The 144,179-nt window shown below is 39.6% G+C and overlaps 3 protein-coding genes and 1 non-coding gene across 4 annotated transcripts; 2 read left to right on the forward strand and 2 right to left on the reverse strand.

Moving 5' to 3' along the window:
• The first annotated feature begins 1,707 nt into the window (after positions 1-1,707).
• Positions 1,708-1,824, forward strand: LOC127622522 (U5 spliceosomal RNA). Its single transcript, XR_007967979.1, has one exon. It is a non-coding gene; the product is annotated as a U5 spliceosomal RNA (small nuclear RNA).
• Positions 1,825-13,407: 11,583 nt separating this feature from the next.
• gtf2a1 (general transcription factor IIA, 1) lies at positions 13,408-30,966 on the reverse strand. The gene is made up of 10 exons (XM_052095871.1): positions 30,737-30,966; positions 28,308-28,409; positions 28,060-28,213; positions 26,912-26,976; positions 24,222-24,297; positions 22,839-22,972; positions 19,770-19,871; positions 19,392-19,643; positions 19,221-19,310; positions 13,408-15,118 (listed from the first exon to the last, which is right to left on the reverse strand). Exons 1-10 carry the CDS (start codon positions 30,788-30,790, stop codon positions 15,011-15,013), a joined length of 1,137 nt encoding a protein of 378 aa, XP_051951831.1. The 5' UTR covers positions 30,791-30,966; the 3' UTR covers positions 13,408-15,010.
• Positions 30,967-34,567: 3,601 nt separating this feature from the next.
• On the reverse strand, positions 34,568-82,668 carry LOC127622375 (forkhead box protein N3-like). Its single transcript, XM_052096464.1, has 6 exons — positions 82,516-82,668; positions 56,939-57,492; positions 49,932-50,080; positions 46,079-46,140; positions 40,607-40,715; positions 34,568-39,425 (listed from the first exon to the last, which is right to left on the reverse strand). Exons 2-6 carry the CDS (start codon positions 57,476-57,478, stop codon positions 38,921-38,923), a joined length of 1,365 nt encoding a protein of 454 aa, XP_051952424.1. The 5' UTR covers positions 57,479-57,492; positions 82,516-82,668; the 3' UTR covers positions 34,568-38,920.
• A 49,225-nt stretch (positions 82,669-131,893) lies between these two features.
• tmem30ab (transmembrane protein 30Ab) lies at positions 131,894-140,103 on the forward strand. Its single transcript, XM_052095789.1, has 8 exons — positions 131,894-131,997; positions 132,088-132,367; positions 134,461-134,580; positions 134,902-135,009; positions 135,390-135,477; positions 135,573-135,719; positions 137,203-137,409; positions 139,040-140,103. The coding sequence occupies exons 2-8, from the start codon at positions 132,122-132,124 to the stop codon at positions 139,231-139,233; spliced, it is 1,110 nt and encodes a 369-aa protein (XP_051951749.1). The 5' UTR covers positions 131,894-131,997; positions 132,088-132,121; the 3' UTR covers positions 139,234-140,103.
• The last annotated feature ends 4,076 nt before the right edge of the window (positions 140,104-144,179 follow it).

The following is a 144,179-nucleotide window of genomic DNA, read 5'->3' on the forward strand; positions in this document are numbered from 1 at the left end:
GTCTGTTTGATGTGTTTTTACATCTGGAAGACATATTTTTTTACTTTGTTTGCTCGTCTGCAATTCGTCTATTAAGATGTATGTCTCTGATGTCAATAAGACATTCAGCAAACTTCTTTGAGATGTTTATAATTTAGAATATTTGCACAACCTATATTTTAAGATGTTTAGCAGATGTTAATCAGATTGTGATGCTTTCCAGATTAAAAACAGACATCTCGGAGATGTGCATGTGCTATCTGGGCTATGTTCTACTGATGTATTACAAAATATACTTAATACTAAAATGAAAATTCAGAGTTCAATACAAGATAAGCTCAATCAACAGCATTTGTGGCATAATACTGATTACTGATATTTTTTTGACTCATCCCTCCTTTTCATGCAACAACAACAACAACAACAAAGTAAAAACCGAGGTTACTGTGAGTCAATTCAAATGTAACAGAATGGGGCCATCTTTTGGAGGGTTTTAAAGGCAGAAATGTGAAGCTTACAATTTTATAAATGCACTTACATTAATTATTCTGTTAAAGCTCATGTATTATTTGAACTCTAAAGGAAAATGTTTACAGTCATTTTAGGGTTTTAGGGTTTGTTGACATTACCATAGTAGTCAAATTGGATATAATTTTACACAGAAAAGGATATTAAGTGATTTTATCACACTGAAATCATGTTAACACACATATTGTTTATGTCTTGTGGCTATATTTTTGAGTAGTTTAATATTTACAGACTGGCCCCATTCACTTCCATTGTAAGTGCCTCACAGGAACTCAGATTTGTACTTTTTATTTTTTTCAAAGAAAAAGATGGACAAGTCAAAATGTATTTTTGTTGTAATCAATATTATGCCACAAATGCTGTCGACTGAGCTTAACTTGTATTGAACCTGGAATAATCTTTAAGGAGCCTGCCTGCTACGTAGATGATGGTATGTTTCAACAGACACATTTTAAGGTTCAAGCCGTTTGGATAAAGTGGGTAAAGGCGTGAGTTTTTATGAATATTGAATAGTTTGATTAATTTGCAGCATGTGTGTCATAACTAACTAATTTAAATTGTCATTAACATTTATTAGAAAGATGGCTTTGAATTATATACTGTATTTGTCGTTCTGGTAGTGTATGATAAGAGGGCAAAGGCGTCTATCACCAGTAGGTGTCGCCTGAACAGTCATCAGTTGACAGCACGGTGTGGGAAAAGTTCCCTGAGGTTGTGTAAATCCATGCGAAATAGTTTCATATCATACTACATACAGATAAATACATTGTTGGAATTTAATCGGCGGGAGAGTTTAGTAAGACCTGGAGCAACGGGAATATCTTTGCTCGCTGTTCATAAGCTGTATGCTGAATGTGTATTTTCGGCTGAATTATGCAGTAACACGCGTTTGTTACTATCAGTGGCAGCAGTATTAGTGTCTTGGCTTAACAGATCACGTATCACTGTCACTGACGTCACGAACTAGACGGACACTCTACCCACAATACATCGCGGCGCACTTAATTTTGTGTTTGTTTTTTACATTGTATTAATTGGCAGATATTATATTTCTTAAACACATGAGATACACTTATTACTGTTAGTGCTAATGCCTAGCTGGGTCTAAAATGTGTATGAGTAATTACTATTGGGGTTACCGTTTTTAGAAAGTGTGTTGTCGTCGTTATAGTACCTGCCAGATTCAACGGTTAATTCAGTACACTCATGTTTCTGCTCAGATCGTATAAATCTTTCGCCTTTTACTAAAGATTTCCGTGGGGAGGAACACAATGAGTATAAAAGTAATTTTTTGATGTCCTGCCTAACGGCGGGACCTGCAAGATGGTGAAAAATAGATGATAACTGGAATTTGAATTGACACTTAACAGTATGTTTCATTCCAATAGAGAATCAAACGATTACATCAAAGTTTGTTAATATCAACAATGTAAAGAGTGATATGGTCAGGAAAAAAAAACCTTACAATTAATAGTTCAAAGAATGGAAAAACGCTGACACTGATTTAAAGCAGAGAATATTTAGCAGAGACGGTTCACTTCTATTTAAATCAATGAGAGAAATTGGAACGCTCAACTAAGGAGCTCCGAGCGATCAACAGAAGTAGAGAAAAAAAAGTCCCGCCTTACAGGTAAAAGAGCCAATCACATTTGAAATAGACACTGCCTGTCAATCAACTCTATGAAGCGCATGCGCATTAGCTATACAAGCCATGAAAATTGCGTTTTTTAGCGCAATGTGAGGTAAAGAATCACAATTAATGAAACTAATATCGTCAGATTTTATTGTTGATTTTAAATATGTTCTTTGACTGTTATCTTGACCAAAATTGTTTGAGATTTTTTTCAGACTTTCCCCATTCAAGTAGATAGGAGCTGCACTTTCATGACTGGAAATAGCCTCCCGAGAGCGTTCCAAAGATGGCCGACAGTGGACTGACTTGTTAGAAAGACTGGTTAAAGTGACTACTTTTTACACAGTGCAGAGACACCAGCAGTCGCAACTCCCAAATGTGCATTATTAGCCATAACAGAGCAAAGGATTCAGCCGGCATGCAGACTCCTGCTGGACAAAATGTAAACTGCAGGAATGAGGGCCTGATTGTTGAATGGGATCTCATCCACTTGTTAGTGTCTCCATCCACTGTGGTTCTAGTGTTTTTTTTGTGTTTTTTTTTTTTTCAATTTACTGTCTGAGGATGAGCCTTCCTATTCTGAGTAGTAGCAGTTGCTTTAAGGTGCACTAAGTTATTTTATTTTTGGATAATTGCTCAACTTTTAATAGTAAAAAATGAATAGTATTTTTGAAAGCTGTTTAAAAATGTACACACATGTGATGTAAGTCGAGAAAAAGTACGGGAGTACATTCACGAGCACCGACATGTTGAGATCATATGACCAGCCAAAAACTACTTCTCCTGTAAGTGGACATTTTCACTTGAGGAATAAATAATCATGGCTGACTGCAAATAATCTATGCCACTGTGAGTGCATCATAAGTAATAAAATATTGCAATTTTACTCATAATTGCTGTAATTTTATTGTAGCGTCCTCTTGGTCCACATCCACACTAAAGGATAAAGTATACTTCAATTGTCCGTGTTGCTGACTGCAGCACAGTATGCAGACTAACCACATGCAGCCAAGGTTTTTTCTGACATGTGCGCTGTGTCCGCATATCCATACTTCCCTACTACATAGTATGCTAATGGAGTAATATGACTGAATCCTCAGTATTCATGAGACAATAAGTGAGAAATACCCAGATGACCTATTATTTCCATTGAGATTTTGAAGTGCAGATGGACTGGACATTTAACAAACGTCACGTTCAAAATGCTAGATTTAAAAGAACGGCGGAGAACTGCGAGTTGGGTGGCTCTTTTCAAAGCGCTAATGCTATATATACCAAGAAAGTTGTTCCTTAAATGGTGCTTGTTTAACAAAACCAGAATAAATTATTTTTGTGGTTGTTGTTATTATGTCTTATATTCAGGTCACAGACAATACCCACATCCCCGGATGAAGTATTGCTGCATTCACGACATGTTGTAATTACCGTAATTACGAGATTCCAACTTGCAAAAAGTGTCCACATCCTCGTAGAAATCATAATTACAACTTGTAAACTCTGTATTTTATGAGAGCTCCGACTTGTACCACCTGACTGCTGCAACTTCATGCAGAAATACTCAAAATGGCGGCGGTATCAGCAGTTAGTTAAGTAGTTATCTCATAATATTTCTGTGTAATAATTAGTATAATTGACTATTAGTAATGTCTTGATAATGCAAGATTAATCTGAAAAAATGAAAGACATACAATACAGTTTAATGTAGCTAGCACTGAGTTGAATAACCATCTAATGTCCCACTAAATAAACTATACGTTTATAAAAAAGAATAAAGTGTGTCCTTCATCAAATATAATATATGCTGTGACATTACGGGATTTTGAACACAGGGGCGGACAGACGTCGTCTTTGTGTGTCGTTAGCGCATGCACCTGCCACCGTTGATTGTACTAAAAGAGTATTACAAAGTAGTTGTAGTGCGCATATGTTGAAATGCATTCATATTCACTCATGATCAACAGATTAAAGCCTGGGTATACTTTGTTTTTCTGCGTTCCAGATCGGATTATGCCCAGTTGACCATGTTGCCTTTCAAAGTATACTCTTTTGACCACGAGTGAATACAAACATGTTCAACACGTGCACTACGACTGCTTTGTGACACTATTTTAGTACAGCCAACGGCAGGCACATGCGATGAGGACTGTGCACTTGACGAGAACATTTGCGTCATGTGCGGACAGTCTGTGCAGACTGTGCTAATGATGAAATTTGCATAATGCATACTGGACAACCAAAGTATTCTTTGGGCCAAATACTTTAAGCCAAAGTGGTCGACCGAGAGAAATCCGTTGCTGAATGCAGAAAAACAAAGTATATCCTGGCCTTAATCCATTTTCAGTTTTCGAATGCCACTATTTTAAAGGAGAGCTTTAAATTTTCTAAATGGTCCATTTCCGGTTGAGGAAAATGCTGTTCTAGTGTGGAGGAGAGTTGTAAACATGGCGAAATCAACATGTTTTCAACCAAACGTTTTAAGGGGCGGTCACACTAGCCTTTGGCCATGCAAAATAATTTCAGACACCTTTAGTGTTGACATGGACTTTGCTTACCTTTAACTACTCACTTTCTTCCACTTCAGGTCTGCAGTATACTATCCTCTTGATTTATTTGTTTGGTCTATCAGGCAAGACGGAGTCAGCTAAACATCACTTGTGGGCAAGTCTGATAATTGGATCAGTTACTTAGACTGTAGAGCAGTCACTCGAATTTACTACCTCTTTCAGTTGGATCCTGGATCAGTATAGAATCTTTATAGAATAGTGTCTCAGATCTGCTTTAATGTTTCATTTTTAAATCAGTCTATTATAAATTAAATGTTATACACTGGTGTCTCATGTTAAATATTAAAATATGCTCTGGCCTCTAGGTTACTATAAAGGAGTCTTGCTGGTGTTTGATTGGCTCCTTTTGTTGTGGCAATGTTCTTATTATCTAAGGTTGTTGGTGTGTATGTTTTTTTAGGTTGCATGTGCATGTTACAGCATATCACTTTGCTCGTTCCTGTCTCAAATGTTACATACAAGCCTGGTATACATGCATACATTCATGTGTGTGAGTGTGTTTTTGCAACAGTCACGGTCTGATCAGAGGTCATATTGTCTGATGTCAGTTTTTCCCTGTCTCATGTCTCCTGGTCTGACGTGGCCAGTTTCTTTCAGTTTTAAAATTCAGGCTCGGTTTCTGGGCCAGTTTAGATTTTTGGCGCAACCCTGCACCCTTCCATGGCCTCTCAGGACATTAAACCCACAAGGTCACTGACCAGCATGCGAGCCAAGTCTGACCTTACTGTGATACTGCAGGTAGTGTGCTCATCAGGAGTGGTTGAGAGCACTTTTGTTCCACTACTTATTCCAAGTATTGATGTCTTCACTGAAGAAACAAGAGAGTGGTCAAGAATAGTCAGTCTACTTTAGATTATATTCAGGACACTGATTCTGGCCTACAGTGCTGCCAACGGTCTTGCTCCCCACTATCTAAAATCTCTCATCAAACTGTACACCCCATATCAACTGCAGCGTTCAGCCACTCCTGGTCACGTCGCTCCCATCATCAAAGTTTCTCCTTGACAAAAAAACATGAATTTTTACCATCCTTGCACAACATTTATGGAAAGAATTTAAAGTAATTTTCAGAATGTCCCATTTACCAGTTACATTTAACCTAAGCCACAAGAGTTAGGATTCAGGGATTATATGGTGAACTGATCTAGAACATTAAAGGTGCACTCAGTAATTGTAATCCAATAGTTTTTTTGTCAAATTTTGCAAATATCTCCTCATAGTCAGCTAGCTGTGGGTGGGCTGAATTTTTGTTTTAGTATTTATACACAGCCCTGGCTCTGTAAATGGGACAAAAACAAAGTGGATCAGACCAATCCACACAACACTACTTCAGTCAATCAGCAACAGGTGGTGGTTCTTGCACGTGCACAGGATGGGGTGTGGGGGCAGAGCGAGAAGGACATTTTGGCTGATGCAAACTTTCTAAACTCCAAGGAGGACAAATGTCAGAAACAGACCAAGAGAAAAAGGTCAGGTGAATATAAACAAACTAAAAAAGAAGGATTATGATAAATCGAGGGCTAGGAGCTTGGTCCTCGGCCACTCCTCCACCCTCTAATGGACGTCAACATCGGCTCAGAGAGGTAAAAGGCTTGAAGACTCATGCAGAAGTTGCTCTTTTTCTTCTCTATAGGTGGGTAACATAAATTTTGCTATGTTTCACAGAACCCAAATATGCTGTTGTTGTGATGTTAGATTTAGAAGCAGGAGAGTTGTGAGTGTCTGGAGCTGGTGTGTGTAAAACCGTCTTGCGTACATAATTCTGGGGGGCGGAGCTTCCAAAGGAGCACTGAAAGGAGGGGTGTGTTTGTTTTGGCAGTTGAGTTCAAATATTAACAGTGTTTCTCAGGAATCGCTGAGTGCACCTTTAATGCATTTGCAGTTATTGTGGAATTTTAAATAAGATTTCTTTGGTCACAAAATGTAAATTCTGAAAAGGATAAAGACTCTTCTTTTCAGGATAGAGACAGTCTACTAATACAGTCATAGTACTAATATAGTATTCGTAAGTATGGAGGTGTGTGCCAGAAAAACATAATATTCTATATATAATATTTCAAAGTTTGTAGGATTGTTTCCCTTTCAAGCAAATTTTGAACAAAAGATAATTACAAAGAAAATCTCTTCTGAAAATAAGGCTTTGACTTCATTCATTTATATATGTGCACATCATAAACTGACTTGAGAGACTTAGGAAGACAAGAAGAGCGATTTTGAGAATAGGACAGCTCTAGAAATGGCCAACTCCCTGACCAGTGCCCTGACTACTGAACTAGGGGGGCTGATTGAGACAAACGCTAGGTTGATCCAGAAGTGGAAGTGAGGTCAATAACATTCAATGACTTCTTTTCATTTAGCTTGTTTTTTTTATCATACCAGTCATAGCCCAAACACCTAAAATCTGAGAATTGATCATGTTGAGGCAGGTTCTAACCCTATCCCTGTCCTTAACCATAAATTCAGTAAGCAATAATTGGTTAAGAATGTTGTTCCAGGTCCTGAACCGATCCTTTTTCCCAACTGTAACTCCAACCCTAAATTCAGAAAAGGGAATGATTGGTTGATAGGAATGTTACAGCAGGACCAACAAAGGATATTGTTTCAGAATTTGAGGTTATGCCCCTTGGTCAAGGACACAAGTATGTGGAACAATTAAGTTCTAGTCATCCTTCACTGCTTTCAAACCCCTAACACCCTGTCTACACAGGATGCGAACGGTGCATCGCATCAAACGAAAATATCTCCCATTATGATCAATGATGCCGTCTACACTGGATGCTTCCATTAATACGCAGACAGTTGGTGTGCTGCAGAGCTACTCTAGCCACTTTATTATCATGTCTAGCTGAAACAAATTGATTTTAATTATCATATATTATGTGTCAATCTTAGTAAATCTAGTCCCACTTTATATTAAGTGTATTTAACTACTATTGGTCTAACAATAATAATGTATTTATACTTTAAATACATGTTGTTCTGTAAAATTCTCACAAAAGTCACATTTGCTGCTACTGAGGTTGAGTTACTGGTAGGTAGGTTTAGGCTGAGGGTTCCAATGGATATAAAGCAGGGTATAGGTTTTTCAACCATTTAACGTCTTTTATATTGAATGTTTTTATATTGAAGTCTACCTGAGCTCACAGTTGATTGGTTCATGCTTTCTGCATGTCATTTAGAATGTGCTTCCGGTGTAGACAGGGTTTAATTGTTCATATTACATTGGTTCTAGTACAATTCAAATTCAAATAATTAAAATAATGTGGAGTCCTTTTTTGCATCTCAATTTGTAGATAAATCATATCTAACAGTATCAATACATTGTCGTTGCTTTCTCATAAATCATAAATATATTTTCTTGTCTGTTGTGACTTTCTGCTGCCTTAATGGGCTGATTTCTTCACTGTATAACGACTGTGCTATTCATGTGTTCTATAATGTACATTAGTATTAGAATGTCAGGATGTCCACGTGGAAGAGCACACTTCAATACACAGCTCTCTGTACATGTGAACAAGCTGCAAGTGTGTCAAAGGACTCTCAAGAGCTGTAAAGTGGGCGTAGTGATCAAAATAAAAGCTCACGGCTACTGCTGTACTCTGTGCAAGCACATCCTAATTTTTACTATACTAAAGAGAGAGCCAGAGATTTCATTTTAGTCTGCTGATGTTGTTGTAGGCATAACATTTATATGAAACTCAGACATCAACACAGCTGTGCTCTCCATTACAAGCCTAGTGGAGTGTGTGAAGATAGATGAGGCATATCAACCCAGATGGTGAATATACATAAACCTGTATGGCATCCTGACCTGAGTGGAAAGGGATGGGTGGGAGGAAAGTATAGGTATTAGGATCATGATTGAAAATTTGAGAGAAAGTGTCATATACAGTAGATAAAGTGATGAAGGTAAAGAGGAGACATTCAATCAACCTCAGTAGGCAACACTGTGGAGCTGCAGTGTCAAAGTGCTGATTCAGGAGTGTGTGTGTGTGTGTGTGTGTGTGGTGAGAAAACTGGAATGAAATGATTTTTTACTGCAGATGAAGCATTAATGTCTTCACAGAGGAAGAAGTAAGTGTAGTGGTAGTTATGGCAGGCAATGAATGCCTGGTCCCTTTTTACAGTTACTGTTTTATCAGTTTTATCTTTGTTTGTAAAATCATGACTTAATGCTCATCATTCACTTTACTAATTGTCAATAATGCTGCAGGAATTGAAGCAGTGTTTGACTCTACACTTTGAAATGGTCCAGTGCAAGCTCTTATACACTGACCAGCCACAATATTAAAACCACCTGCCTAATATTGTGTAGGTTCCCCTCGTGCCGCCAAAACAGAGCCAACCCGCATCTCAGAATAGCATTATGAGATTATATTCTTCTCACCACAATTGTACAGAGAGGATAACTGAGTTACTGTAGACATCATCAGTTCAAACCAGTCTTGCAATTCTCTGGTGACCTGACAAGGCATATCCATCCACAGAACTGGCGCTCACTGGATGTCTTTTGTTTTTGGCACCATTCTGGGTCAATTCTAGAGACTGTTGTGTGTGAAAATCCCAGTAGACAGAAATACTCAAACCAGCCCATCTGGCACCAACAATCATCTATTTATCAGACAATCATTATCTAATCAGACAATCGTGTGGCAGCAGTGCTTAAAATCATGCAGATACGGGTCAGGAGCTTCAGTTAATTTACACATCAACATTAATTAATTAATGCTTCATCTGCAGTAAAAAAATCATTTCAATCCAGTTTTCTCACCCCACACACACACACACACACACACTCACACTCCTGAATCAGCACTTTGACACTGCAGCTCCACAGTGTGGCCTACTGAAGTTGATTGAATGTCCCATCTTTACATTTATCACTTTATCTACTGTATGTGACACTTTCTCTCAAATTTTCAATCATGATCCTAAAAAGATTCAACAACTAAGACATAAACTGAACAAGTTTCACAGACATGTGACTAACAGGAATGGAATAATGTGTCCCTGAACAAAGTGGTGGTCAAAATCAAAAGTAACAGTCAGTATCTGGTGTGGCCAACAGCCGCATTAAGTACTGCAGTGCATCTCCTCCTCATGGATTGCTCCAGATTTGTCAGTTCTTGCTGTGAGATGTTACCCCACTCTTTCACCAAGGCACTTGCAAATTCCCAGACATTTCTGGGGGGAATGGCCCTAGCATTCATCCTCCAATCCAACAGGTCCCAGACGTGCTCAATGGGATTGAGATCTACTGGCCATGGCAGAACACTGACATTCCTTTCTTAAAGGAAATTACGCACAGAACAAGAAGTACGGCTGGTGGCATTGTCATGCTGGAGGGTCATATCAGGATGAGCCTGCAGGAAGGGTACCAGATAAGGGCGGAGGATGTCTAACCTGTAACACACAGCATTGAGATTGCCTGCAATGACAAGCTCAGTCCGATGATGCTGTGACACACCGCCCCAGACCATGACAGAGCCTCCACCTCCAAATCAACCTCGCTCCAGAGTACAGGCCTCGGTGTAATGCTTATTCCTTCGACGATAAACGCTAGTCTGACCATCACCCCTGGTGAGACAAAATCATGACTCGTCAGTGAAGAGCACTTTTGCCAGTGCTGTCTTCTCCAGTGAAGGTGGGTTTGTGCCCAAAAGCGACATTGTTGCCGATGATGTCTGGTAAGGATCTGACTTACAACAGGCCTACAAGCCCTCAGTCCAGCCTCTCTCGGCTTATTGCAGACAGTCTGAGCTCTGATGGAGGGATTGTGTTCCTGGTGTAACTCGGGCAATTGTTGTTGCCATCCTGTACCTGTCCCACATGTGTGATATTCGGATGTACTGATCATGTGCAGGTGTTGTGACACATGATCTGCCACTGTGAGGGTGATCAGCTGTCCTACCCGTCTTCCAGTAGCGCACCTCACAGTACATACATTGCTGCAATTTATTGCCCTGGCCACATCTGCAGTCATCATGCCTCCATGCAGCATGCCTAAAACACATTCACACAGATGAGCAGGGATCCTGGGCATCTTTGTGTTTTTCAGCATCAGTAGGAAGGTCTCTTTAGTGTCCAAAGTTTTTATAACTGTGAACTTAATTGCCTACCGTCTGTAGTTAGCTGTTAGGGCCCTTACATAGTCAACGTGAGCTACGCAAGCAAGCAACGCAAGTGACGCGAGCGACGTGCTCCCTTTCATAGTCCGCAAGCAGACGCACGTGTCACGGGCGATGCGTGAAATGCAATACACCGCTCCCGCAACAGGGGGTAGTAGAGTCTGGTGATATTAGTAGAGTCAGGTCACGTCATATTCAGACCAAAATGACAACTGAAGAGGAGTGCATATTGCTGATTTTATATAGGCGGCATCAAAGGCAGCGCAGAGATAGACGGTGGTATGTTCGCCCTTTAAATCAAAAAAGGGATCAGGATGGTGAGTTTGTGTCTCTGGTGCTTCCCATGCGAAGCATGGACGAGGAGAGACATTTCCAATATTTTAGGATGTCGGCGCCAAAATTTGATGTATTGCTATCAAAAGTCGTCCACTTTCTCCGGACACTCACCTAAATCACCGCTACCCGATTGGATATAATATACTTGAATTAATGTACAATACTTGCAATGTCGCCCCCACCGACACCGCGTAGTATTGCGCGCGATCGGTAGCGTCAGCGTATCAAAAACTAGGACGACACATTTGGCTACGCATCGACGCATAATGGCGGCCGAAGCGTAGCGAAGCGTAGCCTTTCAGACGCGTACGCGTACCGATGCGTTGACTATGAAAGGGCCCTTAGTGTCTTCACGACCGTTCCACCTTGTGCATGTTCATTAATTGTTTATGGTTCATTGAACAAGCATTGAAAACATTGTTTAAACTCTTTACAATAAAGATCTGTAAAGTTATTTGGATTTTTACAAAATTATCTTTAAAATACAGTGTCCTGATAAAGGGACGTTTCTTTTTTGCTGAGTTTATGTAGTTAGCAGATTATCTATGTGTACATGTATTTTATGAATAGTGGAAAAAGTATGTCACAGACCAGATTTAGTTTGTTATATTGTCATTTTACCACTTTGCAATAAGGTTCTATTCGGTAACATTAGTCAATGGATCAGGTATCATGAACTAACAATGAACAATATATTAATGCAAAATTTCTTAAACTTGGTTAAATGTATAAATGCATTTGTTCATTGTTAGTTCAGATTGCATTAATATAAAAAAATTAATTATTTAGTATAGTGTAGTTAAAATTAACATTAACCAAATTAAGTTCTGTAAATGTTTTTTCATTCTTAGTTCGTGTTTACATTAAAGGAATATTCTGGGTTCAATAGAATTTAAGCTCAATCGGCAGCATTTGTAGCATAATTGTGATAACCACAAAACTGAATTGTCTCTCCTTTTCTTTCACCCAAGACCTGAGCTTGACTGCTGTGTGCATTTTCCATTTCCCTTTATGATTAGTAACTAGTAGCTCCTAATAAACAAGTACAAATAAATCATAACGTTCTAGAGCAAATAATTTCCTTAAAAAAAAACAAGGACTAAGAAGTGAATTTTTTAATACCAAGCTATAGAAAGTTAAGATTTTTTTCCATCAAATTTTTTGTTACTCAAGTTTTTGAGATGTCCAAAACAGAACAGCTCAAAATGCACCTTATTTTCATCCTAGCTCCATATATAAAGCCTTTGAGAATCAATAGATTCATCCCAAAGCTTAAAATAAATAGCTATCAATGTGATATTGCTCAGTGAACATAGGAAAGCATTAAGTCATTAATTAACAGAATCATACAGTGATGCAATAAAATATAATTTATATTAAAATGAAGCTAAATGACCCACAGATGTGTTAATGTTGAAAGTTATTAAAAATAATTTTAAACTTGAGGGAATGTTCCAAAATCCACCTGTGTACATCATGCTTATCAGCATGCTGATGGGCAAAATGTTTTTAATTTTTTAAAGCAGCATATCAAAAAGAAACTACAGATGCTACTCTTTACACTCAAACAGGTTTCAATTTTCAACTTTGAGGTTTCTAATCGGATTATGACGTTATGTTGTTGCGTCACGTGTTTGTAATAACGTGCGTCACAAGTTTAACCCTTAAATGACAGATTCCTGTGAACATTATGCGTTGAATACAGTGAAGCCAAAATACACAGGGTCACAAGGTTAAAGCATAAAGTAACCCAAATGAGAAGTAGTTTCATCCATTTCTTCTAAAGCAATATGGTCGGATTTTGGGTGAGAAACAGAACAAAAATTAAGTCCTCATTCTCTATAAATGTTCATGAGAAGCTTATTCACACTTTTGCACGTGCAAAATTTAGACTGAAACTTTGGTCCGTTTTCCACTCAAAACAGACTATCGTTTTTTTCTTTCATGCTGCGTTTATGACTTTTTTGGAGCTTGAACGTTTTAGACCCCACTTACTTGCATTATACAGACAAAAATATCATACATCCTTCCCAATATCTATGTGTTCTGCAGAAGAATGTCATACGAGTTTGAGACGCCATAAGAGTGAATAAATTATCATTTTGGGATGAACTATGTGTTAGTGTTCATTCCTGAACAATAAGGAAATCTAGAAATTAATCCAAAATATACAAACGATTGAAGCAGCATTGATCAAGCATTGAAGTGCAAAATGAATTGCAAAAGGTAAACTTGGCTCAAGAACAAGTCAATTTAATAGTGCTTTAATAAAGTTCAGCAAAGGCAAAAAACAAAAACTCCTCAATGTTTCTTAACAAAATACTAAAGATCTCTACTTACATAACAGCCTTCATAAAGCTGAGAATCAGAGACAAAGAGCAGTTTGATTGGTAAAACAGTATATGAATCCATGAACACTCACTTCCCTCACTTAACCCAGACAGTTGTTCAGAAGTATTGGTTTACTTGCCATTAGAAAAGCAAAGCGAAATGTACAGTTTGTAGGATTTCTTGTTAAAAGGCTCTCCCCCCTTTTAGACAAAGACCTGATATCTCAAATAAATTTAAAAAAGGCACAAAAACAAGGAGCGTAATAATGAACTACAATAAAATGTTGTTTCGGAAAAAAGAAAAACTTCCCCCAAAAATAAACTAACACTATTCCAAGGTGACGAGCTGTCTGATCTAGATGAACAATCTTTAGCATGAACATATTTTGAACACACATACAGAAACAGAAGAACAAAATCCATCATGTCACAGACTGTGACGGCACAGTTTAAAAAGTCAGACCAAACACTACTAAACTAAACATGGAGGGACAAAAACAAAATCTAACAAAGCTCAATGCACAGAATGGATCACGGTGTTGGACCAGCATGTGATGAAATCCTCCTCAGCAGAAAACAGACTGAAAGGAGCACTTCTTTCATAAGAGCACAGTTCGGTTTCATCCCCCCAAAACATGACGCGGCCTGAGCTTCAGGAATAAATACTAACAAACTACAAACATGTAAAATGTTAAGCCTGACCATAATTAAAGTGGAAAGGGTGGCCTGACGAAGCACTTCATTGACACCTAACGCAGTAATTGCACACACACACAGGATATAGGACAACGCAAGCTCTGTGATGCACTGCCCAAACATGCATCACACTGAAAGAGCAAATTATTAGCCAGAGTTAGAAAAAAAAAAAAATCAACAATAGATGTAAAAACACACGTGAACTGAGTGAGCATGACAACATTACACTTATCTTGCCTGTTCATTGGTATCTTTGCTGTTAAACATACAAATGTCTAAAAACATTTTTGAAAATGAAAATGACTGGAACACAGTTCTTGGTTGCTTGTTTTAGTTGGTATTAACATTTGTCTAAGGTGAAAAATAGTGATGTAATTAATGGTCCTTATGTTGGACGATTCACTTTAAACAGGATTCAGATGATTGACCTAGCTACATAAATCACCAACGGACACTTAAATTCGCAGCAAAAAGGCCATCTTAACACACCAGAGTTGACTAAGTTAGCGCCAGGCGCTAAAACTGGCTCCCTGCGCCTAATCATTTTCTTATGGGGAAGTATATTGTTCTAAATAAGAGGGTAAAGACCCCTGTGAATTATCCAGGTAAAAGGGCCAACTTTAAAAACAAAAATCTCTTGAACAAGTGGATGGCACACATTATTTTTAGTGCAGCAATCACTCAAAACAGCACAGTAGCTCTGGGATGTTAGTCTTCAGTGCCTGAAGTGGGAATCTCCTGAAATGTACAGTTTCAGGTCTTGATGTGTCTTGCCTTAAAGAGTAGACAGTTTTGGGTCATGTTCTTTTTCCTCCTTTACCACTCGGCATCTCCAATGGCTTTGGAGAACACAAAATCTCGCCCGTTCAGATTCATTATCCCATCCTTCAGGTGAAATTTCCATTTGTTCTTACTTCTGTGAATCTGAAGCAAAAGATATAGTCACAATTCCATTGTGTTACACATAGTTTGAGACAGAATAATGGTAAATGAAAGAATTATCATTTTTGTGTGAACTTATTTAAATATAAAATGATTATTTTGTATTCAAATTTTGTATTAATTTGTAGGGATGTCCAGTATAGATATTTGTACTTTTTTTTTTTTTTAAACAAAAAGATTAGTCTGTAGGGCTGCACAATGAATTGAGTCATTGAGATTACGATTGTGTAATCCGTTTGAACTGCCGATGAAAACTGATGATTACAGCCTTCAGTTCAAGTCTGTTTGTGATTCACCTATTTGTGGTGGCACATGAAAATGAAGAAACACCACCCGACACTCAAACATAAGCTTGAACTCTTTAAGCTCTGGTGTTTTTAAAGATTTCTTGTTTCAGTGGCACACCCAAAATTAAAAGCTTTTAACCAGAGGTGAACGTAACTAATTACAACTACTCGTTACAGAACTTGAGTACATTTTTCACTTTTAAGTATAAGTCAATAATTAGTACTTTCAATTTTACCTGAGTTGCTTAAAAATGAAGTATTCAACTTTGCTACAATTCATCTCCACCACATACATAAAAATACATTATATATTTCAGAATTTCTAAATCGGTTTATAAACTGAAACGCACTGTGCGTGGCACGATGGAAGCCCACAGGGCACAGCAGCTCTCATAAACTGCCTTCGGTGTCTCCTCTTGCTTCTCCATGACTTTCTGCCCCGTCACTATACAAGAACAGCAATACTGTGATTTTCTGCATATTTCATTTTAATCTGAAATGGCGGTTTATTCAGGTTCGAGGGAGCTGTCTGAACACGTTTAACCACTGATCAAACTTCACTTGTTTTTAAGGTAGGCAATATTAATGGTGTCAAACATTAAAACAATATGGGTTTTGAAATGTATGTTGGGATTTCTTGTTTAATTGCTACTATATGTCTAAAACAAACTTTTTATATACCTTAGAAAGATACAATGTTAATAGTTTTGGAAATTAACACGGGACTCAGTGCAAAAATGCCCATGCAACGAGTTTTCGTGTTTTATTAATAATATCTGATATTATTACAAATTACATACATTGCGATCTTTTAAATTTGAAATGAACATTCCTCGCACCATCACGCACACAGACAGGTCCACTTCTATCAATCCGCATCAGTTCGGTATAGTACTCCAGCATTAACTTCCATAACCGTTCGCCCCTCATGTAAAAAAAATAAATAAAAAAAAAACGGTTCTAGTGGATAACACTCACGGTACTGTACTGTACTTCCTTATTTATCTATCTGAAAAGCCTCACCTGCCAGAAGTCAAAAGTGCGCAAGGGATGGATGTTATGTAAAAGGTATGAGAATTAAAACATAATGAAACCAAATGCTACAATTTACTTAATATCTCAATATGTTAAAAGAACCATAATGTTAATTAAGACTTCATTATTACAACTGTAATACAATAATGCATATACAGATCAACCACTTTTAGTGTTTGAATCAATCATCTCACTAAACTCTGTGTGAAATGTTTTTTTGCTTTATCCACTCCTACATGCCAAATAAATAAAATAGTTAGATGTTTCTGATTTGACATATCTCAGTGTGTAAATAAGGTAGCTCAGAGAAACAGCTTTTGTTTTGTTCACAATCATGTCATCTGTAACAGTAAAAAAAAAAAAAAAAAAAAAAAAAAAGATATGTTCTCTCTCCAAAGCATGCAGGTATGAGTAACGAGATCTCATTCAGTTCCATTCTGTCATTTGAGCCATTGAGTCAATCTCATGTACTTGGCGCCATCTCCTGGTGGCCATATGTAATTACAGTGAATGATCCTCTCTGACCAAATTTGGATGACTTCTGTCTCTAGTTGCAGCAATCTAAATATTAATACAATTGGTTTAGTGTTTCATGACACTGGAAAACGTACTACATTTCCGATGATGTCATCTGATCCAGGAAAGCTTATGTGTTTTTTGCCAGATAAGCACATTATGTGCTGTGTGTGGATTATCTAATGATCTATGAATCAGATTACATTGTGTGTGTAGGCTCGTTTTAACAGGAATCCCCTCCAAGTAATAGTAAATGATATTTTATGTTCCGTTTATTTTTCGTGAAGTTAAAGCAGAAAAGCGGCTTTGTGTAACCTGCATGTCAACGACATGTACTTAGCTATTACTTGCTATATTTTTATCTGAGTAAAACAAATAGGCTGGTTTTATTCTACAACCCAAATTCTGAAGTTAGCACAGTATGAAAAATGCTAATAAAACAAAAAGGAGTGATTTGTAAATTATATTCACTATTTGCTATATTGAAAAGTACTACAACTACACATTATATTATGTTTTATCTTGTGAATTACATTGTTTTTTTAAATGTACAGTAATTTCAAATTAGATGATTGCAACATGCTCCAAAAAAGATGACAATTTAAGACTAATAACAATTTGACTAGGTGAAATAAGGCAATGTGAAATAGATGTTAAACAGGTGAGGCAATCGAGTTATAGTATATAAGGAGACTCCAAAAACAGCCTAGTCCTTCAATAGCAATTGAGATTTGTCAATTTGCCAACAGATGCTTAAGCAAATAATCCAGCATTTTGAGAAAAATGTTCCCCATCTCACCCTTTACAGTGCACAATATAGTTAAAAGATTTAAGGAATCTGGTCAAATCTCGGTGCATAAAGGGCAAGACGAAAACAACTTTCTGAATACGCGTGATCTCCGATCCCTTAGTCACTGTCTTAAAAAACATTCATCTGTAATGGATATAATGAACATGGGCTTTGGATTACTTAAGAAAACTTGTGTTGGTCAACACCACTCGCCGCTGCATCCACAGATGCAAGTAAAGACTTTACTATGCAAAGCAGAAGCCCTACAGCAACACTGTCCAGAAGCGTTGCCAACTTCTCTGGGCTCGGTCTCATTTTAGATTGAAAGTAGAAAAGTGAAATGGTGTTTTTTGGTCCGTAGAGTCCACATTTGAAAATGTTTTAGAAAAACACAGCCATCGGGGCCAAAGAGGAAAAGTAACATCCAAGCTGTTATTAGCGTCAGGTTCAAAAGCCAGTGTCTCTATGGGCCAGGGGTGTGTCAGTGCACATGGCAGTCCAGACCCGTGCATTATAAACATTAGATTGCAACGAAAACCCCATACATTTATGCAGCTGTAAGACCTACATAATGGATGAATGGAGAAAAACTCCACTTTCTAAACTTAAGCATTTGGGCACTGAAGACACAAGTTTAAGTGATATTAGAAGAAATGGTGACATTTCACAGTGGTAAACACTCAACTGTCCCAACTTTTTTGGAGCATGTTACAATGATCTGATTTGAAATGACTGTAGATTAAAATAAAATTGAAATTCACAAGGTAAAACATAATCTTAAATGTACAGTTGTAATGCTTTCAATATAGCAAAGGGTGAATATAATTTACCTTTTTGTTTTTATTGGCATTTTTCATACTATCCCAACCTTTTCTGAATTGGGGTTGTACTCAGAGCTTTCCAATAAATAATTAGATTTTTTGGATTCTTTGTGTGTCGCACAGCTCGCTTGCAAAGTAGATGGTCAATACACTGCAAATGTGCAACACGACAAAACTAGAACGTGCACATTATAATCAGCAAGGCATGGACATGGTGTAATAACTGGATTGTGCATGGTGTAGTACAGACAGCCACTAAGTTAAGCTGATTTACATATGTATAAGATGGCAATGAAGTAATTCAGCTCAACATTTCTCAGCTTGTTTTGGATGTTTAGCCTTCATAAAGAATATGGCATGCAGTTAAACAAAGTATTTAATGTAACATCGATTACATTCGGCAGTTAAAATCATAATTATAGTATCAAGGGAAATAACGGACAATTAAGATATGTCATGATCATGCAGCCCTAATAACTATAACCATAACGAGTCCATTTCTATACATTGTTGCATTTATGTTAATTTGGTCTCTCATGATTTTAAAGCTTCAGTCCATGTTTAATAGAAAATAAGTGGAGACTATCAAAATCAGGAACAGAAAGAAAAACCTGGAGTGACCTGCAAACACTTACCTTGTCATACTGGCAAACCACCACATTCTCTGTGTCAAAAAGCTCCTGGTCTTCCTCATCACTGACATCATCGCCACTATTTAACGGCTCCTGAATTAAAGGCAAACAGATTTGAGAATTTGACTGACTGGACCAAATCCAAAACCAGACTGGTATGAGATCAGCACGCACCTCTTCCACCTGTCCATCCTCTCCACCATCTTTCTCCTTGTCTTCATCCTCGTCCTCATCATACTCATCCTCCTCCTCTTCATCTTCGTCTGAGGATGTGTCTCCAGCACCGTCCACCTGGAGCATCATAGGCGGTTGCTGAGAGGCCTGCTGTTGCGGTGGCTGTTGTTGTGGTGGCTGTTGTTGTGGTTGAGCCTGCACCTGCGCAGCTGCCTGTCCAGGCTGCGCAGCCATGGCTGCTGCCTGCATGACCTAAAGACATTAAATTCTTCTCAATACAAGTGCGCCTCATACATATAGCGATATCAGCCAGGAGAGAAACAGCTTTTGGTACTGTATGAATACAAACAATCAATGTAACAAAGGCAAAGAGCAGACCTGAGGGTTCTGCTGTACTTTGTTTCCTGTGAGGACAATCTGCTGTGGTTGTATGATGACTCCAGCCTGCTGAGAAATACCTCCCTGAAGAGGTGTCAACACCTGCACAAAGTGAGAGAACATTCAGTTCACTCGTCGTCATACACAGATCAGACACAGAATGAATTTGCAGACCTTGATCTGACTTTCTGCATTGATTTTGGGGAAAACTATATATTGAAGTCTGCAGAGTTGATTTAAATGTGGTATAATTTGTAAACCTAAGACGATTGTACTACAACACTTATTGTTAGCTAATTGTTGTCCTTGATTAGTGTGATCTGAAGTCTATAAAGTATTGGAAGTTTAATGCTGACAGCAACGTTTTATCGTTTACTTCAGTTAGTGTTAGGACAAGCTGTTATGCAACACTATCCTTGTTTCGACTATTGGGCCAAATGAGGGCGTGCTAGTGTATGCCAGGGCCAGTTGCGTTCCCAACATCACTTCTGGGGCTTCATCGTGCCTCCGTGGGGCTTTTGCTGGGCCAACGGCTCTTGGCCCTCTGTTTACAAGGCCAACTGGGGATTTAGGCTAGGTCAATATCAAAAGGCAGAGTTTCGCCAAACTTGCCAGGTTGTGTATCCAATGTACAACAGTACAGGTCAGGGAAATAAAAAATAAATTGCGGGTACAATACAAATCCTCTAAAGCGCACAATGGACAATGCAGTGCCCCAAAGAACTTTCCATGGTTCGAGATCATGGACCATGTGCTGGGACAGTGTCGCTAGTTAGTGGAGAGACCACTCGGGACAGCATGTTATAGTCGGTAAGTTGTCAAAGATAACATCTTGCTAGCTAGCTAATGTTTACAAACAATATAAACTCAATATTCTAGATAACATGATACCTCAGCTTGAGTTTCCCCTCTTGCTTGTGAAATGGGCAGGTGTGTGACGTTGGCACCAGGGCGGTGTGTTAAGTGTGGGTTTTAGGGCAACGCTCTGGGGGCTATTGGCCCGATGGTGGGAACGTGGATCGATTTTTGTTTTGAGGCTCAAGATCTGGCTATGACCTGAAGGTTCAGGTCTTAATTAAACATTACTTGAATGTCAAGTTTTGGGTCCATAAATCATATTCAAGCTCCCTGAATGTATTTTTCTTAAACCCATAGACAATAGATTTTAAGTGTGAAAAATCTTAGACCATCTCAGACTACATAAACAAATGCAGACGAAAGGCGTATTCAGAAAGTGGTAGGGCTCCACAATTACAGCAAAAATCATAATTGTTGATTATTGCTCCTTGATATTGTAATCCCGATTATTAAAATTTGTAATTACTGTGACGTCACAAAGCAACCGTATGGTTCTTCAGATTAGCAGATTTCAATGGTGGATTTGAGCTGCGCTCCAGATTCTTTTAAGCATCTTTTAAGCATTTGATTGTATTTTAGATTGTAATAATGTTTGTTAAGGTAAGTCAAATGAAAATTATTGTAAATTGATATGTTATAGAATAAATTGAATTATTGCTAAATTACTGCTTAAATTATTAGTTGCACTTTGAAAATTAAAACAAGTCATTTGCGATCAAGAGTTTGAGCGATTTGTGAAAAGTTAAATCTACTAATACCAGCTGTGTGGCAAATGGGTCTTATTAGAGCAGATGCGATAAATGTGATTCCTGACATATGCTATTCATGCCATATTCTTTATGTTGGCTACACCTCCAAAACACACTTGGAACAGTTAAGCTGAATTATTTTATTGCTATTTTGTACAAATCAAAATTCACATTGGCCTACAAAACAAAACTTAAACTAAAAAAAGTTGTACACCGAAATAGAGCATCTCGACAAACTCTTCCCATTACAATGGCTGCTGTAACTCACTGCAGGTTTACACTGTTTGAGATCTGCATTGAGGTGAGCTCAATGACGCTCCACATAAGTTCTGCACTCGCACGCATGCTCTCATTAAAAACAAAGCAGTCAAATCAGCATAACTCTTTTTACACCGCGCCTTTGCCTCGATTAGAACGGGATTTTAGTTTTGACGTGTTGCTCATTTGCAGTGTATTAACATCTACATTCAAGTGGCGCAATATGCAATGAATCCAAAATAATTACTAAGTGCATTTCACTCTTGTTCTACAGCTTCTTTTTAAGTGTCATGTGATGCTTCTTCAATATACATTTTCGTGTGCAGCGCAAACAGAACAAGAACATAAATGAAAGCATCTGGGCATTTAGACAGTTTAAAACTTGCAGTGGTCAATACAGATAGGACGGAGGACTAATCTAAGCAGCTCTGATTGGCCATTGCTGTTTCATTGCTCAACGGACATGTTAGTGATTGGTTGGAATACTCAACCGCTGCAAAAACATGTCGTAAATAAACACCATTAACGAAACAGGAGCAGACTTAAATTGAACGCTTTAATCGTCAGTTTTCACAATTACATAATCGTTGCTGCCGTAATAGCAATTCGTTTTTCGATTAATTGTGCAGACCTAGAAAGTGGCTTTGAAAACATTTTGATTATTTTTGCAATTCTTAAGTACCACTTGCAGAAATTACATTCTTCTGCTTTAATAACTTAAACTATTGAGAATAAAATTGAGGTTATGGGGAATTCCCACCATGTCGTGCACTTGAATTATTTAATTGCTTCCTTGGTCAAAGAGAAAGTATTGCGGCATTTAAATAGTTAAGAATTCATAGTGGTTTTAGCTCTTTTGTACTATTATTTGTTTTATTACACCATAATTTTGGGTGATGTCACTTTTAGGTTGATCTGTGTCCTGCTGGATCCTGTTAACACAATCTCAGATCTCCTTGAGATCGTGCATGTGCAACTGAAGTGCAAGCATATATGCATTTCTGTGTAGAAATAAGTTTAATAACAAAATCATTTGATTTGAGTTTTCTTAATTGAGTAGATTCAACTTATTAGGGTTTTCGGTGCTCTATGCTCATGACTACATATGAGAGTTAGTTTCCCATACTTTGACATCTTGCATTATCTGGAATAGCTATGACGTGTACCTCTGCTTATACATGTGATGAAAAAAAAAAGCACAGACCTGCTGTATGACGGGGGCCTGTACACCACCAGGCTGCATCTGTGGCAGGACTTGCTGCTGCAACAACATTTGCTGCTGCGGCTGAATGATGTATTGAGCTCCATTGGCAGCTCGGACCAGCTGCAGGATCTGACCTGGTGTGCAGAAATGGTGAAACTAAGTAAATAAAAAGCTTGACCCCTTTAAGAAAAACACTTGCAAAGGTTGGATCCTCAATTCAAACCTGTACCGCAAAAGCTGACATGGGGCTATGTTCAGAATGGAATACTAACGCACTGCTTATACGTTGCAGTAATATACATACAACTTCACAAAATATCATTATATATAGTCTAAAAAATTAAAAAAAAAAAAAAGTGTATATTGTGTATACTGTTATGCATAAAACAATATGCATTATAGAAAACGTATCACAGTAATATGCTACATTGTCAAATTACAGTCAAAATCAGCCAATTACATCCAGTTACCATCTCAGGAATTAAACGTTTTACACTTTTAATTCAATTTTGTGTTTAAAAATAAAAATCACACTTCAGTTTGATCAAATAATGAGTAAAGAAAATATTTTTAAAGTTGTGGCTGATATACTGTATTTTCCTGTAATGTAAACACATGTTGTAAGGCACTATCAAAACTTTAGGGTACTGACATGGATTTCCCGATTCGATCACAAAAGCTTGATTTGATATGAATCAATATATTACAATATCCAGTTTGCTTACATAAAATAAAGATATCTCAGTTAATGGTTAATTATAAAAGGGACCTTCTAACCTTCAAGGTACAATTCTAAAATATTACATTTTCCAATTATTTTATTTATTTTTCACATTGGTCACATTTTAGCTTTATGTAAAAAAAAAAAAAAAAGATTTTTTTTCTTCCATCAATAAATGCCTTGGAATTGCATATATTTTTACGTCTCTTTAAGACTACTGGCATCAACCTGTGAGTGCAATGAGAGAAGATGTGTTTCTTTATCACATTCGTGCAACGTGTGATTATATTTAAATGTTTCTTTTGTTTTTTTTTATCAACAACTGACTGTAAAGAACAAAAAGAGTATTACAAGAGGTGGAATTACAAATGACAAAATGTCATCTTTGGACACACATTACACGGAATGAGCCAAACCAGACTTCTCTCAACACAGTTAAATGATCTCACTGCTTAACTTTACCACTATAATACTCTGACACTGGCAAGTTAAAATCGAAACGTCTACCAGCAGGTGGCTAATCAAACACATACTTGCATTGCATGAAATTTGGTCGCATACGCAAGTGATTAACTCACTTTGTAGAAACGTTTGGCCTATTAGCCACTTAATCTTTAAGGATGACCATCAGAAGATACTTCTGATAAAGCGTGATGCCTTACCATTCTGAGTTATAATTTGCTGAATTGGTCCTACACCCGTGGGTAATGCTAAAGTTGCTGCTGTGGCTGCTGCACTCTAGAAGAACAAAAAAAGATTAGAACAAGAATTGAATCTACAGAGGACCCACACATATATTAATGATCAGGTAGAGCAAAGATGAGTGTGTGCACAATCTCCCTGCTAGAATTTGCCATGTAATCTAATTTGAAGTCCACAGCTCTGCTTAAACCATTTTCCAGGAACACTCCTCCCATCTGTTCTCTTGATGGCCGCCGTTGCGCATTAAAAGCCAACATTGATCCTAACTCTTAACTACATGCCTGCTCATACAGACGTTAACATTTTGCTGATACAGATAGACAATAATTATTTTTGTTGTCCAATATCCAATATGATTATGGCTGTTATTATACAACTAGTCTTTATACAAAAACTGTTCACATGCTTTAAGAGAAATCAGGCAAAAAAAAAAAAAAAATATATATATATATTATAAAAAAATGCACATTAAGAGGATGGAGGGTTTGGTACCTTTACAACCTGGCATAGAAAAAGCCTGTTTACATGCACAAAAATCAGCTTATTAAAAAAAAAATATATATATATATATATATATATATATATATATATATATATATATCAAAAGCATGAAAACCACATTTACACAAGATTTGAAATAGAGATATTCCATGCTTTTGATGTCAATCCAACAAGAGGTGTGCGCAAAACAAGGAAAGCTGTTTAAGGGTTTTAAAGGACCACACACTTTGTCGGCTAATTAATCAAAATCGGTGTAAAAAAAATAAATAAAAAAAAACAGCATGTAAACACGCTCAGTGACGAGCAAAAAGTTTAATTAAGCACATTTAAATACATGGATTATGCTTAGTAAGACTATGCATAGGGTCATGTAAACACCTAACATTACTTTCTTTTAGCTTTTGTGAGGTTAACAAAAACAGAACGACATTGGTAGATATTTGCAGAAATACACAGATTTTGTTGCATGTAAACATGTCCACTGACACATTCGGAGCAGAGCCAAGTGGCCATTTTCAGTTATTACTATGGAAGTCTGTGTGATTGACAGCGATGCGGAGATAGCAATCAAGAGCGTCAAAAAGTTGAGAAATGCTCGACATCATGCAATTGAGAAGCAGAACACGCCAAACAGCAGCCGATCTCTGTGAGCTTAAAGCAGTGCCATCTGTCATAAACGCTTCAAAATCAGACAATATAGCTTATAATGGATTTAGTGCTTTAATCACATTATTATGTTTGTCTCAAACTTTAAACAGACTTTAAATGAGGATTGCATGCATTTTGTGGCAATACTGTGGCTGGGTAAGCAAAAGTACAATAAATCAACACTGTTTGTATACTTTGAAGCTGGTACCTTTCCAACTGTAATCATGCATATTTAAGATGATATTACTGCTTTTGTACTGAAAACAATGAGACAATATACACTCTAGGGTTGCAGCAGTATACAGGTTTCACGGTTATCATACCATGTACATTTGCTTATCTATGGTATTGAGAAAATGCAACCGGACAGAATCTCACGTGCGCATCTCCTTTCCTCCTTGTCTGCCTGTCAGACTCGTCAACTTGCGTCTCACACACACACACAAATGCAGCGGGGAAAATGTCAGAGAGAAGCGAGGCGTGGGGGTCTGACATGAGTGTGTGTGAGTTAAAGCAGTGTTTCTCAACTGGTCCATTCGGACTGGGTTGTGGACAGCAGGGAAAGAACAATGCCATGGTTCTCCCATATTTCGGCAGCCGCCCAAGTGATAGACTACTTAGGACTGCCGAGGCAGATTTAATGATAATCTCGCAAACAGCTAAAGCAGACATGGGCAATTTACGGCCCGCAGGCTGGATCAGGCCCTCCACGTGGTTTAATGTGGCCCGCGGCTCATTTATCGTAAAAGCATTTTTATTTTTCATTGGCAATTTCAGCTAACTTGCATTGGGACCTAACGCGTCTCCACAAGCATTTAACATGCTTGTTAGGTTGCCAGATAAGAGACGAAACACCCCCAGTTTGAGATTTATATTTGCGCAAATTGGAAATATTCCATCTAATGTTATACTTATTTTGTGCAATCTGGCAACCATGCACGCGAGTGCACTTTTTCTGTCTCTCGCTTTCCCCTGTGAACAAACTTAGCGATCTGTAGTGCAATATTCTGCTCAAGGAAAAGTGTTATACAGCTACTCTATGTCCATTCTTGAGACTGCTTGTGATGTTTGGTGCTACTAATTTTGCAGGTAGTGATTAAATAAAAAAGTAGATCTCGGCATCATTGACACAGGGAGGAGAAATCATTGACATGCGAGCAAAAGCAAGCCAGAGACAAACATGCAGTATAAGTTACTGCCGTTGTTACAGCGCACGTGTTGCATACATGGCTATTTACGTTTTGACATCAGAAGTCAATTACCAGGTAATTTAAAATCATGTAAACATGGTTCTCGCATTCAGATTTCCTGAATAAGCTGATTTTAGTTTTTTGTCAATGTATTGGTGTGTGTGTAAACACGCTCACTAAACGTAAAATGGCTCATTGGCACTGTACAATCAGAAGATATTTAATACTTAAATGTACAGTTATTAGGAGTAGGATTCAATATTTCAAACACTAACATGCAAAATACTTCCCAACATGGTCCACACACTCACCATTCCAGTTGCGCTCATGTGCTGGAGATGCTTAGATTCCTGAACAATGACCTGCTGATGAGTGGCTGAGACGGAGACAAAGTTCTTCATTTATTCAAGCTCATATGCATTGAATTAGAAAACTACATTATATGAAATGATGCTTGCCCTTATAAATATCGCAATCACAATGCTAGACTACTCTAGATGGTTGCTTGGGCGTTGCTGATATGTTCTGAATGGTCGTTAATCCGTTGCCTAAGGCTAAAAACACAAGTCCAATTTTCGCCGGGACACCCCATATTTTGGCCGAAATTACGACGTCCCATACAGGACTCCTATTGTTCTGTATTTTAGCGGGCAGAGAAAAGTCCCGTATTGAAGGCGTTTTATCCCATATGAAGCATAAAAGGGTAAGACAGCGAGACTCTTGAAGAGAATCCCCATCTTTTATTGAAGCACTAAAAATGCTAAAGTGTCCCATATTCACATGAGACATTATCGTTATGTGGTGGCTCGCAGTCGGTGCGTGTTACCACACATTAACGCATTTCTTTGGGTGAATAAAGCCAATGTTGGTTTTATTTTAAAAAAGAGGTTTGTACTGCTTGGACTGCCCTGTATCACATGACTTATGGGTGCGCTCAAGGGTGCAATGTATGCAATGCATAGGGGTGCCACATTATGGGGGTGCCGGCATAACACCAAGGGGGCACAATTGGGACCCCCCCCATCACTGGAGACCAAAAGGGAGGCCAATGTAGGTATTATCAACACCTGACGAAACAACCCATCGCACACAACGAATGACGGAAAAACCACATGAAATTCAATTTGACCATTCAGACTAAGACACATTTACAAAAATCTGATTTAAATCGGACTCTAAAGCACCTATGAATGTGGTTTGGATCAGGCTTGTAAAAATCTAATTGTGTGTTTTTGTCCTGTTCAAACTATTATAACCTAAACTGATTAGAGTCAGAAAGGCCAAAAAAATCTGATTTTTCTTCAATCTATCATCTGCCAAACAAAGGGGTTTTAAAAAGAAATCTAACACAAGTATGAGCAATAGTAATGTGTTGCTTGTCTTGGCAAGCACCACTAATTTAAATATACAGCCTGTAATTTTTAATTCTAATAATGTATGCAAACAGATCCTGCCTCACCCTGCTGCGCTGGAGGCAGGAGGACTTGCTGTGGTTGGGTCTGCGACTGCATCTGCTGAGCTTGTTGGGCCTGTTGCTGTTGAGCTTGCAGAGCCTGCTCCTCTGTGTGGAACCCATCCACCGCCTTGGACTGCATCAACTTATTCTCCCACAGCTGCACCGCAGAAGGTAGCATGATGCATCTTTAATAAACCATCTATCCATGCAGCATATTAATATTCATCATACTGCTTTTATAAAGGTCTTACCGTTTTCAGCTCCATCAGGACCTGTTCGTCCACTCCCTCGTCCAGAAAGAGCTCCCGGACTTCACTGATCACATCCTCCATCACTGATCTATACAGTTTAGGCTACGATAAAAGCAATCAAACATTAAATCATACTATTATTTTTATAGAGATTAAATTAAGGCACTTTCAGTAACTTTTGTCTTTGTGCCAACTTGAACTTACACTGACACCTAGCGGCTTGGATGCAGCATAATTTAAATCAATAGTTTTTAGTTTCAGATGCCACAATAAATGTATTATACACAGACAGCCATGATTATTTAACCAGTGAGTGAATGAGTTCAATAACAGGACGGTTACTGAGATTAAGCGAGTAGTATTCGGCTGGTCATGTGATTCTAACTTGTGATGGGAAGATCGGATAATTTTACTTACTTGGATTTTGAGTCTCGTTCAGCAAACTGAATGAAATCTTCATTTAAGTCATTTAATTCATTTGGGCAGAATTAAATGAAAAGTTTAAATTTTTAATAGCCAAATCCCCCCAACACGACTATTTACGCAAATTTTGATTATAGTCCTAATAAGTTAAAAAAAATAAACAAATTATGATAAACAGACAGATTAGATCACCTCTGGATTGAATCTTCTTGTCCGAGTCGTGCGTTCTTGTCACGTGACAGCTGTATACGCTATATGTCATGGGCTGTCATGTCATACGGCTGTCATGTATAGCGTATACGGCTGTCACGTGACAAAAGAACAAATGACTCAGGCCAAGAGTTGAAAGGTGAACTAATAATTTGTTTCCTGTACAGCACCTAGGCGGTTTTCACGTAACAAACTAATGGGGGTTGCGGACAACAAAAAAATTAAAGAATCACTCTCAGAGACTACTCGTTCTTCTGAATCACATAAAAGATTTGTTCAAGATGAACGAATCATTCATGAACGACCCATCATTAACTCTAACATGGCAGCCCCCATGAGGGGACCCTCTCCATGTAGAATAAAAATGTTCTGATATGAATGGAGTCTTCGTTTAAATGAGTGCGCTCATGATTCTTATACATTGCAAAATTACATGTATTTATGAGTTAAATTTTTTTTAATGACGAAAATAAATACTGAGTGCATCTTTAAGAGCACAACTACAAAAACATTCACTACAGAAACGTTAACGTTTTACCAAGATTTTTTTTATTTCGATGACTCTGCCTGGCACTGTAATAATGTTCGACGGACACGGGCCACCTAAGTTCTACAAATAGATGCATCGCGTTCCGGCAAAGTTTTAATCTATTACGGTTGTTCATTTCCGGAACACGATACATCTTTCCATTAGAAGCTCTTCAACCGCCGCGCGTCCAAAAATAGCGCGTGAACAGCTTCCATCACGGTTAACTGCACTCGAGAAAAAAAAAAGAAAAAATATATAACATTTGAACATCTGCACTTCCGGAAACAGTCATTCTGAAACAAGCGCGCAAATATTTTTCTCAGTCCAGAAAATCATCATCAACAATACGTTTTTCCTGAGACTAAAGACATGGTCAGCACCAATATATAAGAGCGCGCGGCCCGTCGGCTCACTATTTAAAGCGCAGTCTGGTGTTTATATGCAGAGCCGGTGACGTAGCGCCGAATAGCACCTTCCCATCCCGGGCAGTCTATATTAGAGAGCCGGTATGGCTGTATAAAACCAGGCGTATGAAAGGAGGAGGGTCAGACACAGACAGAGAAGGACGACGGTAGCCATGATGAAACAGCATTTGCCGTCACTGTAACACTCGGTTTCTATGAGAGGTTTCAATGAACGTGTTTTATTGTGAAAGTCGGGTCACGTTTGGGCTCATGTGCATTGGTTTCGACACTATATGGGGGAAATGTGTCTCTCGGTAGATAAAAAAGGATTTCTGTGATCCACAAGCATTTCGAATAATGGCGCAGTCAACACACAAGGACAAGAGCAAACACAATTCAATCGGATGTGTTGGCTTAATTTCAGACGCATGAAGGATAAAAGTGTGCTTTAGTAATAGATAATAATACAGAGTTACATTTTAAATAAATATTCATATAGTGTACTTCCCGCATCAAACAGCTTTTTACGCAGTCTGAACCAAATGTAAACTGTCTGTGTCAATTCAACATAAACTGCATTTTCCCAAACATACTAAAACTTAATATAATTGATCAACACCAGATTCACTGTATTTTCTCCAGAATCACGGGAGCAGCGCCCAGATCCAGCCGTGTGTATCACTAAACACTCACATAATTCCCTACAAAGAGCTCAAATGGATTAGATTTTCGTGTGTGTGTGGCTAATATCTTTTATTCTTGTAAATGTCAAGTATGGGTTTGATTACCACACTCAGCGTCTAACTACAATGCTTGGACACGTGTGTGATTTCGAGTATGAGTGCCGTTTGTATGATCCTTACCACTAGGTTCGAGTTAGCCGAGCTCGCCATTATGAGCGCAGTGGGGGGAAACATACACCGCAAATATCAAGCAAGAACCCCAAAAAACATTTAAAAAAAGCACGGAAACATCTAAAACGCAGAACACTCTTGTTTAAAATTTGTCGGTATAAGGTTTTGGAAATAAAAACACAGCGGTTTACGGCCTAATTCACAGTCCCAGGGCTGCCGTTCCCCAGCCGTCCGTCTTCTCCAGTCCTCCGCCTTTATATACGGAGCTGCGCGAGACACAGGGCAGGGTTAAGCGGGCGCTGAAACAAATATCGCGAGACTTCCGCGAGCTCGACGCGTCATCCGATCCTGGATCAGTGTAATCCGTGGCTAAATAGATGTTCTGTATAGGAAGGAACTATTATAATCAAGTTGCAAAGCCAAATACTGTTTATGAATTTAAACCGGAAAAAGATGTATGCTCAGGATTAGGCGTTACGCTTATTAGTCATTCAAAGCTTCTTGGACTGATTTATTTATTAACTTATTTTGCACAAGAATGTCCATATGTTTCAATGTGTAGAAACCAAACGTGGAGTTGTTTTCTTGCAGTATGTAATTAGATCAACGTTAAAGGTGCACTCAGTATTTTTTCATTTTATATATTTTATTTTTACTTACAAAGAAATGAACTGTAACATTGAAACATATGTATAAAATCATGAGCAATCACATGGGATGAAGACACCAGTCATTTCAGTAACCTTATAAAAGCTGTTTTATTCTACACAGAGGGTCCACACATGGGGGCAGCCATGTTATGATCACATGACCAGCCGAATACTATGAATACTACCAGTAAGCGCCCTGTTATTGGACTCACTCATGGATAAAAAATTAATAGTGACTAACTGTGAACAGTGAATTTCTACAATGGCATTGGTTTATGAAAACTATCCTGTTTAATTGATGCTACATCCAGCCCCTAGGTGTCAGTGTAAGTCCAAGATGATATATTCAACAATGACACTTTGTGCACTTTTAATCACTGTCATAGGCACAATAAATACAAAACAGCTATTAGGGGTAGTTCACACAAAAATGAAAATTCTCTCATTATTTACTCACCCTCATGCCATCCCAGACGTGTATGACATTCTTTCTTTTGTTGAACACAAACTAAGATTTTTAGAACAATATTTCTGATCTGTAGCTCCATGAATGGTGACCAGAACTTTGAAGCTCAAAAAATCACATTAAGGCAGCATAAATGTAATCCATACCACTCCATTGATTAAACCTACACTCACCGCCCACTTTATTAGGTACACCTGTACATCTACATCTGTATTGCATCTTATTTGTGCAATTATCTAATCAGTCAATCAATCATGTGGCAGCAAAGCAATGCATAAAATCACGCAGATACATGTCAGGAGCTTCAATTAAGGTTCACGTCAACCATCAGAATGGGGGAAAAAAATTTATCTCATTGATTTAGACCATGGCATGATTGTTGATACCAGATGCGGACTGGTTTGAGTATTTCTATAACTGCTGATCACATGGGATTTTCACACACACAACAGTCTCTAGAATTTACTCAGAATGGTGCCAGAAACAAAAACATCCAGTGAGCGGCAGTTCTGTGGACAAAAACGGCTTGTTAATGAGAGAGGTCAGAGGAGAATGGCCAGATTGGTCCAAGCCGACACGAAGATGACAGTTACCCAAACAAACACACGTTACAACAGTTCTATGCAGTAAAGCATTTCTGAACATACAACACATAAAACATTGAGGCAGATAGGCTACTGCAGCAGATGACCCCTCCGGGTACCACTACTAGTGTCAGCTTGGAACAGGAAACTGAGGCTGCGGTGGGCACAGACAGTTAGACCTCTCTCATCCCATCGTTTCTATCCGCAGAACTGCCGCTCACTGGATGTTTTGTTTTTCTGGCACCATTCGGAGTAAATTCTCAAAATTGTTGTGCGTGAAAATCCCAGGAGATCAGCAGTTACAGAAATACTCAAACCAGCCCATCTGTCACCAACAATCATACCACTGTCCAAATCACTGAGATCACATTTTTCTGTTCAAATTGTTGATTTGAACATTAATTGAAGCTCCTGACCCATATCTGCATGATTTTATACATTACACTGCTGCCACACGATTGGCTGATTAGAAGTGAAATGATAAGTGTGGGTAAGAAACAGATAAAAATGTAAGTACATTTTTATCTATACAGATTTTTGTAATAAAGGATTGGAATACTGATCACTCCAGAAGTGATTGGATAGCTTCAGAAGACACATATTAAACCACTGGAGTCGTATTAATTACTTTTTTGCTGCCTTTTTGTGCTTTTGGAGCTTCAAAATTCTAGCAACAATTCACTTGCATTGATAGCACCAACAAAGCTGATACATTTTTCTAAATATCTGTTTATGTTCAACCAAAGAAAGACATAAACATCACAGACAACCAGTGTTGGGTGTAATGCATTAGTAATTAAATTACTTTTTCATTTAAAAAGTAAGGGATTACTCTTAATTGTTTAGTAATTCAGTTACAGTTACTTCTGATGTAATTGCACTAAATACTGTATAGACTATAGAACGATAAAAAAAAGAGTGAATTTAAAATCAAAATGTAATGTTTAATGTTAAAACATATGTTTTCTAACTTTATGCATCCTGCTTAAATTCTTTGGCCAGTTCATGAATAATTTATTTGATTTTATATGATTTATTTGAAAGAATTAAAAGAACAATTTCATGTCTATACTTGTATTTTTCATCTGGTCGAGTTTGAGAAGTGTTTTAGAATGTAATTAGTAAAAAGTAGTGCAATTACTTTTCAGACAGAGTAATTGGTACAGTAATCTAATTACACTGTAGAAGATGTCATTAGTAATTAGTTACTTTTTTAGAGTAACTTACCCAACACTGCAGACAACCTGAAAATATCAAGGAATTGTCAAATTAGTTTTTCCAGGCCTGAACATCATTGATATTCATATAGTGAATATACTGTACGTTTTCTTTTTTTTGTCATGTTTGGCTAGAAATTGTTCTTGTTTAAAGCTTGCTCACAAGCCGATTTGTGTCTGATTTGAGTTGTCCGATTTGAGAGCAGATCATGCTTTTGAGTCAGCCTAAATGATTTGTTAGTGAATGAAATTAATGATCTAATTAAAAATGATTTTACATATCCTTATCCAATAATCACAAATGGCTGGAAAGGTCATGGAAATTCTTTGACTCGAATGTATTCACTCAATACATAATTCCTTATCTGCAATTAAATTTCCACCTTTAATAATCAAGACAAGATAATCTTATGAAGTATTAAAGGTTTCAAAATATACACCTGTACTTTTTTACTCATATGGACTCAACACAAAGACTAATAAACTGTATCAAGCACAGATTGCATGCTTTTGGCTCCTGGAGTTGCATAGCAACAGAGCTGGCATCAGTACTACAGAGGGAACACAGGGCGCTGGTGGCTGCTGATTAAGCCTGTATTGCTTTTAATTATGAGTAGAGCTCCAGTTGCATAAACCATTATTGTAACTTGAGTCCCATTTTCCACACCCAAGCTTAATGTGATCATGTCACCTTTAATATGGGCTAAATCAGTGAAGGTGCAGGCAATCTGGACACAATCCCACACTGTGTTCCAGTAACAAAATATTATGTGGTGTAAGAGATATAGTGATACTTATATAATATACTATAACACAAAGTAATATAATTGATATACATATAATACTATGTTTTCATTGAATACTGTTTTCTGACAACAATCACAATTGAAATGACTGAAAAAACAACTCATTTAAAACTCTGATATTTTTATTATTGCAACTGGAAGACAATACATTACATAAACATTATTTTAAGTTTCAGGAGAAATATGATGAAAAGTAACAATATGACATGACATTTTTGTCACAAAGACATTATGGTTATTTACATGTATTGATGAAATAGTTTGATATTGGTCTTTGGCAATATGATTGCACACCAAGGAAATAGACAGCTTTATACTCGTACAGCACTGGCATCTGAGTGTATTGAAAAAAAAATGACCTGGTCAAATACATATTCATCATTACTCCATTGTGCTCTAGAAATCAAACCAGACCACTAGTGACTTAAAGTACAAGGACAGAAACATATTTGACAAAATAACAAACAAACAACATCGACAAAACCCTTATATTATTTCACATATAATTTCAGAGGCAAAGTGAGTTTTCAAATAAATAATTCATGCATATTTTCTCCCTCTTTTGTCTTATATGGATTTGTATGGATTTCAGTTAGCCATTTAATCAGTTAAATAGAAATCATGTTGTTGGTACACAAAAACAAATGGCATGTTATTGGACTGGCATAAATTTAAAGCAAAACTATAGCAGCAGCTTATTGCCAATGTAACTCAAATAAAATAGGGGATATAGTCCATTCCCGCGGCATGTCTTTGCCACTGAGCACTAACTTTACACTGTACTCGCACAGCAAACCAGCACATACAGTGCCACTAATACACCACTAGAACCCCTGCAGAGGACAAAAAGTCATATACTATTTAAAGGGATAGTTCTCCCAAAAATGAAAATTCTCTCATTATTAACTCAGCCTCATGCCATCCCAGATGTATATGGCTTTCTTTCTTCTGCTGAACACAAACAAAGATTTTAAAAGAATATCTCAGCTCTGTAGGTCCATTCAATGCAAGTGAATGGTGACCAGATCTTTGAAGGTCAAAAAAGCACATAAAAGCAGCATAAAAGTAATCCAATATTATACATGTGGATGAGAAACAGAACAATATTTAGATCCTTTTTTACTATAAATTATCCTCCCTGTCCAGTAAGTGGCATTATGCACGGAGAAGGTGAATCGCCAAAAACAAAAGCCAAAACATGTGGAATGGACTTAAATATTGATATTTTTCTTACCCACACCTATCATATCACTTCTGAAGATTTATCCACTGGAGATATATTAATGACTTTTATGCTGCTTATGTGCCTTTTGGAGATTTGAAGTTTTGGTCACCATTTACTTGCATTGTTTGGACGTACAGAGCTGAAATATTTTGTGTTCTGCAGAAGAAAGTCATAAACATCTGGGATGGCATGAGGGTGAATAAATGTTGAGAGAATTTACATTTTTGGGTGAACTACCCCTTTAAGAAAGTGCTGAAACATTAAGGGATATTGAAGAAAGGAATATTTGAAAGGACTGGAAAATGTTAACATATTCATGCTCCTCAGCCCTGGAGGACACAAAACATTCAGAAAGACTTCAATATGAAAAGTATAAGTGGAGTTGAAACACTTCCGATAGATGCTGCATAACAAATATATGAATGGTTATGAGAGATAATGACCCGAGAATCCAACAAAATTTCAGAACAACATTACATCAACTTAGAGAAAGAGAACTTTTGAGTGAACTGTCCCTTGAAGACCACAATGGGACCCTTGCATACTTGGCCATTCAGTTTCTCAGATGCAGTTCAAGTTCATGAGAGTTGGAAACAGAGAGGGGTACTTCAAAGCAATCAATGGAAAAAACAGACAAGCCAAGGCATAATTTACTAATTGTTGAATCACTGACATATTAAATTATTTTTAAAGTATTAAAAATGAGTAACCATTTGATCTAGATTTAAAGGCTGTTTGACATTTTCATCAGTCAAGCAGTGCAGTAATCCGGGATCATCCCGTTTCACTCACTGAAGCCTATTCTAACTCCTTGTCAAACTATTTCGGTACAATTTATGATATCATTGATGCAGGCTACACAATGAAAATGACCCTAAAAGAGTAGTTAAACATTACAAAAGAACATAACAGACATCCAAGCACATGAACTAAAGGCAGGCACAACCTTAAAGGGTGTACAGAGTGATAGGTCATTTAACACTGAGTATTAACAACATCTGAACACTTACATCAATGAATTGAAAAGGACCAGCAACCCGAGGACGACAAAAAAAAAAAAAAAAAAAGACAAAATCAGTTTCACCTGATATTCAATACAAGGCAGATCTGTTTGAAAATTGGTTTCAATAAATCTCTTCCTTTGGAAGAGGTGTCTGCCAAAGAAGAGATACAATAATTATAATAAAAAAAGTAAAGCAATAAACTTATGATTTAAGAGACGCTGACTAGGCCCTCTTTTTGTTTTCTTGTAATAAAATAAGCCATGCCTCATGCTAAATATCTATCTTACATGATCTTTCATTTAAAAAAAGAAAATACTTCTTTCTTATGTGTAAGCATCCATGCAATATAACTGAGAACCTGAGGCAAAAACTGCCTTCTGTGAAAATAGGGAATTACTTTTTACAGTGTTATCCTGGCAGGACAAATAGCTTGGATTGTGAAGACATTATGCAAAAAAAACAAACAAACACCAACGTTTTGGCAAAACTTTGACATTAACACAATAGGCATTTCTGACACACTGCTTCACAAAAGATCAGTTTTTAGTGTGCTTTAATAGGAACTAATACCAGAAATGTTTTGAACACCAGGCATTTAAGAGACAATTTATGTACTGCATTTGACCTTTCAGATATGTTATCCATTGGACACAGGTAATTTTTCCACAAAAACTTTTGCTGCTTAATTAATAAATAAATATTCATCTTAAAGACCTTAGGTTGGTTTTATTACTTTCTATTCTATTATTGGTCTTTCGAAGTGTGCATGGATTAGTTGCACTCTCTTCAACAGGTCTCTTCTTTGGCACACTTAAGAGCAGCATAAAGATCTCTCCATTTACCTTTCAATCTTGCAACTAGAAGAACTGCTACAACATATTTAAAGGTGCACCCAATAATCTTTTTTCCTCAATCAGTTTGACCCATAAATAAATACCATGTACCATGGCTGGGTATTAGCTGGGACATCTCATGTAAGTATTCATGATTTAAATATATATTGAAAAAAAAATCATGTACACTTACATTAAATGAAGGCTCCAGTCGTATCAGTTGCCCAATAAAAGCTCTATTTTCTAAGGAACGGGTCACTTCACGAGGTCCACCATCTTGAGATCACACGACCAACTGAAAACTTTGCTTTTGGGCGATGCTACTACATCCACACCGCTAGGTGTCAGTATGGCCACATTTACACCTTGCATTAACATGCATTTTCGGTGATCCGATTGCTATGGGGGTGGTAAGGGACGCATTCTGAGCCCATTCAAAGAAGGTTTAAATGCAAATACGTTTTTGTTATCTGTATACTACAACTACACAAGTAATTAATTATTTGAAGAGGTTGCACTACAGTTATCTGTTGTTAAAGTGCTGTGTTGTGGGTTCATGCCTTATTTTGTTCCATTCACTTCTATTGTAAATGCCTCACTGGGACCCAGATTTGTGCTTTTTGTTTTTTTAAAGAAAAGGAGGGATTAGTCGAAATACATTTTTATGTTAATTAATACTATGCCACAAATTCTGTTGATTGATCTTAACTTCTATTGAACCCAGAATATTTCTTTTAATTCTGCCATCGCAATGCGAAGAACACAACACTTACAAACTGCAGAGCGCGAGATGAATATTATAAAAAAAAATTCGGCAACACGAAATGCAGCTTTGATGGCTGCCAAAAAAAAAATTCCATGACGGGAAAACCCTGACTGTTAAAGTGATGGAAAGCAATAGAATTATCAATTGTTGTTTCTAAAATTTGCTGAAAGACACAGAATTTTCAATTGCCACAGCTTCTGATGTAATATGTAAGTAGTTTTTTCCATTTTGCGTGGGTAATTCTGATCGGATCTCTATCCGACCACAGTAGAGATGCATTTGACTGCAAGGTGTAAATGCAATCCAGCTAAAGAATATCTAAACACTATCCAGATATGAAACGCATGTGCACCTTTAATTATTTTAAATTGTTCGCTAGGGTTGAAGAATGAACAAAAACAAACATAAAAAAAATTCCACTCAAATGACTGAAAATGTACTATGGCTTTTCTTCCCTCTGCGCACTCACACGCACACACTCACACACACCCGGACAAAGCAACATGGACATGAGAATCATTCAGCCGGAAATAAAATTGAACACTGGACGACAGTAATTTTATTGATATTGCCACAACTGACTAGAATTCACCTGATATCCTGGAACAGAAGTATTTAGATCTGTGTTGACGGGATTTCCGCTCATTGCTCATCTTTAATTTCCTCTTTCGGTTCCTTATGAACTTTACATACACGCTGACAATTTTTATTCAAACCTGTGCGCATGCCAGCCAGGTGAAGCAATGACCCTGCTGCCTCTTTCATCTTCTCATCTTCCTCATCGCTTCCCAGAAGCTTTTCCGCCCGCCTCTTCTTCAGTGGAAGCGTGTCGCCAGGGGTCCGTAATTGACCTTTGGTCCACAGCATGCTTCTGTGGTGGAGCAGTTGAGAAGGAGGTGGCGTAATGTCCAGCGGAAAGTCTTTTTGCTCCTCTTTGACCTCAGTGACTGTTATCTTCTGACCATGGCTGTAGGCAGAGAGGAATTCCTGAGTGGAGCAGGATGAGATGGGGGAAGAACTGTCCCTCTTTGTACTCAGGGACTGAGAGCTGCTGTATGTGTGATCCTCCTGTTGATCATCACTGGGTGGAGGAGAGTCACTGCACATACCGTTTCTACCCCGTGTCAGGTAGTCGCCCAGGGCTGATCTGATAAGAGAGAGAGAAGGGGAGGGAAAAGATTACGTTTTCAAACAGCTATTCCAAAACACTCCCCCTGTCCCAAACTCACCGATGTGGTACAATGTTGGACTGGTCCGATGTTATGTACTACAGTGTTTATACTTTCCAGGGTAATCAACCAACGAATGGCTTACTTATATGATCTATTCACACTAGGCTAGGATAGGAGAATGTATTTTCACAGCGAGAAAAAAACTGTGGCATAAGCAATAAGATAAAATTGTGTATTAGTGACTTGCTCGACAATCTCTTTTTTGATTTTCCCATTTGCCAGAGTGATCTCATCATTGGTGGTGTGTGTGTGTGTGTGTCCTCCACCATGTAAAATGTGACACCAATGTTTACTCTAGTTTTACTCTGTTCTCTGTCTCGGTGTCTTTTAACACGTCTTCAGATGTTGCTACATTTCTTTTCCTCTGTACATGTATGCCATGATTCATATTCCTCTGGCTTAACAGCTAGTTCAAGTAGCTATGCCTATACTCACGCTATAGGTTTGTGCAAGAGAAGGATGGGTGGAGCTGAGCAGGCCGCTCAAAATATAAATATAAATGTTTTGATATAATTTTGGGGAAGGTAAACCCACAAATGGCTTAATTATAGTTGCCAATAAGCAATAAACTGGAATAGTAGAATGTATTTTGACAATTAAAAAATTACATCACCTTTAATAAGTTTATGGAATTTATTTGTCTTGTTTTATCGTCTACCATGTGAAAATCTGATCTGAAAAGTCTGACTGCTTAGAAAAGTAATCCACATTTTCCTGAACAACCACCAGGTGGCGCCATGAAGATTCTGACTGCTGCTGGAATGTTTTCTGATTCTGGATGTAAAACTACTGAAACAAGAAATCCAGACGAAGAACAACAACCATTTAAGTTTTAGTTTGAGTAAAAATAAGTTCAACAAGTTGGCTGTCATATCAACTCTAAGAATTTAATCATATTGACGTAATTAACCTCAGGCCATCGTTTATTCATGTCATCTACGCACTAAGTTGAGGCACTGTCAAAAACCCAACTCTTCCTTTTAAAATGTAGACACTTCTTTGTCAAAAGCCAAAACAGAAAAGAGTTTTGCATGTTTCACATGTCCATATGCCAGCTTGGTTTGCAAGTGTTGGAAGAGTCAAGCATAATACCAACCTCACGGCTGTGGTCCTCTTGCTCACAGAACTCAATGGAAGGGGTCTGATTACTGGAAAGAGTCTCTGAGCGCTGACACATGAGCCATGCTGTACCACTCTCTGTGGAACTGCAACACAACAAACACCCAGTTACAACTCATGGTAGGTATACCATACACAAAACATTAAACCAAACATTGAAGAGAACTTTTCTTCAGTGATTTTAGTAACCAGGGTTGGGCACCATTGTATAACTGGATGCTTAAGGCACCAGCACATTTCATACGAAAACTAAGAACGAATGGATATGATGTAATTTAGAACAAAATCTTGCCAAAAAGGAGGTGTTACTGAGTACGTTTTGGTGTTTCGTAACAGTTTGCCAGGGCAAACTTTCAGGAATACTTCTTACCAGCTGCTAAACACCTTTACCATTATTATAACACTATACCATTACTACCATTGTTCCACTTCATAAGTAGGTGCGACCTAGAGCTCCACCTACTTTGAGTCAGACGGATTTTTCAGATATATTGATCAGTCAGTTAAGATCAGTCAAAATGAAAACACTGACATGAAGAGTTATTACTGAGGTGGTGCAAACTAACGTCTAGGTTACGTATGTAACCTAGATTCCCTGATGGAGGGAACGAGACGTTGTGTCGAAGAAACAACACTAGGGGTCTCTCTTGAGGGCCGAATATGCCTCTGATCTATGAAAAAAGGCCAATGAGAAGTTGGCAGACAGTATTTGCATACCCCGCCCCCGGACATACGGGTATAAAAGCGGGGAAATACGTCGAGTTCATTCAGGATTTTTCTGAGGAGCCGGAAATGGTCTCAGCGACGTGGCCGGGAGGACACAATGTCTCGTTCCCTCCATCAGGGAACTGAGGTTACATACGTAACCTAGACGTTCCCCGTCTGTTGCTCACTTCTACGTTGTGATTCAGTGATTCAGACTGCATGTACCCTTCCCCAATGCCCCATAAAAGTCATCGGAATCCTTCTGGAACGGGCCGAGCCTCACTGGGCCTCTTTTCTCTCAATGTTACTCGCATAGAGCCAAAAACGGCTGGGGCCCTTACACGCATCGTGGGAAGGAGGGTCTTACCCAGTTTCCTATTCTTTCAGGGGAAAAGACCCTGCGGAGACCACACCTGCCCAGGAAGGGGGAGGTAAATGTGGTGAAATACATCACATGGGCCACTCAGGTCACATGTGGAAAAATGGCGCAGTGGTAGATCCAGCCTCAAGGAGGGGGGAGTTTCTACAACACAGTGACCGATGGGCAGCTGGAACTGCCTAAGGGAGAAGCGAGTCCACTCGTAAGGGGACCGTATAGCTGAAAATACACACAGGAGGAGTCCACGCAGGAGTCCCCACCTGTGGAGCACCTATTCCAGTACAGGGTAGATTTGAGTACCCACAGTGGATTGGGTCGGCGAATTCCTCCGCCGAATTGCGGAACCACAGGGCTAGAGTGGAGTCATCCAAGGATCCAAATGAATGGTTTCTCCTGGGAGAGAATGCGCACAGTTTTACATTGGGTGAGGGTAAGGGCTCTAGGTGCAAGCGATCCACCCTGTCAGTCCGTCAGCGTGTACCGAGTTCTACCGGCTCGGACCTGAGAAAACACGGGACGATACTGACTCTACACTGAGATTGTAAAATCTCGCAAAGTGTTAGGTGTCACCCAACCCGCTGCTCTAAATATGTCTGCCAGGGAGGTGCCTCTGGCCAGTGCCCACGAGGACGCAACACTTCTTGTTGAGTGTGCTCGGACCCGCAAGGGGGGTGGGGGGCACGGCCTGGGTGTGATAGGCCAATGAAATGGTTTCCACCACCCAGTGGGAAAGCCTCTGTTTGGAGACAGTGTTCCCTTTCCGCTGTCCACCAAAGCAGACAAAGAGCTGCTCAGAACGTTTCAAGCTCTGCGTGTGGTCCAAGTAGGTACGCAAAGCATGTACCGGACACAGCAACGAAGGGGCTGGGTCTGCCTCCTCCTGGGGTAGCGCTTGCAGGTTCACTACCTGGTCTCTGTATGGCGTGGTAGGAACCTTGGGCACGTAGCCCGGTCACGGTCTTAGGATCACATGTGTGTCTGACGGACCGAACTCCAGGCAAGTGTCGCTGACAGAGAACGCTTGCAGGTCCCCGACCCTCTTGATGGAGGCGAGCACGATCAGAAGAGCTGTCTTTAGAGAGAGGGCCCTGAGTCCAACTGATTCTAGCGGCTCGAAGGGGGGTCTCTAAAGGAACAGGCTTGGCCGGGAAGGATTTAACCTCCGGGCGCCTCTTAAGAACCTGATGATTAAGTCGTGCTTACCCAAAACTTGCCGTCTACTGTGTCGTGGTGGGCCGCGATAGCAGCAACATACATCTTCAAGGTGGAAGGGGACAGCCTCCACTCCAGCCTCTCCTGCAGAAATAAGAGCACTGACCTAACTGCGCAACTCTGTGGGTCTTCAGCCCGGGAAGAGCACCAATTTGCGAACAAGCGCCACTTCAGGGCGTAAAGTTGCCTGGTAGAGGGGGCTCTGGCTTGGTTGATCGTGTCTACGATGGCAGGTGGTAGACCAGCTAGATCTTTCACGTCCCATCCAGAGGCCAGACGTGGAGGTTCCAGAGGTCTGGGTGCGGATGCCAGAGCGTGCCCCGTCCCTGAGAAAGAAGGTCTTTCCTCAGGGGAATTCGCCAGGGAGGGGCTGTCACGAGGAGTACAAGGTCCAAGAACCAGGCCCGGGTGGGCCAGTAGGGAGCCACTAGGGTGACTTGCTCCTCGTCCTCCCTGACCTTGCATAGCACCTGTGCAAGACGGCTCACTGGGGGAAAAGCATACTTGCGTAACCCCGAGGGCAAGCTGTGTGCCAGTGCGTCCGCCCCGAGGGGAGCCTCTGTTCGGGTATACCAGTGCGGGCAGTGGGAGGTCTCTCGGGAGCCAAACAAGTTTACCTGGGCCTTGCCGAATCATTCCCAAATCAGCTGGACCGACTGGGGGTGAAGCCTCCACTCTCCACCGGAAAAGCATTGTCGTGACAATGAGTGGTGCGCAGCGACTTCCGCGGTGGTGCTGTCTGATATGTTTGTCTCAAACTAATGGGAGAAACTACCGCAGGGCAAAGAAAACAGTCAGCAACTCTAGGCAATTGATGTGCCAGCGCAGCGGGGCCCCTTTGGCGCTCCAACCCAATCTGGAGGTGTCGGTCATGACAAGGACACATCAGGGACCTGCTGCAAGGGTACTCCTGCTCTCCTGACCCCAGAAAGCAGAGGTCTGTCAGAGGTCTGTCTCGGGACTCGAGTCTGAAGCAAGTGCTGAAGCGGTCTCATATGCGGAGGATACCATATGCCCCAGGAGCCTCTGGAAAAGGGACTGCTGTGCCCGGCCTGAGGGTGGCGAGGCATTCCAGCACTGACTGTGCATGCTTGTTGGTAAGACGGGCTGACATTGAGACTGAGTCTAACTCCAAGCCAAGAAAAGAGATGCTCTGAACCGGGGCGATCTTGCTCTTTTCCCAGTTGACCTGAAGCCCCAAACGGCTGAGGTGCCTGAGCACCTGGTCTCTGTGAGCGCATAGGAACTCTCGGGAGTGGGCCAGAATGAGCCAGTCGTCGAGGTAATTGAGTATGCGGATGCCGGCTTCACGTAGCGGGGAAAGGGCTGCCTCTGAGACTTTCGTGAAGACACGAGGGGACAGAGACATGCTGAAGGGGAGGACTTTGTACTGATACGCCTGGCCATCGAACACGAACCGTAGGAAGGGTCGGTGTTGAGGCAGAATTGAGATGTGGAAGTACGCGTCCTTCAGGTCTACCGCTGCGAACCAATCTAGATGCCAGACGCAAGTTAAGATGTGCATTTTGAACGGGAGTTTGTGCAAAGCCCGGTTGAAATCTCGCAAGTCCAAGATCGGTCGTAAGCCTCCACCTTTCTTGGGTACGACGAAGTAAGGGCTGTAGAAACCCTTCTTCATCTCGGATGGAGGGACATGCTCTATCGCGTCTTTGAGTAAGAGAGTAGCGATTTCCGCGCGCAGGGATTTGGCATGCTCGCCGTGTATTGCCCGCGATGGGGGCCGGAGGCCTGGCAAACTGAATTGCATAACCGAGTCGGATGGTCCGGGCCAGCCAGTGAGACGGGTTGGGAAGTGAAAGCCACGCATCCAAGCTTATTTTTGACGTACCCGGTGGGGCGGAGCAGGTAGTACGGCATCGGGAGGCGAGGACGCATCCCGAGGCTCTGGTACTGAGAAAGGGGACGCCCTCGACGAGCAGATGGGGCATGGCCCATGGCGGCAGGTTTGCGGCAGCAAATTACAAGCTCATTTGCATGTGAAAATCATAGCAAATCTATCTGCTGCAAATCTGTGGCTAGTTTTCCAGAACTCTAGATTTTATGTAAGGTAGTTGTTCATCCTCAAATTGAAATGCTCCTCTAAACAACTCCCCCAGCAGCATGAACGAAAAAAGAACGAAGCACTTCGCCATGTGTATGCTGGGGCCTTTTGTATCTACAGAGGATTTGCCTTTAATATCACAAATGGCTACATTTTACAAGCTACACCAAGGTGTACCTATCATCCATAGACTGGATTGGACATGGAAATTCCTGCTAATATTCTACATTGGAACAGGATCAAATGAAAATACACTGACATCTACTAAATCTCCTGCGGTAGTGATTGTAATGACATCTCTCAAAGAAATGTTCATGAAAACATCTAATAAAGAGACTAACTGAAGAACACTTCTTCCTAGAAGAAAGTAATATACATTATGGTTTGGAGAACTACATGGTTAGGGTGAGTAAACGATGACAGAATTTTATTTTTTGGGTGAGCTATGCCTTTAAGGGACAGGCAAAAAGGACACTGAGACAGCCATCACTGGTGTCCATTCACAAACTGTAAGCACTTCGGTATTGGCTAGTTGCAAGCTTTAGTTAAGCGGCCTTGAGTCAATACTGTCCAGCCGAGAGCTTGACACACATACTCACACATGGCGCTCTTTGCTTTTATGTAGACAGCCATCAAGACATTCATATCACTGAAAAGCCAATAGCCCTGTTCAGACACTTTTCACAGGCAGCACTGCCTCCATTATTCCATTATCAAAAGCAGACGAGAAGGAGAGAGGAACAACTACAGACAGATAATGTATCCATTTCCTTCCATTTAGCTGCTCGCTGTGGAGTGGAAAGAGAGCACCCTGATTGGAATCGAATGGACATTTAAACGGTTGGGACACCAACAAGGAATGGGGGTGGGGGTGGGGGGCAAGTATCTGATGGACTAGTTGTGGGAAATGAGAGAAAGAGTGATGAAAAAAGAATGATTCCCAAGAGATTACAAAAGGAAATCAGCAGACTCAAAGCAGGTATTTGAGCTGTAAAGAGTATTTGTCTCCTGGTATGCAGTTGAAACAATAAATAAAAACAGAATAGATGGAATAGACAAAAGTCTGCATGACTCAAATGCAGGGTTTTCACCTTGTAAGAGCATTTTCCCTCCATTATTTCTGAAGAATGGACTTCCTGGCCATAGTGGACTACTGAGGGATATAGACAGAGAGAGAGACTGTTAGAGAAAGGAAGTTTAACGTGTCTTTCTAAGAAACATACATAGCCTTCATATGTGTAAAATGACCTGAACAATAAATAGCTCATGCCAATTTTAGTTTTTTGTGTTAATATAGGCATTTTCCAATTCTCACACAATTCACAAACATTTTTTCTTTCAATCAGTATGCATGTTTTGGCCTGTCCCCAAATTTTCCAAATTGTCCTTGCCATATTACAAGAGGGAAGGGTACCGTGACCAGTCTGTGTTGTGCGAATGTTACATCGTCTGACAAGGTGGGGGGTGGTAGGGTGCACGAGTGTTAAATCGTCTGGGGTGCATGAGTGTTAATTGACTTTAATTGTTTGTCAGTAAATCTTAAAAGGTTAACACTGTTTGCAAGATTTTGTATGGAAAACTATTGCTAATGAAAAGTGAATATTTGCAGAAATTTGACATGCACCAGTAAAACGGCCAAACATCGGTATCAGCTGATAAAAGCAATTTTGCACTATTGTACATCAGCCGATAGGTTAAAAACAGACGATATAATAAGGGTCAAGCTTCATCATTTAGTTCATGTGAGTTAATCATGTGCATTGTTTATAACTGTGATCAGTTATTCTAAAACATGGAAGACATGTAGAGACAGAGAGTAAAATTTCTTTAGAAGTTATGCAATTAATTGTCAGTGATTTGAAACAAGGTTGCATAGAAAATTTGAAACACCAACCTATTGGTACACAGAATTTGTATAGGTGTATCCCGTTCTAAAAAATATGACCATATCAGAATCACCTTATAAAACTAAAAAAGGCTCTCATTTCATTGAATGACCCAAAAGAAAGATACTGGGTAAAAATGAAATCATAAAACCGCATTTAAAACAATTAGAAATTAATCATAAACTTCTGAAATCTCAGTCAATGAGAGATGAAGCAGAGGAGATGGAACTATAAGGAGAAAATTAAAACAATAAGAACATGATGGTGCGGACTGCAAACTGCAGACGAAGAGGTAGTGCTGGAATCTGATTGAACCAGTACATATGTTCCAGAGAGGCTCGGAAATCCCATTATTCACCATAATTACTTGTTTACAGACAGCCCAAATCAATGGATACAAATGGCATCTATTTCTAATAACATTTTACATTATGCCTTCCCTTAGGTGGACTCCTTTAGTCCTGAAACCATATCCCAAGTTAAGTATGGACACATAAAGATCTGTGTGTGAGAACTTATCCTAGTTCATAATTACAAATGCACTCACATATATGGGGCCTGGATAGCTCAACGGGTATTGACGCTGACTACCACCGCTGGAGTCACGAGTTTGAATCCAGGGTGTGCTGAGTGACTCCAGCAAGTCTCCTAAGCAATCAAATTGGCCCGGTTGCTAGGGAGGGTAGAGTCAGATGGGGTAACCTCCCTGTGGTCGCAACTAGTGGTTTTCGCTCTTAGTGGGGCATATGGTAAATTGTGTGTGGATCATGGAGAATAGCGTGCAGTATCATGTATAACGAGCCACACGATAAGATGTGCAGATTGACTGTCTCAGAAGCAGAGGCAACTGAGTCTTTGCGATTGAGGCGAGTAACAGTGCCACCACGAGGAGCTACTACTAGTTCCAATTGGGCATTCCAAACTGGGAGAAAAGAGGATACAATTTTTTTTTTTACAGAAAATGCATTACATATCTGCCAAATGTGGGGATGGATATATATATTTGATAGCCTCAGTAAGGGAATAGATGATTACAATTTCCAGTGCCTCTTTTAATGAGGTAAACAAGATACATTACAGCAAACTGTAACAAAATTGGGTCATACCAGCTTTAGCTGGTCAACCAGTTAGAGCTATGCTCTGGAACATGGTTTACTAGCTCAACCAGCTGAGGCAAGGTAGTCCACCAGCACTAACCAGATAGACCAAAATAGTCAACCAGGTCAACCTTTGTGCCACAGGCTTTTATTCCACCTTATCAATCATGAAATCTAGCTTGGACCAGCTAAAGACCACCTAAAAACTTGTAAAACCAGCTCCCTTTAGGTTTTAGTTGGAGTTTTCAGAAGGGAACCAATTTGGATTATTAGGTTTGGCCAAGGCTCACTTGTTTGGCTATAACAAACTAATATTTAATTGATGAAAAAGAGCCACTTATTCTGAATGAATAAGCTTTGTATTTGTAAACCGAGTAACTGTATAATTAACTGTACCACTGTTTATATTGTTACTGATTTTCAGTTCCCAAAAGAGAACTACAGACCACAAGGTACTGAGAACAGCTCCCTCATCCCATAAGAGGTAGTAGAAAAAGATAAAGGCAAAAGGTACTGTTGCTATGGAGTTTAGCGTTGCTAAGCCTAAAATGTATTTCTTTGCACTAACTGTCTGTCCTATCTCTGTTTTTTTTTTTTTACCAGACAAATAGCTTTGTGCTACTATTCCACCTGTCTCATGCATGTGTTGCCATGGAGGTGCTCTGGTCGTCACAGCAACAGCAGAGGAGGAGAAACAGCGCAGGAAGGGCAAGCATATGCCTATTTTTTTCTTATCCCACAGATTCCCCAGAGAAATGGGACCAACTGCTGACGAGGTGTTCAGGAATGAGTGAGGAACTGACCCAATACCCTTTACAAATGATCAATGTGTTCTTCACTGGAAGGTCATGAGAGAAGACATCACAGTAAGGCATGTGTATCATCTTTCTAGGTCTCTCTCCTTCTCTCTCTCCCTCTCCTACCTGGAGGTAAAGAGATTTATCAACATGGTTGCATGTTGATTACTGCTCTGATGACTCATTTCCCTGATGAAAAACTAGCTTGGTTTGCTGGACTTTGTTGGTCTTCCAGCCTAGATGGTCTGCCAGGCTGGTTAGTTTACTGGTTTTAGAGGTGGTTCGGGCACTTGATCTCCCAGCGGGTCAAGCTAAAACAGCTTAAACCAGATAAGACCAGCTAGGTCCAGCATTTATTTTACAGCAGTGTTGCTATCTATATTATTTATACCATGGTATCATTCTGCCTGATCTCATGAATGTTATGTTACTGTGATGACATTTTGTTTCGTGACAGAGGTGAAATGTCCACTGAGTGGAGTTAAACTTTCTCAGAAACAGATACATTAAGAGTAATGCTCTATCAAGTTTATATCAACAAAACCTCCCTACCTAACCTAAACCTAACCAATAGTGTCAGACATAGCAAATGTGAGATAAAAAAATTCAAATGCTGAAGCAACCATGTCATTTTGTCGTGCTTCTTTACACTTTCATCTCGTGTCGAATCTCGTGCTCTTCGGGACTTGTAACCTGGACCGTCGCATCACAAGTGAAACGCTCTATCAATGGAGCAATTTGATCGCACTTGATCAAGCCTGTAAATGTAGTTGGTTATGTAATGCATATGTTAAAATGTATTACATTACAAGTCATGCACCTTAGTAAAAGTGTTTTAATTTCATAAGATAGCATTTTGTGAGGAACAGGGCTAATAGTGTTTATGAACTGATAATCTCTAATGTTACGAGACACATATAATTTGGTGCAAAAATGTAGGTATAATAATATAATTCTATTAAGCCAGGTTGGTAGAGTTAATTTTGTCTCATTCACATTTTGCTATTTAACACCTAGCCAGTTTCTTGTGCCCAAGTTCTTCATAGACAGAAAAGTCTGCACTAGGATTTTCAAGAGCCACACAAAATGGCAAGAGTGAAAACAAACTGATGAACTAAAAAAATCAGTAACTGGAAAAGGAAAAGAAAAAAATTGATGTGTTACCTGTGGTATTGCTGAGGAGAAACAGATGGAGAGGTAGAAGGTTTCGGAAGTCGTGGGGTATACGGATGAAATGGAGTCTTCTTTAGTGCCTGAATCAGATTGTGTCTGTAGTCAGGATCAATAGACCAGAGAGAACCCTTTCCTATGCTCTGGAAATACAAAGAATGAAGTGAATTAAATTTTTTTAATATATTGATTAAGATTTCTAATTAATCAGAAACAATATTATGAGATGCTCTTAAAGGCACCAATATACTTCTAACAAAAAATAGAAAAAAGAGCAGGTGTGATGTAATTTCAAACTAAATCTGGCCAAAAAGAAGGTGTTTTCGGGTTTGTTGCTGTCAATCGAAACAGCTACCGGCTGTAACCCTTTCAGGTTCATTTCTTCACTCAGCCGAGATCAGTCAACAAGAACACACTGGAGAGCAGAGCTGCCAAGCTGGTGAAAACTAAACTACATGTGTAGGACTATTCGCATAGAGACCCAATTTGGCATGCCCAATTCCCAATGTGCTTTTTTAAGTCCTCGTGGTCGCCTCAATCCGGGTGGCGGAGGACGAATCCCAGCTTCCTCCGCATCTGAGACCAACAACACATACATCGTGTGTCTTGTTGAGCGCATTGTCACGGAGACATAGCGTGCATAGGTTTTCTGTTTTCAGGTCAGTGTGAGTCTCATATTTAAATTCTCCTCTAAACGCTTGCCCCAGCGGTGTAGACAGGGTCCGAATGTTTGCAAAAAGTATACCATTGCTTAGCTGTTTTGACCTTCTTTCTAGCTCTGAGTGAAGATGACTGTATCAGAGCTTTATGGGAGCTGGAATGTAACATAAATTGGGGGCTCATCCAGAATAGGTAGCCAGGACCTCTTGTAGCTCTAAAAACAATCATATCCCTAGACTTAGATTAGCACCATGGCCTAAGTCTCTCAAGCAGCATGCAAACTAAAATGTCTATTTATTGTAATATATTGTTTGTGAAGTTGGAGCATCAGGTTTGCTCAAGTAGCATTTTTCTCTTAAAGATCTACAACCCAACATTACAGTTAAATTCAATAATAATATCCATCTCCTTATACTTGATACAACTTTTGCAGAGCTGATTGGAAACTGAACAGCAGGGTGGAGGATTAGACCCATCTCACCAGCTCAAAACCCTTGTTGTCTAGTGCAGACAGAAGCACCTTTAACTGCCTCAACATGCAACACTGGCATGTATTTTTAGATCAAAGATGCAGTTCTCCACCTAATCAAGCTGTCTGCCCCCATCAGGGGCTTCCAAAGCCACATTTCACTTTACCGAAAAACACAACTCACACGAGCCATAAAATTACACCCATGCACCTTTGATCTCAGCTCTTGTATTAAGCACAAAAATAAGTGAGACGAGATGATGAAAGAGCTCTGATAGTAATGTAGTTAGAGAACAATCACTGTAGCGATGATCAACTATGTTTACTGACACACCAATCATGCCAATTAAGGGAGAGGTTTGATTAGACTGCACAACAAATTAGCGACTGCAAAATTGCAGGGAGAAGTGACTTTATTCCATATTTCTGTGTGTTTGTGATTTTCACACTGCTGGAGGAGTCATTGGCCCAGCTTGCTGTTTCCACCAAGGGTGCATGTTAATTCAAACACACTCCCCATGACTGCATTCATAACGTCCCCCACCAGTTTTCCATCTGCCCTCAATTAGCTACCAACACGCTGCAAAGCACTATCACAAACTGAAGTACATCATACAACTTGATCACATGGGAAGTCAGCATGTTGTTTAAGAGAGTTCCAGTACCCTAGGATCACCCATATTATGCGACTCACCAACAAGCGGCATCACCCATCAGACATTTTTGCATTGGCACCAGCATGTTTACCTTCCCCTGTGGAGTGCCCAGAAGTGCCTGGTGTCAGCAGTGTAGGAGACCAGGGTTCAGATCCCGCATTGTACCAAGGAAGTAATTGCATTTGCATAATCAGTGACAAGCACGATTCTGAGGTTACATTTTTCCCTCTAACCTTACATTACACCTGGAAATGTAGTTGTCACATGGCAATATGCCCAACAACACTTACCACTGGAGGAAGTGTTTCACATTTCGGTGAGCAGATATCAATTTTTCCTAAACTAATGTGTGACAAGGAGGAGGGCCGGGCCATGAGGACACACGGCTTGCCCTGAATCGGGCCAATCAGCTGGGAGGCAGATAAAGACGAGCTGGAGGGGCAAGTTCGAGAGAGAGACACACGTAGCCACGTTGCATGTGTGTCTGCATTTGTTTATGTTTGGTTTATGTTGCGTTTTATCATTAAACTTTAAATTGACTGATTAGCCGGTTCCTGCCTCCTCCTTGCCCATCACTTAATCCATTATACTGGTGCCGAAACCCAGAAAGGAGGAAGGATGCACTGGTACGGAGTCCTCGCTTCTGCCATTCGCCAGGGGAGCAGACATTCTAAAATCATAAACATCTCAACGACATCTGCTAAATGTCTTCTTAATATCCGAGACATACTCACTGACAGAGTATGCCTTATAGACATTTTGCAGATGAGCAAACAACATAAAAAATATATCTTCAGGATGTAAACACAGAAATTAAATAAAGGTTTATGAATCGTCTCTGACCCTACTAGATCTATGCCTTGCCACCACAGAATTATTAATTCCTTTTCTAAGTTCTCAGGATACAGAGTCTAAATTCAAAACTTTGGCTCTGACAGCGTACTGCCCAGTAACAGCTTCTTTAACAGTATTTGGGCATTTTATTCCCAGCAAATTTGTGTGATTTAGTTCAAGTCAATTTTGACCCTTTAATAAAAAGGTTTTCGAGCTATGTGGACAGATGGGCTTCATTACATTTATCTATGATTGGGAAGGTTAATGTTATTAAAATGAATTGTATTCCAAAATTCAACTACCTGCTGCAGTCTCTCCTTGTAGATGTCCCCCTCTCTTATTTCAAGCAATTTGTTAGCATAGCGAAGTCCTTCAGTTGGAATGGTAAAAGTCCCAGATTACATTTCAGTAAGTTACATAGGCTGATTGACAAAAGTGGGCTAGGCCTAGCCAGACATTTGGCTCAGTGGTCACTTCCACCTGAGAGAAGGAAGTTCTATTGAACAGGAATTTCTTGCCCCTATTTTGCCATTGCAAAGTCTTTCTATTAAACTATCCAGAGAAGTTATGTTACACCCTGTTATCTCACTATAACGTATTCAGTGGAAAGGAGGAGGAGAGAACCGGCTTTTCAATATAAATAATATTTGAATAATACATTCAAACAGAAGTGGAACTCCGGGCGGATCGGAGGCAGACCTTCAGCCCTTGGCGGATGGAACGCCCCGCTGCGATCTTGGGGAACAGAAGGGGTCTCCCCCACCCCTGGCAGCAGTTCTCCCCTCATTTGTTAATGATAAACTTAAAAGACACAAACACACACATCATGGACATGTCCGTAAACTATCTCTCTCTCTCGCACAATCCTCCGCAGTCGGCCTTTATCCCTCTCGGAGGCTTGATTAGCCTGATAAGGGACCGAGTGTGTATAATCACGACCCGGCCCCGCCCTCTGCCTTGCCACACTCGCAAAGTTTCTTTTTGGCTGGTCAGAGTGGACTGTGAGGGAGGTGAGATCCTTTGAAAATTTGGTATTATGTATTTACAGCAGCGCCACCTGCTCTGTATTTATAGTAGTATACACCCCCCTAAAGCGGCAGATACTCTGGAAGTGGTGATTACTGCTTTTGGAAAGGTAACGAGGCATCAGTGTATTACTCCCTGCTAATTCAGAGTCTGGGGGATGGAGATTCAACTTCTATCAAGAGATTATGAGAGAAAGATTTAAACTTGGTATCAGAGGAGGGAGTGTTGGCTAGGATAAAAAAAAATTCAAGTCTACATCTAGAGATGCAAGAGTGTGTCTTATGCTATTTAAGATTTTACATCAATTCTGTTGGACCCCCTCTAGATTGTATAGGCTTGGTCTGAAATACACACCCACATGCTGGTGATGCCAATCAGATGGAGACACAACCCATGATTTTTGTTAGTGTGTTAAAATTTAAGAATTTTGGTTGAAGGTTGAGAGTTTTATGTGTGATGTATTGTGCACTCAAATTTCATTTTGCCCCAGACTCTGTATTTTAGGAGATGGTGTGGTCATCAATATAGGAGATAAACACATAAAAAATTGGGTTCTAACCAGTGTCATGATCGGCAGACAAATGGTTTTAAGGGGATGGAATCGGCTGGAGCACACTCATTTCAAGAATGGTGCACAGAGATGGGGAGGGTGGTTGCTTTCAAGGAAACATCATGTAGAAGGCTGGGGAGTTGGGATTCATTTGATTTGAAATGGGGCATCTATTTGCCATTTTTGCAGGGCTCTCAAGGAGGGACAGTGGAGAGAGAAGTTTAGTTTTAAATCTGTGATTATTATATTTTTGTTTCATTTTTTATGTTTTTTTTTTTGACCACAGGGATGTTTGTTGAGGGTCAGAGTGGGGTTGGGGATTGGGATTGAGAGGGGAAATAGTGGGGTTAAATGTTGATTCTGTATATACTGTATATATGTATATTCCTTTTCTTTGATATCTATATGAATCAATAAAATGTTATTCAGAAAAAAGTAATTTAAATATACATTTTATACCCCATCTACATTGTAAGAAATTTGCCATTTACATGTACATATTAACTGAGCAATTTATTAGGAAAACCTGTACACCTACTTATTCATGCAATTTTCCGAATCAACCAATCATGTGGCAGCAGTGCAATGCATATAATCTTGCAGAAATGGGTTAGGAGCTTCAGTTAATGTTCACATCAACCATTAGAATGGGGAAATAAATTGTTTCAATTTTGACAGTGGCATGATTGTTGGTGCCAGACAGGCTGGTTTGAGTATTTCTGTATCTGCTGATCTCCTGGGATTTTCACACATAACAGTCTCTAGAATTTACTCAGAATGGTGCCATAAACAAAAAATATCCAGTGAGCGGCAGTTCTGCGGATGGAAACATCTTTTTGATAAGAGAGGTCAACGGAGAATGGCCAGACTGACTGGAGCTGACAGAAAGGCTATGGTAACTCAGATAAACTCTTTGTACAATTGTTGTGAGCAGAATATCATCTCAGAATGCACAACATGTCGAACCTTGGGGCGGATAAGCTACAACAGCAGAAGACAACGTCGGGCACTTTATTAGGACCATAGATTTCCTAATAAATTGCTCAATGAGCATAGAGGTCTTAAAGCTCTAGTAGCCAAAACAGAATGTTAAATGATAAATGTTGGAGAAAGGGATGAAAAATGATACTTTAAAGTAAAGTAAATGAAGGCTGTTTTTGGCTAACATAATAAGTACACTTCGGGGGTGGGGGGGTTACAAAAGTGTAAAATATGGCCCCTTTAAAACCCAGACACATACACACAAATTGCATTTGCTCGGTACTCATGCACAAATTGGAGTATTGATGCATTTGTTATCTTTCACCTGTGGGGCTTGGCTGGACCTCTAAATACAGAGGCCTGTAGTAAAGCTGAGATTGCTCAACCACTGTCTCCAGCATTAAAGCTTTTAGTGTCTGAACATCTGCTATTGAGTAACACATGACATTGAAGCCCCAGACTGTGAATCATTTCACTTCAGTAACTGCTACTGACCTAATAGTCTGGCCTTCACCTCCATACACCCTTCTATGTTTCAGTGAGATTAAATACAAATTTTCTAATCAAGTCAAGGGAGGATTTTAAGGGTTTGAATATGTTTGTGAACATAAACAGGCCACTTGGGAGACACAATTTTTTTCAGACGAATCAGTTAAAACAAATTCTGCCCTATGTTCTACTAAAAAACAATGTCATATGGGTTTGGAACAACATATTCCTTTAATGCATAATGCAAAAATGAATTATTATATTTGTTCATCAACTAAGATTAATAAGTGCTCTAGATAATAATTGTTATTTGCTACAACAATAGCAATTATTGTAGTACAGATGGGCTTCAGCACAGTCTATATTAGAAGGCCCCCCCACACACACACAACAACGCAACCAATCAGTTTTGATGTTGCTACAGAAACTGCATGCTTATAGTGTCAACTATAGCTCGGTTGCTATGGGAATGCATACACAAGAATAACTCTTTTGGTTGTAGTTAAGAACCAAATGACAGCATGACGGCTTAGACAGGTACAAACATACTCTCTTACATGCACACTTGTAAGAGAGGATGGTAATGGTGTCTGAGCAAATGGTGCTTTTTAAAATATTTGTATGTACTTGATGCGAGATCTTCTCAAATTTTCATATCTAAACAAAGCATGATTCAATTTTGATTACAATAACACTTTGTTTTTTGAAGTCAAACCATATTTCGATTATTATTATGGGTTTGTCTACATATCGACATCACACATTTATATAATGTGTACATTTATAGTCAACAAAAAACCACAATAATGTTTGGAGTTTGATTTAATTTTAATATTGCATTAAAATGACAATGACAGTCAGTGAAAGCTAAGAGGGGGGATATACTCCACCAAAGCAAATTTTCAAAATCCATTGAGCTACCTATCTAGAATTTTAAGGCATCATATCCCATGGCAAATATGCCACAAACTTGCCACAAAGTCTCCACTGATCATTTTCACACGCAAATGAGCTTTGCGGCAAATTGGCGGGTTTGCAAAGGTTTGCCGGGGGTTCACCACTACCAGCGAAGGTCTGCAAACTTCTGGCTAACATTTGCAGTGAATCAAAAGCTAATTTGTGTGTGAAAATAATGAGCTGCGAATTTGCGGCAAGTCCGGGCTAGTTTAGATTTTTTTGAAAAGAAGACAGAACTCTTTCACAAAAATATGAGCACACCACAGTGAGAAGTATTTAAAAACCAACAGGCAGATCAATTGATGAGTAGAAAGATGAAAGCGTGTGTTCCAATAAAAACAACCAATGTTTTTACATCTTAAGCCACAGTATAGCTCACCTGACTGCGATCCTTATCCACCTTTTTGAAGCACTTGTTGAGTGACAGGTTATGACGCACTGAATTCTTCCAACCAGTTGGGGCACTAGAAAAGTATGGGAAGTGCTCCAGTATCCAGCCGTATATGTCTTTAACAGGAAGTCGCTTGGAGGGAGCGTCCTCTATAGCCATGAAGATGAGGCAGCTGAAGGAGTAGGGCGGTTTACGGCTGGGACCCATGGACAGGTGGTAGGGCGGCTCGTTGGGCTCAGGAGAGGATGAAGGTGACGAGGAGGAGGGCTCACGGCCACCGTTAGCATCCTGCAGGGGACTGACACTGCGCAAGCCAGAGTGGCCTAGGCTGGTCAGAAGATCTGTGCTCTCGTGCAGCCAGCTGAGGCTGGTCAGCTCCTCATCTTCTGCCCGGATTAGAGAGGCAGAGAGGGCGAAAGAGAGGTCAGCTGCTTCAGTGTCTTGGTAGAGCTGACTCAGACCTCGAGCAACACTCCCACTGCTGGGGCCCTCAACTTTCTTGCCTGGGGACATGACCACTGGACCCATGCAACCCTCAGCTCCTGCACAGAGAAGAGAAACACTTGCTGTTTTTTCAGAAAAAATTTAATAAAAAATACAACCAATCGAAGTATTTATAAAATGGCTTAAAAGAATATTCTGTGATAAAGCTGCACTATGTTAGATTTTTGACGTAAAAATGAACAAATTGCCATTATTGACTGAGTACATAAACAATCAGTGTTCAAAACAATGACCATCAGTATCACTCACATCGCTGCAGTCTGGATGCATGTTTATCTGTTACCTGTTTGGCAAAGTTGTTTATCTGCTATAATGCTTGGATATATTTCTGGTAGGATTGTTGAAGCTAATATTGCTTGTCATGTTTGTATGAAAAAAACAATAACTCATGCGTTAACCGATCGCGATGTATCTACATTGTCTGATGTTTAATATGTATGACTTCTGAAATTGACTTCTTGTAATTGTTATATTGCAAATTTAAGGATATTCTTTTTACGTTTAACCTCTTAAACTGAAAATGGTAGTACAACTCAAACATGAATTGTAGATAAAACAATTGAATAATCTTTTTTATTATTATTAACAATATTTATTGTATATTTACCCCCGCCCACATTAAAAACACATACTTTCAAAAAACAATAAAAATGCACATACACATTTAAAACTACAAATCCCTTTCCACTGCCCATTGCCAAAAACCTCAAAAAAAGGCCAAATATCTACCCCAATTCCTATTAAACAAATCCAATTTTCCCAGCCTTCTCTGTCAACTCTTTGAGTGCCACCATCCCGCCCATCTCTGTGCACCACTCCTGAAATGATGGTGCTCCAGCCGACTTCCATCCCCTAAGAACGATCCGTCTGCCGATCATAACACCCCATCGTCTAAAATACAGAATTTGGGGCAAAATGAAAATTGAGTGTCCAATACATCACACATAAAACTCTGAACCTTCAACCAAAATTCTTGGATCTTAGCACATCCCCAAAAAACATGGGTTGTGTCGCCATCTTCTGATTGGCATTGCCAGCAAGTGAGTGCGTCTTTAAGACCAAGCCTATACAATCTAGAGGGGGTCCAATAGAATCAATGTAAAATTTTAAATTGCATAAGACGCAACCTTGCATCTCTAGATGTAGACTTGATGTTTTTTAGAATCCTAGCCCACACTCACTCCTCACACTCCCTCCTCTGATACCAAGTTAAAATCTTTCTCTCATAATCTCTTGAGAGAAGATGAAGCTCCATCCCCCAGACTCTGATTTAGCAGGGAGTAATACACTGATGCCTCATGACCTTTTCCAAAAGCAGTAATCACCACTCGCAGAGTACCTGCTGCTTTAGGGGGAGCGTATGCTACTCCAAAAAATAGTACAGAGCAGGTGGCACAGCTGTAAAGAACTGAGATCTGGGAATCCCAAAATGTTGAACCATATTTTCAAAGGAACTCAACACTCTCATATAGGTCACAGAGCATATTAACACAAAGGCAAAAAGGGGACTTATTAATACAGTATATTTAGGTTCAGCCATATGCTTGAGGCAACATTTATATAAATGTCCGAATTTAACAATCTGGACACTTTTGTCCATACCGAGTGCAAATGCAAGATAATGGGATGTAACATAACTTCTCTGATTAGCTTGATAGAGAGGCTTTGCAATGGCGAAATGAATGCACCTTTAAGAATGTAGGTAGACTGACTCAATTATATAATTTGCAGTGCTTCATGGGAGTGGGTGCTTTCTAACAGTGAGTTCTCTGATTGGTGGAGATCTCTTGATGATTATGGGTAGTGTGGTCTTTAATGGGAATTAAGCTACTCAATTTTATAAAATGAATTTGAAATCAAATTTGAGGCTTCATTTTAATGGTCATGAGTGGTCATGATTTCCTACATATTCAGTAGTGCTAAATTATAATTTATCATTATAATTCATGTCATTAGGAGATAAACGTTTTTAATGAGGAAAGAAATTACTGAGTGCACCTTTAATAATAACAAAGTGAGGCACTATCTATAGCCATCGTATTGAAAAGCGCCCATGATATTCATTTAAACATCTCCTTTTGAATTCAGTATAGGTCATTCTAGAATTCTAAGTTTAGAATAGACACTGATTTAACAGACATATTTAAATTTTGTGGGTGAACTTTTGATTTATTTTGTCTGACCACTTTGTATTAATGAATAAAAGCCAGTTTTGAAGTATAAAATGAAGTAGAAATGGAAAATTGTGACAATTTAAATATTACAACAAAATGTCCAAGTGTGTACATGTTTCTGAGCGTGCTTTGTGTATATTCGTTTGTTTTGAGGTAAGGTTAGCAGAAGGTTGGATTTCAGTGAAATTAAGCCTGGCCCTATCTAAAGATGCTTATCTAAATAAGAACTTATCACAGAATCACAGTCACAGTAGGTAATCCAATAATCCACCCCTACAGCATTACACATCAGTCTAAACTCTCTCATACACATGCCAACCTGTACCCCCACACAATTATAAATATCTATGTGCATGTCAACTGATATGTCAGGGACACCATACCCCTGACAAGGCGATTCAATCAGGCAATAACAACATATGCAGCTGAGTACTCCTTAGAAAATGCACAGTCATGCCTTAGGGCTGCTTTTGACACTTGCGCTGGCATGTCAAAGCTGTAAATCTCTTCACATGCATTGATTGACAGCTGCCACAGCTAGTGTTGCATGGCTAATACAGTATCTGTATCCACGGCAACGGAGCAAGAATATTATCCAGTCTCGTAATCTGGAGCAATGATTCCCTCGGGTCAATCATGGCATGGCAGCATTTATAAGGCAGATTATACAAATGTGGACAACATTACATCAACATCACACTGAGGATAAAAAAAACTCACAATATTCTCAGACAGAATCAACAACACATTAAGGAACACAGTGTGTGAAGAAATTAGTTTTGCTCAGATAATCATTAATAATAATTTACAAGAGGAATTTATTATAGTTCATATTACATGCTATATGATCCTGATGTTTTCATATGTCTAATAATAAGTGAATGTAACACTTACAAAAATACAGTGATACAGTGATGGAATCAGATGGTAACACCATGGTTCTTTGATATGGCCCTACTATACCACATTCACATATCATGGTGTTTACATGATTATCCAAGGTACTACAAAGAACACTGTGGGGTTTTGGAGGTAAAAATTCCATTAATGTTCTACACAGATACATTTAACAATGGTATATAATGTATACAAACATTTCTAGACAGACCTACCATGAGCTAGGAGGTTGTTAAGCAATGATATAAGCTTATATAGAAGCCTCAAGTTTGATTTCAAATTATTATAAAATTGTTTAGTAGCTTAATTTCCATTAAAAACTACACTCCCCATAATCATCAAGTGTGCTGATTTAGCGCTTTAGGTGTGACCAGCTGTGAATATGTGTGCAACATGTCAATGAAATTGACTAGAATTTATAGCCTCTGCTAGTGAGATCATTGGATGCACCTGTAGCAGGGCTATAAATAGATGTGTCACAGGTGCATCGTCATCTTTTGTCTTCAGATCATTCTGTGTGTGTTGTGCTTCTTGACTGTCAGAACTTTCTACTTTCCACTGTTAGGAGTTAGAATGGTTAGGCAGTGCGCGGAAATCTTTCTCTTTTCTTTAAAAAAAAAGAAGAAAAAGAATGACTGATAAACAAAGCAAGCCGTGTCTTCGTGCCCTCGACGTCGACATATTCGACTATTGTGGGTACCGAGTCATGGGGGTATTCAGTGATGCTGCAGGTAGAAGAGACAGTTGTGGGTTATCTCTCACCTGGCTCAGCATCATCACTAAAGAGACCTACTCTCCCCACAAAGCCATGCAGGACCACCTCCACGTTTGTGGGGAAGGATTATCAGGCAGCAGGTCAGGCTGGTGCTGCCCTGCACACTATGGCAGACTTACAGGCGTACCAAGCTGACCTGTTGAAGGACCTGAGTGCGGGCACCACGGTCGACAAAGAGGCTTTCTCAGAGCTTCGTCGAGCCACGGATCTGTCTCTCCGCATGACCAAACAGACGGCTCACGACACTGATCAGTCTATGGCTGCTTTGGTCAGCACAGAAAGACACTTATGGCTCAACCTGTCGGGCATCAGAGACAAGGACAAACTGTTCCTCCTCGATGCCCTGGTTTCGCCTTCTAGGCTTGCTATGAATGTAGTTATCACCAGGTGATGCTATGAATGTAGTTATCACCAGGTTCCAGGAGGCAAAAAGCCACGAGGAAGCCTTCGGGCAATTCCGCACTCAGGGGGAGGGGCCGTCAGCCACCCAGTTCCGCCCTGGTCCTTCTAGACGGGAGGATCAAAAACAAAGCGTGGCGAATCGTGCTCCCCCTCGTAAAGACTGGGGGCCGGTTCGTCGCCCTCAGCAGCCCCCAAGACCTCAGGGCAGTTATTTATAAAAAGAAAAAACCCTGACGGTTATGCACCCAGCCTTGTGGGGGTAGCCCCCCCTTGGGACGGGTCACATGAAACATCCACCTGTACCCTCCTGATACCCCCATGAAACCGCTCCATTCCCGCCACCTCTGGTGTTTCGGGAGTTAGCGGTTTCCAGCGAAATGTTGTGTGTTCCGTTGCTTCCTGCCGTAGTCCGGGACACAGGACACTCAACATCCCCTCAACAGGAAGTGTCAGAATCAACCCATCTCAGAGAACCTAGCAGCGTGGAAACTACTGCCAGGTGTGTCTGTGTGGGTCCTAAGAACATTAGAAAAAGGCTACAGAATTAAATATTTTTGCCGTCCTCCACGTTTCAACGGCCTGGTTCCCACTACCGTGAAACCGGGACAAACATGTCTACTGTGGAAAGAACTGCTAAATCTCTTGATCAAAGGGGCCATAGAACATGTTCCCCTTCCAGAGAGAGAGAGTCAGGTTACTACAGCAGATACTTCCTGGTCCCCAAGAAGGATGGGGGGTTGCGTCTGATTTTAGACCTTCGAGGCTTGAATCGCTCAGAGGCCGTTCAGTTCAAGATGCTAACCGCCAAGACGGTCGTGTCTCAAATCAAACATCGCGATTGGTTGGTTACGATCGATCTCATGGATGCGTAGTTTCATATAGAAAGTCTGCCACAACACAGAAAGTTCCTGAGGTTCGCTATTGGGGGTGAAGCTTTCCAATATTGGCCTAACTTGGTATGGTTTCTGGGAGATAATGTCTCTCCTCAACGGCTCGCCTCGGGCGATTCCAGACAGGAGGGACCTTCTGTCTCAGGTGCAGGGGACGATACCTCATCCCCGGCCCGAAATGTGGAACCTTCATGTTTAGCCCCTGAAGGGTACCAACTGAGGGACACTGGGCTTTCACCTGAAGTCATCAAGACCATTCTGAGCGCTAAGGCTCCCTCTACTAAAAGTTATGCCAATAAATGGGGTGTCTTTGAAGGATAGAGCAGTGCATATAATGCAGATCCACTTAACTACCAGATTGCTTCAGTTCTGACTTTCTGCAGGAAAATTATCAGCAGGCACATGCCTTGCCACTCTCAGGGTTTACGTGGCCGCTCTATGGGCTTGCCACGCCTTGACTGACGGGATGCCGTTGGGGAGACATCCTTTGCTCGCTCGCTTCGGCCATGGAGCCATGCGATTGAGACCTCCTGCTAGGACCAGGATCCCTTCATGGGACTTAGCAATAGTCCTTGAGGGTCTGGTTGAGACCCCCTTTGAACCGTCTGACTCTCAAGATGTTTTTTCTTATAGCAATTACTTCTCTAAAAAGAATTGGGGATCTGCAGGCTCTGTCTATCTTGCCAGCCTGCTTAGATTTTGCCCAATGGCTAAAAGCAATATTGCACCCTCATCCTGACTACCTGCCTAAGGTTCCTTCTCGACCATACATCTGGTCACTCTCGAAGCATTCTGCTCCCTGCCGTTTACAACGCCGGAGCAGGAAGACTTCACGGACTGTATCCAGTCCGTGCTCATCAGACTTATGTCCACCGCACTAGCCAGTGGCGTAAGTCATGGCAACTATCCGTTTGCCATGGGGGCCGCAACAAGGGGCGGCCACCACCAAGCAAAAAATGTCGCTTTGGGTGAGGGATGCTATTGCCCTGGCCTACGAGGCCCGCGGTCAAGCTTCGCCAGTAGGGATCAGGGCTCACTCTACCAGAGGGGTCGCCTCCTCTAAAGCCTTGGCTAGAGGTGTCCCTCTGCAACATGTTTGTAATGCGGCGGGCTGGTCCTCTCCGCATACATTCATAAGATTCTATAGTTTGGATGTTCATACCACTCCGGGCTCTAAAGTCTGTGAGTCTACATCACAAGCTCATGTCTGAGACCTCTCGCGCTCTTGTGAGCACATCAATACAACCGTAAGGGGTCCGGACATCCACAGTGCTGCAGCGTGGGTATTCTTGTTCCCAAAGCACTAAATCAGTGCAGCATCAAAGTGTAGCTTTTTGATAGGGAAAGTCTTGGGTTACTTAACTGTAACCCCTGTTCCCTTATAAAAGCGGAACGAGATGCTGCGCTCATTGCCGCACTGGGTTGCCCCAGGACTGCTCTTCAGACAAAATACCTGACGATGCACCTGTGACGCATTTATTTATAGCCCTGCTACAGGTGCATCCAATGTCACCAGCAGAGGCTATACATTCTAGTCATATTCACAGCTGGTCACACCTAAAGTTGTTCCCAAAACGCTAAATCAGCGCAGCATGTTTTCCGCTTTTATCAGGGAACAGGGGTTATAGTTAAGTAACCCGAGATGATCTCCACCAATCAGAGAACTCACTGTTAGAAACCACCCACTCCCATGAAGCACTGCGATTGATAAATTAATTGTTATTTTGAAACATATGTATAAAATTGTAAGCACTTGCATGAGATTAAGACTCCAGTCATATCATAAACCTTATAAAAGCTGTTTTATTCAACATGGAGTGGGTGCCCTCATGGGGGCTGCCATTTTAGAATCACATGACCAGCCTAATACTACTCGCTTAATCTCAGTAAAGTCCTGTTATTAGACCCTTTCACTCAGGGAGTAAATTAATCATGACTGACTGTGTATTGTGAATTTCTACAGTGGCATAGATACTGAAAACTATTGTTTGAATAATGCTGCATCCAAGCCGCTAGGTGTCAGTTTAAGTGACATATTCAAAAAATTACATAGTGCACCCTTAAAATACACATTTGTATATGTTTTCATATTTTGCAATCAGCCAGAGATTCTTTTATTCTGAGATAACAACCTCTGCAGCTCTAACATAAGAGACAGCATAACAGTCAACTAGCATGTTTTAACCATTTCAGATACCTAACAAATGAATGAGGAAAGCTGTAAACCTGTCGCAAAACTGTCAGTGTCTTCTCTCATAAAACAGCAATTTTATCATAGTGATCTCCACACATAGTTCACTCCAAAAGTATTGTTTAGATTAAATTTTTTTGAAGATTTACGGACAGGATCTTCTCCATTAACACCCATTCAAAAATATCCCTTGCCAGTGTACTGCCACATTACACTATGTTTTGATGACCTTAAAAGGCTCTCCCTTGGTAGAGGGTTCTTATGTACTCCAATTTTTTTAATTTGATTATGTCATTTGCAATGCTTATCGGAATGGGTTGCTCAGTGTTTAAAAAAAGAATGCTTTAAAGTCCTTCAATCTTTTTATTTTTTTTTATTTTCATGTACTTTTTGTTTCAAATCAAAGTTTATAATGTAGTGATTCATTGCACAGCTGGTTTGTTTGGTTCATGGCTTATAACTTTAAGTTGAAGAAATCTTTGTGCTCAATTACCATGGTACCATGTCCAAAAATATAGTAATTAGTGGTCGACCGATATGGTTTTTTAATGGCCGATGCCAATATCCAGAGAGCAGGGTGAAAAAATAATAATAATACATTTATTTAGCACTATATTTACTACATTTCACACAAAACTTTGTAAAAAGCATTCCAAACATGGCCGATAGTGGACTGACTTGCTAGAAAGACTTTGGTTGCCCTCTTGAGGATCCAGTGAGCAGCAGCAATGACCATCAGTGTCATGAAGTGTTTGATTCTGGCTTATGGAATATGCGCTTCAGAGAAAGATATTAGATGAGCACTCGACGAGGTTAGTGAATTACATCTGTTTAAACGAGATATCTGCAAATGGTATTTAATAGAAATTTTATTGATATTTGCCTTTTATCATTAGAAAAGAAAGTTAAAGTTGACAGGGAACTGTAGAGGAGTGCCTGTTAGTATACATCCGTTTGAGGTAAATAAATGGGTGCTGGATCTGCTGAAGTTGTGTGAGGCTGGTTTATTACATTTGTTTAAACTAGATATGCACATATTTGTAGAGGGTATATGATATTAGTTTTAATTATATTTGCCTTTTTATCATTAGACAAGACAGTTAAATGTTACAGTGAACTGTTGAGGATAGAGAGAGAGAATGAAAGTGGCTAGCGCTTTAACATTATGAGCTCAAACCAGTCTGATGTGGCTCTGATATCTGGACTGTTTAAATGAGACTGTGTTGCACACCAGTCTAACAACGAACCGTGACTGGACGTTTACATGTCTCAGTTGCTTCACATGCAAGCAAGCGATTCTCAGCGCCCTCAAGAAACAAATCAGCCAAAGGGGAAAATGTATCTGCTGATGCGATAATTTAAAAGTCAGAATATCAAACAACTTGCCGGCCACTAATAGTAATACCCAGGTACTTTTTCATAAGGGAAGGCAGCCCACCTCACTTTATTCACAGTTTTATGAGACAAAACTGTACACTTTCTTAGAGATCTTTTTGAAGAATACAGACTATAATATATTCTAAAGGCCTGAAAACATATTAGGCTCAAAATAGAAAGCTGGTAAACAAATCAGCAGCCAAAAAAGTAGACTGGCAGGCCAATCATCAGCTGAGCTGTACTGTGAAGGGCCATGGAAGTGAAGGTCTTCTCTGGGAACATATGCACACACACACACGTTACACAGTTTTGCTTGTTGTGTATCCATGGTGGCGCTGCCACAAAACATTACATCTGACAGAAAATCGCCAGCTTATTTTACTGTTGCTATGACAACAAACTACTTGAACAGGGTACTATTGAGGCTGCCAGTGGACTTCCCATTCACTCTTGAATAAACCAATCTCACTTTCCAACAGTTAACAGAAACTAACAGACTAATAGAAAGTTTAAAATCTTGTTTTTGTTTAAGCTCTTAAGGACATGCTATCAAATAAAAGGAATTTAAGCAATATGCTATATTAGAGAGTTCTGAAAAATTACCCAAGAGATCTGAAAATGGGAATAAAAATTCAAATAAATCTAGTATTATTTTCACATACAAATTAGCTTTTGATTCGCCTCAAATGTTTGCCAGAAGTTTGCAGCTCTTCACTGTTGGTGGTTAACCTGCAGCAAGCCTTTGGCAACAATGGACAATCTGCCGCAAGTTTGCTGCAAAGTGCATTTGCATGTGAAAATGATCAGTGGCGAAGTTTGCAGCAAATTTGCCACGAATAGCCTACTCGATTTTTGTATGGGCCAACCAGCTGTCTTTAGGTGCTTAATATCTAATGTAAACATTACAGCTCATTTCAGCCCAGTGTGTACAAGTGCACAACTTCAATTTCGGCATCTATTCAGTGGCACTGCAAATAGCAAATAGATCTGCTATTGAGTGTTAGGTGTGACCATCACAATAATCAGAATCTGATTACATTATATAATTTTATGAAATGATGCAAGGGATTACTCTCTATTTTTCAATGAATTACTATTTATAGCTACACAATCATAACTTCTGTTCTGTTGTTACTTGCATTACAAATACAATTTAAATTTGATAAAAATTATTGCGCTTCATTTTATTTTGTAGATATGCATGTGCAAGCGGAATGCATGCATCAGACAGATGTGTTTTAAGCACTCTCTTCTACAGTATGTCCTCACTCAAATGGCACTGGCAAGGCCGTGAATAATTTTTCTTGTTTCAATGAAATATCAGAACGAACCAGTTAATTACAGTATACTTCCCAGTGCTACAAAGGATGCTCTGGATGAGTAATCAATAAACTCTGTTCAGCTGCTCGACAACAGAAGCTCTACTCAGTTGTATGATCCGAGGTATCATAACTTTTTAACAAGAACAAGTACACGAGTAACGAATCTAACCTGATGCCAATCCTTAAATAAATGCATAATTTTTTCTGTGTGGCGCTTCATCCTTGGAAATAAGGAGTATTCCAAACTCCTGTTGAACTCTGCCAGTGGATGAAGCTGGTAACAACACAGAATGCACTAGTGGAGATGATGGGCTGTGAATAGCGGTTGCATGTGATAGCGACATCCAGTGCCCAGAATATGAAATTCATATAATTTCCTATTTCTGTTCTCATTCTAAAGTCTCTCGCGGGCTGCATTGGAGCAGTCAGATATAAAAATTGGAGCAGTCAGTTATAAAATTACCAAAAATTACCATTGTATTGGTATGTTTTTGGACATGTAAATACAATATATATGTGGCAGGGTGGAGGGCGGAGGGCGGGGCCGGGTCGGGATCCTACACACCCGATCCCGTATTAGGCTAATTAAGCATCGAAGGGATAAAGGTCGACTGCAGAAGATCGTGCGGCAGAGAGAGATCGTTTACGGACATGTCCGTCATGTGTGTGTTTGTGTCGTCTTTTAAGTTTATCATTAAACTATTATTTATATTGGAAAGCCGGTTCTCACCTCCTCCTTTCCATGGATCACTTTACACTGGTGCCGAAACCCGGAAAGGAGGAGGCGACAACCGGCTTTCCAATACAAATAATAGTTTAATGTCCGGAAAGGATCTCTCTCTGCCGCGCGATCCTCTGCAGTCGACCTTTATCCCTCGGAGGCTTAATTAGCCTAATACGCCCTCCGCCCTGCCACAATATAAATGGCAAAAGTTGGGGCCTGGAATCTTTGTTTGTTCAGAGTGGAGCAGTGTTTGGGAAAGCTGTTTGAAAACAATAATTTTTTAGCCATTAAATTTGGTGACACTTTAAATGACCTTTAAATTATACAGTCATTTATGAACAATTAATGTAGGGCTAATTTTAAACCAAGCGGAGTTAATGGACTTGAATTCATTCAAAACATTGAAATTCCTGTTAAACAGATTCTTCTCAAAGGCCAACAATATACTGGATTGAGATAACTCTAAGGTGCATCTCTTTGACTTGATATTTCAGTTCTGGTACACAGAGGATAAATAATAGACCTTTGTCTAGATGTCAACACCAGCATAGAATGAGATCGGAGATTCCCCCTCCTTTCCAGCACTAAAAAGAGACTTGTTTAGTTTCCATTTTCTCAGTTCCCATGACAACAGCATTAGGGCAAACCAGGGCATGTACATAGAGCCAACCAATCAGCCAGCCTGTTCGCATATCAAAGTATAGGGTCCATCCTCTCAGCCAGCAACATAAGTTCATAAGCAATGACAGCAAGGTGAAGGTTCATTGTCCAAAGGGGCTGTAGTGCACAACTATCACTACGAGTGTCACAAACACACTAGACCCTGGGCAAGATCTTTCTCAGTTCCATATGAATTGCTCCTACCCATAGGCAATTACCAATGGAAGAGTAAAAGCACACATTTGCTTTATTCCCCTGTTCCTCTGTTCCCCCACTCCCTCGTCTGATCTGAGCTTAGTGAAGGTGACCTGACCGCACACAGCCTGAGGGTCTTTGACTGAAGTTTGGTTCAGAGAGTAGACCTCTACTCTCAGAAGTCAGGCTTAAAACGGTGCTGGCCCCAGGCCCCTAAATTCATAGAGTACACAAGCAGCGTGCTAAGAAACACTTTGGCAGAGGGTTTTCTCTCCTTCTCTCTCCTGCTCTCTGTGATAAACGAATTGATTTTCAATGATAACTTATAATCCTTTAAAGACAAACCTACCGTGAGCTACGAGGCTGTTCTTCGATGGTATATGCTTCCTTTGAAGCCATCCATATGCGTTCTCTACTTCATTGTTTAAAATTGATTTAATAGCGGAATTCATGGTAAACAACTACATTACCCATTGCAGAGCAGAGAACTATCCACCAATAAGAGAAATGCAGCCAATGAAACCTGTGAAACATGCCTCGGAGTGACTGCGTGTTCCCATGACACACTGTAAATTATGTAGTTGAGTCGACCTGCCTTCACCCTTAAACTACTTAAATATTTGTATATATTTGAATACTTTGCAATAAATTTAAAATATGTTATTTCTATACTTATAATCAACAACCTAAAATCAATAGTTTTATATTTTCCCATCGGTTTTTATTCAATGACCTCATTTGCAATGTTTCATGGGATTGTAGTTCATGCCCTTATGAAAGATGGTAAGTACACAGCCTTGTAACTTTGACTTTATGTCCGACATTCAAATATTTTTCGAATATTTTTTTCCAATGAATCCTGCGAAGTGTGCCTCGGAGTGACTGCTCCCATGACACACTGTAAATTATGTAATCGAGTTTGGTTCATGGCTTACAACTCTTTTATGAAGGATTATAGTCTGTGGAAGAAACAAGAGGAGGCAGGAACCGGCTGAACAGTAAACAATGTTTTAATGTCAAACTTAACATAAAATAAATATAAACAAACTTCTCTGACATCCTTCCATCAATACTAAATTATGCATTGTGTCATGCATACTTGAACAGACAGTTAAAGACTGTAGCTCAACTATGCAAAAACCCATTAGACATTTTTGCATCTATTCATACATGTTTCCTAGAGCTTTCTCATAGAGTTTCCTCTATGCGTTAACACATGCGATTAATCCAAAAAGTTTATCATGCAAGTTTTTCTTAATCGTGATTAACGTATTTAATACGTTAATACAGCATAAACACTGGTGTGAAGGGGCGGAACCTTTGTAATGTGTTCCCATGGAGTCATTACACTGACACATGACAGAGAGCCAGAGCCCTTCTTCCAAGGAGAGACTACAATCTTAACATAAAACAGCATAGCATGGCGGTTCCATAGGCATTCGATGGGCGGTAATGTTGTAACACGCTAGTTGACCATTGCGCTCTCTCCTATGATAGAGCCGTGTAGGTTGTTGGCAGTATCATGAAGGCAGCTTCAAGTCTGGTGTAGGAAAGAGGATAGCCACAGTCTACTGGTAGATTAATAGTGTGGATTATGAGTTTAAGTGATTTAATGCAACATATGTGGGGACTAGTTCTTTCAATTAGTCAAACTCCAATTTAGACTTTGGGAAACGTTTAATGTGACTTTAAAATGGTGATATTTAAGGGCATTTCTATTTTTATATTATGATTTATATTACTTTATTTGGAAAGAAATTATAAAAGCATTATATTGCTACATAGTGTTTTGTTTCTTCCTTAGATGGAAATAAATACATTTTGACAAGAAAAGTGTTCACCCTTAAACATGGGTTTGGGTCCCAAGGAAGTAATTGCATTCACATAAACAATGGTAAGTGCTATTCAGATGCTGCATTTTTAAAATTATATATTTATATTTATTTGATCCCCTTTTCTCCCAATTTGGAATATTAAATTCCCACTACTTATTAGGTCCTCATGGTGGCACGGTTACTCACCTCAATCCGGGTGGTGGAGGACAAGTCTCAGTCGCCTCCTCTTCTGCTGAACTACCCAGGCCCCACAGACTAAGAGTTAATGAAATCTGCATTCCTGCACAATGTACACCACATTTATAACAGAAAATACAACACTCTTGGTGCTACTCTCAGCAACACTTCAAGCTTCGGCCACTGGGGGCAATAGGATCAAATTTCAGAAGCACAGACCAGTTTCAGCAGCAGAACGTTTGACCTCCGACTTCACAGAGTGATCAGTCTTTATATTGACCAGGAATATTAATTTAATAATGCACCTCAAGGAAGGTTCAATGAAAGGACAATAAATCTGTCAGTTTACTAATTTTTTTTAAGTGTTCACTGATCCATCAGGCCTTTCACTCCAGACTTTGGAGTAGGGAGGAATGGAAAACAGGCAGCTCTGTGACATCAGCACTTCTCTTCAGCAAATAGGAGAATGGGCCGATCGCCATTAGCCCAAAGTTTGTTCCCGCAGGTAACCACACAGAAAGAGCAACCCGCATTGTTACCCAAATCTTTCCTAGCCCTTGACCATTCACCATTGGGAGGAAAACTAAAAGAACATCCACCAGTCATTAACATCATTTCAAAGTCAACGTGTCCTCCAGTGTATGCTATTTGACAGGCCCTACCAGGGTAATGTGACTAAAAGATGATGGTAGCATGATTAGACAGAAGCTCTAAGGAGAAGCTATACATCTGCAGATCTGAGCTCAAAGGAGATAAGGAGGGGTGGAAGACGAAGATGAGACAGAGACCATGAGAGCTGACGGTCCAGTGCCAGATACATTTTCATCAAACATGTCCTTTGTGATCATCTGTCGAACTCGAAACACAGTCCACTTCTGCTGTTCATCAAACTTACCCACTTCCGGAAAACGACCGCAGTCCCTTGCATCCTTGTCGTGTCAGTTTGCTCAAACAATCCAGTCTGTATCCCCCAGCAAATGCATGGCTGACAATGACTGGTTTACAGCCCTTTGCATTGTTTTCACATTTACCAGACTGAATTATGCATGGTTAAAAGGAAACTACATTGTGCATACTCCCAGTTCCCTGATCATTTCAGGATTCCCAGAATTAAAGGGTAGTTATTGGATAGTCCACCAAAAAGTGAAAATTCTGTCATCATTTAAACACCTTCAAACCCATGTGACTTTTTCTTCTGTCAAACACAAAAGGAAATGTTAGGCAGAATGACAGTGTCGGTCACTTTTTCTTTTCCATACAATGAAAGTGGTTAACCCAGTTAAGAGAGTGCTCTATTGTTGGGAACACTAGCACACTAGCATCATATGCTGGGGACCAGCATCCAAAACACAAACATATGTTGGTGGCTAGCAATGCAGGGTCATAACGGACATGAGTGTCTCAGATGTTCAGAGTGTAAGCTGCATGCTTTTGTGAATACCTAATTCATCTGAGTGTATTCAGAGCATGGATCAGAGGAGTCAGCATGTCTGCATCCCACCACAGCACATGATCTCATCTCGGCACTTCCTGCTCATCTTCTGCTCTCCATAAGGGTCTCTCACAAAATAGTCTTGGCCACTTAATCATCATGATAAGGGGACAGAAGAGGAGATTCCTTGCCCCTGTCTCAGTGTTACCCTCACTTGTATAAATGACCCTTTATTACACCCAAGAATAATAGTTCAGGGCTTGTAACTAGAAGATTGCTGGTTTAAGCCATGTAAGATGTAAGCAATGAGCCATTGTGCCTTTAAGCAAGGCACTTAATCCAGGGCAGCTCCAGAAGCACTGTCACTCTAATAAGTGTACAGTATGTTGCATTGGATTAAACAATTGTGCTAAATGACTACTTACTAAAACAAAATAAGTATGAAACAGATAGTTATCCAGACTAAGGCTGTAGAAGAAGCAAGACTGGGAAACATCCTGAATATTCACAATATATTCACAATTAATTTGCTGGTAATATAAAATAAGCAACAATAAGGATATTGCGATGATTTTAATTAGAAGTTGACCGATAAATCGGTTTTACAGCTTTTTTGGTACTAGGATTGCACAATAAACTGAATCTGGGATTTAATTAATGTTGCACTCTTGTTGCCATTATGTCTGTGCCTGTCACAGTATGTAAAGTCTAAGAAATGTTTTAACATTCAATTAATTGTTTTTAAAAATTAATCAGCTGATTAATTGGTTAGCAGACTTTTTAACCAGCTTGGTATCGGCAAAATCTAGTACTAGTTGACCTCAATTTTAATTAGCTTTTTATTTGGCTAATAAGTTCCTTAAAGACTGAGATCCTTTCTTGTGTCATGACTGGTGAGTATGAGAGCATTAAGATGTGTTTAATAGCATTTCTGCTTTAAAATTTAGTGGCACAAACAAACAGCATTAGAATTGGGAAGTTTGATTAATTCCCATGAATCACTTCAAATTTTTGTTTCAATTAATCAATTCAGAACTTTGGATTCAATGATTCAGTTACACCATTACTACAAAAAATTGTTCATGAAGTCTCTGCGTATTGTTGTTTGTTGTATGTATTTTTACTGTATATGGCTGCATATAAATTATTTTTTATATACATCATTCACCCTTGGGTTTCTTCAGTAAAAAAACAGAACATGACTTTACCTTTTTAGTTGTTACTTTAAAATCTTCTTGGCAACAATTGTTGTTGGCGTCCTCTGTTTAAAAAAAAAAAACTATTTTCTTAGAGGCACCAAGTTTCCAGCAGGCACATTTGAATTCTTCTTAATATTGGACTCACTAACTGGTGACAAATTGTCACATCACACTAAAAGCAATTTCTTGTAAGTCACTTTGTCAACCTAAGCATACAGTAAATGTATTAATAATTTATGATTTAATGATATATATATGTATATATATATATATATATATATATATATATATATATATATATATATATATATATATATATATATATATATATATATATATATATATATATATCTGGGAAGGGTACAGTAAGCTAAGTGTGTATTGTGTTTATGTATGTGTGTGGTTCCTGTAGAAGTGTTACTAAAACCAGTAGAATTTCACATGTGAGAAACTAAAGCCATGGGGCACTCATGACTGTCACAGCTGTTCATTCAGGCCCAATCAGAAGCCACATCTCAGATGACTAGCGCCATGAATGGAGCAGACACAGACTTAATAAAAAGGACTATTAATGTATGAACCCCACACTACTCTTAAGCCAAGAAGCATTGTAGAATAAAGATGACCTTAATTCCTGCTTTTGTTCGTATGAGTAAGTGTAGGGGCCTTCTTTGTCTGTTTTGGTTTGCTCTAGTGTTTAAGCTCTGACATCATACATGAATATATTTTTTCCCTTTGCATTGCCAAAGAACAGGCCTACACATGGTCCAGACAGAGCAAAGGGAGACATCCAGTAGCAGAGGGACTGGCTCATCTAGAGTCAACAGAAAGAGCCTTTCTCAATTGCAGTTGCTTACAGTTATCATTAGCCGCATTTCCAATATCAGACCAAATGAGGGCAAGCTGGTGTATACCAGGGTCAGTTGTGTTCCCAACGGCCAATGCCTTTTGGCCCGATGATTACCCTTGGGTCAAAAAAGGCCAACCGGGCATTGAGGCAGATTATATGTCAAAGGTTTCACCAAACTTGTCAGGATATGTATCCAGCAAATAACGGTACAGGTTCGGGAAGAAAATAAATAAAAACAAAAAGGAAAACACAGTAAAAATTTGTTAAAACACACAAAGGAAAATCACCCAATGAAATGACTTTCCAGGGTTCGGTGAACTTTCATAGATGTGTGCTGGGACATCATCCAGCTGTTAGTGGAGAGACCACTCAGGATTGTCCCCTCTGGGTAGGAAGTGAGTTGCTTCCCCAAGTGCAGGAGTTTAAGTATCTCAGGGTCTTGTTCACGCATGTGATCGATAGGCGGATCGGTGCAGCGGAGACTGTAAGGCGGTCGTTAAACTGGACCGTGGTCGTGAATAGGGAGCTGAGTCTGCAGGCGAAGCTTTCAGTTTACTACTCAATCTATGTTTCTGCCCTCACCTATGGTCTAACCTAATTCGATTGTGGATACAAGTGGAAGAAAAGAGCTTTCTTCACAGGGTGGCAGGGCTTACCCTAAGAGAAAGGGTACGGTGCTCAGATATCCAGGAACAGCTCAGAGTAGAACAGCAGTTCCAGCACGTTGAAAGGAGCCAGTTTAGGTGGTTTGGGCATCTGTCAGGATGCCTCATGGACGTCTTCCTAGGGAGGTGTTCCTGGCATGTCCAACTGGGAAGAGACCCCCAGGGCAGACCTAGAACACGTTGGAGAGATTATGTCTCTTAACTGGCTGAGAATGACTTGGGATACACCAGGAAGAGCTGGAGAATGTGGCTGATGTGTCAACATGCCCACAAAGTCCAAACAATTTCAACTTTAAACCTGTTGCCGCTGATCTTTCGAACCATCAGCTAATGATTACCGGAAAATTCAGATGAAGTATTATTATGTGGTCTGTGTTAGAGCTAAAAGCAGAACAAGACATTGGACATGTTCAGAATGGCATACTACCATATTACTCTTACTGTTTTTACTATTCATAGATATGACATAAGCAGTAAGAGTAGCATGGGTAGTATGCCATTCTGAACTTGCTTAACGCTGGATATCAAGTGAATAGTCACTTGATATAATACTGCCAGCTGATTATTACTGTGGAGGATGAGGGTTAAAGAGATTGGACGCCTTAAAGTTCTTTCAATTAGTCAACCTCTCACTTAGACTTTGGGAAACATTTCGTGTTACTTGAATTGGTGCTATTTTAGAGCATTTTTATCTTTATACTGTGGAAGGCTTTGTCTGGAAAATGTTAATAAAAAATATTGTTATATATTTTTATTTTTTATTTCCTATGAAGTAAATAAAATACTTTTAACAGGAAAGGAAGTATATATTGTCCATTTTGGGTGTGGGGGTATAATCTGCATAGCTGTTATGAAAATAATGTCACAATGTAAAAGATTTTAATGGCAAAAGTAAAACAGGATCAAGATATTTTCTTGAAGGGTTTCTTGAGAATCACCCAGTTGCATGCCAAAGTTTGATCCTTAGAGTTGGGGGTGAAGAAACCCCCCAATCCTGAGTATGAGCAATAATAGTGATACCTGGTATAGAGAGTAAACAGACCCTGTTTATGGCATTTTACAAAATGACAATTGCCCAGTGGTGAAGAGGATCCCATGAATCACTTATGAGAGACAAATGTATGACATCATCACTCAGAAATGCCGCAGGCATATGAAATCTTGGGGTTTTACTGCTATATGTGCTCTAGTTGTAAAGATAACAACAGCTAATCATCACTGAGGGTAAGTGTATGAGTAAGACTATGTGTAACACATACACCGATCAGCCACAACATTAAAACCACCTGCCTAATATTGTGTATGTCCCAGCAAAGGGATCAATGGAAAAGAGGAGGCGAGAACCAGCTTTTCAACATAAATAATATTTGAATAATAAACTGAAGCACACAAACATAAACACACACATGACGGACATGTCCATTAAGGATCTCTCTCTCCCACACGATCCTCTGCAGTCAACCTTTATCCCTCTTGAAGGCTTGATTAGCCTAATACGGGACCGGGTGTGTAGGATCACTACCCGGCCCCGCCCTCTGCCCTGCCACATTCCTCCCTCGTTCTCTCAGGCTGGGGAGCCCCCAGCATGACGTACACACCCACCCCCCTGTTTCCCTGGGGGAGGGCATGCCCTAAGCCCCGTCTGCTGGCAGGTCATCCCCGTCTACCTGGACGAGGGAGGGGACAAGGGGAGGAAAACACAAATAATTAAACTGGGGGGGTACTTCCTGTAACAGTGTAGTACCCCCCAAAAAACACTGTAAAATTTAAAAGAGAGGGAAAAGGCAGTGAGAGAGAGAGATGAAAAAAAAAAACGCTTACTCGTCAGTTCTCCGATACGCCGTAGCTTGTTCCTCGGCCACTCCTCCACCCTCTATCGGACGACAGCCGTGCCTCTCCGGGCGGATCAGAGGCAGACCTCCAGCCCCTGGCGGACGGAACGCCCCGCCACGTTCTCGGGGAACAGAAGGGGTCTCCCCCACCCCTGGCAGCGGTTCTTCCGCTCCAGGCGGTCGGCAGCGAGCCCCTTCCTGGTCGGCGGTCTCAAACCCCTCCACGTTTCAGCGGCTGGTAGGGGACTCCTCGCCCCTGGCAGCGGCCCTGACCGCTCCAGGCGGTCGGTTAGGAGCCCCTTCTCCCTTCGCGGTCGGCGGCCATCGTCCTCTTTCAGGTGGCTGGGCTCCTCGTCCCCCGGCAGATGGCCGCGGCTGCTCTGTTGGGGTGGACGGTAGTGGCGAGAACTCTACTACAGCGTATCCCTCCTCCTCCTTGGGTTTCGGAACCAATGTAAAGGGATCAATGGAAAGGAGGAGGCGAGAACCGGCTTTTCAACATAAATAATATTTGAATAATAAACTGAAACACACAAACATAAACACACACATGACGGACATGTCCGTTAACGATGTCTCTCTCCTGCACGATCCTCTGCAGTCGACCTTTATCCCTCTCGAAGGCTTGATTAGCCTAACACGGGACCGGGTGTGTAGGATCACGACCCGGCCCCGTCCTCTGCCCTGCCACAGTCCCCCTCGTGCTGCAAAACAGCACCAACCCGCATCTCAGAATAACATTCTGAGATGATATTCTTCTCACCACAAGTGTACAGAGCGGTTATCTGAGTTACCTTAGACTTTTTCAGTTCGAACCAGTCTGTCCATATTCTGTTGATCTCATCGCTGGATATTTCTTTGTTTTTGGCACCATTCTGAGTAGATTCTAGAGACTGTTGTGTGTGAAAATTACAGGAGATCAGCAGTTACAAAAATACTCAAAGCAGCCCATCTGGCACCAACAATCATCCATGCAAATATCCAATCAGCCAATCGTGTGGCAGCAGTGCAGTGCATAAAACCATGCAGTTATGGGTCAGGAGCTTCAGTTAATGTTCACATCAACCCTCAGAATGGGGAACAATGTGATCTCAGTGATTTCGATCATTGCATGATTGTTGCGTTAAACACGATGTCAGATAGCTGGGAATAAAGTGCACAGTGAGCTATGAGCCTAAATAGCACAATAGGCTACATAAATCTTAAAACGTTCACCTTAAAGTCGAACAAAAATAATCTCTGTCACTGCCTGCAACATAGCAGGCCTATTCTTAATCAAAGCAAAAATGTGTAATTCTGCCCAGGCAGGTTCACTTTCCATGAGGTTGCAAACGCTACAGTTTATAGGACTTCTTCGGGATGCTTTGATTTTTAAATGATTTAGCATGAAACTGCTGAAATTTTGACAGGTAAAAAAATCTGGAATCATTCTGGTAACAGTCACATTAAGTCCTCTTTGCAACCTGAACCTCTTCAGAATGCCGATTTGTGACACCAGCGTTGATAAAGCTTGATGCAGCGCAAGATGTGCAACAAATGGTGAAACAGAACACAGGAGTCTCGAGATGCATTAATAAATATTGAAATTCTTTTTAAGGTAACAGTGTCTAAAACATGTGACGGTCCTGAAAAACAGAATGCATGTGCCTTGAGATGTGTTTATAAATATTAAAGTTCTTTTAAACTTTGTGAGTTGTGGCACAACGATCAAAGACGTCTGTCCGGTGTGTGTTTACATGGCCTATAGCCTATAACTATAGCCTAATTGGAAAAACTGACCCAAACCTGACCCAAAACCTGTAGGTTTGTCAGGTACCATCTGACTCAGATTGGGTTTAAGACCTGTAAACACATTGAAGAAGTAATCCAAAGTATTTAGAATACTTTACTGACCTTGAGTAATCATCATTACAAATGACATTTTATGTCATTTGTAGTTGAATATTAATTTCAAAAGTAATCCTCCCAAACTTGATAACGCATGATTTTGGATCAGTACATCATTTAAAAGTACATATAATCGGCCGTATAAGACATTGCTCCAAATTGTTTTTTTGGTCAATTTGAAAAATCCAACAAAATCTGGCAAGTGTCCTGTAGCGGATAAAGGTCAACATAGTCACGTGACACGTGATGGTGGGCATCCATTGTGTACCGGCCCATGGGCCGCTCAGTCAATCCATCCTTGCATACACAGTCACTTCTACAGTGCCAACCACTTTCAGCACCAACTGGCCAGTAAATCTTTATGAAAAATACAAATTAAATCAGTCACTGACTCACACTTCCAAAGCGGCAGTTAACCAATAAAGAGGCAGAGCAGCAGTCAGACTACATACAGCATGACATCATGAGTCATAATATCAGCCCCCTGAAACTAAACACCGCGCTCACTCTGTGCATTGCTCTATTCTCTGAAGCAAGTTCTAAGATACAGTAAGAAAACACAGTGTTCTGACTGTTTAAAATCTTCATGGCTGGTTTTTGTGGTCTGAAACTCTTATCTTGGAGCATTACATCATATTCAGTAAAATGTCACACTTGTTTTCATAGTGTTTTACGCTAATGTTGTGTCTTTAGATGAACTGGATTCACACACTCAATACTGATGTTCACCCGGAACACTATGTACACTATGTCCTTTTTATGGTATTCTAATGTATTGCATATTGCATATTGATTACTGTAAGTATATATTTTGAATTGCATGTAACCCTATATCTTGAATAATTATATGATATGGCATGACAACTCATTTAGTATCAAGTCAAATTGCTTGTAATTATAACTTACTAGCGCAATCAATTCTGATTCAATTCTAATTCTTGCCAATCTGAAACTGATCATGTTTAGATGAAGTATCCTGACTGTATAAAACACTTTTCTGTATGGGATGGAAAAATTAGGTTCTATTGCCAGAACCAGCTTCAACTTAAACAATAAAGCTAATAAATCATTCATTTCTTAAATAAATAACTAAAAATACTATTTAATCAGTTTTCTTACATATCTAAACATCCTTAAACACGATGAATTTATTGAAGAGAATTTTATGTATTATTTTTTAAAGAGGCAAAACTGTTGCTGAAGATATTAAGACTTGTTTTCAGATAATATATATTTTTCTTGTATTAAGGGAAAAATTTCAGAGATTAATGCTGTAAACAAGAAAAAAAAGTCTAATCTTCCCAATCAAAATGGCTTTCTTATGCCATTTTTTATCTCAATTAATTGTATCTTGTTTAATCAGAGATTCAAGCATAAAGACTGATGATCTATTACTTTTTTCCTTCTTGATTGTGTTTTTATGACGTCATTGATAATAATCTTAATTTTTTTAAGCATATTTTGTTTCATTGTGAATTTTGTATGACTTTAGAAAACAATGTCAGTTGATTTTTTAAAAGCACATTTTTCTTTAAAATGACTATTGTGTCAGCAACTGTTATCTGTAAGTTTTTAAATTTTTTATAAAAATAGGTATTGTTGTGCTGTTAACAATGTTGCAATTCTCAATCATGGGTGTCTGAGGCTACGTTAATCTGGATACATTTGAAAATGGCATTTTCATTTTGAAACACTCCCTGTCCACGCTGTCGTTTTCAAACATTTCCAAAAGTTGCTCGTCCAGACTGAAATGTACGAAAACACTTAAATCCTCTTACTGCGCAAGCAAAAAAAAGTCGCTGTGCCATTTACAGTCTGAAATGCAATTGTCCTTATGTTCAGCCACCGGACAGCAATTCTGAGTAAACTTCCCGTCACCTTTGAAGGAATGCAATGTGGAAGTTGTACAAAGTAACATTATCTTTAACAATGCTGTCAAAGTGAATAGCAGGCACAACAACCCTGTTACAACATGTGCCGCCAACTTGATTGTTTTGGGTTGAATGGATCACGTGACTGTTTCACATGATAACGAATACATTATTGTTCTCAGATATCTCCATTTTCCCTTTCCACACTACAATGTGAAGACAACGTTTTCAAATTCATCCACTTGGGAGAGCGTTTTCGAAAAGCTCAGTTTTTGCTGTCAAAAACGCTGTCTCAGTGTGGACGGAAGGCCAAAACTTAAAGAAAAAGATTCATTTTCAAATGAAAACATAGTAGTGTGGATGTGGCCTGAGTGGAAAGGATGTTTAGAAAATCAATGCAAAATTACTGATTAAGAAAACTATTTTTTCCAGTATACTATTTGTACATCCACACACACATACACGAACACATACACAAATCATCCATTCACAAAAACAAGCCGACGCACATACTTTATATAGGCTATCACAAAACGATAGACCTGCCATATTTCCAATAATGGAAAAACATGCTTTATGGATGACAACACTTGAGTCAGTCACACAGGCATCCAAATGTCTACACCCTAAGTGTGTAAACAGCTGTCTACACACGTTCTCAAACACACTCGCATACACACACATAGACAGACACATGTGGCAGTTGATTAAAAAGCCCAGTGTTCATGTACACAATCAGCTGTGTTGAGCCAGTCAGACTGAAGCTTCTGTCTGCTGTTGCTGTGCTCCACATCAGATCTGCCTCTCTTAACTAGTTTTCCGCCCGCCCGACAGACACAATATACCACACATACACACACACACACGCACACACGCCTACCGCCATCTGTCCAGGCTATCGTACAGATCACAAGCATTCTGTAGTAACTTGCCCTCGCCACAATAACTTCCCAATAAAACCCTCCTTTTTCTGGATATAGATGCACACCTGAGGATCTTCAGAAGGACAAACAGATGAAAAGTTAATGAACTTGCCGTGGAATTTCCTTTTAAATCCACTGCAAACTTTTGTGTCTCCAAACACTCCCTTCCTGCTCTTCTCCTAATTGTCAATGGAGAAATCAGCCTCTTCCTTTTCTGGGGGTTTGGACAGAAATTCCATGCATAGAGACTCAAATTATTCCTTAAATTTTAGAAAATAGTTCTTAATATTTTGTTCTAGTCCAAATTGTAGCATAAAAATGTGTTGAATGTTTATTTCATTTTATAGGTCATGATAATTATTCAGATTAAGAATGCACTGAATTTAAGTATGGGTAGAAAAACTTGCCTTATAAAAGGTATAAATGCCCCTCAAAATCAAATCCAGGGGGGAAAATATTGCCCCTAAATAAGTTAATTTCTGACAACTCTTTCCCTGCTAAACAATGCCATATTTCCGTCCAGACAAGACAAAAAAAAAAACCCACACACACAAGTATTCCCCTCAGTGATGACTCACTTCCACATTCCTTAGAAGAGGTATGTGAGACCATCCCTATATCTCAATACCCAAAACACACTCCATCAAACACGTTTTGCTGATGCCCCTGCAATAAACACACAGACACACTTAAAAACACACACTCACTCACAAAAGCATGCACACTAACATTCAAACACTCATGCCCATGCATACTGCCCTTAAAGATCAACAATCGGGTCACCTTTTAATGCTGATCAACTCTTAGTAAGCCTTCCACATGTATTCCTCTCCTCCTGATAACAGAGGGTCAGTTCCAACACTTCAGTCCCTCCATTTGTGCGCGAGCAGTGTTCTTGGAGTGACCACAACAACAGAGCTGTAGTGTCACCCTCTGCTTTTCCTCTCCCTCTCTCTCTTTCTCAGCTTTCCTAGGCTTAGGCAACCCCTGGAAGAAAATCCAGCACTCCCTGGGTCCTAGTGCTCATCCAGTGCTCACAAAGATGCCATTGTCTCTGGCTCAGGGGGAAGCCCTGCTCACTAGAGTCACCACTATAGGCACTGCAAGTGGCACTACCATTGGCATGCCAGGACTATTTGAGGAAATTGAGGATAATCAGTTATGCAGAACTAGAAAACACATTTTAGGTTCTGATTGCAATATTATGGGATGGCATAAGGCATTAAACAGAAAATATTTGTGCTGAATGAGAGAAAATGGAAACTGACACAGGCAACAGAGTGATAATTGTTTGTCAGAAATGTATAGTTGATCTTCTAAAATTATGATTGTTAAAAAGCTGAATAATATCTAAAATATTAGTTTGTGAGCATCATCCATCAACTCACTACCACAGACCCTGCACAGCCTGTTCATGGACGATCTGATGCATCTTGCACACAAAAATAGCAAGCTCTGATCTGATTGGCCAGCTAAGCACAATGTCTTGGAGTCAGGCTGTACATGTGTTTGTCAGTTCACCAAGAAATAAAATCATACCATGTACTGAGAAGTAGGCATGTGACGTATAAAATTTTCACATCACAGTAATTGCTGAAGCTTTTATCACAGCATTTGATATTATCACGGTATTGAATTACAGTACATTACAAAAATGGGTTAAAAGATAACAGATAACTAAGAACTTTGAAAAGTTGGTAAATTATCCTCTCTTTTGACAAACTACTCTTCGGCCGAATTTATATGTCTGTGTGTGCTAGCCCTGTGAAGGTCTGTGAAGCCCTTTGAAGGTTTCCCTGACTTCAGCATGAGACAGCTGGGACAGGCACCAGCACTACCCTACATAGGACACGCAAACTTTAGAAGATGGATGGATAGATGGATTCTCTTCGGCCACTTAAAAGCAAGCTACACATTGTCTGTAAATGGCAACAACAATTTCTTTATCGTCTTATTTCTCAATTATCTAGTTGTCTCTTAGAGTGTTATCTCTCATCGGAAACCATCTTCGACCAAAACTCCCTTTGCATTTTTATGGAACACAAAATACTTCCACACTGCCAACTTAACCCTTTTAGAAGGTGGATAAAGTGCCGGCTGCATTCCTTCTTCAGCCATGATTCTCATCCACGTTGGTTTTGTTTACATCAGAGTGTGCAAGTTGCATTTATGCCGCATACACGCAGTGTTGTTTGATGGAGAAAAAAAACTACTGTGTGATGACAAAAATGGAAACAATTTGCCTAAAAGATTATCTAGATTTATTTACAGTATTTTGAAGTACCCAAGATAAAAAATAATGTGCATGTTAATTACCGTGATGTAGCATGCTAGAGAATTCCGTCCCTTCTTACTGTGAAGTGCTTTTGACTTTTATTTTGTTTGAGGCACTTAAGCAAGTCAACTAAATTAATATTTATACCTGTTTAATTTTCCACTAATTTCTTCTGTTTTGTTTTGTTTGTTTTTTTTGTACACCTAGTCGTGGATTGACATTGCTTCGTGGTACTTTGATTTTTTTTCCCCAAGCGATTCGTTTTTTCCATGCCAGGCTATCATTTTGGTATCTCAAATTTCAGATTTTCCTGCCCCTAAATGATACAGTAAAAACAATGTAAACTGTAGTTGATTGGCTGATTGACATGTCCTGGCTAATTCTGCATTCCAGACAAAATCGGAGGTGGGAATATCCGAGTTGAAATTTCCCACTTCCGACATCAGTGCGTTCCGGTCAATCACACGTCACAGTCACATGAACGCATGCCAAATTCATAAACACATGCACAGTCTTTCAGATACAAGCTAGCTGGCTATCTAGTAGCTATTTTACGAGCAAAATAGATGAAAACACAAACAATTCTTCTTAACTTCCTCAGATGTTTCCCGCAGTGAAATATACTTAACAGATACAAACAGAATACTTACAGAGGAAATTTTGATATTATTTTGAATTCATAAGAATAATTAGTAAGGTTGCTTTTTCCATGAAGTGAACAGTAAAGTCAGTAATCTGATTACAATTTTGATTAGTAATTGGTATTTTTATGTAAATACATTTTTTGAGTAACTTAACCATTATTGGTGACCACATTGGGCTCATAATATAAACGCTCCTCCGTTCGAATGCATTCAAACAGCAGCGAAGCACCACCTGTCAATCAACGGCTGTGCTAAAACGAGTATAAAGGTTTTTTGTGCTTTCTCTTTCTTTACTTTTTTTTGCCCTTTATTATCATGCAGTAATACACTGACATAATGATTGATGTCTGCAATCATGAAATCAGGGACCCTCCCTCAAAATCCAAAAACAAGTGGTCAAAAAACACGCATATTATGACCAGATGTAAACGGTGATGCGTCTCGCTTGTTCTTTTGTGATCGGATTGCCCAAAATGCTTGATACCAGGTGTAAACAGGGCCACAGTGGACTGTTCTTGACCACAATAATTTACAAAGCAGAAGAGACTTTATGCTGACAGTCAAAAGTATGACTACATGACACCAGCAGGCAACTGACCACTCAGACTCTGGCTGGGGGAAAATATGCAAGGAATGGGTAGAAAAACATCATGCATGAACATAATTTCTGCTATTCTCTGGAGACTATAATAACAGGCTTCACTTGAGGACGGCATACCAATCTGTTGAGATGATACTAAGGGCACTGCAGATCAGCTCCCTGACATTACTAAAATTATCAGTCTACTGGCAGTCATAATTTATTTTAAAGCGATTTTAAATTGTTTTACAGAATTTAAAGAGTTAGTTCACCCAAAATGAAAATTCTCTCCCTCATGTTGTTTAAAACCCATACAATGGAAGTGAATGGTGACTGAGGCTGCCATTCCTTAACATTCTGCCTAATACTTCCTTTACTGTTCCACAAAAGAGAAAAACTCTTACAGGTCTGGAAAAATATGAGGGTGAGTAAATGATGACTTTTAATTTTTATCCCGTTTTCTCCCCAATTTGGCATGCCCAATTCCCACTACTTACTAGGTTTTCACAGCATGTGGAGGCTCATGCTGTTCTCCACGATCCATGCAAAACTTACCACGCGCCCCATTGAGAGCGAGAACCACTAATCGTGACCACGAGGGGGTTACCCCATGTGACTATACCCTCCCTAGCAACCGGGCCACTTTGGATGCTTATGTGGTGAGTGGGGTGCAGTTTCGAGACACAAGCTCAAGTTGATTTCTAAATAAAAGTCCGACTACGCCACCCTAGGAGTTAACCCCAGGGAAAATACTCAAACATTGAGTAAAGCACACAGGTTCGGTTCCCTCATAAAGTTAGACAGGAGAGACGTGAGTACAATATAAAAATACAAATGTTTATTTTACAAAAGTGATTAAAAATATTGGACACTAAGATCCACATCAAACACTGACAACCCCACTTCAAATCAAAGAAACACACGCACACAAAACAAAATAGCAATTATATATATAACTGTAAAGCAAATACCAAATAATAACAGCAGGGCTGGGGCTCCCAATGACAGGAATCACCTGTGGAGTTTGGTTTTACAGGGCACACGTTCACGCGCACACACACCCGTGCAGTCGAATCACACCATCACACACAAAGTGTACACTGCACACGATAAAGAACCACCACCACAAGGAAAAGCACTCCGGCCGTGGGACCCCAGTTCCTGCAATAGAAAATAAAAACAAAAACTATAAAAATAAACATGGAAATGGAGACATTCCTAATAAAGCAAAAATAAGGAAAAACAGTAACCGAAAAGGATCAAATAATTGGTCTTGAGATTATTACAAAGCAATTTCAAACTCAGATGTTCACACGCGACAAATGGGATGACATCAAATGAATGTCAATCACATGCACCCAGAGCTATAACCACCTATGTTATATATGAACAGTTTCAATAAAGCAAAAGAAAAGAGTTAAATCAAAGAAACAAAACCAGTCTTGAGATTATTACAAAGCAATTTCAAACTCAGATGTTCACACACACAAATGGGATGACATCAATAAATGTCAATCACATGCATCCCGAGCTATAACCACCTGTTATATATGGACAGTTTCAATAAAACAAAAGAAAATGGTAAATCAAAGAAACAAATAGGAAATATGAAGCAGGGCACTAAAACGACACGATAAGAACCAAACGAGCAGTCCCCCTGTTATAATGATGATCTCATCGCCGCGGCTGTATCAACCACAGCGCTTTAACAGCGTGAGCAGCAACAAACAAATCACGGCGGAGAACGAGAAGTCCCCTTCTGATTATAGTGATGATCGCGTCAGCGCGGCGCGGCGCTTTAACAGCGTGAGCAGCAACAAACAAATCACGGCAGAGAACGAGAGGTCCCCTTCTGATTATAGTGATGATCGCGTCAGCGCGGCGCGGCGCTTTAACAGCGTGAGCAGCAACAAACAAATCACGGCAGAGAACGAGAGGGAGAATCCATCAGGATATCCTGTCAGATAGCACGCTTTATAGCCACAGATTAGTCACAGTCATGCCCACCAATAGCACAATGGGATACAGGGAATCACACCTGCTAGACGAGCAATAAGCACATCCACAGACAGCGCGAATGGGCACAGCACCAACACGTAAAGCTGCAAGGCACCGTCGACACGAGCAAGCAAACGGGGAAAACAGACGCGACGCATCCCGGATGACAACCAATCAGCCTTTAAATAGAACATACTGCTTGCTGATAGGCCAATATTGCTGTCAATCACCTAATCCCGTTACATTCCACCACCAGTTTCTGCAACGTCGCCCCGACGGTGAACCAAGCAAACTCCCGACCAGGAACTCTCAGTTCCAAGGCCGAAACAGGGTACCGTCTATACTACTCACTATTCGGGACACTGAACCAGTACCCACCGTTCGAGGAAGGTGATGCCTATTAGAGTGCTGACCTGCAGTTCCCCGCCCAGTCCTTCTCACCATAACCTCACCATCCTCTAGTGAGTTAGAAGGCACTACCAATGATGGTAAACCCATAGTACCCTCTGTTACCCCACAGGTCTCCACAACTTGCAGAGCATCAGATGTCTGAGGGGGAGGAGGAACAATGTCCTGTACCCTCGCCCTACCTCTAACTTGTGGGGTCTCGTTCACCAAGACAAACAAATCCTCATCACACTCCTCTTCCGGGAACTGCACAGGCTCAGCTACTGGACTATCCGGACTGTCAGGCAACCCAATCAGCATGTCCTGGCAGATCTGAGCCTTTAGCAAAGATCGGTGCACATTCTTGACTTTTCCCAGATCTGTAACGGGAGCAATGGTATATACTGCCCCCTGCTTTAGGTGACCTCATTACCTGGTAGACCACTGAGCTCCACAGGTCCTGGATTTTACATCTACCTCTCACACCATGATTGCGGAGGTATACCAGCTGACCCTCCTTCAGTGGTACTTCCTTCACCTGTAGGTCATGCCGGGCCTTTCTCCGACCGGCTGCAGCACTCAACCGTTCACAAGCACCCTGAAATGCCACTTGCAACCGATCCTGCTGCTCCAGAATCCACCTGTTAATACCGCCAGCCGATGGCTCTTGGACTCTGCCCAGTAAGAAGTCAACCGGAAGTCTGGGTTCCTGTCCAAACATTAAAAAGAATGGAGACTCCCCAGTTGCCTGATGAGGAGTAGTATTGTATGCTGAAGAGGACCTGAGGAAGACAAAACGGCCAATCACCCTTTTTGGAGGGCGGCAAAGTGCGCAACAGATCATGCAACGTTCTGTTGAAGCGTTCGCACTGCCCGTTTCCAGCCGGGTGATATGGAGTGGTACGGGATTTCTCAACTCCATACAGAGAACAAAGCTGTTGAATGAGGACTGATTCAAAATTACGACCTTGGTCAGAGTGGATGCGACCCGGCACTCGAATTTACAAAACCACTCTACCACTAGAACCTGGGCTACCGTCTCTGCCCGTTGGTCTCTAGTAGGTACTGCCAATGTATATTTTGTGAAAATATCGGTCATGACCAGTACGTTTTCAAGGCCAGACCTTGAGGGCTCCAACACTGTAAAATCTAAGGCCACAATATCATTAGGCCGAGCAGCCAATAGGTGCCCCATAAAACTACCAGGGGCAGAAGGAACACCTTTAGCACACTGGCAGCGATCACACTCCTGACACCAGCGGGCAATATCTGCCGACATACCAGGCCAGTAGCATCGCCTCGCGACTAGCTGGAATGTACGCTCTACCCCCTGGTGCCCATGCTGTTGATGAAGCTGGGTCAAGACATAGTGTTTCATAACTGCCGGCAATAGCACCTGGAAGATTTCCTCCCCGTCTGAACGAAACACATGCCGGTAGAGCACTCCATCAGTCTCCACCAGGCGGTCCCATTGCCGAGCAAAATAATTACCAACCTGGAGAGTTTCTTACGCTGGTCAGGAGTCGGGGCGACTTAGCCTCCAAAACACCAACAACTCTCCTATAACTGGGTCTGCTACCTGCTGAGCACCCATGTCACTACTGGAAGTACAAGGAAAGGAGGTAACCTGGTTAACCGAGGTCACCAATCCACCTTGGGCAGCTTGCTGCAAGGCCACTGGAGCGGCCATACCGAACACCACTGGTGCACATCTCCGAACCCGGAAAATTTTGGCGCGACAATGCGTCAGCATTGCGATTGCTTCTCCCTGATCTATACTTGATCTCAAAATCAAAGGATGCTAATTGGGCAGCCCAGCTGTTCCATGGCACCCAATTTCGCAGAAGTCAGGTAGCTAAGGGGTTGTTATCAGTAAATACCATGCATTTCTGGCCCAACAAGTACTCCCTAAACTTTTCAGTCATGGCCCACTTGAGCCAAAAACTCCAGTTTCATTGAGCTATAGTTGGATGTATTAGCTCAGTGGGCCTAAGACTGCGACTGCCATAAGCTATAGAGCGACCTTGCCCTGTTGCTCCTGTGAAAGGACTGCCCCTAGGCCTCCATGACTGGCATCTACCTCCAAAATGAAAGGCAGTGAAAAGTCGGCATAGGCGAGCACTGGGGCTGTAGTTAACTTCACTTTCAACCCCTCAAAGCCACACTGACATTCCGCAGACCAAGCTTCAGCAAACTCCTGAACACCCCGCTTCGGGTGCTTTGGGCTTGCCAGCTGAGCCACCAGCCTGTGGAGGGGGGCAGCCAACTTGGCGAACCCATCCACAAACCGTCGGTAATAACTAGCAAATCCCAAAAACGAGCGCAACTCTGCAACGCTGGTGGGACAAGCCCATTGTGCAACTGCCTCTACCTTTCCGGGATCAGTAGAAACTCCTTCTGAAGAGATGACATGCCCCAAATAATGTACTTCTTTTTTGAAAAAGGCACACTTAGATAGCTTGGCCTTCAATCCTTCAGCCTGCAAGCGGCTCAGGACAACCTCCATCCGAGCGAGATGTTGATCCACTGAGGAGGAAAAGACAATGATATCATCAAGATATAAAAGAAGGGACTGGCACTGATGGTCACCAAACAACCGCTCCATCAATCGTTGGAAGGTGCTTGGGGCATTGCACAATCCAAATGGCATCCTATTCCACTCAAATAGGCCAAAAGGAGTGCAAAAAGCAGTTTTAGATTTGTCCCTCTCAACTACCGGTACCTGATTGTACCCGCTGGCCAGGTCCATGGTAGAAAACCAACGGGCCCCAGCCAGCGAGTCCAAAGTCTCCTCAATACGTGGTAGAGGGAACGCATCCTTCCTAGTCTTCGAATTCAGCGTACGGTAGTCCACACACATGCGCAGACTACCATCTTTCTTTTGACCAGGACGATGGGCTGAAGCATAAGGACTACAGCTCTCTCTAATTACCTGAGTTTCCAACAATTGATTGATATGTGCCTTCACCACCTCGTACTCAGATGGAGGAATACGACGGAACCGCTGCCTAACAGGGATGTCATCCAACAAGGGGATCTCATGGGATATCAAATTAGTACAACCCAGATCCCCATCGTTCATAGAGAACACAGGCACATACTTCTCCAGTAGTGCCCTAACCTTAACCTGTTCTTCTTCTGACAGCACAGCCAAATCGAACAGAGCTATCTGTTCCTGTACAGTGGAGGGGCCCTGCGCAACCTGTGTACTCACGTTGGCTGTAACAGTCTTAACTTCAGTAACTTCTGGGGGCAAACTGATCACATCCACCTTGTTCACCGTACCAATAACAGTGCTAGCGTACAGCACTACATCCATAGTACCAACATTAACTACGGGCACATAGACTGTACCACCATCCACTACTAAAAGAAAAGGAGATGCCAGCAAACCTGCCGGTAGACCCGAAGCTGGTGGTTCGAACAGGACTGTAACGCTCGAATATGTCATAGAACAGGTTGCTGCAACAAATTTCATGGTGCCACCCGCGATGCGACACGCCCGACGTCCCGCGACCTTAACTCGCCCCCACAATCCAAAACCGACTGAGCGTCAACCTGATGGCAATATTGTAAAGCCTGAAGAACAGAATTAGGGGCCTGCGACACCACGGGTAGTTTGAAAAGCGCTGTGCCATGCTGGCCAAAGAGCTCCCGGTAGCAGCGGCTCAGGATGTTCATACCCAGCACCCCAGGAACAGCTGCACACACACCACCAGGAGGATCTCGGACCACCAGCACACCGCAACCCAAAACCACTCGGCCACAAAGCTCCACGTCCAGTTCCAAATAACCAATATAAGGGATTGACAGGCCGTTGGCGGCTCGAAGCTGTAACCAATGACATGATCTAAGCCGCTCCTGACCCCATAGCCCAAAATTAGCCACAAAACAACTCTCAGTAAGGGTGGACACCATAGATCCGGTGTCCACCAGGCAAAGTACCTGAACCCCACCCATCAATACTAAGAGCTGTGGGCAAGTAGACATAAAGCGCGACATAAAATCGGAAACAGGTAAATTTTTGGAGCCTATCTGATTCCCAACCAAGTTGCGGCCCTGAGACTTCGGTGGGAACTAGTTTTCCGACGGCTGCATAGATGACTGTCCACCCCTCATTAAAGCAGAATTCACACGGGCTGATGGCGGAACAGATAGCCGCTCCCCCTCGCAATCCCTGGCAAAATGGCCCGGTTGCTGACACCTTCTGCAAATTAAATTAGCCTTAAATGGTCGCGACCGTAACGGGGGATTTTGCAATTGAGCCATACCTTGAGTTAACTGGTCCAATTGTTGCTGCTGCTTCCTAAGCATATCCCGTAGTTCACTCATTTCTGACACAGCTAAAACACTGCTATTATGATTCTGATATCCCTGCACCCCATATTGAATGCCATAAGTGGATGGGACAGACTGACTTCGACCACGCACCCCACCCGGCATGCCTTCTCTTTCCCAACGAAGAGCTTCACTGCGAATATCGAACAAGGTAGCAGTGGGTTGACGACGCACTAGTTGCTTAAGTTCACGTCGAAGAGCGCAATCATTGACATATTCAACAAACTGGTCTCTTAGCAAAACTTCACTATTAGGCATACCATGAGGCGACTGACTTTTAACTTTTTCCAGAAGACTCATCAGGGCCAAGGAGAATTCCACCAATGTCTCCCCCTCCTGCTGTCTTCTGGAAAAGAACGACTCCTGGAGCGCTACATAAGACTTCGTGCAACCATACAAATCACACAATACCTGAATAATTTGATTCGGATCCTCCCTCTCGTCTCTAGACCGATAACGAATCTCCTCCCTCGCCTGTCCCTCCAGATGATCAAACAAGAAAAATGCCTGATCCGCTGTAGACAGATGGCGAAGCCGCATACAAGCCTGGGCCTCCTCCACCCACTCATTGATGCCAATGCCCGACCGGCCACTAAACTTTGGGCACCTACGATCCCGAGGAACGAAAACAAACCGCTCCTGGGTCGATGCACCAGCACCAATACGTGGGGATCTGCCGCAACAGGAATAGCAACATTAGATGGACCCGGTTGTGCAACAAACACTGGCTCTTGCCGCAGCCTTTCATTATCAGCTTTAAGTTGAGCTACTAAATCTCTCAACTCACGCAATTCATCCTCCATTTTTGTAACTGCACAAGCACTTACCACAAATAGATTGAATGGTGCCGATCAACCACAAAAGGGACTGCCACGGTCTGCTTGTTTGGTTCCTACAAAAACACACAAAAAAGGAAAAACAAAAAAAACACCCACGTCTCTACTATACAAGAGGGAATCCTGCCGACTACGCCAGAATGTGGCGAGTGGGGTGCAGTTTCGAGACACAAGCTCAAGTTGATTTCTAAATAAAAGTCCGACTCACGCCACCCTAGGAGTTAACCCCAGGGAAAATACTCAAACATTGAGTAAAGCACACAGGTTCGGTTCCCTCATAAAGTTAGACAGGAGAGACGTGAGTACAATATAAAAATACAAATGTTTATTTTACAAAAGTGATTAAAAATATTGGACACTAAGATCCACATCAAACACTGACAACCCCACTTCAAATCAAAGAAACACACGCACACAAAACAAAATAGCAATTATATATATAACTGTAAAGCAAATACCAAATAATAACAGCAGGGCTGGGGCTCCCAATGACAGGAATCACCTGTGGAGTTTGGTTTTACAGGGCACACGTTCACGCAGCACACACACCCGTGCAGTCGAATCACACCATCACACACAAAGTGTACACTGCACACGATAAAGAACCACCACCACAAGGAAAAGCACTCGGCCGTGGGACCCCAGTTCCTGCAATAGAAAATAAAAACAAAAACTATAAAAATAAACATGGAAATGGAGACATTCCTAATAAAGCAAAAATAAGGAAAAACAGTAACCGAAAAGGATCAAATAATTGGTCTTGAGATTATTACAAAGCAATTTCAAACTCAGATGTTCACACGCACAAATGGGATGACATCAAATGAATGTCAATCACATGCACCCAGAGCTATAACCACCTATGTTATATATGAACAGTTTCAATAAAGCAAAAGAAAAGAGTTAAATCAAAGAAACAAAACCAGTCTTGAGATTATTACAAAGCAATTTCAAACTCAGATGTTCACACACACAAATGGGATGACATCAATAAATGTCAATCACATGCATCCCGAGCTATAACCACCTGTTATATATGGACAGTTTCAATAAAACAAAAGAAAATGGTAAATCAAAAAAACAAATAGGAAATATGAAGCAGGGCACTAAAACGACACGATAAGAACCAAGCGAGCAGTCCCCTGTTATAATGATGATCTCATCGCCGCGGCTGTATCAACCACAGCGCTTTAACAGCGTGAGCAGCAACAAACAAATCACGGCGGAGAACGAGAAGTCCCTTCTGATTATAGTGATGATCGGCGTCAGCGCGCGGCGCTTTAACAGCGTGAGCAGCAACAAACAAATCACGGCAGAGAACGAGAGGTCCCCTTCTGATTATAGTGATGATCGCGTCAGCGCGGCGCGGCGCTTTAACAGCGTGAGCAGCAACAAACAAATCACGGCAGAGAACGAGAGGGAGAATCCATCAGGATATCCTGTCAGATAGCACGCTTTATAGCCACAGATTAGTCACAGTCATGCCCACCAATAGCACAATGGGATACAGGGAATCACACCTGCTAGACGAGCAATAAGCACATCCACAGACAGCGCGAATGGGCACAGCACCAACACGTAAAGCTGCAAGGCACCGTCGACACGAGCAAGCAAACGGGGAAAACAGACGCGACGCATCCCGGATGACAACCAATCAGCCTTTAAATAGAACATACTGCTTGCTGATAGGCCAATATTGCTGTCAATCACCTAATCCCGTTACACTTAGGAGACCTGGCTGGAGTCACTCCAGGGGTGGTAGTCGGCATCAATACTCGCTGAGCTACCCAGGCCCCATGATGTCAGAATTTTAATTTCTGAATGAACTATACCTTTTAAAAAATAAAAACCAGTCCACTGTGAGTTAAATAAAAAAGTCACCTCGAAAAGAACCTTCAAATGACAAAGACATCAACTCCTGGTGAACTACAATTACAGAGACAGAAGGATTGTGTGAGTGATGATCTGAAAGGTCGGAGATAACGTGAAAGAGGATGAGATTACAGGGAAAGCATAAAAGGGTGGAAAAAGATCTTGCGCTTGCACGTCTTCAGAGGTGGTAGAAAGCTTGGCTCCGATCGATACTAATCCTGAGAACGGGAGTTGTTTATTTTGGAAAGTCTTAGGGGCCTGGAAGAGGGGTGGGCTCCTCGTACAGCCATTAAACATATAGAGGGGAGGAACCAGCATGTCAATACCAACATGCCTGTCCACATACCACACAGCAGACACACATCACTGACTTAATGTAGTTATAGCTCACAGGGCCGCTGGGCAGCCCTGAGCCTCCTCATCACTGAAAGCCTGTGCATTCAGCTTAAACCATCTGAAAACCTTACGGGACACGCAAGACATCAGGTTATCTGATTGGTAATGACTGGTCCTTTGGGTAAAAAGGACAGGTGGATTTAAAAAAATTCCACATGTTATGTGTGGAATTGCTGTTAAAGTAAGCTGCACTATTACATTGCACTATATATAAACAGAAACCCACAGCACAATTTATCATTAAGTGTCACCTTTACAGTAGTCCAACCAGCATACATCTCTGTGTTGTCTATTTATGGTGAAGTCAAGCATATACGTAGCATAAATTTGTTCTTTGAGATCACTCACACAGACATTATAGAGATTGGCATTGAACGTAACTCCCGAAGACATTTATTGGAGACTGTATGTCACATGGCCACACAGAAAAAAATCACTCTCCTTGGTGTCTGAAGCAATGAATTGTGGCCTTGATCTAAACACAGGATTAGTACACCCAAAAATGAACAAATTCCCCAAAAATACTTATCAAATACTCAATTTATCATCCTCATGTCGCTCCAAACCCATTTGATTTTCTTTCTTCTGTGGAACACAAGGAAGGAAATAATTGAATGAATGTCCCATTGGCTGAAATCAGTACAATGACAGTACATAGTGATGAGTGTAAGTTAACCAAAAAAGTTATCCACTACAAATACTAATTACTCCTCTAATATTGTAGTCAGATTACTGACTGTACATTACTAATTACTTAAAGCTTTCATAGAAAAGTTTTTGGTTTTCCACTCAACAAATAAAAAAAATAAAAATCTGTATTTCCTCCTTGTTTATTGTCACATGCAAGTAATAAATCCAACACTGTAGCAAAGATGAGGTTCTGGCGAGTAGAAGTTAAAACCCAAGCGCAGAATTGCACAGAGCCGATGGAGAAGCGGGAAACAAATGGGGGTTAGGTCTCGGCAGATACACGCAAATTTAGGAGTTGAAGGAGACCACGAGGAATCAGGAGGCACCAGCCGATGACCAGGAAGCCAAGACGGAGCTGACAGGAGACCTGGAGACCAGGGCGGAGATGATGGTGGACCAGGTGAGGAGACCACTGGGGATCCGGCAGATGGCTGGGAGACCAGAGCGAACCAGGTAAGGCAACAGGTGAACATTGGGTATCCGGTGGATGGCAGGGAGACCAGAGCAGATCCGACAAGGCAACCGGGAACCACAAGGGATCCGGCGGAAGGCCACAAAACTCCAATGTTGGTTCTTTAAACCCACGACATTATCTATGCTAAGGATAATAGCTTCATCCATGAATGCTGAAACCATTTTCCAATGCTGCAGTTATCCAGAAGATTTGCACATACGTAGCTTTATTGTTTTTAAACAAAAGTGCTGGTGTTAAATAACCACTGGTTGTGGTCTCATGGAATCACTTTACTATACATACATATTTACAAAATGATTTTTACATGGCACGTTGAGGGTATCGCGGTACTTTCTTGGTGAAATGAACATTCGAGGTGCTACAACAACAATTACTTGTATTCCCTTTCACAAAAATCATGAGTAAAACAGCAGATTATTAGTTCATAAACACTTTTTGCTCTGTTCCTCCTACAGTGTTATCTTATGACTTCAAAACCATGAGTAGTGCATGACATGTAAACCAATACATTTTAACATTTGCATTACATATTCAACAACAAGCTTGTTCAAGTTTGATCAAATTGCACAATAAATCAACTGAGAGAGAGTTGCACTTGATATAACACATTTGCTGAAAGTGTCATGGAAGCATCACAAAATGATGCTTCAGCAATTGCGTCTTTCATGTTACATAAGCTTTTATGACACTATCGGCTAGGTTTAGGTTAAAGGTTTAAAGTAGGGTGGTCGTTTTTGTTTATTTAAAACTCAGTAGAGCATTAACCTTAAAAAAACTCCTTTACTTTGAAGAAATTTTGACACAGTGGACTTGTCATTGCTAAAGCTGCGATACATGAAAGGAAACATTTTATATAAATTCACAAAACTGTCCCCACACTCACATCATTATTATAAGATTAGACGTTTTTGTTGAAAGGTCTACAGTTTTCTGGTCAAAAGCATTTAACCAAGTAGGGCATGTTCCTGGAGCAAAATTCCCATCAAACACTCCTTCCCATAGCCATAACCATGAGCCCTTAAAATCAGGGTTAAAAGAAATTTGATAAGGCTTATAATTCTAGCCCTAAGCCTAAGTGTAACCTTAACCCTTAACCTTTTCATGAAATCTTATTGGTTGATAGGAATGTTGTTTCTTGTTAATCCTGAAACATGGTAAAATACAGCCAGTTTCGGAGATCGTAGATTGTATACAAATGCAATATAGAAATGAAAGAACTAAGTTTCTGTCAAACCGTTCTCCTCTGCTCTATAGTGAAGTGCCCTGGTTAGCACATGTGCCCCACGCCATTCATATTATACATCCATTTTAAACACTCAAACAAGAACTTCAAACCAGATTGCAAACAGAATGTGACTTTATTCCTCATGGCATACAGACATGCTCTGCCTATGCCAAAATCACGAAATGCTTCATCACAAGTTTACAGAACTCGCCGTATTCATATCTCCCTACAATCTTTTATTATTAATCCTACACATTAGAATTTATTCCAGAAATGCTTGCAAATGTGTATACAAAAGGATTATGGAGGCAGGGGGCTTTTGGCTTGCAGGAAGAGAGGCACAAAAGCTCTTTTGTTTTTCAGGAAACCATAGGAAATGGTGACCCACTTAATAGAACAATTTGGAACGCTTCTGCAACGTGCATTAAAAAGTCCTCCAAGTGCCGTGAGACAAACAATAAACAAAATCAATGAGGTAGGAAAAAGCAAACAAAGCTTGCGGAGAGGGGGAAGTGTGTGTGTGTGTGTGTGTGTGTGTGTGTGTGTGTGTGTGTGTGTGTGTGTGTGTGTGTGTGTGTGTGTGACAGCGGTCTCAGAGCAGAAGCTTCTGTAATTATGATTCCATCTGCTGAGATGGGCATGGCAGGAGGAGTAATGAACAAGCCAATCTGGTCACCGACATATAATTGCAGAGCTTGATGTAATTTGCAGTTTGTTTATTTGTTTGTTTCTCCCATTTTGTTTGCTAAACAATCAGCTGGTGTTAATGGCTATCAAATTACTATTAAGAAATGTGAAAAAACTATTGGAAACATTTGGTGTATAAGGGCTTTCTTGTTAGATTTTATTTGACTTTCTTAGCAGTCTAGTCTTGTTTGTGTAAGTCTTATAAGTGCACATTCATTTTGTAAGATGATAAAAGGGTAATGTTACATTAATATTCCCTTTGTTAAGAGTTTATTAAGGGGGTTATTAATGACCAATAACTAATTAACAAATGCATTATAAATCATTGATATGCTGTTATAACAACATGAATAAAAATGACAACTGTTATGCAACATTTGTAAAATATTGAGCTGTTTTAGCTCACATGTTATAAATCCTTAATAACACTTTTTCAACATTAGTAACCTATTCAAAATTACCTTAATATAAAGTGGACATAAATCAAGAAATTATTAAGGAGTTGCCAACTTCAGAAACATACTGTATGTACCTAAATTCCAGTGTATTTTCATTGTCTTCAGGCATTGTCTTCATGATATATGTATGAGTGAATGAATGTTACATTTATATAGCACTTTTCTGACACTACACTCAAAGCGCTTTACACAGTGAACAGGGGATTCTGCTTAACCACCACCAGTGTGCAGCATCCACATGGATGATGTGACGGCAGCCATAGTGCCCCAGTACGCTCACCACACACCAGCTATTGGTGGAGAGGAGAGAGCTGTGATAGAGCCAATTAATGGATGAAGATTTTTAGGAAGTCATGATTGATAAGGGCCAATTTTGTTTGGCCAGGACACCGGGGTTACGTCCCTACTCTTTTCGAGAAGTTTTCTGGGATTTTTAATGACCACAGAGAGTCAGGACCGCGGTTTAATGTCTCATCCGAAGGACAGTGCCTTTTTACAATATAGTGTCCCATCACTATGCTGGGGCATTAGGACCTACACAGTCCTCAGGGTGAGCACCCCCTGCTGGACTCCCTTATACCTCTTATATTTTTTACATCTTTTTCCTATATATGCTTTGCATAAGCATGAAGACTCTATGTTAAGGGTTTATCAAGGGGTTTATTAATGACCAATAACTAATTAACATATGTATTATAATGGGAGGCCTGGGTAGCTCAGCGAGTAAAGATGCTGACTACCACCCCTGCAGTTGCGAATTCGAATCCAGGTCATGCTGAGTAACTCCAGCCAGGTCTCCTGAGCAACCAAATTCGCCTGGTTGCTAGGGAGAGTATAGTCATATGCGGTAACTTCCTCGTGATCACTATAATGTGGTTCTTGCTCTCGGTGGGTGAGTTGTATGTGGCTGCCGTGGAGAATAGCGTGAAGCCTGACATGTGTTGTTTTCGCGGTATCACACTCAACAAGTCACGTGATAAGATGCGTTGACTGACGGTCTCAGACACGGAGCCAACTGAGATTCATCCTCCACCACCCGGATTGAGGCGAGTCACTATGCCACCATGAGGACTTAGAGCACATTGGGAATTGGGCATGCCAAATTGGGAAGAAAAAAGGGGAGAAAAAACAAACAAACAAGCAAATATCAAATGTATTATAAACGGTGCTTTCAGTCGTTTAAAAATGTTTATCGTGATTAATCACTTTTTTTTATTTAGTTCATCGTGATTAATCACTGATTTTGAAAGTGCTGAAATTTCACAATTTATATACTTCTTTTCTTGACAAAATGTATTTACTTCCATCTAAGAAAATATAACAATATGAAACAGTAAATATTTATTAATGTATAATAAATAAAACATTATACAGTATAATGTATAGAAATGCATAGAAATGCTCTAAAATAACGGCAATTCAAGTCACATCAAACGTTTCCTAAAGTATAAGTCGGAGTTTGACTAACTGAAAGAACTAGTCCCCACATAGGTTGCATATTCATTGCAATGGGCATTATATCTCTTAAACTCTGATCCTCCACTGTATTAATCTGCCAGTGTACTGTGGCTATTCGCTTTTGTTACAGCAATCATGAAGCTGCATTCTTGATTTGCATCACGGTGGCAACACCAGCGTCGAGCGCCACTTTGAACTCACCATGCGCCTTACACAGGCAGAAAAATACTTCCTTTCTATCACAAGTCCCATCTGCGCTTGTTTTGTACATTAAATAGTGCTTAGAGATCCTTTCTCCATCATTTAATCACTGACAGGGAAGCACTGTCAGAGAGTATTTTACTTAATAAGAATAATAAGAACTTTGATGGTGTTAAGACAGTTCCGCCCATAGAATATCAATGGCCCCGCTGCATTATGCTCTTTTATGCTTAGCTTGTAGGCTCTCCTTGGTAGTATGGCTCTGATGCTGTGGTGTGTGCGTCAGTGTTATGACTCTGGGCAGACACGTTAAAAAGTTTCTGTCCTTTACACCAGTGTTTATGCTGTATTAATGATAAATGCGTTAATCAGGATTAAGAAAAATTAACGTGTTAATCACTTTAAATTAATCACATGAGTTAACGCGTTAATTTTGATAGCTCTAATTAGAAATCATTGATATGCAGTTATTACTACATGAATAAAAAGGGTGTCATGCAATACTTACCAAATAGTGTGCCATTTTACAACTCATGTTATAAATGCTTAATAACATGATAACTTAGTAATATATAAAAAAGTACCTTAATGCAAAGTGGACACATATGAAAGAATTAATAAGGAGTTGCCAACATTAGAAACATATGTATGTACCTAAAGTTAAGTGTTTTTTTTATGGTCTTCTGGCTTTATTATATTATACAGTGAGGAAAATAAGTATTTGAACACCCTGCTATTTTGCAAGTTCTCCCACTTAGAAATCATGGAGGGGTCTGAAATTGTCATCGTAGGTGCATGTCCACTGTGAGAGACATAATCTAAAAAAAAAAAATCCAGAAATCACAATGTATGATTTTTTAACTATTTATTTGTATGATACAGCTGCAAATAAGTATTTGAACACCTGAGAAAATCAATGTTAATATTTGGTACAGTAGCCTTTGTTTGCAATTACAGAGGTCAAACGTTTCCTGTAGTTTTCACCAGGTTTGCACACACTGCAGGAGGGATTTTGGCCCACTCCTCCACACAGATCTTCTCTAGATCAGTCAGGTTTCTGGGCTGTCGCTGAGAAACACGGAGTTTGAGCTCCCTCTAAAGATTCTCTATTGGGTTTAGGTCTGGAGACTGGCTAGGCCACGCCAGAATCTTGATATGCTTCTTACAGAGCCACTCCTTGGTTATCCTGGCTGTGTGCTTCGGGTCATTGTCATGTTGGAAGACCCAGCCGCGACCCATCTTCAATGCTCTAAGAGGTTGTTCCCCAAAATCTCACAATACATGGCCCCGGTCATCCTCTCCTTAATACAGTGCAGTCGCCCTGTCCCATGTGCAGAAAAACACCCCCAAAGCATGATGCTACCACCCCCATGCTTCACAGTAGGGATGGTGTTCTTGGGATGGTACTCATCATTCTTCTTCCTCCAAACACGGTTAGTGGAATTATGACCAAAAAGTTATATTTTGGTCTCATCTGACCACATGACTTTCTCCCATGACCCCTCTGGATCATCCAAATGGTCATTGGCAAACTTAAGACGGGCCTTGACATGTGCTGGTTTAAGCAGGGGAACCTTCCGTGCCATGCATGATTTCAAACCATGACGTCTTAGTGTATTACCAACAGTAACCTTGGAAACGGTGGTCCCAGCTCTTTTCAGGTCATTGACCAGCTCCTCCCGTGTAGTTCTGGGCTGATTTCTCACCTTTCTTAGGATCATTGAGACCCCACGAGGGAGATCTTGCATGGAGCCCCAGTCCGAGGGAGATTGACAGTCATGTTTAGCTTCTTCCATTTTCTAATGATTGCTCCAACAGTGGACCTTTTTTCACCAAGCTGCTTGGCAATTTCCCGTAGCCCTTTCCAGCCTTGTGGAGGTGTACAATTTTGTCTCTAGTGTCTTTGGATAGCTCTTTGGTCTTGGCCATGTTAGTAGTTGGATTCTTACTGATTGTATGGGGTGGACAGGTGTCTTTATGCAGCTAATGACCTCAAACAGGTGCATATAATTTAGGATAATAAATGGAGTGGAGGTGGACATTTTAAAGGCAGACTAACAGGTCTTTGAGGGTCAGAATTCTAGCTGATAGACAGGTGTTCAAATACTTATTTGCAGCTGTATCATACAAATAAATAGATAAAAAATCATATATTGTGATTTCTGGATTTTTTTTTTTAGATTATGTCTCTCACAGTGGACATGCACCTACGATGACAATTTCAGACCCCTCCATGATTTCTAAGTGGGAGAACTTGCAAAATAGCAGGGTGTTCAAATACTTATTTTCCTCACTGTATATGCTTTGCATATGCATGAAGACCTGAAAAGTATTTTGGCAGAGGACATAAGGTAAGTTGGGAGACCACTCGGAGAAGCACCATTCTTTTAACATTGATGTTAATATGTCCCTTTCAAGGCAAGTAAGTCCACTCTGCGGCCATCTTTGGAACGCTCCACAGAGCAAAATCCTGAAGCTTTGCTTTCTGAAATAAGACAGACAAAATATAATGGTTCCAAACAAGGGCGTATCAAGGAAATTTGGGTGGCCTCAATAAAAATGGATGGGCCAAGTTTTTTAACAAATATTTCTTAACAACAGAGAAGCAGCAAATGTAAACATTTTTTTCAAACTTTCAGATATGCAAATGTATGCATTTTATATATATATATTTCAATCTCAAATATTCTAGGTGGGCCAGGGTGGGCCTGCACCCACCCAAATGAGACCCAGACCCACCTAGAATATTTGAGATTATTCTTTGACTTCAAATATATATATATATATATATATATATATATATATATATATATATATATATATAAAATGTAGCCTTTGGCTACGTCACTGGTCCCAACATTTTACTGAAATCAGTTGGTCTGTTTAATATCATATAAAAAAGAGGATTGCTTTCATTGTTGATGTCAAATAATCATAATACAATGCTCAAATTTCTCATGAAATGTTATGCGTTTAACATATAAATAAAAGATGCTGCCCTTCATCGCTCTGTGAGGGTATGACATCATCCTCTGGCAGAAGCATCGCTGCTGTTTACGCCTCTAATTAAATATTGTTTAGCATCAAATGAGATCCTTCTTCAGAAAAGCTTCAATAAGAGCCATAATTAAATGCATTTCATTAACTATGTTCTGTCTCCAAAATGAAGTAGAACATCCAAGGTAGAAATATTAATGTTTTTTTGGAAATAATAGACCCTCGTTGGACTTATAAATAAAACTATATTTGTTATTTTCTAAAGACAATGTGAGTAGTGCTTGACCGTGGAAAGCTTGCCACCATTGTAGGTTTATAGTTGGGCTGTCAGTTGACATGTTTTTAATTTGTAACATTTTCAACAAAATCAGGTCTTGAGATTCAGCAACTTTTTAGAAACTTTTGCAACATTAAAAATAAATAAATCACATTTGAGGCATGACAGTGTGTAATTTATGTTGTAGACCATAAGGTGAAAGGTTCTTCAAGTAATTTAAACCACAGACCTTACTTTAGTCATAAATCAAAAATCGCTATTCTAAAATCCCATAGCAAATTTGGAGGAAATTAATTAGCATTCCGTGTTGATCTACGAATTGACGTCTTGATTGAACAGCTCTTGTGCTCTGATCAAAACAGTCTCATGACAAAATGTCACTGGGGTGACTTTTTGCTGGCACAACCAAAACGTTCCCCTTGGTCCATATTTTAAATGTCACTTCCAATGCAGTTCAGAGAATTCCAATACCTAACTTTTAATTATAAAGGATTTGAAAATTCTGTCATTATTGACCTATTGCTTTATAATTTGTTTTATTTTGTTTACCGTAGAACATAAAGGGATTTTTCAGAATGTCCATGTTGCTTCTCATAAAATTAGAAAAGAAACATAAATGTATAATAAAATGAACCCTTTATGTATGTGCTATATTCCAGGTCTTCCGATGGCTTTGTGTGGAGAACAGATCAAAATTTGAGTTTTTATTTAATCATCAGCCCATCCCATCCCATCCATTAAAAATTACCACCTCAAGAGCTTTGACATTAGTCATGGCAAGTGTCATTGGCTCTCATGTGTCTTGTGACCATTTGGGACATTCTAATGTTTGGATGTATATTTCTGAATGAGATGTGACTGCCTTCAAAGAGAGAAAGATTTTCACCTTCAGTTTCACTCTGTTCCTCACATGGAGCTACGTATATCATGTGACTTCTGAGGACTTTTAATGCAGCATTAGTTGTTTGGAATATGTTTTGGAATAAGTCATTGTCACTGTACTTGTATCTGCTTGTAACGTCTTTTAGTGCATTGTTGAGAATTGGTTAGGTTTAGGAAAGGGGTTGAATTTGGGGATCTAAAATATTGATACGATAGTGTAATGTAAATAAAATAAAATGTTTCTATGTATAATCAAATATATTGTGTTTAAATATGCAACAATATCCAAAGATTGCAGAGTCTGTTACGGAATCGTCCCAACAAAAGAGAGACTGTTCTAGTCACTTAAACCTGCTATTCTGTTCAAGTAGGCCCACATACTTCGCTGTTCCCCTTCTGTCACTCACTCGAATTTGTGTCAATGTAGTGACACTAGAGGTCACTCTTGGAAGCCCAAAATCACCTTCAAATTTTTGAGAAAAGGCCAATGAGAATTGGTTAGTAGAATTTACATGTCACTCCCCCAGACATACGGAATAAAAGGGAGCTGGATTGCAAAATTCATTCCGATGTTTTCTTCGGAGCTGAGCAGTTGTGTATCAGCGAGCTGAATCCACTGCTGTTCCAATTCACCTCTAAAGAAGGGTTTGCTCTTGGATATACTGAACTGCACATTCCAGTAGATTTTTCTCCTTATGCATGCTTAATGCAGAGCAACGCCCCTGGGCACTTCGACAGCGCTAAAAGTGTGTATTTCTCCTCTAAAGAGTAGTATTTCCTCTATCAGAGCAAACACATTGACGTTGAACGTCTATTTAAAGACACGTATTTTTAAAGATGCCTTTCCGTCTAGTTCCTGGGTCATTACCTCTCTGCCTCTCTGCAAACTTTGGGGAGGAGGCGTAGTGCATGATTGGCATTGTATTTCTATAGAGTTTGAGGCCAGAGACTATTTAGCAGAGAGAGACGAGTCACTTCTATTTAAATGAATAGGAGAAATTGGAACGCCCAACCAAGAAGCTCTAGCACCAAACCGTCAATGGATGTAGAAAGGAAGTCCTGCCTTGCAGGTAAAAGATCCACGCATTTTTTTACACCAAGTAACACTTAAATGGTTGTTGTTCTCCTCTTGATTGCTCATTTAGGCAGTTTTTACTTGGTGTCTCGAGACCAGCAATACAAAACAGGCAATTGGAATCATCATGGTGCAGCAATGTGGTTGCTCAGGAAAAACTGTTATTTAACAATAAGGTTATGACTATGGTTGCCTGAAATGAGGGAATGAATGCTGCGTCACAGCTGTTGCCATAGGGTTATCCCCGCAGGCATAGCCAATCTCTGATACTCTTTAAAATCTCTGCAATTTTAATTTGCAGATAGCGCTTTGTGCTCCGCCTCCCTCTCGCATGTAGCAGGCATATATTGTGGTGGTGCATAGGACTATCTCTTCAGAATGTTTGACTGAAGTGTGCAAGCGATACTCAACCCTTGTAGTGAAGAATCAGTAGTGTTGCCAGCTTACGCAGCATTCATTCCCTCGTTTCAGGGAACCTTAGTTACTGTTGTAACCTTATCTTTCCCAATCAATTCAGTCATGAATGCTGCGTCATAGCTGATGCTATGGGGAATGTATATCAACATGCCATGCTACTGATTCACATGCATAACGATGCCTACTAGCCAATGTAGTAGCAAAAAGAACCAGAGTCTCCTCTTCGCATCGCAATAAGAAGGGAGAAGTAGAATGATGAATGGATGGATATACATGGCGATGACAAGCCACATAAGAATTTCACAATCATAGGGTGTCTATCTAATGATAGACCACCCAGTGGGATATGTCTGGTTGCTATGGCAGTGACATACACTTTGAGTGTAGATGGGGTGAGACCTGCATCTAAACATTCTTGTAGAAAGTGAAGTATAGGCTGTATGGCGCATTGTACAAGGTCCTCGTGCCGAGAGGAACACCAACCTGCAAACACTCGCCATGTCAACATGTATTTATACCTCTTGTTGAAGGGGTTCTGGTTTGTAATATGGTGTTGAGCACCGGTTGCAAGTGCGTGTGCGCATCAGTCGGGCATCGTTCAGTGGCCACACATGAAGTTTCACACGCTTGCCCTCCGGGAGCGGTCGAGATGTGTGTATTGCTATGCGTGCGAGGGAGGCGGAGCACAAAGTGCTGTCTTGGCAAGATTGGCAAGATTTTAAAGAGATTCAGAGATTGGCTATGCCTGCGAGGATAACCCCAGAGCGTCAGCTATGATGCAGCATTCATGACTCTTCTGAATTTTGTCATCTAACTTCCTGTTTGTATTAAAGCTATGTCAAAGAACCAATCGAAATGGATTACGAGCAACTTTTACAACAAAGTGACAGAAATGTTCATTTGCAAGGAGAGATGCATGGATTTTGTGTTCAAGTAAAGGTAAGTTAATATATTTATAAAATATTTGTGTTATTGATACTAGTTCATACATACTAGGTCATTGTTTCTGGTTAGTCTCAGGCTATGAAGTGAAAATCTGGCAATCATATCATTCTTGTGTTATGTCTGTTATATAGATCGCAGTGTCTGTTTAAAAATAAATATTAAGAGATGTAGACTGCTCTGTTTATGTTACATTTGCCTTGTGCGTTCATGATAAGACTGTCTTTGGTGGTCAGATTAATTAATTGTTGCTGTCCATTCCAGTGGTTCTGAACTGTGGGAAGAGTGACGTGTTAGGCCTATGATATTGAAATTAATAACTGGAAATCTTTTACTTTTTCTTTTGGTTGTATGTCAAAACAAGTCCTTCTCGCACTATGGTTCATTGTATGATTTAATGTAGATAAACATGCTCGGCTCAATATATGACTTTATATATGATCTTTAATTTGTGTGATATGAGCAACAGTGTTGGGTAACATTACATTTACGTTAGAATATTGCGTTACACCTTAATTAAGCAACTTAATTCAAAAGCAATTTTTTATGGAAAGTAAAGCGTTACATTACTTTTGCTTTACTTTTATGTAACTTTTTTCTCACAGCCAATTTCTCTTCTGCTATGCTATGTATTCCACACAAATAAGTCATGTATTGCATACAAGAGACATTACAGGTCATGCTAGCTACTGAACAACACTCTTGTCAAAATAATATAGTAAACAAACAGATATCTAAAAAGTAGGTCTTCACGTCATATTTATAATAAAGAATCAATAACATGAATATGCATGATTTGGTTTTCCATCAACATGGCAGCCAATATGAATATTGAAGAATAGCCACTGTCTTACCTAAAGCAGCAAAGTCCAACACTATGAACCTGCATCATATATCTCATCATATGTGGTGACCATCGACTATGCCAGAGTCAACTTAAGATGTTTTTCAAAAGTCAGGATAAAATTCAGTGAGAAATGCCAGCCTAATATAAGTCTGATGCACCCTTTTAAAAAAAAAAAAGATCCCCTTTTCTCCCAATTTGGAATGCAGAATTCCCACTACTTAGTAGGCCTTAGTGGTAGCGCGGATACTCACCTCAATCCAGGTGGCAGAGGACAAGTCTTAGTTGCCTCCACTTCTGAGACAGTCAATCTGCGCATCTTATCACGTGACTAGTTGTGCATGACACCGCGGAGACTCACAGCACACCATTGAGGTTACCATGCACACCATTGAGAGCAAAAACCTCTAATAGCGACCACAAGGTGATTCTACCCTCCCTAGCAGCCGGGCCAATTTGGTTGCTTAGGAGACCTGACTGGAGCCACTCAGCACGCCCTGGATTCAAAGTCACGACTACAGGAGTGGTAGTCAGCTTCAGTACGTGCTGAGCTACCCAGGCCCCCGGTGCACGCTTGCTTTTAGTTGAGCCACGGTGTGTACAGATGGCACAACTTCAAAGGTGCATTATGATACAATATGAATTTAATCATTTTGAATACTACCAAAACATAAAAATGGTTTGTTTCATGAATCAAACGACTTGTTTATTAAAAAACAAAAATGTAGAATCTTTTTAGAAACTAAGACATTTTCTCTGCGTAAACAATCGATGTAGAATGTTGCTTGCAGCCACTGATCCAGAGTCAGCTTTTCTCATCCTATTCTCCCAGTTACAGGAACACATTTACTGATTTTTTTTAATGCAGTGTGTATTAACACACGAATCAACCGCGTTTCACTCAACCGAATGTTGACCTCATATTACTCTAAATCATGAAATGCGCATGCGTGGATCTTTTTACCTGCAAGGCAGGACTTCCTTTCTACATCCATTGACCGTTTGGTGCTAGAGCTTCTTGGTTGGGCATTCCAATTTCTCCCATTCATTTAAATAGAAGTGACTCGTCTCTCTCTGCTAAATAGTCTCTGTCCTCAAACTCTATAGAAATACAATGCCAATCATGCACTACGCCTCCTCCCCAAAGTTTGCACAATTTTACTCCTGATTTTGCACAATACAGTGACAGTAGAGGTGTAAAAAGCAACATGTTACTTTATTTAAAAATTAACTCAGATATTATGGTCTAAAATAAAAAATATTGCATTACTGTACTCGTTTCTCGTAAAATCTGATTACGTAACACTGATGAGCAATCTTATTGTACTAAATTGAAAACAATTTAGTCATGAAGTTTGCCACTGTAACATAATTGTTTTTGGGCAAAGCGTTTAATAATGTGTATTAAAAATCTTTGATTTCCCAGTCTCAAAGTCCACGGCACATGCTTAGTGTGCATGTGAAAGTGCGTGGTCGTGCATTCGCTTGTGTGTGCGTGTGTTCGTGAGTGTGCGCGTGCATGCGTGCGTGTGTTTGTATGTATGTTGTCTTCTGTGTAAGTGTGTGTGTGTGTGCTGCATTGTGAGTATTTTATGGTCTCGCCCTCTCATTTATGTGTGTGTGTTCTGCATTGTGGCTGATTTATAGATTTAATTTGATAAAATAAAAATAATTGCTCTGTGTTATAGTGTCACCAGTCAATGTCTTTCCCATTCATTTCCTATGGTAGGTAAAACTTTTTAAGACCATTTAGACTTTTGTGTGTGTTCAGATGGCAAGTAGAGGAATAGTCACAAAGTTTTGTACCGCTCTGATAAACTAAACCATTTTGAATACATTATAAAAATGTATTTAGGTAAAAAATGACCGAATAGAATAGGAAGGTTAAGCATCGCTTAAGAGACGGCCCTGGCTAAGATGGTCATAAAATTCCTTACAGTATGACTGTATGCAATTTAGGAATAGTTCAGGGGGCATGATTAATTGAGCTGATATTTTATCACATTATTTGCTGTATAATTAATGGCACTGGATTAATGTGTTAAAAGCCGGCTGTTTTGGGAAGCATTATTTGGGTTATTATTTTGGCTCGGATTCACATATGATGCTACTCTGCTTGCACACACGACTGTAACTTCAGCAGCTGCTGACATAACATATTGCACAAGTGCACCCTGAGATGTCTAATGTCCAGTGTAACTCATCTGTTATGTCTAACTTATATTACAACATGTCATAAAACTCATGTAAGTAAATCTCGAAGACATCCCTGCGGATTTCAGTCGGCTCATCTGATCATTGGTGACTGGGTGCCGTAATGAATTTGTAGTGACACAGCTGCTCATGGAGGAGTCATATTAAAGGAATATCTGTGGTCTTAATGAAGCAGAAAATGACAGTGGAGATGACAGGTTGTTGTGGTCAGCAGGCTATTTATCAGTGGCCCACTTGCGCACTCCAGTACACAGAGGAACAGAACAAACTCTTGTAAGCTCACATATGGTCAGTCTGACTTTTACAGACGTGCCCGACAGCTTTTCATTCAACTTGAGATATTGAAAAATTGCTGTACATGATGATTTATTCACAGAGCCCCTCTTCTAGCTGGTCAACGTGTTTAAACAGACAGACCAATGTTTATGCTTTTCAGCTAAATCAAGTAAAAATGCTTTAGTTAAAAAACAGTTAGTTACCCCATCATGTACATGTAATTTTACACTAAAATCAGGTAAATATGGAAAAAGGCAGGTAAAAAAAGTAAATATTGTCTTTATATTCATGCAAACAAATGACATTTCATGCAACTCTTTCTTTCATGGTTAACGGCACACTGCGCAGTCACCATGGAGGGAGTGGCAAGCCAAAACCTCAATCCAAGATCACCCATGCACTGTGCCAGGCCAGCCACAGCAGTGGGATATAATTAGATTGGAAATTACAGAAAGTTACATGGAGCTAAATCCCCCATGGATTGCGTGGCTATAAATGTCTTGCAAAAGCCAGTGGATGTATCACCATAGCAACAACCCTCTTCTGCAATCCATTTTGAGTGAAAGAGAAGAATGGTGGAGCGGAGGGGGAAAAATGCAAACATTGCTATTTCAGCTTTGAAAATGATACATTATTCAAATGCCATAAAGAGAGAAAACTTTGCATTAAAGAAACACAGCAAATTTGGTATACATGTTTTGATTTGACTTCTCAAGGACAAAATAAGCTCAAAGCCACGAGATAATTTTATAAAGTAATGCTGGTAATGATTGTAGCCATTTGAATGCTGTGAATTAAACTATACTGGATATTTGAGTCATTCACTCACCAGATTTTCTGAAAACTTTTCAAGATTGTGACCTGAAATTAGATTTTTATATTTTCTTTGATATATTTTTTATATTTTATATGCCCAAGCAATAATCACTGCCACCCTGGCGGTTGTTTGCGTGCTGCTGTGCAGTTGCTATGGTGTTTTGGGTGGTTTCTAGGTGGTTGTTAACAAGTCTCCATTATATTCTGTTCCCTAGATATGGCACAGGTCTCTCATTTAAAGTATAGTTTATGGGATTTGTTTTTACCATTTTATGGTCCACCCAGTGAAAATATCCAGGTGAGTCTGATCTTTTAGAGAAGTAATGGTATATTTCTTAATAAAAAGCTACCAGATTTGAGTCATCAGTCATAACCACACCATAAATAAGGGGTTTTAAAATGTTTTTGAATCCAATGACCCCCAAATATGATAATCCCATTGTGTGGGTCCCAGTTCCTAAAGTGTAAAGGCATCTATATACAGTATTTTCTTGCATAAAAACCCATTTATACTGTGTGTGCAAAATTGTGAGAAATGTTATAAACATGTTGTATGCTAAATTAAATAATTAGTTTTTATATTGTTATTGTGTTAAAGTCAAAAGTATCTGAAAACTAAGTAACTAAAAGTAACTTGTTTGAGCAGTTTTGGGTGTAATCCAATTACAATTTAATTAGTTACTGTAATCTTTTTTTGTTCCATGGAAGAGAATAAGTCAGGTGAGTATATTTTTACAGGATTTTTATTTTTGGGTGAAGTATCACTTTAAACCTAAGAGCATTATTGATAATTCTTTGACACAACTTTTTATTACTGGCATAATATTTTCATTTTCTACCTTCAAACTCTCCCATAAATACATTTAAAAGAGGAATTATGTTCATACACCATTTGCGTTTCTGTGCCATTTAAAGTGCATGCACCCCTTAAAGGGATAGTTCACCTTAAACTTTTCTCATCATTTACGCATCCTCATGCCAATCCAGATGTGTATGACTTTCTTTCTTCTGCAGAACACAAAAAAATAATATTATTCAGCGAATTTCATTCTCTGTAGGTCCATACAATGCTAGTGAATGGTGTCCATATCACATAAAAGTAATCCATATGACTCCAGTGGTTAAATCTATATCTTCACAAGCAATATGATAGGTGTGGGTGAGACACAGATCAGTATTATTTTATTTTTTTTACTATAAATGCTCCTCCCTGCCCAATAGGTACACAAATAATGTGAATCTCCAAAAACAAAAGAAAAAGTATGTGAAAGTGAAAGTGGAGACTTATAGTAAAAATGACTTAAATATTGATATTTTTCTCACCCACACCTGTCATATCACTTCTGAAGATATGGAGTTAACCACTGGAGTCATTTCGATTACTTTTACATTACTTTATATGCTTTTGGAGCTTCCAAATTTGAGGACCTATTAACTTGCATTGTAAGGACATAAAAATCTTTGTTTGTGTTCTGCAGAAGAAAGTCATACACATCTGGAATGGCATAAGGGTGAATAAATGATCAGGGAATTTTCATTTTTGGGTGAACTATCCCTTTAACAAGTCATTGTGAGAGAGAAAAGTGTGGTGCTGAGTGTATGTGCAAAAATGAACAAAGAGGGAATAAAGACATTATTTTTGTTTAGGGGGAAAGTTTTTTAGAAAGTAACTTAAAAGTAAACTAGTTAATAATGTGATTACTTTGTCAATTAAGTAATCAAAAAATGTATATGATTAAAATTTTAGAGAAGTAATAAGTGATTTGTAGTGGATTCCACGAGTGACTTACCCAAAACTGTGTTTTTTTAGCATCCAAACTACATTGGCTCAATCATAGACGTGAGTCTGGGATGGGACGATCCAATTGGCCGACCAAAAGCAGACGTTCTCCAACTCAAAAGCCTTGCTAAGTAAAGTCTACAAATAAATTTTTGCATGTTTGGATTACTACTTAGGCCTAAATGTAGGCCTATATTACAGCATCTAAAACTAAAGGCCTTTTACGTAAGTACAACGTTAGGCAAGGCAAGTTTATTTATATAGCACAGTTCATACACAATGGCAATTCAAAATGCTTTACTTAAAAAGTAATAAAGTAAATAAAAAAATAAAATGTATTTAAAAAAATAATACAGAAATTAAATGATGCAGTACAATCAGTAAGTGCAGCACAGTGCTCAGTGAATAAATGCACAGCTAAACAGATGTGTTTTCAGTCTAGACTTGAATATGACTACAGCTGGAACACACCTGACCTCTTCTGGAACCTGGTTCCAGCTGCGGGTGCCATAATAGCGAAACCGTTTGTATTTCTAACTGACGTGATCCTAATGATCTGAGAGGTCTGACTGGTTCATTTTCAACAAGCATATCTGCAATGTATTTAGGTCCTAATCCATTGAGTGATTTATAAACAAGTAATAGTGAGCTGAATGAGCTGCAGCTGTCTAATTGTCTTTTGGGAAGGGCGGCGAGAAGTTCATTACAGTAATCCACACTACTGTTGTTGCATGCATGAACAAAACATCTAATAATCACTATATTTTTTTAGATGATAGTAGGGTGATTTAGTTATTGCTCTGATGTGACTACTGAAACTAAGGTCTGACTCCAAAATGACACCAAGATTCATGATGTGATTATTTTGTCTTTAGACCCCTGGAGTCATGGTATGTGTTCAATTTGGGAATTTCACCTTTGTTGCCAAATACAATGACCTCTGACTTGTCGTTGTTTAACTGAAGGAAATTTCGGCACATCCAACTGTTAATTTCATCAGTGCACTGGCACAGAGAGTCTATGGGTCTTTAGTCATTTGGTGACAGGGCTTGGTAAATCTGGGAGTAGTCTGCATAGCTAATTTGGTTTTTATTCATAATTTGGCCTAGTGGGAGCATATATAGGTTGAACAGGAGTGGTGCAACAATTGAGCCTTTGTCATGGATATCCACTCAGATTCATAGTTGCCTATGTTCACATAGTAACCCCTCCCATCTATATATGACCAACCAGCTGAGGACCGTCCCAGAGAGCCCTTCCCAGTTTTCCAGTGTGTCAAGAATAATGTTGTGGTCAACAGTGTCAAAGGCAGCACTGATATTTTGCCTGAATCAGTATTTAGCCAAATATTATTATTATTATCTTTATAAATTCCATCTCTGTGCTGTGGAAACAGACTGGAAATTGTCCAAGAAGCCATTCGAGTATAAGAATTTGTTCAGCTGAAACCAACCTTTCCAATTATCTTGCCTTTGAAATGAAGATTTGAGGTTGATCTGTAGTTGTTTAACAGTAGAGCTATCTAGATTGCTCTTTTTTAGAAGGGGCTTGACAACTGCAGTATTTAGGGACATATCACAAATAGTCAGTGCCTGAAAGGAGTGAGGCATTGACTATTTGTGATATGTCACCCATGATGGGGATTGAACCTGGGTCTGTTGTGTGATGTACACTGTTCTCTATGGAGAACAGAGAACAAAGGGATCTTATACTGGAATTTTATCTGAAAAGGTACAACAAAATCAGAAAGCCATGCTTCACAGGTAAAAATGAACAAACAGCCAAAATGTACAAAAACAGAGAATTAAACTTGCAAAACCGCAGGTGTTCTAGGAACTTAAATAGAGAAATATGTGTTAACATTTAACATAACATGTGTGGGAACCAAGGGGACTCAGGACGCTAGTGCCAATTAGTGGTCTGGAGAGGCATTGCAGGCTGAAGTGTTATTCTATTTCTAACAGATCTTTTTCCTGACAGTTAAACACATTTTTTTAAAATTATGCGGGGAGTGTGTCAAGATAGCAGGTAAACATTTAAGATGCTGTACCATTTCTTTCAGGGTCTTGCTATCATTTGCGTTAAAATCAGACATAGTGACTAATTTCTGAGTTTTTGTGGCGGATTCTGTTTGACCTCATTACAATATGAGGACGAACTAATCGCCATTTTAATATCATTGATCTTCTTCATGAAAAATCATTGAATTTGCTGTCAGACACCATTTCACTGGGAACCTGTGCTGGGGGGTTAGTTAGTCTCTCTACAGTAGCACAAGAGTGCGGGTGTTGTTTATATTGCTGAATATAGGCTAATGTTTGAGAAGAAAGTCTGTCTAGCTGTACCTAGTTCTAAATTGAAAGCATAAAGGCTGTCTTTATAGATGTTATAATGCACTTCAAGTTTATGTTTTCTGCCACATTCATTCTGCTTATCTGCATTTTCTTTTCATGATTTGTACTGATGTTGTTATTGTTCAAGCTGCTTTATGCCTGCCAGTAATCTTCCTGACTTTTACAGGAGCGAGCCATCAATGAAATTTTATCTTTAGAGTTAAAGCAATCGAGGAGAACATCAACACAGTCTGCAGAGTCGTAGATATAGCCTTCATAAATTGCACACTGGTATTCTTTATGTACCTCTTTTTGACAGAGACAAATGTAACAACAGTGGCCGGAGAAATCAATATTTTAAAGAAAATACAGAAATTATCAGATAGTGCTACGTCCTTAATATACAATACAATATAAAATACAATAATTAAATATTCAAAGGTCAAGTAATCACCAAGTGTCACTTGCTTGCTTTGAAAGACATATTTAAATATTGCAGCTAATCCTCCACCTCTCCTAACAGCTCTTCAGACACTCATAAAAATAAAGTTCGGAGGGGTTGATTCATTGAGGACTGTTGCACTGCAGCTGTTATCTAACCAAGTTTAATTTAGAAACATAAAATCCAGGTTGTTTGTGGTCATTGTCAAGTCATTGACTAAAAATGATTTGTTGTTAATGAGTGGATGTTTAAAAGTGCTAACTTGACAATATATGGTTTTGGCCCCACAGCAATCTTGGATTGTTGTTTAATAGGCAACAGATTAGATAGGTTTACCATATCAGGGTATCTGCAGGTTCGAAGGAATTATATTTAAGACTTTTTAAGGCCAAATAAAATAAAAATGTGCAATAAAGAAAAACAAAAATTAATTCATTAGCTGGTAAATACAAAACCACTGAGGCTACTTGAATGTCTCTGGACATGTTTATATATATATATATATATAAAATATATTGTGCATCTATGTGTTAATACAACATTAAAACTCTAAATGAATTCATTATGAATGCATGTAGCCTAAAGTATGTAGCCTACATTGTGACCCTTCTCTTTAGTCACTTGCTTACTAGCAAGACATGACTCATTAGACCAGTGTTTTGGCACACTTATGTCAAACACGGAAGTGGTTGCAAAAACCATGTGTAAAAAGTACACTTTTATCAGATTACATTGTTGAAAAATTATTCTGAGGGCTCTAGTTGACTGCTGTGGCTTTGAGATCATCAAACAGAGCTGACTGGACCGAGGAGATCATTTCAACTCACAACTTTGCAGCATAAATTTATAGCGAACGTGATTACATGTTTGTTTTTAACTCATGTCATTATAGTAATCGTATCGCTAAGAATATGTTTGTTTTTATGATGGTTTTGTGTCATACTTTCGTTTAATCCTCTAACCTGTCAAATCTAACGCAACAGTCAGTGGGCTATCTGCCACCACACTGCACATATGACATTTGACATTTTTGTAAATAAGAGGATTGGTCTATAGACCTTATTCACAGTAACGCCATGTTTGATTGTTAATGGGAATGGAAATGAGGCTTTGAGGGATTGATTTACCATTTCTTCAATGCCATGCATGGTGTAAATCTGTAAATAGCACCAACAATCCATCTGTTTTCCTACAACCCATGTTGTCGGGTTCAAAAGAACTTCAGTACATCTCATCGAAGAGACTGTAAGTCTAAGATGGCGCTGTTATGAACAAGGTCTAGCATGTGCTGAATAACATTTATATTTGTTTTCTTGGTAGATACCTTTAAAAAACATTTTAACAGGTAGTTAAAAGGCAGTTCTTTTTAATTTCTGTCATCATTGCTCACCCTTAAGTCTGAATGAGTTTTTGCCATAGAACAATAAAGGAGATGTTAAGCAAAACATTTAGTTTCAGTCTCAGTCCCTGTCACTGCATCTTGTTTTTCATTCAATGTGAGTGAATGTTGACTGAATTCCCTAATATCACCTTTTAACATAACAGATATAGGAAAAGCTACAGGCACAAAGGGTTCCAACTTGTTCTGTAAACATTTGTAAATGTTGTCTTCACCATTGCGAGGACCTGATTCAAATCACTAAGAGCATTATCAGTTGTTTGTTGTTCATCGAGAGTAGAAAAAGCACGATGTGTGCCCTGGCATTGTGGCAGTGGCCGAAGAGCTCTCTCTGAGGGAGGGGGAGGCTGGATGGCAAGATGGTGTGTGTTGAGAGGGGCTGCTGCTCTGGTGTCTCTGGAGATGTTTTCTTGACTCCCTTGACTTTTATTCTGGAATTCATTCTTGGGTCCTATATCTTGGAGCAGTTCTGTCATCACCATATGATTGTAGTATGCTCTGTGGGTGGGGCTGTGCCTGGATTGTGTCCCTGAGCAGTGACTGTTGTGGCTGCGCTGTGTTATTGTGGGATTTGTCGATCATATGTCCATACGGGTGCTGAAATGCAATCCTCTGTAATCTTGACATTACGGTAGTGTTTATGTGCCATCCAGGTTTAGTGGATATGTGCACGTTGCATATGGATGAAGGAGGGAGAGGTAGATATTTTCCTTCAGCCCTTTTGCACCAAATTTGTTTGGGTGGAGGCCATCTGATTTAAACAGTTTTCTTTGACTCCAGAAAAGTTTGAAGTTAACAATATAGTTCAGACATCTCATGTAGCAGGTCTTTTTGCAGCCAAATGTTTAGACTGTACAACCGAGAAAACATATATGTACTCTCTTGGGCTGGCAGTGGACCATCTATTAACGACTGAACTTTCAATCCCCAAGTGTTTCAAAGAGTCCATTAAAATCCCTCTTGTGTAGTTCTGACTGCTCCATCTGAATATAATTTTCCCCACATGTATAATAAACCGATTTACAGTCTTATGATTCATCAGAATGATTCATCAATCGGATCAAAGCCGTATCTGTGGTTGAAGATGTTAATGCGGCAATATGTGATAGCCTACTCGTCACAGTCTGATGTCTTGAGCACCTTTGGGTCTAGCTCCCTGTTAATGCCATCGGTTTGTGCTCTCACTTTCATTAGTTTCTTTTGGCAGCTGTACTGCTGGTTAATTTAGGCTCAGTATAGCCTATCAAGGAACGTTAGATTCAAAGGACTCACCGGCTGTAGACTGAGGGGGTCTACGGTGACGCTCTCCTTCAGGCATGACAATACCGCATGTAACTTTGTTTCAAGAACTGGGATCTTTTGTAGAAGCCTGTGGCCATTTAACAAGCAAGTGGAGTTTGAGCCATAAGGAGTCATTTTCTTTCTCGTTCTCTCTGTGTGAAGGCTGCTGTTTCAGGAATGTAAACTGCTTGTAGTAAGAGGCTGGTAGACCGCTTTGACCGAAAATCTACTTTTGTGGTAATATTTCAGTCCCAAAAATCTCTGGTTTGCCAAATTATATCGTTTGAGCACTGTGCTGATATGATAATAAGAAGTTAAACTGCAAAAGCAAGGTAACAAAGCATGGAGCAGTAAGTAAAAGTGTCCAAACAGTAACAAAGCAGGAAGAGACGTACAAATACGAATATTTGTAAATAGTAAAAAAATTTAACTGAAACTGCAACAAGTGACCGAGTTCAGTACTCAAGAGAGAAGTGTCATTATATTAATAGAAATTACATGGAGAAAAAAGTCTTAAATGTTATTTCTACAAACCCTACAGAGGGTCAAACAGCACAGCTTCCAGTAAAAGCTGCGGTTTTATCTTCGCTTCATTCAGGAAACTAATCCACATAAAATGAGAGCTAGAAGCAAGAAAGAGAGGAAGGTGGTGTCAAATAGAATATAGATAAAGAGCTTTTACTGGTTGGATAATTAGCTTATCTATCTGCTGCTGTGTCCTGTGAGGCTTATCACTGCCCTTATCACTGAACTGGTAAATCTAATTTAACATTTACAGCAGCACAAGAATCCATTCTATATTATGTAATAAGCCACAAAAGTGTGCGTTATTGTGATTTTACCATGGGCAAGGGCTGTTCTTAGGCCCTGCTCCAAATAGCACACTTGATAACACACTTGTGGTCTTAGTGGACTTGTGGACATAGGGCATGGGGTTCCATCTGGAACAGGGCCATTGGCATGATACGAAGCGGAGTGCCAAATTTCTTCTTACCTGTGGTAAAATCACTGTAACAGACTCAAGTGGGTTATTACTTATATAAAACAGATGCAACAGCAATCTTTTAATTATCAGTTCAGTGTATTATTAATAATAATCTTAATAAACAATTCTTTAATACAGGATTTAATACAGAATGTGCTATTCCAGGTTAGTATTTTGTCATTTTACAACAGCAATAGCGGTACACCACATTCTGAAGCAAATCCACAAGCAATGTAGTCTGTATGCTAGATCAAAAAAAACATCTTTCCTTTTCAAATTAAAGGGTAATTATTGTCAGACTGATATTTAATTACATGCATAGATTAATTTCTCTCTCTCTCTCTCTCTCTCTTTTTTTCATTTTTTTAGCTCTTATGCATTTGTCTGCTTTGTTAATTTGCTATATGGTCACCAGAGCTGAAAACAACACAATTTATGTAATTATTTTTATCTATGTTCTGCTGATCGTGTGATTGCTTAATTTATTAAACAGGAAAGGAGGGCTGATTTTCACTTCAAGTAAATTGGTTAAGTGATTTTTGCATTATTATAGCAACATCAGGAGTTTTCTAAGTGTAAATTAGGCTGCTTGAGCATTTGGTGGATTACAGCTGGAGACCAGTAAAGTTAATGGGAAAGTTTGAGGTGTGCGGGGGGGTGTTTCTCCTTCATCCCTGAAAGAGCCCACAATATATATTTATATATATATCACATTCGGTCAGAAAGCCTGTGGAGATGACATCACTCACTTGGGACTTTGATGGATCGGCCACCATAACTGGTGCCTCAAGGTCTTTGGGGGTATCTCTGCTGCTTTAAATGGATATATAGATGTCTAAGGTAGTGAGCTGCTTCATTATGGACAGCTTTTGATATCTAAATGCATGCAGACCTGCAGTGTGAAGGACATAGGAGATCACCACCAGCAAACAACGTATAAATCTAAATTAGATTAGATTTGATTTTGTGCTTTACAAACCTCTTGTGCTTATTAGAAATGAATCTGCTTGAATGTGTGCATACTTGTGTGATGAACACATACTGTACTTTGTGCCCATCTGCCCTGTCAAAAGCATCAAACTTGGCTGCCATGGCAACTGGGTTTGCAAAAGAGAAGGTCACGAGTAATACAAGAGTTTGATATTAATTTCCCCATTAGATGCGTCAGTCAAGTGAGCTGCTGTCTTCTGCTTGACAGTTGTCTGATGGATTGTTAACAGTCTATGCATGTGTAAAATTACAATGATAAAACATTTTTGCATTTACATTACCGCATTCGGCTACATGAGCCTAATCCACAAAGTGAAGTATGGGGTTGCAGTCATGTCTGTCCTTTTCTTTCACTCTGAAACCAGATGGCTGTTTCCAGGATATTCAGATATTTCCTCTAATTGAATACAGATGGTACTGGTTTTAATAGAATAACTAAGATACTGTAAAATCTTGTTGTTGTTTGTTTTTTTCAGTAAAATATATGCTAAAAAACTGGGAGTCATGACCATTCTCTGACCCTTTCATGACCTCATGATCCTCTCTCTTGCCTTAAAAAAGTTGTTTGATGTTTTCATAGTACATCAAGAAAAGATCAGGGAAAATGTCATCCCTCATGATATGACCCCTTTAAATCGAAGAAAATATGCTCATGAGGCTTGACCTGTTCAGTGACCACTGATGTCATGTTGATTTTGAAAGACTGTGATTAAGCTTTGAAGTGAGACAGAAGCAGCCGAAATGGAAAACATATAATTAGTATTAGAGGGCATGTAATTGCTGACGTTTGCTGATGGTAGATGTTTCAGCATGCTCATCAAAAGACTTCTGATCTCAGGCATCCAGCTCTCCCTTCCATGTCACTGAGCCGCTGACATCTGGAGGTAAATTAGCCAATGTTATTGATTTCTTTCAGACCAATTAACCCGGACTCCACAGAACTGACAAGGATCCTCAAGGATTGAGAGGGTTCATTCATTCTGGGATCTCTCTTCTATCTCTCGTTGGTTATTCACAGACTGTCTCCAACATGGTATTGACTCAACAATGATCAACAACTGCTATGGCTTTCAGGAGGAAGACAACACCAGAGCAATGAATTCTTAATAAAGAGTGATTGATTTTATGACACAGCAATCTTATTTTTCTTCCTGCTTTGAAAGCATGAGCAGTATTAGCATTACTTTTCCAATGAACTCAAGTCAATGTGATTCCTGAGACTCAACTGAACTTAGAACCTTGAGAACCTTCTACCCATTTCACTCCTAGTTACCCTGTGCAAACGAAGAGTGTTAATTAATGGACTTTTCTAAATGCTTTGATTGCACGTAACAGGCAAAGATTAAAACCGTTGTTTTAGTGCAATGGATGATTGACGTTTAGCATTTACACTACAAATGTGAGCATGTGTTAAACGTCAATGTGTTAAAATAGCACAATTAATGCAGTATCCTTTTTTTTCACTTCCTGTGGCTATTTATTGGCTGTATACATTTCTAGGAGGTACACGCTTGACTCAATTGCACATCCTAGCACAGAAACTGATTGTATGGAGCAGTGATCTCTGCTTACGTTCATTACACGCGACACGTCTCGGGTATAATGAACACGGGAGCAGATTTAATGTAGAATGGAGACTTTAGCCGCAAGCAGTGAGCCAGGTGTGGGAGAGATAAGGGCAAGCTGCTGTATCTAACAATGGTATTACCGCTGGTTGGACACTAAGTGGTACTATGGGGTAATTTTCATTACGCAATAATCTACACAATAATTCAAGGCAGCTTGATTTCAAACTTTGAACATTATTTTGTATTTATTTTAACAAAAAATTCAAATGAAACTGAAAAAAGTGCAATTAAAATGTGTGTTGTTTTACTTTTTGAAAGCTGTCTTAAAATATTTGTATCCCCTTTTCTCCCAATTTGGAATGCCCAATTCCCACTACTTAAAGGTGGGGTATGTGATTTTCTTTTTTGACCATTTTTTCAAAATAACTTGAAATCCTATTCCTAACCCACTTACTGGCTGTAAATTAGAAGCACTGTAATGAAAATTAAGCAATTTAATCATCTGTGGAACGGGCAGGACTCGAAAAACTCCAGCCGATCATTTTCAAGACCATCTAGAATCATTGGACAGAAAATGTGTCAATCAAACGGTCGTACCATGCCCCCCTCCCCCACCACCCTGGCGCTGTGTCCCGTTAGTCATCAGCTGCTTTCAGATGGAGCGGCATTTACTACACAGAGCTGTAGTTCATCACTGACAAGCTGGGCAATTTACCCTTCATTATCACGGCCCAGCTTGTTAGTGAACTACGGCTCTGTGTAGTATACGCCGCTCCATCTGAAAGCAGCTGATGCCGATTTACTAATCAATGAATGCACTTTATGTTATGTGCTTTACTGACGAGATGCGCATAACAATCTCATCTGATAACGTTATATCGGTCAGCCCTATATTTAGCCATAAACTTCGGTGACAACCAGGACGTCCAATATATTTTATATATTTATACAATATATATTTACATTTCAAAAACATCAATTTTCTAACAATACTAATGATTTATGTGACTGTTGAATGTTAATAATATCTGGTGCAACTTACCGCTGAATGTTGTGCCATGTTGACGGTCTTAGCAGGTAAATGGTGACGTCATGCAGAAACTCCAACCTATGCTAGCCTGGCTCGCTCTCAGCGCATCTGAGTTTTCGCTCGTGCATGATTGCGCGTCCATGTTTTTCGAATGGGTGGAGTCAGGGCCAGCGTTGGAGGAGAGAAGGTAGGACCTTATGAGTTGTGTATTTTCAAAATCTGCCGGCCGTTTTGCAAATCACATACCCCACCTTTAAGCTGCGTACACACTGCCAGCGACTTTGTTGCTGCAGGTCGCCAGTGGCTGGTGGTGAAGTCGCTAGTGGGCATTCCCACTACTGGTTGCCTAGTAATGCTTATAAATGACTATTTGATTATTTAAACCTACTTGGAATCCCCGCGATCTCAGATACACCTTTCCACGCAGTATTTTTCTTAAAAATGTCCTTGTACATGGGAATAGACATATCATAGAGCACTGGAAAATTGCTAACAGCAAGAATTAGCCTTTCATCCATCTTTCCGTTACTGAAGGAGCTGAGAGAGAGAGAAGGATCACGTGAACTCGCCCGTCTTCTCTCCTATTGGCTGTCTCTTCTGTAAGTCGCTCTTCATTTGAATAAAGTTGAACTTGTCTCAACTTTGTCGTGTCGCTGGACATGCCCACATCTAGTCGCCAATGGTAGCGACAGCTCGTGACGCCGGAAGTCGCTGTGCTCCCATTAAAAATTAATGGGATGGTGTTGCTGTCTCGCGCTATGTCGCTGGCAGTGTGTACGCAGCTTTAGTAGGTCCTAGTGGTGGCGCGGTTACTCACCTTAATCCGGGTGGTAGAGGACAAATCTCAGTTGCCTCCACTTCTGAGACCATCAATCCACGCATATTATCACGTGGCTCATCGATACTCGCTGAGCTACACATGCCCCTGAAAGATGGCTTTTTAACAGTTGATTAATCGCTTTTTGTAAGACTTTTGGTTTAGGGCATAACTTGATTTAATCCATAGGGAACTGATTGGATTGGGAAAAGTGGGCTTTCCATACCAGTATGGAGCCAAATCTGAATACACATTTTGAGAACTTCTTCCCTTTTTACGTGTCATAGTAATTTTGGTTAAAGACAAACATTAATTTCATTTGGAATGACATGCACTGATGAATCGTGCACAGTAAGACCTCCCCGCATTGATGAGCACCAGTTTATTTTGTGTTTTGATTGCTGCTCCCCCAGCATGGGATGTTGCTGTCCACACAAGGCTTTTAATGTAGCTTAACCAGCTTCCTCAGAAAGACCATGATGGTCAATCAACTAGCTTGGTTTTGCTGGGGACCAAACAAGCAATAGCCAGCATAAACCAGTCTAGACCAGCATGAAAAGTGCATGCTGTTTAAGTTTGAATTTTTATCAGGGAGAACATCAATTAAGAAAGTACTGTAAAAAGTGTAAATATTGAAAACATTTTGACTTAAAGGTCCTGCACCGCACAACAATGGGGCTGAAGTCTGGACTTTTTCATGTAAAAAACGTTGAAGAATATGAACTGCGTCTATCAAGCTCCAAAAAAAGGACAAAAAAAACAACAAATATACAATTATTGAATCAATAAATTGAACAAGAACTGGATCAGCCAATTCATTGAAATTTGAAAAGAATGATTCGTTCATGAATCAGACTGATCCAGTTCATTGATTTAACTTAGTGATTTGGGTCAGAGTGAGATTCAACGTTCTCTGGCAAGTACTTAGCAGATTAATGTACTCCTCCTTTTTGACATATTTCCCATAGATCTAACATTTCAGTACTTCCTCTGTGCATTTTTTTTCCATTGAATTTCACATTCATTGTTACAAACTAAAGGACAAGTTAAAATGATTGTCTGTGGTGATAGACAGCATGCCAAACATGCGGTCCATACACAAAATGGTAAGGTGGAATAAAATTTAAAAAAAGCCAACCTATAAGCAATTTGTTTCATATGCTCATATATTGTATGGTAAATTTAATATGCCACCAGATTTTTGGCACTAGATGGTGGTCATAATGTTGATGCATTAATATCTCGTGCTTTAGTTGTCTCTGTGAAGGATGTCCACTCTGTTTTGAAATATTCATTGAATACTGTCTATTGATTCTTGTGTTTTTAAGATGGAAGGTAACAAGTTTATGACCAGAGATTTGAACTGTGAAACCAATACTAGTCAGCATAAACCAGCCTAGACCAGCATGAGAATTGCATGCTGGTTAAACTGATCTTTTTAGCAGGGTACCTTGACTTTTTTTTTTTGCCTTTGCTATGCTTGAGTAACAAAAGATGTTTGAAATCTAGTCCAACAACTCTCCAAGACTCCTCTCTAAGAACAGACTGATACAGTTGAAATGAACTTCTGCCTTATCTGTCAGAGAGATTTGAGGCTGAGCAAAGGCAAACTCTTTCTCAATAATCTATGACTCTGTCTCATGGCCTCAGGGTTAATTATCCATCACTCACAAGGAGTTTAATGAAAGATGGCACATCATGGAAGTCTGTCTGGATGTGGATGGCTGATTCAGGTGGCAAGGACATAGCCAGGCTGGGATATTTTTGAAGGCAGGCCACGTCCTGGCTGACTCATTATTTTCTCAGTGAATCCCAAGACACAGGGACCTTTTACGCTGCGAGTCCATCTGCTTGGCTGTGTAGCCGAAAGGAGTGGGTGCAGACACAGATTGGCGTGACCTTGCTGAGCAACGCAGCCAGATGGATCTAAGGGGAGGTATATGGGGACCGGTGCTCCAAAGATGAGTATGCATCAGATTGCAATGTTCATTTACACTCACTGGGCACTTTATTAGAAACACCTGTACACCTACTAATTCATGTGATTTTCTAATCACCCAATCGTGTTGCAGCAGTGCAATGCATAAAATCATGCAGATAAAAGGGTCAGTTAATGTTCACATCAACCATCAGAATGGGGAATAAATGTGATCTCAGTGATTTTGACCGTGGTATGATTGTTGGTGGCAGATGGGCTGGTTTGAGTATTTCTGTAACTGCTGATCTCCTGGGATTTTCACACAAAACAGTCTCTAGAGTTTACTTAGAATAATGGCAAAAACAAAAAACATCCAGTGATCAGCAGTTCTGCGGACAGAAACGGCTTGATGATGAGAGAGGTCAGTGGAGAATGGCTAGACTGACAGAAAGGCTATGGTAACTGTGGAATAATTAATGCTTCTCAACAACTTCTCTGGTGATGTAATGTGGAATAATGAAGGCCTCTTTTAAACTTCTTTTGTTGGGGGTAGCTGCAGCTGCTTTCTGTTCTAAAGATGTTCTAAGGAATGTGTTTTTTCTCTCTACTCACGTTTCACACGTACCTCGAATGTATGTCACCCCCATATAAGGTAAAGAACTATTTCATTGGTGGGGGTCCAGTGGAATGTGGTTTTTCTGGACCATATAACAGAATGCTGAAACAATAAACGTTGAAGAAGGGATTTGATACCATTGAGTTTGTGTCATTTCTTTCTTCCCTCAGCTGAGCCGTATCGAGACGGGGATTGCAGATCAACAAAATAAATTAAATACATTGAATGACAAAATTATCTAACAGTAACTCAGATAACCACTCTGTACAAATTAACTGAGCAAAATAACATCTCAGAATGCACAACTCCTAGAACCTTGAGACGGATGGGCTACAACAGCAGAAGACATTAATGGATCTCTTTCACTGTTTGAAGGAGGAAGTGGAGAACGAGGAATTTCAAACTTGTAAATTTATTTATGCTCTCAAACAATGCTATTTTCAGCAGAACTGTTCTGTGACTGACACACACACACACACACACACACACACACACAGCTCTGAAGCTCAGTTCTCTCTCCTCGTCTCTTACATGGTCCGTCTTTTTATTGCTCTCTCCAGTGCTTACTGCCATCAGAAACAGGTATTAGATATTATAGCGCTCAGGTGTGTAATCTTACTGCTTTCTCTCTCTCCGGACGAACGCTCAACCACGTCCCTGCCGCCACACTAATAAAGTACTTAGTGAGCATATTTCACAGTCCTGACAGTTTATATGGTAAATGCATTTGCAGAGGCTTGTCATTGCCTGCTGTCAAATCCCATTCTTGAGTGTCTAAGATGTGGTGCACTGGTTTTTGTGCCCTCCATGGGATGTGTGATGGTTAAACAACTTGTTTTAATCATCTTAATCTTTTCAGGGCTCAGTACATCTCTTTCTGTCCTAGATTACCCCTTAACAGATCGAGGTGGCCCTTAAAGACCTTATCAGATCAAACTTGCAGGCCAAGTATATGCTAGTGTACAGTACTAATAAAGATTTACAAAACAATCTTTTATCAGATATACACTTTCAAATTTACATATCTCGTTTCCAGGAATACAGGAGCAAAAACAGAGATGATGCATCTCAAACTCACAGGTGTATCCAAATTCTTGTCAAACAAAATGTTCTTTAGAACCAACTTGTGATGTTTAGCACTAAATACACATGAACAGACGAACCACTGTGAAAGAGCCTCTCTCAGCACTCATGAATGTGCAACAGATGTCAAAATTAAACATTAATGTGAGTCATGATCTACTGCCATTGTATTGAAAAGATGGCCAGGGATATTTATTGAATTTTTTTTTACTTTGTTCCTCTTTTCCACCTTTTCTTTAAAATCAGTTAAATTAATTGAGTGAATCACTTTTCATGTGCAGCTCTTGTTTTATTAGCATATTTCTGTCAGGCACTGACAGCATCCAGGCCCCTTGCTGTCTGTTTGTGTCTCTCTTGGCCAAGCAGCTTACAGTGTCTCCAGATACAAGTGGTTGATTAATCATGGTGGTTTAGAATTTCAATATCTCCTGCTGAGAAAGCAGAAAAGTTGTGAAGAAAAGAGGAGAAGACAGTGTTCCCATGCTGGATAGCTTAGCATGCTTCACTGCAGCTCTGCAGAGGCATGTACGGTTTCAGATCCATTTAGAAAAGTGAGATTTCCAGACCTTGTTTAACTCTATAGGTCATGTTTCCTCCTCTGATACAGGTGAACATTAAACCACTGTCATGGCTCATCCTGATTTTTTGCCCTTCCATGTATGGATCCATCAAAATGATTTCAGTCATCTCTATCATTATAAATTATTTGTCCCTGTGAGCCAACAGGACATTCTCAAGATTGGATCTGGATGAGCTATAAGGTTTTCATTTGAAGAGTTACCTGATACATTAATTTTAAAAAGAAATATGATTTTGCTCTTTTTGAAAGTTTAAAGAATAGTTCAACCCAAAATGAAAATTCTGTAATTATTTACTTACCGTCATCTCTTTCCAAACCCGTCTGCAGTTGTTTTGTTTTTATTATATGGAACACAAAAGTCTTTACACAGCTCTTTATGCAGTTAAAGTTTTAGACTTTGGCGAAGTAAATTAGAGCCACTTTACTGTTGTCAAGGCATTAACAAGAATCAAATTTGCACAAGAATTGGCATAACCCGACACCTTTGTAGTGTCAATTTCAATTCAATATGCAAATATTACGGTTACATAATTTCAGTGATGACAACTCTCGGTGCTAGTGTTTTAATGGATAAAACATGTAGTTGTTGCACAATTAAGGCCAAAGTGTACTTCGGTTGTGCGCATTGCTGATGGCTCTGTGCACAGTATACTAAGTATACCCAGGCTTTTAAACATACTGTTTATACAATCCCTGTGAAGTAGATCTAGACCTGTGGTGCTGGGGAAGAGGAGGGTTTCAGAGAGAAAACTCTTGTACCGAGCTGCAGTTAAACCTGCTGATGTGCAGATAAAGTTGAAAGTTAGATAAAGAGAGAACACGCAAGTTGATTGGCTAAAAGTTTACATGTCAACTGACATATCAACTGCACCATGCGAGCTTTGCCAACAGATTACATGTTCATGTCCTGTCATCTTGCGCCATGAAGAGTTTCATAAATGAATTTAGGATTATTATTGTTGTCATTTAGATCCAGAATGGCAAACATTCTAAAAATGTAAAAAAGTCAAAGGGAGATTTTCAAACTTTAATATTAAATTTCTTAAAAATGTCAAATTTATAGAAAGTGTACGAGAAGAATATAATTTTGTTGAATATCAAAATAACTTTTATTATATAAATTGTCTAACAGTTATTGTTGCTTGAAAGTAATAATTGTAAATTAATTCTTTAATACTGGAATATTCAAATTATGAAATATATACAATCTTAAGACAGAGACTGAAGCATTTTATTTGACTTAATTTAAAGGACATTTCTCACAGCATATCCACTCTCTTAGACCTATTTCAGCACTAACAAGTGTGTCCAGTATTTCGAAAACAAGGCAAGAGTTTTTGCCATAATGGAATTTTACGCACACATTTAATTCTCAGCTTAGACAACAAACAGCAAGAGCCTCACGGGTGCCATACAACACTTCACTCAAAGATACACCACCAGAAAACCAAACAGGATTTTCCACATGAGACCTAAAAGAGATTATTTTAGTATCTTGCTTATTCAGCACTCTCCGAATGTTTCTTAACCCCTCCCTGTGTGGAGACTTGCTTGCAGATCAATATCTTATAGACCTTAATTTTCAAAGAAAGACTAGATACAGAGGATATAAAAAGTCTACACACCCCTGTTAAAACAGCAGGTTTTTGTGAAACTTAAGCAAATATAAATCATATCAGACTTTTTTCACCTTTAATGTAAAGATTGCATCCTATGCAATGCCACTGAAAACCAAAGTGACACATTTCGTGTTTTTTAAATAAAAAAACTTTAGAATAACTTAACTGCATAAGTGTGCACACCCTTTTATAATTGGGTATGTGGCTGTGCTCAGAATCAACCCAATCATCAGGCTCATGTGAAATAGTACACACCTGTCTTCACCTGAATTGACTGATTAACTCAAGATAAATCTCAGCAGTTCTTGTAGTATTTTTCCTGACATCATCTTGGTTGAATGCTACTATAAGAACCATGGGCCACAAAGAGCTTACAAAGCATCAACAGGGTCTCATTGTGAGGGCATTAGATATACCATGGCACACAGTGAAGATGGCCATCAACAAGTGGCCATCAACAAATTACCATCAACATGAGTGGTGTTGGCTTAGTGGCCTAAAGCACTAAACTGTTAAGTAGAAGGTTGTCGGTTCGAGCCACACAGCCACCTCCACCATTGTGTCCTTGAGCAAGGCACTTAACTCCAAGTTGCTCCGGGGGGGATTGTCCCTGTAATAAGCTCTGTAAGTCGCTTTGGATAAAAGCGTCTGCCAAATGCATAAATGTAAATGTAAATATTACTCTAGAAATATAGCCATTTTATCCAGAGACATCCCCCCTAAAAATCCATTTAATAGAAGTATCAATATTGGCATCGTTATCGCAGATATTGGACTTGAAATTATTGGTATTGGATCTAAAAGAAAATAAATGGTATCGCCCATCCCTACTGCAAACGTTTACTTCCTGGTCCAGCTCTTAATGGCAAAACTGGGCTGATCAAGTAATCAGTGGAGTGAAGGAAGACGAATGACTTAAAGCTGCTATAGCAAGCAGCCCCATCTGTTGGTCAAAATAAACAGCACATGATTAACCTTGTTGCCTGCTGGCTTCAATAGGGGCTTTCTTGCCATGTATTTTTACTTGGCGGACTGTTTTGAATGCGCAGTAAAAAAGGGGACATTTCCAGAGACAGCTTCAGTCAGGGACAGATCGTCAAAAACCAGGACTGTCTCTGGAAAACAGGGATGCCTGGTCACCCTATTCTGGAAGAGATGGTATAGCTGAAATCCTTTGCACATAGTTGATTACAGAAAGGTCCTGGGACCTTAGCAAACAGCTACAAAAGAGAAAGCATATCTTGAGGCTGTCAACAGCACAGCTAAACAAGACAGCAAAATTACCCAAAAGGTTGGAGCTACTTGAAGCCCAGAAAGGTGCCTTTAATAAGAGTGCTTGAAATGCACAAAGATGAAATGATGAAGATGCAAGTTTAGTCTCCCACACCTGTTCCGTGAGGACCAAATAATGGTTCAAATAATTGCTTTAGTGTCTTGCTCCATCTTGTGGTCCAAATGATGTGGCATATTTGAACCTAACCAAATAATGGTTCAAATAATTGCTTTAGTGTCTTGCTCCATCTTGTGGTCCAAATGATGTGGCATATTTGAACCTATAGACCACATATGCAAAACAAAAATATTTTATATGTCCCACACTAAATGTGAATGTTTGTTCCCATGGCAAATACTTGTGTGGGATTTATTTAGATAAATTAATTAAATAAATAAATCAGCATTATTTCAAGATATTTAAACACAGGTGGTTGTTGAACATTGCATTAAAGTAAATCAAACGAGAAAAATACAAATATTAAATACTGAAAGAAAATAATAGATTAAATACTGATTATACATGGAGACATAGCTTGACTTTTGACAGTATATTTTGATATGCAGATATTTAATGCAGATTTTTAACGGATGCAGTCCCGTTATGATAAAATGCAAATATTTAATTTCTACTACTAATTCTCTTTCATTCTCTCAAGCACTACTAACATCCCTTTTAGTGCGGAGGTGTCATGTGGTACCGTGGGACACGGCTGGCAGATGCTGGGAAACCGATGCATTTAGCGAATCGGTTCTTTGAACCAGTTCAAAAACGGATTCACGAAAGGGTTTCCAGAAGTCCGCGGGCGGACTTTACGTTTTTGTAACAAAATATGCATAATACAATGCTACTATTACTATTATCTAAGTAATATAAATAGTTTTTGTAGTTGTTTGTTGTTGTAATTAATGTACATTTGTTCCAGTGATGTTCTCACCCCAGTTGTCATCCCACTCCTGATTATATTTGGATCAGTTGTACAAAAATAGGCTAATAGTTCTTGTACATGCCTGCATATTGATGTTTTTTATTTATTTATGTATATATGTATTTATTTAACAAATTCCTTACCTCGGTGTTTCCTACGAAACAATCTTCTCACAGCTACGTGATTTACAATGCTTTGCGAATCGGTTCGCCTGAATAAAACGAACTGGCGCAAAACGAACAATTCTTTCGCGAATCGGAAATCACTGGCTGACACGTCATGTAGCTCCGCCTTAAACAAAACAGACAACTTTACTACCAAAGAGAGGAGGCTGTAGAGATAATTTACTACAGCAGCATCAAAGTAAGTTTTATACTTATACTTCGTTCGACGAAGAGAGTTAGGTGTTTATAATCGAGAGATTTTTTCTTTTTTGTGTGTGTTATAACGCAGATATTTAGTCTGTGAGCTGCTAGAAACAACAGACATGATGGCGTCCAGCTACAACGCAAAGGAGGAAGACGGTCATCACTCCGGTTCCGCGGTGCTCGGCGGCACCGCTATCCGGACCAAAAAGCCTGACAACACCGCCTTTAAACAGCAGCGATTACCCGCTTGGCAGCCCATTCTGACCGCGGGGACAGTGCTGCCCGCTTTCTTCGTCATCGGCCTCATCTTCATCCCCATAGGAATCGGCCTGTACGTGACGTCCAACAACATCAAGGAGATCGAGGTTTGATGTTTCCTCGTGGATTTAGTGTCGTTTTACTAACAAATATAATGCAAATAGACGCCCGCTGTTTCTCAGACTGGATATTAAAGAATAAAGTGTGTTATACAACAGTATGGCAAGCCGATTTAGCTTTAATGCTCCCAGCGTTACTCGTTGTAATGGCATTTGTACTTGTAATATTTCTATTATAGATCTCTAAATAGATTTTTACTCGTAACAATTGCAGTGAAAGAATTATAAAATATGTAAGAATTATAATTACAGAGCTATCTAATGACATTTTTACTAGTACGAATGCAATTGCAATACTCTAAAATTGAACTACAGAGCTCTTCGATTATATTCTTACTAGTAAGAAATATACAATACAAGTTAATCAGTAGCAATTGTGGCATAATTTTGATTACCACAAAAAAAAAAAAAAAAAAAGAAAAGAGCCCTATAACTTGTAACAGAAAAGGTTTGTGAGCGATTTTTATCTCACAAAATCATGTTAACATATTGTTTATGTCTTTTGGCTATACTTTTGCAACAGTATTTTAACACTCAAAAATCGTCTTTCACTTCCATTGTCAGTGCCTCACTGTAACGGGAGCAAGTTTTGGTAATCAATATTATACAAATAAAATGCTGTCTGTTGAGTTTAACTTGAACCCGGAATATTCCTTTAAATAGCTCCAGATTAGATTCTCACTAGTAAGAATTCCAATAACAGAGCTCTGCAATTAAACATATATTTCATGTGAAAAAAAAAAAAAAGAATCAATTCTAGAGCTCTAAACGGAATTCTTACAAGTTGTGATGTCACTATAACAAAATATCAGTAGTCTGTACCTATACCAGTAACATTTCACAATTCTCGATACCAATTTCATTACCACAGAAAAAATAAGTGATATAATTTTGAACACACTCCTTCAGCCTATTAAAATGTTACATTTCAATATAAATAAATTAAAACAATAGCATGTTTCCTTTGAGTGTTTCTCAATTAAGTAAACATTACGTTTTTGTTTTTAAGTAGCATGCTACGAAATGTTTTATTTTTGTTTCTAAATTCTATAAAAATAAAAAAAAATCCCATGTTTTAAAGTTTATTTAAATTTCATCATCAAAACTGTGCCTAATCAAGTGAATCCAAACTTTAATCAAATGAAAATAGAACAGTTATTAGTTTATTAGGTGCTTTAGTAAAGATCCTCACAACATAATCTTAAACGCAACACTGGTCTTGCAACCCGATCTCATGAAAATTCGTACATAATTTATATAACAAAAGTTGCTATTTTGTATGGTCTCACACGATGTTGTTTGCATGAACTCATACGACTTCATCATGTTACATTTCATCAAAATTATTAGGCAATTTTAATCGGACAATTTGACCGGAGAGATTTAATTTTGTCGGACATTGAATTTTTTTACCGGCCAATGTCCGGTAATTACCGGACAACGGAAACCCTGGAGCCAGTGTGACTATAGAAGTGCAAAATGCTGCGTTTTAATTGTATAAACAAAGTCTGCAGGTGTGGCACGCATCACAGTAAATGAACGCTCTCTTCTGTCTTCTACTACACAAAGCACGGCGTGGGATGCTCATAAAATATGGTGTTTTGATCAGTCTGTTTTCAGCTTATGAGCAGCTTCACACATTCACATTGCTGCATGCGTCACATGCAGACTGTTGATTTATTTAATTAAGTCGCATCTATTATGTACTAGTGTGATTTAATAATCACACTAGTACATCATTTTGATTATCCATTTGAGGATTTTGTCCATTGTCCAGCGTGTGAGCATTGTAAGCAGCCGTCTGTCAGTCATACAATGTGCGGCAACCAAATTGAGTCAGTGCTCTGTACTACTGTTACTGTAGAAACACTGGTATCATTACATCTTTTTAATTTTAGTTTCGACTTGGTACCAAGTACCGGTACTTTTGACATCACTGCTTACTAGTGAAAATTTTGTTAGAGAGCTCTCAAATTGGAATTCTTTCTAGTAAAAATGCAGTTATGACGGGCAACGCTGGGAACATTAAAAGATAATTTAGCCTTCCATACAATGAGCATGAGTGTTTCTGTGATTTGCAGATTGATTATACCGGGACTGAAATGTCCAGCCCATGTTTTAACTGCTCTCAAAGCTACAGCTGGAACAGCACAACTCCATGCAAATGTGTCCTGGCCTTCTCTCTCGACCAGCCCTTCGAGGTGAGTGTTTATGGCCTCTTCATTTGTTATGTTGAATTTCTAATAGATAAAGGAAAGTTCTATCTTTATTGCAGTAATATTTATTTTATGAAATCGAATAAACTTCACTTACAATGAACATCTGTAGGACAAGGCATTTGGAGGGTTTAAAAGCAGAAGTGTGATGCAGACATTTGCTTAAATAACTTCTTCATTCTAAAAATGTCAGATGTTTGAGCTGCATAGTTTAAATCATCCGTTTAGCAGCAGGACTACTTTTCAAAGTAGATGAACTTAAAGGTGACAGTACACTTTTTAAGATGCTTAACTTCATTTCCTCAGAGTAATGTCTTCATGTACTACGGCTTGTCGAATTTCTACCAAAACCATCGGCGATATGTGAAGTCCAGGGATGACAGCCAGCTTAATGGAGATGAGCGCTCGCTTAAGGTATTGCAAGTTTCATTGCAATGAATGTTAACATGTCTAAACTAAATAGAAACTAAAAAACAAAACATCTGAAGTGTTTGACAGCAACGTATACTCCACCTACACTGTATGAAAACAGGGTTTGGCAACTTGGAATTAGAAAAATCTCAGCACCTATCAGTCACAGACTGTCAATGTCTCAGTCAATGAACATTACACCAAGTCAAATTGCAGCATGCCTGTCACCTGTTTTTTGTCATGTCAGACAACAGTCTAAAAATAGCTTTAATTACTTTCTGAATAAAGGGAGTACTTTTTTAAATAAACTGCTTAATGCTTAATTGAATCCTGTTCAATTTTATGTTATTGAGTGAAGCTCAAACCACATCTTCACATTTCAGGAACCAAGCAAAGAATGTGATCCGTACGGCACTAATGACAACAAGCCTATAGCCCCATGTGGAGCTATCGCTAACAGCATGTTTAATGGTAAGATCTTGATCATTCTGAATACTTGACATCATTGGAAGGTTTTTCTTTTTAAGAGTTTTAATATAATTTACATGTTTTATTCTTCGCTTTAGACACACTGGACTTGTTTTACATGGATCCCAATGGAACAAAAATCCAAATTCCATTGATCAAAAAAGGAATCGCATGGTGGACCGACAAGCATGTGAAGTTCAGAAACCCTGGTGGCAGTAATCCAAATCTTACTGCTGTTTTTACTGGTAAAATCTACTTTTAAAGAGTTCTGTATACTGTGGTTCCTGAAGTATTTGGACACATTTGGGCACATAAGGCGCACTTAAATGTGCACTTAGTAACTTTTGTGTTTTTGTCATTTTGGACTTACAGTGACACCTAGCGGTGTGGATGCAACATAATTTATCATCAGTTTTCAGTTACAGTTGCCATTGTAGAAATTCAGTATTCACAGGCAGCCATGATTCATTTAATCCACAAGTGAACAGGTCCAATAGCAGAGCAGTTACTGAAAATAAGCGAGTAGTATTTGGCTGGTCATGTGATCATGAGGGGACCCTCTACATAGAATAAAACATATTTTTTAAGGTTACTGATATGACTGGGTCTTCATCTCATGTGCGTGATCATAATTTTATACATATGTTTCAAAGTTACAGTTAAGTTCTTTAGGAGAACCATTCCAGATGTGTATGAATTTCTTTCTTCTGCCGAACACAAAGGTTTTTAGAAGATTATCTCAGCTCTGAAGGTCCATACAATGCAAGTGAATGGTGGCCAGAACTTTGAAGTGTTAAAAAGCACATAAAGGCAGCATAAAAGTAATCCATAAGACTCCAGTGGTTAAATCTATATCTTCAGAAGCGATGTGATAGGTGTGGGTGAGAAACAGATCAATATTTAAGTCCTATTTTACTATAGATTCTTAACTTTCACTTTTGCATTCTTCTTTTGTTTTTGGCGATTAGCAATTTTTTGGGCACATCACCACCTACTGGGCAAGGAGGAGCATTTATAGTAAAAAAAATTACTTAAATATTGATCTGTTTCTCACCCACACGTATCATATCACTTCTGAAGGTATATGTTTAATCACTGGAGTCGTATGGATTAATTTAATGCTTTTTTTGAAAGCATTTAATTGATGTGCTTTTTGAACCCTCAAAGTTCTGGCCACCTTCAGAGCTGAAATATTCTTCTAAAAGTTTTTGTTTGTGTTCTGCAGAAGAAAGTCAGTCATACTCCTCTGGGATGGCATGAGGGAGTAAATGAGAGAATTTCTATTTTTGGGGTGAAATATCCCTTTAATGGGGGTAAAAAATTACTATGTGCACTTTTAAATGCAAAATACCAAACCAAGTGTTATCTCAACATATGCAGTGATTTTAGCACTTCTCAGAACTAACTTAATTTACTGAACAATTTTTTGCAATTACTCTTTACCAACTGATCCCAATGTCATATTAGTGGATGTACTAGCAGAGTTACCACAGATGTATTTGATAACATAAACTATGGACTTGTTCCACAAAGTTTGACAACCAGAAAGTGTCAAATGCTTGGTCATAATTTTGAAAAAAACTTTGAGATCTTGATAAAATATTCTTGCATTAAATAAGTGTGGCTTAAGTGTTGAAGTACGTATTTGTATCACTATATTGTGATTAAAAGGCATGGCATGTTTTGCACTTATTAATCCTCAGCCTTCAAATAATCCTTATCTTCCAGACACAGTAAAGCCAATAAACTGGCGCATCCCTGTTTATGAACTGGACAAAGACCAAGAAAACAATGGCTTCATTAATGAGGATTTCATTGTGTGGATGCGCACTGCTGCCCTCCCTACCTTCAGAAAGCTGTACCGCATCATTCAGAAGAAGAACAACATAACACCCACTCTGCCCAGAGGCAGCTACACCCTGGAGATAACCTACAGTATCCTTGCATTGCATACCTTTAGGTCTAATATATATATATATATATATATATATATATATATAAAAACACTCTGGCTGCCAAAAGTTTGTAATAATGTACAGATGCTGTTTAGGAAGGAAATTGGTACTTTAATTCACCAAAGTGGCATTCAGCTGATCACAAAGTATTGTCCGGACATTACTGATGTAAAAAAACAGCACCATCACATTTTGAAAAAAGTCATTTTTTATCAAATCTAGACAGGCCCCATTTCCAGCATCTATCACTCCAACACCTTATCCTTGAGTAATCATGATAAATTGCTAATTTGGTTCTAGAAAATCACTTGCCATTATATCAAACACAGCTGAAAGCTGTTTGGTTCATTAAAGGAAGCTTAACATTGTGTTTGTTTTTGAGTTGCCACAGTTGAGTTGCAATAGACTGGCATGACTTAAGGTCAATATTAGTTAAAAATCTGCAAAAAAGAAAACCGCTTTCTCTAGAAACTCGACAGTCAATCATTGTTGAAGAATGAAGGTTATACAATGCTTGAAATTTTCAAAAACCTGAAGCTGTCCATATCTGTTCATAAGACCTCTACCTCTGTATTTGGATAGAACCGGATGTGGGCGGGGTTTAAACTGGAAATGTGTTAAACCGAAACGGCCATTTTAAAATGTTACTCTTACATTTATAGTTTCTATAAATAAAATATGCCTTGTAAAGGCCTTTTCATAATAGCAGCAGGATGATGATAATAATTACTATTAGTGTAGGCTGCAAATATTGTTTAATTAAATTATTTTTTATTAACAGATTAAGCTGAATTTTTAGGCTATTTTAACTGTGGAATATCTTTACTGGTTTTTCCTGGTATTTCTGATATTAATATCTGATGAAACAGTATTTTTGTTTATGTCTGTGCATGTGTAATATTACTCTGGAGGCAGGAGGTGTCAAGCAAAATGTTAAATGTCAGGCACACGTTTTGCTGTGAATATTAAATACAAATTCAAACATTACAAGCGAATAAAACTGCACCCATCAGATCTGAAATTGCACTGTACGCATTTTCATTCATAAGGTTTACACTTTAGAAATATTGGCTTTACAGATTCATAAATTTGCTGTAATTTTGCATATGTCTATTTATAATGTCGCTTTATCCTTGGGGATCTTGGCTAATCAGTCAAACAAATATTTGTTTCTATTATTTGGATGAATCTGTTATGAAGTGATTCTTCTTGCCTTTCTGAATAAGGTATACGGCTTTGGGCACATCCCTAATAAAAAGGCTGGTCGAGAGCATGCCAAGACGCATGAAAGCTGTGATTGAAAATCAGGGTTATTCCACCATTGATCACTGATAACACCGTGGCAGATTAGATAATCGTATGAATAAGTAGGTGTACAGGTCTTCCTAATAAAGTGTTTAGTTAGCGTGTATCAATATTTGCTGAAAAAGGTAATACTTCAAACTTGAATTGCTCTGTTGGGAATTTACGTTTCGTCAGGGGGCATTTTTTTAATATAAATAATCACACTGAATAACGTGTTTTGTGATTTCACTCAACAAATCATTTTACACTGGTCAGTTTTGTCTTTCATTCTGATTTTGCTCATTTCCTCAACCACTTGCCCTCAGACTACCCAGTCCGCAGCTTTGAAGGCAGGAAACGTATGATCCTAAGCACCATCTCCTGGATGGGAGGAAAAAATCCTTTCCTGGGCATCGCCTACATGACCGTGGGCTCTATCTGCTTCTTCCTCGGTGTAGTGCTCCTCTTCATACATCACAAATATGGAAACCGTAACAACAGCTCTGATATTCCTAATTAAGCTACTTGAGTGCATGCGGTCTGTGGGACACTGTGGAGACCCAATGTTCAAGCTCCTGTGTTTGTGTCTGTGTGTTTTAATAACCTGCTTGGATTCAACAAAGTGTAATGCTTTAAAAGTGCAAAAAAGCATTTGACCACTGGATTTTCTGTTTATTTATTTCTCAAGATAACGATGCTGTGTCTAAGTCCAAGATTTTTATTTTTACCTCTTGTGTGGATATTTAAACTTTCATTCATGATTAATTTCAGGCATGCAGATCTGCAAACTTATGCTGTTTTGATCATTGATATGTACATTGGTATGTCTGTTTATGGTCAGTGTGATGTTACAAGACAAAGACTTTGTATAAACTATAAATGAATGTGTATTTTTATTTCAAAGAGATGGTTTTACATTCGGATGAAGTAATGTTAAAAACAAGGCAACATAATGTGACAATTTTTAACAGTTGAATATAAAACTTAAAGGAAACATTTTATTAATTTCACTTATTTCTTCTACTGTAGCTCTGTTTAGTTCGAACCTTCTAGTGCCATTGTATGGTAGTTTCAGTGATAACTACCACTAAATTTGAGGACTTACTATTTTTGTTATTTGAAAATGCTTGTGATCTTTTAAGGCGATTGGTTGTGTGCTTTGTGGCTTGCAAGAAAGAAATGTTTTTAGTTTTTTTTTTAAACTGTCTTGGGCTCATTTTGGCTATCTTGTCCTTTTTTATCAAGTGTTATAATTTAAGCATGTCTTTTGTGCATTTAACAAATAAGCACTTTTGAATGTGACATGCCATCAGCATTGCTAACTTTGCTAAATTTTTAGGAAATGTGCATTTAGTTGTTGGGCGAATAAAATGGCTAAATCTTAAAACTCCCTGAGAATTTCTCCATTACTGCTTATTAAAATAGCCTAGTCTTGAAGAGCAGAGGGCAAAACCAAACAATGAACATTTTAAGCTAGTTTTTGCCCTTTTCTTATTCTTGGCAGATGACACTTTTAGTTTAAAGTGTGAAAATAATAAACTAACTGCAGTTTCCTACTAAAGGGTGCAATAGTAACAGAAAAACTTGAAAATTTGCTCTGTTCCTTACACATAACATTTGTGTATGGTTTGGAAAAATCTGCATGAAGATTCTTCAAAATTCTCCTTTTGAGTTCAATGTAAGAAAGATGTAACACTTAAGGTTCCATTTCTTAACATGAACTAATGAACAATACTTTTACAGCATTTATTAATCTTGGTTAATGTTAGTTTCAACATATAGTTATATGTTTTTTAATTAAAAGTTACTCAATGAATCATTCACACACACACACACACCAATGATGGCAGAGCTGCCAAGCAAGGCACTAGCCTTTGGGAGCAACTTGGGGTTCAGTGTCTAGACTTCGCCATGTAGAGTCATATGAGCCGGGCCATTAGTGGCCAACCCGCTCTACCACCTGAGCCACAGCCGCCCCTAATAGTGAGTATTTTTACGTTTACGGATTGGCCCCATTCACTACCATTGTAAGTGCCTCACTAGAAAACAGATTTTTGATGTCTTTAAAGAAAAGGAGGGACAAGTAGAAATTATTTTTTTGTAGAATGATGTTGATTGAGCTTAACTTTTATTGAACCCAGAATATTCCTTTAAAGGGATAGTTCACCTAAAACTGAAAATTCTTTCATCATTTACTCACCCTCATGATTTCCACCCCCAAAGTGTAATTTTAACACATTCTGATTTAATTGGTGTTCAGTATTTGAGTTATTTGACAAGTCGGGGCCATTTCCCTTCTCTCATGAAGTTCTACACAGTAAGTGCAATTAAGTCAAACTTACTGAAACAATTATACATTGATGCTGTTAACGGCAGTATGTACAATGAAACATCTACGGAAAATATTTTATAGTTTGTTGCCAGGACTGAGCAGCAATTTTGTACAGGTAATTAGCTAATTGTATAGGTGAAAATTAATATTATTTTCATTTGTGCCAAATAACTGAATGGCCATTGCATACATTTAGATGTCTAATTTAATATCTCCTCTCAGGCACCTTCCCACTAAAGCAATCAGAGAAGGGTATGCTCTTGAGATAGTTTACATTTACATATTATCCAAAGCGACTTACAGTGCACTTATTACAGGGACAATCCCCCTGGAGCAACCTGGAGTTAAGTGCCTTGCTCAAGGACACAATGGTGGCTGTGGGGATCAAACCAGTGAACCTCTGATTACCAGTTATGTGCTTTAGCCCACTACGCCACCACCACTCCATCCAGATAGTGATGCTGTTCCATTCCCTCAAGGATCCATATTCCATGTAATTGTCATTATTATTATTTGCATGACACTTTCATGTCATACTTGCATGTTGTGACACAAAGCTGCGTGCATGACACTGACATTTGAATTCTCTGAGATTGCTCTGAGCCAAGTATCACAGTGCATCCAACCCCCAACCCCCCCCTTCTTGGCATCAGAAAACAGTCCAAAGGAAGATTCATCGAGGGTCTGCACTGCCACCAAATGGCTCTATTGACTTTGCTCTAGGAGGCCCACATTTCCAAAGGACTGTTAATGTTGAAAGGCAGCTTGATGGTGATGCTTGCCAAGAGGCCATGTCTTTGCTCAACCATACCACAGACAATTCCCTGATTTTCCAGAAGATGAAAGACACATTTCAGCACCGTCAGAAGCTTGTTAAAGACCCAGGCAGAAGTGTTCATATACTCTCCACCTTCCCAAAATTCCTGGATACTAAAGGATTTGGAATGAGACATTTAGAATGGCTTGAAATTTGACTGTATTTCCTGTATTAGTTTTTTTTAAAAGGTAGATCAAGACTTCACTCTCCTATTTGATGAAGAGACAGCCTCCAGGCTGCTTCAGAAATGGGATTTGTTCTTCAAGCTAAATGTCATAAAGAGGCTAAGTGGCTCACTTCAACACCAGAGTTGCATTGCTTGGTGCAGTCCCCCAGGAAGTGATCTTGGTGAGATCTCATAATGCCTCCCTGTTCTCATTCAAACTTGAAAAGTATTACATTTGAAGAGTTTCAGTACATTTTTGTGACTCTTTGTCCTCAGCCTATGACCAAGAAATGGCCTACATGTTGTTGCAGATACATCTCGTTCCACCACCATCAGGGGACTGAAGTCTCCAGAAATGTGTGCATGTGATGCAGTTGAAAGACTTATAGTCTTTCATAATGTAATTATATTATTAAGGTGATAAAAATAATTTGTCACATGTCACCTTCTTAGCCACTTGTGTAAATGAGGGTTGTTAAAATGTGGATGAATTTGAAATTCATTCCCATCTTGCACTAGCTAGTAAGAAGATGTTTGAATAATCACTTCTATAATGTAGTTTTCTCTGTGGCTGCACATTATTCTTGTGTCTGATGTTCAGTTTCTTTATCTCAACCCTAATCATGCTGCAGTTTGGAGGAGCATCTCTTCCACCAGCAGGGTCAGCAGCCGTACCTCCTCGTTGTTGGGCGTCAGAAGAGCAAGAGCAACCATGGATAAGCATTTCAACCCATTCAAGGCAAACCGCTTCTTCAGGGCATTTGATGAACTTTTCAAAGCACATTTTGTGTTTAATTTGCCTTATAATGTTGCATTCAAAGCATGATATTCAAAGCTCATACAACATTGCAGATGAAAGTTTGTTCATTATACCTTCATTCACAATGAATGAGTTTCAACTCTATGAATGACTGCAAGGGTGAAAAGGCAAAAATAAATGTTCTTTTTTTTTAGGCACTCAAAGCATTTAACGCACTATAAGGGGAGGACACCAGGGTGTCAATGACCACTGAGAGTCAGGACCTCAGTTTAACATCTCATCCAAAGGATGGTGCCTTTTTACAATATAGTGCTTCTGTCACTATACTGGGGTATTAGGATTCACACAGACCACAGAATGAGCACCCCCTGCTGGCCTCCCTAACACCTCTTCAAGCAGCAACCTCAGTTTTCCTCAGGAGGTCTCCCATCCAGGTACTTGCCAGGCTCAGCCCTGCTTAGCTATATTGGGCAAACAGGTAAGAGCTGCAAATTGAAATTTGTGGAGTTTTACAAATTTGGCACCCATTCTTTTGCATTGTATGGACCAACAGAGCTGAGAAATTCTTTTAAAAATCTTAATTTGTGTTCTGCTGAAGAAAGAAAATCATACACAGCCGGGATGGCATAAGGGTGAGTAAATGATGCGAGAATTTTCATTTTTGGGTGAACTATCCTTTTAATTAATGTACCTGCAATGCAGGCATCTATAAAGCTGTGAATTCTATACAAATTATGCCTCTGTTTTTTTCCGAGGCTTATAGTGAGGGAACACTCTTATTGATATCTTCATTATTACACCATAACCAACATCTGTTCTCTCCTGCTGTTGGTGTTTCTGAATGCATGAAAGACCAGCTGCTCAAATAGGCCCACAGGAAAAGTGCTGGACTATAATTACCATCCTCATTGTTCCTCAGTGATTCACAGATCATCATGACATAACTACAACACTCAAATAATATGGGCTCATTCTCAGGACCCAATGTCATTGTGTGCTCACAACTTACTGCAGAGTATATTGAACTAAGTCACATTATTTGATAGAATTGAACTATAGTTAAATATTGCAAAATATTATTTAATATTTTGTATTTTTAAATGTTTTTCATCAGAATTTGTAGAGCTGTTCAATCCCAGGTTTTCAGAATTGATTCCATCGAGAGTTGATTAAAGATTAAACTTTAGAAGGAAGCAAAGGGAACTTTAACAATAAACAGTGCAATATAAAGTGTACTAAACACTAATTATGATAAATGGTATAAATCAGAAAAGATCATGCCATGCCTCAAATCCTGACGCATTGTAATCGAAGAATAAATTATTTTTTAAATCAACTCCCAATTCCATCCCTACCAATTTGCATTCATTACCATTACATTTTAAAACCGT

The sequence above is a fragment of the Xyrauchen texanus genome, chromosome 28 (assembly GCF_025860055.1).
Source record: "Xyrauchen texanus isolate HMW12.3.18 chromosome 28, RBS_HiC_50CHRs, whole genome shotgun sequence".
Classification (NCBI taxonomy): Eukaryota; Metazoa; Chordata; class Actinopteri; order Cypriniformes; family Catostomidae; genus Xyrauchen; species Xyrauchen texanus.

Coding starts and splice junctions, on each gene's coding strand:
- gtf2a1 (XM_052095871.1), bottom strand. CDS start 30,790: ATGTTTCCCCCCACTGCGCTCATAATGGCGAGCTCGGCTAACTCGAAC. Junction 28,214..28,307: donor TCCTGATGGAGCTGAAAACG/GTAAGACCTTTA, acceptor TCTGCGGTGCAG/CTGTGGGAGAATAAGTTGAT. Junction 19,872..22,838: donor AGGCCCCCGTCATACAGCAG/GTCTGTGCTTTT, acceptor CACTTTGTGCAG/GTGTTGACACCTCTTCAGGG.
- LOC127622375 (XM_052096464.1), bottom strand. CDS start 57,478: ATGGGTCCAGTGGTCATGTCCCCAGGCAAGAAAGTTGAGGGCCCCAGC. Junction 50,081..56,938: donor TGGATAAGGATCGCAGTCAG/GTGAGCTATACT, acceptor TTGTATTTCCAG/AGCATAGGAAAGGGTTCTCT. Junction 46,141..49,931: donor TCTCCTCAGCAATACCACAG/GTAACACATCAA, acceptor TATATCCCTCAG/TAGTCCACTATGGCCAGGAA.
- tmem30ab (XM_052095789.1), top strand. CDS start 132,122: ATGATGGCGTCCAGCTACAACGCAAAGGAGGAAGACGGTCATCACTCC. Junction 135,010..135,389: donor GAGATGAGCGCTCGCTTAAG/GTATTGCAAGTT, acceptor TTCACATTTCAG/GAACCAAGCAAAGAATGTGA. Junction 137,410..139,039: donor CACCCTGGAGATAACCTACA/GTATCCTTGCAT, acceptor ACTTGCCCTCAG/ACTACCCAGTCCGCAGCTTT.